Source organism: Salmo salar, chromosome ssa01 (assembly GCF_905237065.1).
Source record: "Salmo salar chromosome ssa01, Ssal_v3.1, whole genome shotgun sequence".
Taxonomy (NCBI): domain Eukaryota; kingdom Metazoa; phylum Chordata; class Actinopteri; order Salmoniformes; family Salmonidae; genus Salmo; species Salmo salar.
In genome coordinates, this window is record NC_059442.1 from 47,230,485 (window position 1) to 47,352,380 (window position 121,896).

The 121,896-nt window shown below is 43.0% G+C and overlaps 2 protein-coding genes and 1 long non-coding RNA gene across 4 annotated transcripts; 1 reads left to right on the top strand and 2 right to left on the bottom strand.

Moving 5' to 3' along the window:
• Window positions 1-10,934: 10,934 nt before the first annotated feature.
• Window positions 10,935-63,808, bottom strand: txndc16 (thioredoxin domain containing 16). Its single transcript, XM_045718580.1, has 20 exons — window positions 63,779-63,808; window positions 63,285-63,367; window positions 62,713-62,786; window positions 62,465-62,539; window positions 60,700-60,821; window positions 60,259-60,349; window positions 54,509-54,671; window positions 54,009-54,175; window positions 53,371-53,431; window positions 48,238-48,349; window positions 47,704-47,850; window positions 42,152-42,211; window positions 41,538-41,712; window positions 40,587-40,723; window positions 40,411-40,495; window positions 31,278-31,416; window positions 21,871-22,046; window positions 21,272-21,462; window positions 14,927-15,010; window positions 10,935-11,507 (listed from the first exon to the last, which is right to left on the bottom strand). The coding sequence occupies exons 3-20, from the start codon at window positions 62,733-62,735 to the stop codon at window positions 11,257-11,259; spliced, it is 2,259 nt and encodes a 752-aa protein (XP_045574536.1). The 5' UTR covers window positions 62,736-62,786; window positions 63,285-63,367; window positions 63,779-63,808; the 3' UTR covers window positions 10,935-11,256.
• Window positions 63,809-64,916: 1,108 nt separating this feature from the next.
• On the top strand, window positions 64,917-120,120 carry gpr137c (G protein-coupled receptor 137c). Of its 2 annotated transcripts, none has more exons than XM_045718600.1 (7): window positions 64,917-65,612; window positions 101,962-102,011; window positions 103,251-103,482; window positions 103,855-104,004; window positions 107,680-107,805; window positions 111,805-111,929; window positions 115,534-120,120. In XM_045718600.1, exons 1-7 carry the CDS (start codon window positions 65,223-65,225, stop codon window positions 115,757-115,759), a joined length of 1,299 nt encoding a protein of 432 aa, XP_045574556.1. In that variant the 5' UTR covers window positions 64,917-65,222; the 3' UTR covers window positions 115,760-120,120. The 2 variants fall into 2 exon arrangements, with proteins under 2 accessions (XP_045574556.1, XP_014051550.1); XM_014196075.2 differs by having other exon boundaries at window positions 64,920-65,612; window positions 115,531-120,120.
• On the bottom strand, window positions 103,145-104,056 carry LOC123743141 (uncharacterized). The gene is made up of 2 exons (XR_006769939.1): window positions 103,844-104,056; window positions 103,145-103,466 (listed from the first exon to the last, which is right to left on the bottom strand). It is a non-coding gene; the product is annotated as an uncharacterized lncRNA (long non-coding RNA).
• Window positions 120,121-121,896: the final 1,776 nt, after the last annotated feature.

Genomic DNA, 121,896 nt, shown 5'->3' on the forward strand with positions numbered 1-121,896 from the left:
GGGGGACCATTCCCTGCACTAGCTGTGGCCGTGCTGGGGAGGTTCTCCAGGAAGTCGAGGTAGCAGGCGGAACACTGGTCACAAAATTGGACCTCAGGAGCACGTACAACCTGGTGCGTATCCGGGGAGGGGATGAGTGGAAGACGGCATTTAGCACCACTTCTGGGCACTATGAGTACCTCATCATGCCGTATGGGTTAATGAATGCTCCATCCGTCTTCCAATCCTTTGTGGATGAGATCTTCAGGGACCTGCACGGGCGGGGTGTAGTGGTGTATATAGATGACATTCTAATATACTCCACTTCCCGCGCCGAGCATGTGTCCCTTGTACGCATGGTGCTTGGTTGACTGTTGGAGCATGACCTTTACATCAAGGCAGAGAAATGTCTGTTCTTTCAACACTCCGTCTCCTTCCTAGGGTACCGTTTTTCCGCGTCAGGGGTGGAGATGGAGAATGACCGCAATTCAGCCGTGCGTAATTGGCCAACTCCAACCACGGTAAAGGAGGTGCAGCGGGTTTTAGGGTTTGCCAACTACTACCGGAGGTTTATCCGGGGTTTTGGGCAGGTGGCGGCTCCCATTACCTCCTTGCTGAAGGGGGGACCGGTGCAACTGCAGTGGTCGGCTGAGGCGGACAGGGCTTTTGGTCACCTGAAGGCTCTGTTTACCACGGCTCAAGTGCTAGCGCATCCTGATCCCTCCTTAGCGTTCATAGTTGAGGTGGACGCGTCAGAGGCTGGAATAGGGGCTGTGCTATCTCAGCGCTCGGGTACGCCATCAAAACTCCGCCCCTGCGCTTTCTTTTCTAAGAAGCTCAGTCCGGCGGAACAAAACTATGACGTGGGGGATAGGGAGTTGTTGGCTGTTGTCGGGGCCCTGAAGGCGTGGAGACATTGGCTTGAAGGGGCTAGACACCCTTTCCACATTTGGACTGACCACTGAAATCTGGAGTACATTCAGGCAGCGAGGAGACTGAACCCTTGCCAGGCAAGGTGGGCCATGTTTTTCCCACGCTTTGTTTTCACCCTCTCCTACAAACCAGGTTCCCAGAACGTGAAGGCAGATGCCCAGTCCCGGCTGTATGATACAGCGGTCCACGGAGCCCACTCCCATAATTCCAGCTTCTTGTCTGGTGGCACCAGTGGTATGGGAGGTGGACGCGGACATCGAACGGGCGTCACGTGCAGAGCCCACTCCCCCCCCAGTGTCCAGTTGGGCACTTGTACGTTCCGTTTGATGTCCGCGATCGTTTGATCTGTTGGGCCCACACGTCACCCTCCTCTGGTCGTCCTGGTATCGGTCGGACGGTGCGCTGCTTTGCGGGGAAGTACTGGTGGCCAACGTTAGCTAAGGACATGAGGGTTTTTGTCTCCTCCAGTTCGGTATGCGCACAGTGCAAGGCTCCTAGACATCTGCCCAGAGGGAAATTACAACCCCTTCCCGTTCCGCAACGACCGTGGACACACCTATCGGTGGATTTCGTGACGGATCTTCCCCCGTCGCGGGGTAACACCACGATCCTGGTCGTTGTGGATCGGTTTTCTAAGTCCTGCTGTCTCCTTCCTTTGTCCGGTCTCCCTATGGCTCTACAAACTGCGGAGGCCCTGTTCCCCCATGTATTCCGGCACTACGGGGTGCCTGAGGACATAGTGTCTGATCGGGGTCCCCAATTTACGTCTAGTCTGGAGGGCGTTTATGGAACGCCTGGGGGTCTCGGTCAGCCTTACTTCAGGTTTCCACCCCGAGAGCAACGGGCAGGTAGAAAGAGTCAACCAAGAGGTGGGTAGGTTTCTGCGGTCCTATTGCCAGGACCGGCTGGGGGAGTGGGCGTCGTTTATCCCCTGGGCGGAGATGGCCCAAAACTCCCTCCGCCACTCTTCTACTAATCTAACCCCTTTTCAGTGTGTGCTGGGTTATCAGCCTGTCATGACGTTGGCCTGTGGGTAAGGTTTATGACCCCTCCATAAATACCTTTCTCCCTTCCCCTCTCTTTCTGACCCTACTGAAGGACTTGAATAGCCTGTGTTAAATATAGAGAGCCTGGGAACATCAAACAAATGGGGAAAATGAACCATATTTTGGTAATAAAACCAGTTGGAAATATGCTTGGGAACGTAATGAGTATGGATGTCAGTTCGGTTGTCATCTGAGACATTATGACTGATGACAGGACGACATAAACTGTACCTGAGAAAGTATACACCCTCTAGTTATCAGATTAACATGGAATTGTTATGCAATTGAAATGTTTGATATTGAAATTGTTTGTTAGGAGATTAAATGTAATTTTAGCTTCCAAATGAGAGAATTGGGTTTTCATAAGGAAAGTGCCCTGCTTGATCAGTGGCCCACCCCTGTGAAGAGACAGGGGTTATAAACGATGAAATACATCCTTCCCCCTCTCCACTATATAAGCCTTTGACGAAAAGATAACCATGTTCCAGTACGTGAGGTCTGCAGCCTCTGCGTTAGAAGGACACACATGTCAAGTACAGAACTAAGCCAACCTCGGCGTGAGCTTTGGTGGCGAATGGTATGAACTTTGAGCTTATTCACTACAGAAGTGAGACTTCCTAGCCGTTGAGTTAGCAGCGGCCGCTGTAGACGGGGGCTAGGAAAGGACGGACGACGGATCCAGTCTAACAGACGGACGAAGATACCACCACGTATCCAATTTACCACCAGAGACATTCTTCCGAGGACATGAAGATCTGTTGGCCAACCCGACCAGCATCTACGACCAATCTACCGAAGCGCAGCTCAGAGTAAATATTTATTGCATTTTCCTTTTCCAAATGGGCGGTAATTTAGAATGCATAAGATAATGTATTTACGATAGCATAGCTGCTGTTTCTTTGTTCCTAAATCTTCCCGCTCTTTCATTCAAGCCCAACCCCCTTTCCTTTGTGTAACCAGCCATCATGTATGACATCATTTGTATTCGGTGTATTTGTAATTGTGTGTGATTAGTTTAGGTATTTAGTAAATAAATAATTAAACCCAATTTTGTATTGCTGATTTAACTTGTTAGCCAGGGTTCGTGAAGATAGCCAAGAATTTACAACATTCATTATGAGACTGAAAATAAGATAAGGGTTAATATTGACTGCTATCGATGTAAAATATGACTAAGTATTTTAAGAGTTTATTCGGAAGATAACGGCTCTATAAACGTTCTTCCGTGGTGCCCCGACTTTCTAGTTAATTACATTTACATGATTAGCTTAATCAGGTAATATTAATTACAGAGAAAGGATTTTATAGGTTAGCATGTCATATCACTTAATCCGGCATAGCCAAAGACACGACAAGCCGGTCCTGGCACCATGGCATCGGAGCCAGATCGACGCTCCTGCGGTGGATGAATGGTTTCGGCACTCGGAGGAGACATGGAACGCTGCCCATGTACGACTACAACGAGCCATCAGGCAGCAAAAGGCGAGTGCCGACAGCCACCGCAGTGAGGCCCCGGTTTATGCACCGGGTCTGGCTCTCGACCAGAAACCTGCCCCTTCACCTGCCCTGCCGGAAGCTGGGTCCGTGGTTTGTGGGGCCATTTAAAGTCCTGAGGAGACTGAACGAGGTTTGTTATAGGTTACAACTCCCCCTGATTATCATATTAACCCCTCGTTCCATGTGTCTCTCCTCAGGCCGGTGGTGGCTGGTCCGCTCCAGCAGTCTGAGGTGCGGGAGGTTCCTCCGCCCCCTCTGGACATCGAGGGGGCCCCGGCGTACAAAGTACGAGCCATTACGGACTCCAGACGTCGGGCGAGGGGCCTTCAGTACCCCGTGGAGTGGGAGGGGAACGGCCCGGAGGAGTGATGCTGGGTACCGGCGGAGGACATCCTGGACCCATCGTTAATCCAGGAGTTTCACCGCTTCCGCCCGGATCGTCCTGCGTCCCGTCCTCCGGGTCGTCCCCGAGGCCGGTGTGCAGCTGGAGCCGCGCATCAAGGGGGGGTACTGTCACGACTTCCGCCGAAGTCGGCCCCTCTCCTTGTTCGGGCGGCGTTCGGTGGTCGACGTCACTGGCAAACTAGTCACCACCGATCCATAGTTCCCTGTTCGTTTTGTTTTGTCTTAATTTTACACACCTGTTTTCAATTCCCTTATTATGTTCCTTATTTAACCCTCTGGCTTCCCTTTCTGTTTTGTCCGTGATTGTTTGTCAGTGGTTGTTGGAGGTGTTTCTCCTTACCCTGTTGTTTTGCTGTTGGAGATTTTTGATTGTGTTTTTGAGTAAACAAGACTATTTGCACTCATACCTGTGTCCTGCGCCTGACTCCGCTACGTCTCCAAACAAAAATCATTACACCTCCTTTATACTGATTAAGGACATACAGTGGGGGGAAAAAGTATTTGATCCCCTGCTGATTTTGTACGTTTGCCCACTGATAAAGAAAGGATCAGTCTATAATTTTAATGGTAGGTTTATTTGAACAGTGAGAGACAGAATAACAACAAAAATATTGAGAAAAATGCACGTCAAAAATGTTATAAATTGATTTGCATTTTAATGAGGGAAATAAGTATTTGACCCCCTCTCAATCAGAAGGATTTCTGGCTCCCAGGTGTCTTTTATACAGGTAACGAGCTGAGATTAGGAACACACTCTTAAAGGGAGTGCTCCTAACCACAGCTTGTTACCTGTAAAAAGGACACCTGTCCACAGAAGCAATCAATCAACCAGATTCCAAACTCTCCACCATGGCCAAGACCAAAGAGCTCTCCCAAGGATGTCAGGGACAAGATTGTAGACCTACACAAGGCTGGAATGGGCTACAAGACCATCGCCAAGCAGCTTGGTGAGAAGGTGACAACATTTGGTGTGATTATTGAGAACGGTGAGGAATCAGCCCAGAACTACACAGGAGGATCTTGTCAATAATCTCAAGGCAGCTGGGACCATAGTCACCAAGAAAACAATTGGTAACACACTACGCCGTGAAGGACTGAAATCCTGCAGCGCCCGCAAGGTCCCCCTGCTCAAGAATACATATACATGCCCGTCTGAAGTTTGCCAATGAACATCTGAATGATTCAGAGGACAACTGGTGAAAGTGTTGGACAACTTCACCGCATCATTTGACGGGACCATGTACTGTCAAATCTTGGGTGAGAACCTCCTTCCCTCAGCCAGGGCATTGAAAATGGGTCGTGGATGGGTATTCCAGCATGACAATGACCCAAAACACACGGCCAAGGCAACAAAGGAGTGGCTCAAGAAGAAGCACATTAAGGTCCTGGAGTGGCCTAGCCAGTCTCCAGACCTTAATCCTATAGATCTGTGGAGGGAGCTGAAGGTTTGAGTTGCCAAACGTCAGCCTCGAAACCTTAATGACTTGGAGAAGATCTGCAAAGAGGAGTGGGACAAAATCCTTCCTGAGATGTGTGCAAACCTGGTGGCCAACTACAAGAAACGTCTGACCTCTGTGATTGCCAACAAGGGTTTTGCAGAGGGGTCAAATACTTATTTCCCTCATTAAAATGCAAATCATTTTATAACATTTTTGACACGCGTTTTTCTGGATTTTTTTTGGTGTTATTCTGTCTCTCACTGTTCAAATAAACCTACCATTAAAATGATAGACTGATCATTTCTTTGTAAGTGGGCAAACGTACAAAATCAGCAGGGGATCAAATACTTTTTTCCCCCACTGTAGATGGTTAGATATACAAAAAAAAAAATGTTATAATATATATAATATAAATATATATATATATATGGTCAGACTGATGGATGAGACAATTAATTGTAATATACCTTAATGTTCTTTTGTTGTTTGCAGGTGCACTATCCTTCTGATCCTATGCAGCCAGGTCCCATCTACTTTTTAACTCCTCGCAAGTATGGCTTGTTTGGTGTCTGCTGTGAAGGAATACCACAACAAGTCAACTACTTGATTGATGAAGGCATGTCATCCAGCAAAGGCAGCAGCGCAGTCATCCTGTGAAGGACAACGCTGTGACATGGGTCAACATCCCACAGCTGGTTGGACTGGAGGATGGTACGGTGCTGGTGGAAAGCTATGGCTGGCAACAACACCTGACTCTGTACTTCAGGCCGCTGCCACAGATCAAGCAGTACCAGCACTTCAGGTGAATATAATTTTAATGACATTGTATGAGGTTATTCTTATCTAAACTTGGGAAGTGAATTGATGTTGTGTAATGTTGTAATGTCTTCACATTTGTTGTTGTTATTTCCTGTTTTACAGCTTCGATGCCCTGGAGCCTGGTGTTGTTGTAGCCAAGGAGCGTTCGGACTCAGTCGGGACCAGGTTTCAGTTGCTGCGCAACGTTGACAATCTTCCTCCCATAGATGGCCTGCTGTACAAGCACAATCTGGACTGGACACAGCTATACAAACTAAACTCCCTGAGCTTCTCAAAAGATATGGGACGAAGAGGCTATGGACATCACATGACCTGCACCAAAGTCAAGGGCAGGACAGAAACAGGGTCTCCGAATATAGATTCCCTTGTTCATGCGTGGTTTGGACGGACCAGTCATCAGCACTATCTGCAGTGCCTTTTCTATCCTGCTGCTCAGCCACTTTACCCCTGATTGTATGTACTATATAGCTAACTCGTCTATCACTGATATCATTAATGAACATACTGTATATTATTTTATTTATATTGGCACTATCTATTTCTGATATTGCTACTATGCAAGTAACCATTTGGCTGTACTGTTTACACCTTCTGTAGAGACCCATCCACTTAGCAAGATGTGGTGTAAATTCCTTAAGTATTTTTGAGGGGTATCTGTACTTTAATTTACTATTTATATTTTTGGCAACTTTTACTTCACTACATTCCGAAATAAAATAATGTACTTTTTACTCCATACATTTTCCCTGACACCCAAAAGTACTCGTTACATTGTTACAAGAAAATTGTCCAATTCACACATTAATCGAGAGAACATCCCTGGTCATCCCTACTGCATCTTATCTGGCAGACTCACTAAACACAATTGCTTAGCTTGTAAATTAATGTCTGAGTGTTGTGTGCCCCTGGCTAGCCGTAAAAATATATATATATATCCTTAATATAAGGATTTTGAAATGATTTATACTTTTAAATTTGATACTTAAGTACATTTTAGCAATTCCATTTACTTTTGATACTTAAGTATTTTTCAAATCAAATACTTTTAGACTACCTCAAGTAGTATTTTACTGGGTGACTTTTACGGGAGTCATTTTCTATTAAGGTATCTTTACATTTACTCAAGTATGGCAATGTAGTACTTTTTCCACCACTGGTTGTGGCTGGGGGTTATAGCATTTCTTTCACATGACCCATCAATTTAGACAAGTGTGTCTGAGTGTCATCTAATATTCATTAAATATTTTCATCTGGACACTTTATTACGTGGAACTTTTCCTTATTGTAGGCTACTACTTTTACCACTTTTAGTCTTAATCTTTACTACACTACTCATTGTTTAGCACATGACCTCACATGTGAATCCTTAAAGAGATGGGTGAGGCTGTCTTAAGAGGGTGTGAACAAATCCTGAATAGGCATAGACAAAGGAGAGCTCTCCAGTAGCTACCAAAATATTCAAAGTCCCTTTTCTCAAAAGTGAGTATACAAGTTTATCTACTTTCAAAGCAGAATTACTTTTCCATTGTTCCTAAAAAATGCAGTGTATGATATACCATTTTCTAGCTCGGAGTCTACTTTTATCCAATGTAAAAAACACAATTTCTAATTTTGCTACATAAGACCGATTTGAGCCGGTTGGTCACATTTGTGCATCCATAGCTTTCTCAGTCATCATTATTCACGCTTCATTCAGGATTATCCATAATCATGGTAGCATCCACATTCATGTGGAAGTGTTTAGAAACATATTATATTCTTAATTACAATAAGTGTCCCCAAAAGGGACATGTAGATTGTGTATAAATGCAGGAAATGAGCTTTAGTTGCCCTCCAAAAATCTGAGGAGGACCCCCAGACTGGTTTTAGAAGTGGGGGGGGGGGACATAACCTAAGTTGTGCCAGTCTAGAAACAATATTTAAAAAAAAAAGTATATAAAAAAAAAAAATGAACTTCCGTTGATTGTGAAGTGAGTGTTTAGAGAAAACCAAACCTTACCTTACTTTCAGGGTGAGTAACCATCTAACATCAAGTTGTAACATAATTAACTATTCCATTAAGTATAAATACAATCTGGGAATATATAAATATACATTCTGTGAATATACAAACTCATCAAAAAAATAAAATGTCCCTTTTTCAGGACTCTGTCTTTCAAAGATAATTCGTAAAAATCCAAATAACGTCACAGATCTTCATTGTAAATGTGATGGTCAGGTTTGCATTTATCGTCGAAGGAATGAGCGTCATGGTCTGGGGCAGTGTGTCACAGCATCATCGGACTGAGCTTGTTGTCATTGCAGGCAATCTCAACGCTGTGCAACACAGGGAAGACATCCTCCTCTCACACGTGGTACCCTCCCTGCAGGCTTATCCTGACATGACCCTCCAGCATGACAATGCCACCAGCCATACTGCTCGTTCTGTGAGTGATTTCCTGCAAGACAGGAATGTCAGTGTTCTGCCATGGCCAGCGAAGAGCCCGGATCTCAAACCCATTGAGCATGTCTGGGACCTGTTGGATCGGAGGGTGAGGGCTAGGGCCATTCCCCCCAGAAATGTCTGGAAACTTGCAGGTGCCTTGGTGGAAGAGTGGGGTAACGTCTCACAGCAAGAACTGGCAAATCTGGTGCAGTCCATGAGGAGGAGATGCACTGCAGTACTTAATGCAGCTGGTGGCCACACCAGATACTGCCTGTTACTTTTGATTTTGACCCCCCTTTGTTCAGGGACACATTATTCCATTTCTGTTAGTCACATGTCTGTGGAACTTGTTCAGTTTATGTTTCAGTTGTTGAATCGTGTTATGTTCATACAAATATATACACATGTTAAGTTTGCTGAAAATAAACGCAGTTGACATTGAGAGGACGTTTCTTTTTTTTGTTGAACATACATACATACATACATACATACATACATACATACATACATACATACATACATACATACATACATACATACATACATACATACATACATACATACATACATACATACATACAGTGGGGGAAAAAAGTATTTGATCCCCTGCTGATTTTGTACGTTTGCCCACTGACAAAGAAAGGATCATTCTATAATTTTAATGGTAGGTTTATTTCAACAGTGAGAGACAGAATAACAAAAATATCCAGAAAAACGCATGTCTAAAATGTTATACATTTATTTGCATTTTAATGAGGGAAATAAGTATTTGACCCCCTCTCAATCAGAAAGATTTCTGGCTCCCAGGTGTCTTTTATATAGGTCACGAGCTGAGATTAGGAGCACACTCTTAAAGGGAGTGCTCCTAACCGCAGCTTGTTACCTGTAAAAAAGACACCTGTCCACAGAAGCAATCAATCAATCAGATTCCAAACTCTCCACCATGGCCAAGACCGAAGAGCTCTCCAAGGATGTCAGGGACAAGATTGTAGACCTACACAAGGCTGGAATGGGCTACAAGACCATCGCCAAGCAGCTTGGTGAGAAGGTGACAACATTTGGTGCGGATATTCGCAAATGGAAGAAACACAAAAGAAATGTCAATCTCCCTCGGCCTGGGGCTCCATGCAAGATCTCACCTCGTGGAGTTGCAATGATCATGAGAACGGTGAGGACTCAGCCCAGAACTACACGGGAGGATCTTGTCAATGATCTCAAGGCAGTTGGGACCATAGTCACCAAGAAAACAATTGGTAACACACTACGCCGTGAAGGACTGAAATCCTACAGCGCCCGCAAGGTCCCCCTGCTCAAGAATACATATACATGCCCGTCTGAAGTTTGCCAATGAACATCTGAATGACTCAGAGGACAACTGGTGAAAGTGTTGTGGTCAGATGAGACCAAAATGGAGCTCTTTGACATCAACTCAACTCGCCGTGTTTGGAGGAGGAATGCTGCCTATGACCCCAAGAACACCATCTCCACCGTCAAACATGGAGGTGGAAACATTATGCTTCGGGGGTGTTTTTCTGCTAAGGGGACAGGACAACTTCACCGCATCAAAGGGACGACGGCCGGGGACATGTACCGTCAAATCTTCGGTGAGAACCTCCTTCCCTCAGCCAGGGCATTGAAAATGGGTCGTGGATGGGTATTCCAGCACGACAATGACCCAAAACACACGGCCAAGACAACAAATGAGTGGCTCAAGAAGAAGCACATTAAGGTCCTGGAGTGGCCTAGCCAGTCTCCAGACCTTAATCCCATAGAAAATCTGTGGAGGGAGCTGAAGGTTCGAGTTGCCAAACGTCAGCCTCGAAACCTTAATGACTTGGAGAAGATCTGCAAAGAGGAGTGGGACAAAATCCCTCCTGAGATGTGTGCAAACCTGGTGGCCAACTACAAGAAACGTCTGACCTCTGTGATTGCCAACAAGGGTTTTGCCACCAAGTACTAAGTCATGTTTTGCAGAGGGTTCAAATACTAATTTCCCTCATTAAAATGCAAATCATTTTATAACATTTTTGACATGCGTTTTTCTGGATTGTTTTGGTGTTATTCTGTCTCTGTTCAAATAAACCTACCATTAAAATTATAGACTGATCATTTCTTTGTAAGTGGGCAAACGTACAAAATCAGCAGGGCAGCAGGGGATCAAATACTTTTTTCCCCCCATTGTACGCAGAGATCTGAAAATAGCTGTACAGCGACACTCCCCATCCAACTTGAAAGAGCTTGATAGAATCTGCAGAGAAGAATGGGAGAAGCTCCCCAAATTGCAGGTGTGCCATGCTTGTAGCGTCATACTGTACCCAAGAAGACTGGAGGCTGTAATCGCTGCCAAAGGTGCTTCAACAAAGTACTGAGTAAAGGGTCTAAATATTTTTTTGTGTGGCTAAAATGTCTAAAAACCTGTTTTTGCTTTGTCATTATGGGGTATTGGGTGTAGATTGATGAGGATCTTTTTAGTCCATTTTAGAATACGGCTGTAATGTAACAAAATGTGGAAAAAGACAAGGGGTGTGAATATTTTCCCAATGCACTGTAAAACAGCTAAACCACATACTAGGAGGCTCAGTGGATCTCACAGCCCATAAAGCTATCACTATCTAATAGCTTCAGTGTAGCTTATCTGTTAGAAGTGATTCTGATCTAAGCTGTCATTGGTTTCCTCCAGCCTTCAGAAGTCAGGGCTGCTGCTCTAGCCCCCTCATAGCTCAGAGTGGTGAGGTGTCTGTGGAGGCTTGGTGGTGGGTGACCCTTGGGGGTTGTGTGCTCCAGCTCGGGCTTGTCTTTCACCACCACCACTGCTCTTCTCTTTCTCTCCCTCTGCTCTCTCAATCCGGCTTGTTTTAGTCTTAGCGCTCCTCTGGGAGGCATAGCCCGGCACTTCCTGGTCCATGACGGACAGAAAGTCGTAGAAGGGCATAGAGGGCATCCATTTCTCATCTACGATCACACCTGGGTGGGGGAGAGAGAGGAACAGCAGCAGAACCTGTTTAGAACGCACCATACACAAATAGTAGAATAACAGAAAAACCTGAAGGAACAGAAACAAGAAAAAGCTAAAGAAAAACAAGACAAATCCGTAAAACGGTAAACTAACACATGAAAAGATGTGCTATGGGTTGTGTTTGATAGAGCATACAGTAACCTTATAAGAGAACAAACTTACTCAGGCTGGTTATAGGCAGACTATCACATTCCACCTACACAGTAGCCCATATATCCTATTTAAAAAGGACTGAATACAAACAGATCATTTGGTTCCATTTCTACCTACCTACCTACCTACCTACCTACCTACCTACCTACCTACCTACCTACCTACCTACCTACCTACCTACCTACCTACCTACCTACCTACCTACCTACCTACCTACCTACCTACCGTTGAAGTCGGAAGTTTACATAAACGAGTTTTAATGACTCCAACCTAAGTGTTTCAACCGCTCCACAAATTTCTAGTTAACAAACTATAGTTTTGGCAAGTCGGTTAGGACATCTACTGTGTGCATGACAAGTAATCTTTCCAACAATAGTTTACAAACAGATTATTTCACTTATAATTCACTGTATCACAATTCCAGTGGGTCAGAAGTTTACATACACTAAGTTGACTGTGCCTTTAACTTGTTGGGGATAGGGGGCAGTATTTTCACGGCCGGATAAAAAACGTACCCGATTTAAACTGGTTACTACTCTTGCCCAGAAATGAGAATATGCGTATTATTAGTAGATTTGGATAGAAAACACTCCAAAGTTTCTAAAACTGTTTGAATGGTGTCTGTGAGTATAACAGAACTCATATGGCAGGCAAAACCCTGAGAAGATTCCAAGCAGGAAGTGCCCTGTCTGACAATTTGTTGCCTCTCTATCGAAATTACAGCATCTGTGCTGTTACGTGACACTTTCTAAGGCTTCCAATGGCTCTCTAAAGCCGCCAGAAAGCGGAATGACGCGTCTCCTGTCTCTGGGCAAAGTACAGCAGCAGAGTTTGTAAGTGGCCTGCCTGGGGACAGTGAGACTGAGATGCGCATTCACGAGACTTCTCAATTTTTTTCTTTCAGTCTTTGAATGAATACAACGTTGTCCGGTTGTAATATTATCACTATTTTACGAGAAGAATAGCATAAAACTGTATTTTAAAACAGCGTTTGACATGCTTCTAAGTACGGTAATGGAATATTTTGAAATTTTTTGTCACGAAATGCGCTCGCGCGTTACCCTTCGGATAGTGACCTGAACGCACAAACAAAACGGAGGTATTTGGATATAACTATGGATTATTTGGAACCAAAACAACATTTGTTGTTGAAGTAGAAGTCCTGGGAGTGCATTCTGATGAAGAACAGCAAAGGTAATCCAATTTTTCTAATAGTAATTCTGAGTTTAGGTTGCCCTAAACTTGGTGGGTGTCAAATTAGCTAGCCTGTGATGGCTGAGCTATGTACTCAGAATATTGCAAAATGTGCTTTCGCCGAAAAGCTATTTTAAAATCTGACATAACGTTTGCATAAAGGAGTTCTGTATCTATAATTCTTAAAATAATTGTTGTGTATTTTGTCAAGGTTTATCATGAGTAATTTAGTAAATTCACCGGAAGTTTTCAGTGGGAATGCTAGTTCTGAACATCACATGCTAATGTAAAAAGCTGTTTTTTGATATAAATATGAACTTGATTGAACAAAACATGCATGTATTGTATAACATAATGACCTAGGAGTGTCATCTGATGAAGATCAAAGGTTAGTGCTGCATTTAGCTGTGGTTTTGGTTTTTGTGACATATATGCTTGCTTTGAAAATGGCTGTGTGATTATTTTTGGCAGGGTACTCTCCTGACATAATCTAATGTTTTGCTTTCACTGTAAAGCCTTTTAGAAATCGGACAACATGGTTGGATTAACGAGAGTCTTATCTTTCAAATGGTGTAAAATAGTCATATGTTTGAGAAATTGAAGTTATAGCATTTTTTAGGTATTTCTATTTCGCGCTACGCAATTCCACTGGCTGTTGAATAGAGTGGGACGCAAACGTCCCACTGGCCCAGAGAGGTTAACAAAGGAGTTGCAGTCCATTTTGGAATGGGTGGCCAGTAATGAACTAGTCCTGAACATCTCTAAAACTAAGAGCATTGTATTTGGTACAAATCATTCTAAGTTCTAGCTAGACCTCAGCTGAATCTGGTAATGAATGGTGTGGCTGTTGAACAAGTTGAGGAGACTACAATCTAAGGTAACGCCGAGTAATTTAAACTGTCATGATCAAAACATATAGATTCAATGATTGTAAAGATGGGGAGAGGTCTGTCCGTAATAAAGAGATGTTCTGCTTTTTTGACACCACACTCCAAAAAGCAAGTTCTGCAGGCTCTAGTTTGTCTAATCTTGATTATTGTCCAGTGCTCCAAGGAAAAACCTAGTTAAGCTGCAGCTGGCCCAGAACAGAGCGGCACGTCTTGCTCTTCATTGTAATCAGAGTGCTGATACAAATACTATGCATGCCAGTCTCTCTTGGCTAAGAGTGGAGGAGAGAGTGACTGCATGACTCATTTTTAAAAAGAAACATTGTGTTGAAAATCCTAAATTGTTTGCATAGTCAACTTACACACACACACACACACACGGGGTCTTTTCACAGTCCCCAAATCCAGAACAAATTCAAGAAATCATACAGTACTACATAGAGCCATTATTGCATGGAACTTCGTTCCATCTCATATTGCTCAAATAAACAGCAAACCTGGTTTTTAAAAAACTAAGCAAAACCTCACGGCACAACACCTATTTGGTCTAGATAGTTTGTGTGTATTTATTGATATGTAGGATACGTGTGCCTTTGACAAAAAAATTCTGTCCTTGAGCTGTTCTGTATTATATCATGTTTCATGTTTTGTGTGGACGCCAGGAAGAGTAGCTGTTGCTTTTGTGACAGCTGATGGGGATCCTAATAAAATACCAAATATGCAGCTGGATGTAGTGCAAGGTCACAGAACTTAAGGAATACTTCCATGACAACATGTGGACAGGGGCGAAAATCTAATATCAACTTTGGAGGGGACAATTACATTAAATTTTCTCAAGAGCAATTCCTGAGGGGGACACCAAAAGTAGTGCTGTAACACATAGCCTACATTGTAAATGTATATTGAGGAACCAAAGAAATAAGGTGTTTGCCGTACTCCTAACTACCGGTACCCAAAACTACACAACTAATCACAACAGCAATGCCATTGCCTTTAACAAATCTTAGTTCAGTCACCAGTTTAAGTTGAGAGTGGGGGTATCCATGGCATTTTCCAATTATGTTCCTATTTTACAAGTAAAAAAAATGGAGAACCTTTCATAATGTTGCCAAACAAAGACTCAACAAACTTACCCGAGACTCCCTGTCTCTGCCAGTCTGTCCCTGCATATCTGTCCCCAGCTCTGCTGTCTGTGTGCCATCTGTTGCCTGCTCTGCCTAATGACATCATTGTGAAACATTTCCATTAGAATTTCATTTATTTCTTATGAACATTTTATCAACTAGTCTTTGAGATATTAGGCTACTAGGGTTCTTACTATGCGTTTTGGTGTATTGAAAAATACTCTTTTATTTTTCTGCCATTTTTCAACATGGCTGGCTGGCTACACACACACACACAGTGTGTAGGTTATTTACAGTAGGAGATGGGCTTCTATCATCTTATCTTTTATCATTCTATTTGGGCTTCGATCTAAAAGGTAGCTAGCAAATGTGAAACGGATTAAAATGTCAAGAGTTGACAGCTGTACGAGTTCACCATTTACACAACATATGCTGCAACCTTTTGTAATTTGAATAGTTTGTTTCATATTGGCTGGCTTCCAACAATAGCTGAATTTGCAAAGCAAGCGAGCACCAATTCAGTTTCAGTGGTGTTTGCTATAATCTTTGCTACCCGGGTTAAATAAAGGTGAAATAAAATAAATAAATAAAAGTTGCGACAATTTAGCTTTTGCAACGAGACCATTAAATATATTTAAGACAATGGTAGAGGAGAGTGTTGTTCTGTTCAGTTTATCGCTAACCTTATCACAGGGACTTTGAAGCACTAACTTACATCATCTGCATGCTGATCTTGGAATAAATTGACGATAGCAAAGATTCCATCTTTGACGACGCCACTTACATGGAATAGGTACTAGCTATCTTAATAGTTAGTATTTACGCGCTAGCTCTGCATATTCAGCTAGTATGTGTGCGCACGACTGACTGGATTAACCTTATTATTTAAATTACATAGTTATGTTTCAGTGATATATTGGGGGGGACAAATCATATTTTTCCCAGGATGGGGGGGGGTCGTGTCCCCCCCGTCCCCCCCGGGATTTCTGCCCCTGCATGTGGAACCTCAATTTAGAATTAGATTTTCCACTGGCGCTCTGAAATAGATACAGCAGGAGAAAAAGTCTAAAATGACCAGCAGGATCAAACACCAGATCCGTAGTGCACAGTTAAAGGGATAGTTCACTTAACATGCAAATTGCATCACAGTTTTTGCTCTGTACTGAAAGTTCTCCATCTTTAAAACTCGACATGCACATTATTTTAGGGTTGTATTAACAATGGACTAATGAACAAATACTAAAATCATCTTTGAGTGACTTATACCTTTAAGAGGGAAGGGTACAATTCATGTTAATAATAACACCACCACATTGGGTTCTAGAAAATGCTATATACACCCAAAGATGCTTATGTGATAGCCTGTTCACTTTTGTAGCACTAAAAGGGCTTGACCCTTCACAGATAATACTCATGATCTATATATACAGTCAGGTCCAAAATTATTGGTACCCTTGATAAAGAGGAGCAAAAAATACCTGTTCAAAATAAATAATACAAATACTGAGCTATATTGATTGTATGGTCAAAAACATGTGAAAATTATATTTTATACTAACTCAATTGCTCAGAGATTTTGTTCAACAAAATATATTGGCACCCGTTTTCAATAATCGATAACCCTACCTTGCGGATAAGGGAAGGGAAAGGGGGGATACCTTGTCAGTTGTACAACTGAATGCCTTCAACTGAAATGTGTCTTCCGCATTTAACCCAACCCCTCTGAATCGAGTGGTGCGGGGGGCTGCCTTAAATCGACAACGTCTTCGGGGCCCGGGGAACAGTGGGTTAACTGCCTTGCTCAGGGGCAGAACGATAGATTTTTACCTTGTCAGCTCAGATAACAGCCCTGGTATCTCAATTACCTTTCATTAAAATGTCAAAAGAAGTATTCAGATAACCTTTATATGAAAAAAAAAAACAAGTAGTTGAATATTGGAATGCATTTGAAAATACTATTTGGAAAGTATTGCCATGTATTTACAATTACTTCAAATACATACAGTATCGTTGGAAGTATTTGAAAATAATTCTGAATGTACATTATTTCAAATGAAACCAACAACTTACACATGAATGTTACTTTTCTGCATATGCATCCTTTTTCCAACACCAAACCCACCACTGGTGTGCGTGGCCAAAGAGCTCGATTTTCATGTCATCTGAAGCATATGAAAAAAGTACCTCATATCTACTGTAACATTTGGTGATGGATCTTTGATGTTATGGGACAATTTTGCCTCCACTGGTCTTGAGGCCCTTGTTAAGATCAACGACATCATGAACGTTACCAAGTACCAGGACATTTTAGCCAAAAACCTTATGTTTTTTTTTTTTTAACCTTTACTTAACTAGGCAAGTCAGTTAAGAACAAACTCTTATTTACAACGACGGCCAACCCCAGCCAAACCCGGACGATGCTGGGCCAATTGTGCGCCACCCTATGGGACTTCCAACCACAGCCTGGATTCGAACCAGGGACTTTAGTGATGCCTCTTGCACTGAGATGCAGTGCCTTAGGGCTCCCGAGTGGCGCAGCGGTCTAACAATAACTCCAAGCACATCAAATGCTTAACTGACCACAAAATCAAGACTTTGCAATGGTCATCTCAGTCTCCGGACTTGAACCACATTGACAACCTGTGGTTTGAATTGAAGAGAGCAGTTCAGAAGTGCAGACAAAGTATATCAATGACCTGGAAAGATTCTTCATGGAGGAATGGTCTAAGATCCCTCAAATATTCTCAAATTTCAAACATTTTAGAAAAAAAGCTCAGTGTCGTTATCCTTGCAAAGGGAGGGTGTTGGAGTATTGAAAACAGGTGAGCCAATAATTTTGGTGCCTATCTTTGAGATTTGTTTTATTATTTGTTAAACCAAAATCTCTGAGCAATTGCATTAGTATAAAATATTTTGTTGTTGCATACAATATAGTTCAGTGTTATTATTTTAGTCTTTTTGCTCATCTTTATCAAGGGTGCCAATAATTTTCGACCAGACAGTAGCTTGGTCTCTCCAGACAGGAATATTGCATTATATACAATTTGTGCTTTTACAGCAGTTACTTAGTGCCAATTCCATCTTCCATTTCCATGCTTACAGAGACTGACTTTGTGGCTATCTCAAGGAAATGGACAATAAAGTCATCTTCATTGTGTGGTGAGTGGAATGCATAAGCCATCAATGTGTAGAGAGGGGGGAAACGTGAGCCAAAAATCCACTCTACTGTCATTTCAGGCTTTAGTGGGATTGGGCTGGTCTTTGAAAGTAACAGTCTGAGTACATGACATTTACAACAATACAATGCTTGAATTACACAGTAGTCATGATGTAGGTTGTGTACATTATCACCTGGTCGACCATGAAAGGAGGAGTCATTTTGTCACCTTGCCAATGGGTGCAGATCCTAGAGGTGAGAGGCGTGGCATCAACCAGAGGGTTGCCGTTTCAAATCCCAGGTCCGTCTGAAAAATGTGTTGGTTGCTAGTATCAAATCCTAGATGCCATCTTCTGCATTAGTGCCCTGCTCCACGCTTTACTATGGCTGACCCTGTGCTCAAAACTCTTCTCGCTGTGTGTGTCTGTTTTCAAAGAGTTGGGATGAAGCAGAGTCAAATTTTCAACTCTGTGATAATGGACAATGATCATCGTGTGGAGTTGAATGCATTAGCAGTTAATGCGTAGCGAGAGAGGGGAGAAACATGAGCCAACACACTACTGTCAAATCAGGCTTTAGTGTGATTGAGCTCATCTTTGAAAGTAACTGTAAAATGTCATGTACTTAGACAAATGAGTCGATGCTTGAATTACCCGGTAGAGCAATGATGCAGGTTTTGTGCATTATTGCCTGGGAGACTGAAAGGTCAAATTTACAGTCGGATTTGATACAAGCCACTTTGTCAACCTGCCAATGGGTGTAGATCCTAGAGGTTAAAGAGGGGTGCCAGCAACAAGAGGTACTGATACCGTTGTTCCCTTGAGCAAGGCATTTAACCTAAACTGCTCCATGGTCCCCTTACCATGACTGACCCTGTGCTCCAACTTCTCAAATGTGTGTGTGTCTAGAAGGGGTTGAAATAAAACAAGACATTTCCATATGATATGGCATTAGCCATCAATGCATAGAGAGGAGAGAAATGTGAGCCAAAGACCCACTCTACTGTCAATTCAGGCTTTAGCGAGATTGGGCTTGCCTTTGAAAGCAACTGTAAATGTCATATACTCAGACAATGGGTCTGTTTGAATTACACATAAATGAGGAGAAGCCAAGATATATGCACAGGTTGTGTGCATTATCACCTGGTCGAGCTTGAAAGGAGTCATTGCCATACTCTCAATGGGTTTGGATCCCTCTGGTCCAGACAGAAATGTATTGTATAGAGCAGAATAGACAGAAATGTATTGTATAGAGCGGACTGGTTCACAGTCTGTGGAACTGGGAGTAGTGTCAGCTCTAGACATCACAGCGCTATCTGCAACGGTGTACAGAATAGTCTAGATTGAATTCCTAACGCATCTAAAAATGAACTTCTTCCAAGTATGATTTTCTCTAAACGATATTTCCACATTTCGTAACTGAAGAAAATGTTAATACGGATGAAAACCCAAATCAAATGTAAGATACAGTAAGCTTGGTATAGAAACACGAGTATCATAAGATGTCCTAACAGTAAATGTACCTTTCCGTCAAAGTTTAACAACCATATTACTGAACCACTGTAATTGATGTCTATAGGGTTTCTGATTATGATGGATGAATACAAACTCTCGAGTCAGCTCCAGAAAATGAAAAACATCAACAGTCTAAACGTCAAACACTTGAAGTTGACAAATGATGTGCTTCTCCAGACAGAGAAAGCGCAGGGTGGTGTTCATTAGTGCACGCAATGCAAAACATTAACATTTTGCAACAGAAAACGAAAAACAAGCGTTTCTTATTGGACAACTCCAGGTAGGCCATCCCTGTTTCAGTCCGTTTGATGCCTAATGAACACAAACCAGAAAGAGGGGGCATTAGCCTGAAAAGAACCTCAATCTATGGTGAGTGCTGTATGATGACTCAGGACTATAACTGGCAACCATCAGACACAATTAAGAGATACAGTTCCCTCCAGAGACAGAGGAAGTGGATTGGAAGTGTCTCAGGAAAACACCCTCCTTCCTCTACTGTACTTCATTTCAGCTCCCTCTGTGTCACTAGAAGTGGAATAACAAAGAAAAACCTGACGCCTAGTCTTTGGAGGTTTGTCGATGAGTGTGCATTTTGGGTAGAAACCAGCAAGGCATCAGTCTGTCACACACATATACAATACTAATCCGCCCACAAAACAATAGCGATTGGATTAGCTCAAAAAGGCACTGGAGAAAGAGGTTTGAATAAATAGAGGTGGTGATCTCATGAATGGTGGTGACAGATGGAGCTGTGTGGTACAATACCCAGACAGGACACAGCCACCTGAGATTGTCAATTGAGACTTTACAGACTCTTGGCAAAAAAGCACATACAGTACGTACACAGAATGGCTTGAATGACACAATCAGGAAAAAGACCATAAGATTGGCCTACTCCATTATTCACTGACCCATACAGTAGAGAATATGAAATGTGATTATGTTGATTAATAGGTTGCGTTGACATGATTACATAGATTTATGTGTGAGACGTGGAGCATGTGATGCAATGCACATTTCTGTGCATGAAGACAAAGTACCATCTCATCTCAACACAACCAGAAATGCCTACATTTGCATATGTAGCACAACATTTTTACATTTTAGTCATTTAGCAGACGCTCTTATCCAGAGCGACTTACAGTAGTGAATACATACATATATTTTTTTTTTTTCTGTTTGTACTGGCCCCCCGTGGGAATCGAACCCACAACCCTGGCGTTGCACACACCATGCTGGCGTTGCAAACACCATGCTCTACCAACTGAGCCACTTGTGTATTACTTGTGTATATATAGTATACTTGTGTACTATGTATTACTTGTGTATACTTCTATACACAAGTAATACATATGGACAGAGGCAGTGGTGAATTAATTAACTGATGTTGGGAACGTGCAAATAGGAGCTGATAGTCAGAGCCTTCAACTTGCAGCCATGGCAACAGGGCTTTGTGTGCCCCTTAAAGGCCAAAAACTGCAGGTGCAAATGCAGCATTTGTCATTCATCATAGAGTGCACTTCCATAGGGGGATGCAAAGTACAAGTTGAAAGTTATTTTTCTTTTTAATTTAACTGTTCTTTGCTGATAAACTTATTTCTAACTGTGGTAATTTTGGTCACTGCCAGAGTAAATCAAGGAGACACTGGACTAACCAAGTACTTTAACACCACCCCCCCATACCTGCAGGTGGTTCTTCACCATCCTCCACTCTCTGCAGCCACTGCAGAATGGGCTGTACCATTAGGGGTCTGCCAGTGGGGTAGTGGAAGACCTCTCCTCCTGTGGCCAGCTGGGAGACCACCAGGGCAGGGAGCAGGGGCAGGAAACCCAGGTATGCCTCCAGGACAGCCTTACCTGCAGGGGTACGACCCCTGGAACACACAAGATACCCCTCAACACCAAAATACACCCTGCATTCACTGATTTTTCCATCCAACCATGACTCAGTCAATGAGCTGATATTCAATTCAAAGATAAAAGTAAAACACAATCTGTGTTGAAAATAGTGGGTCATTGGCAGAAAATAACAGTTGAAAAGACAATGGAGTTATAAAACCCCAATTCTGAATCATACTTCGCCTTGAAACAGTATATTGAAATGTTCCTCCCAAGTGGACGACAAGACAATGACGAACATTTGATGCTAATGCCACTAGAACTAAACCTTTCAGTCACATAATTGGGCTATGGCTGCCTTGCCCTAAACTTTGTGTTCCCGACACTCTGAAACCTACTGTAACCCTTCATTGACGTGGGACACGTAATACTCCGGTACATACAGGTGGATCCAGCAGGGCAGGTAGGGGTTAGGCAATCCTGTGTTCAGCAGACTCCTCATATCCTCCAATACTCTCTTGTTCCCTTTCCTCCCGCTCTCCTCGTCTCCCACAAACAGCAGCAGAAGTTTTTTTTTTAGCTCCAGATACAGGGGCAGGTTTTCCACTGTCAATTCCGGCTGGAAGGGGAACAGAGAGAGCGAAAAAAGGTGCTCAATGATAAATACAGTGTGTTGCAAAAGTATTCATTCATACTCCTTGGATTTTATTTTGTTAGAAAGTGGGATTAAAATTGATGTCATTCTTTTGTCCACAATCTACTCTGTCAAAGTGGAAGGAAAATTTGAACATTTTTAAAGATGAATAAAAATATAAATCACACACACATACAATTGAAGTCGGAAGTATACATACACCTTAGCCAAATACATTTAAACTCAGTTTTTCACAATTCCTGACATTTATTCCTAGTAAAAATTCTCTGTCTTAGGTCCTTCCTGAGCGGTATGACGCCTGCGTGGTCCCATGGTGTTTATACTTGCGTACTATTGTTTGTGCAGATGAACGTGGTACCTTCAGGCGTTTGGAAATTGCTCCCAAGGATAAACCAGATTTGTGGAGGTCTACCATTTTTTTTCCTGAGGTCTTGGCTGATTTCTTTTGATTTTCCCATGTCAAGCAAACAGGCACTGAGTTTGAAGGTAGGCCTTGAAATACATCCACAGATACACCTCCAATTGACTCAAATGATGTCAATCAGAAGCTTCTAAAGCCATGACATCATTTTCTGAAATTTTCCAAGCTGTTTAAAGGCACAGTCAACTAAGTGTATGTAAACTTCTGACCCACTGGAATTGTGATTAAGTGAAATAATCGGTCTGTAAACAATTGTTGGAAAAATGACTTGTGTCATGCACAAAGTAGATGTCCTAACGGACTTGCCAAAACTATAGTTTGTTATCAAGAAATTTGTGGAATGGTTGAAAATCGAGTTTTAAATGACACCAACCTAAGTGTATGTAAACTTCTGACTTCAACTGTACACACACACACACATATACATATATATATATACATATATACATATATATATATATATATATATATATATTAGCCGTTGCACAAGTATTCAGCTCCTTTGTTTAGGCAAGCCTAAATTTTGGCTTAAATCACATACATGGAAAATAATAGGGGTTGAAATGATTTTTTAACAACTAAGAGAGCATTTTGAAAGCCTCAAAGAAGGTCAGCCATTGGTAGATGGGAAACAATAACAAATCCGACATTGAATATCACCTTTTTTTTTTTTTTACTCCCTTTAACTCCCCAATTTTATGGTATCCAATTGGTAGTTACAGTCTTGTCTCATCGCTGCAACTCCCGTACGGACTAAGGGAGAGCCGAAGGTCGAGAGCCGTGCATCCTCCGAAACACAACCCAATCAAGCTGCACTGCTTCAAGACACAATTCCCACTTAACCCGGAAGCCAGCTGCACCAATGTGTCGGAGGAAACACCGTACACCTGGCGACCGTGGCAGCGTGCACTGCGCCCGGCCCGCCACAGGAGTCACTAGTGCACGATGGGACAAGGACATCCCTGCCAGCCAAACCCTCCCCTAACCCGGACGATGCTGGGCCAATTGTGCACCGTGTCATGGGTCTCCAGGTCGCGGCCGGCTGCGATAGAGCCTGGACTCGAACCCAGAATCTCTAGTGGCCTTAGACCACTGCGCCACTCAGGAGGCCCTGAATATCTCTAAGCATGGTCAAGTTAATAATTATGCTGTGGATTATGTATTAAACTACCCAGACAAAGACAGCCGTCCTTCTTTACTGAGCTGTAGGTTAGGAAGGAAACTGCTCAGGGATGTTACAATGAGACCAAGGGTGATTTTTAAACAGAGTTCAATGGCAGAAAACTGAGGATGGATCAACATTGTAGTGACTCCACAATAATTGCTTAAATTTTTATTTATTTATCTAGGAAAGTCAGTTAAGAATAAATTCTTATTTTCAATGATGGCCTAGGAACAGTGGGTTAACTGCCTTGTTCAGGGGCAGAACGACAGATTTTTTACCTTGTCAGCTCGGGGATTCAAACTAGGCTACCTGCCTCCCCATGACAGAGTGAAAGGAAGAATGAAATATACAGAACATGCATCTTGTAAGCAACAAGGCACTAAAGTAATACTACAAAAAACCATGGCAAAGAAATACACTTTCTGGCCTAAATGCAAAGCCTTAAGGTTGGGGCAAATCCAACACAACACATCACTGAGTAACTGCAGCCTTATTTTCAAGCACGGTGGTGGCTGCATCATGGGATGGGTATTCTTGACATCAGCATATACTGGGAAGTTTTTCCAGGATAAAAAGAAACAGGATTGGCGCTAAGCAAAATCCTAGATGAAAACCTGCTTCAGTGTCCTTTACACTAGACACTGGGAGAGGAATTCACCTTTCAGCCAGACAATAATCTAGAACAGAAGGCCAAACCTACACTGGAATTTTTTACCAAGAAGCAATGGTGTAAAGTACTTAAGTAAAAATACAAAAGTTTATTTTTGTTTTGTATCTGTACTTAATTTATATTTGACAACTTTTACTTCACTACATTCCTAAAGAATGTAATGTACTTCTTACTCCATACATTTCCACTGAAACCCAAAAGTACTCGTTACATTTTGAATACATCCTTCTAGACCTATCTGCTGCCTTTGATACTGTGAACCATCAGATCCTCCTCTCCACCCTCTCCGAGTTGGGCATCTCCGGCGCGGCCCACGCTCATATCCTCACATGGTCTCTCCTATCATTGCTATGCAGACGACACACAATTAATCTTCTCCTTTCCCCCTTCTGATAACCAGGCAGCGAATCGCATCTCTGCATGTCTGTCAGACATATCAGTGTGGATGACGGATCACCACCTCAAGCTGAACCTCGGCAAGACGGAGCTGCTCTTCCTCCCGGGGAAGGACTGCCCGTTCCATGATCTCGCCATCACGGTTGACAACTCCCTTGTGTCCTCCTCCCAGAGTGCTAAGAACCTTGGCGTGATCCTGGACAACACCATGTCGTTCTCCACTAACATCAAGGCGGTGACCCGATCCTGTAGGTTCATGCTCTACAACATTCGCAGAGTACGACCCTGCCTCACACAGGAAGCGGCGCAGGTCCTAATCCAGGCACTTGTCATCTCCCGTCTGGATTACTGCAACTCGCTGTTGGCTGGGCTCCCTGCCTGTGCCATTAAACCCCTACAACTCATCCAGAACGCGGCAGCCCGTCTGGTGTTCAACCTTCCCAAGTTCTCTCACGTCACCCCGCTCCTCCGCTCTCTCCACTGGCTTCCAGTTGAAGCTCGCATCCGCTACAAGACCATGGTGATTGCCTACGGAGCTGTGAAGGGAACGGCACCTCCATACCTTCAGGCTCTGATCAGGCCCTACACCCAAACAAGGGCACTGCGTTCATCCACCACTGGCCTGCTGGCCCCCCTACCTCTGAGGAAGCACAGTTCCCGCTCAGCCCAGTCAAAACTGTTCGCTGCTCTGGCACCCCAATGGTGGAACAAGCTCCCTCACGACGTCAGGACAGCGGAGTCAATCACCACCTTCCGGAGACACCTGAAACCCCACCTCTTTAAGGAATACCTAGGATAGGATAAAGTAATCCTTCTAACCCCCCCCCTTAAAAGATTTATATGCACTATTGTAAAGTGGTTGTTCCACAGGATATCATAAGGTGAATGCACCAATTTGTAAGTCGCTCTGGATAAGAGCGTCTGCTAACTGACTTAAATGTAATGTAATGTAATGAATGCTTAGCAGGACAGGAAAGTGGTCCAATTCACACACTTATCAAGGGAACATCTCTGATCTGACATACTCAATAAACACAAATGCTTCATTTGTAAATGATATCGGAGTATGCCCCTGGCTATGCGAAAATAAAATTGTGGTGTCTGGTTTGCTTAAAATAAGGAATTTGTAACGATTTATTACTTTTACTACTTAAGTATATTTTATCAATTACATTTACTTTTGATACTGATAGGTTTGGTTTCTGAGCTTTATATATTATTAATCATTAGGTATAATAGAGACATGAGGAGAGCCATCAGTAAGCTTGGGAAGGGCTGAGTGCAGGGAAAACAATCACATGTAGCAGTACTGATAAGGAGAGGAACCGTGTAATGCCCATATCACTCAGCTCTCTGCAATAATGATGCAATGTTTAGTGATAAGGAGGAGACTCCACCCAAAGTGGGGTATGTATACTACCACGGGTAAAACCATGTTTTTGTCTAATGCAGCTGTATTGACCCTCTGGGCAGAATAAACTTGGTTTAAAGCTTTCTTAGTGTCCGTTGAGTTTGTACTCTGAAAACAATACTTAAGTACATTTAAAACCAAATACTTTTACTCAAGTACTATTTTACTGGGTGACTCACTTTTACTCAAGTATTACAATTGAGAACTTTTTCCACCACTGGAAAGAAGACATTGCATTTTCCAAGTTACAGTTTTGACTTAAATCTGCTTGAAAATGGCAAGACTTGAAAATTGCCATCAAGCCACAATCCAACATCTTCAGAGAGCTTAAAAAAAAGCTAATATTGCATAATCCAGGTGTGTAACGCATTCAGACTTACCCAAGATACAGCTGTAGTCGCTGCCAAAGGTGTTTCTAACATGTATTGACTAAGGGAGCTGAATACTTATGCAACAACTATATTTTAGTTATTTCATTTCTATGAATCTTTAACAAATGTTGAAAAAAAATTGTCCACCTCGACAGTGCATTTTGACTTAAAATGTATTAAATACATTTTAAAACACACTATGTAAGACAATATCATGTGAAGAAATCCAAGAGCAAAGCACTCTATATCTGATTAACACTCAAAGTACGAGAACATTATAATTAAAACAATTAAGAATATTCCATTAGGAAATTCTGAAATACGCATTTATAAAATTGACAACCTATGAAAAGTAGACGAACGGCCTCCCGAGTGGCACAGAGGTCTAAGGCACTGCATCGCAGTGCTTGAGGAGTCACTACAGACCTGGGTTCGATCCCAGGCTGTGTCGTAGCCAGCTACAACCGGGAGACCCATGAGGAGGCACACAATTGGCCCAGCGTCATCCGGGTTAGCGGAGGGTTTGGCCAGCCTGAATGTCCTTGTCCCATCGCACTCTAGCGACTCGTGGCGGGCCAGGCGCAGTGTTTCCTCCGACACATTGGTGCGGTTGGCTTCCGGGTTAAGCGAGCAGTGTGTCAAGATGCAATGCGGCTTGGCAGGGACGTGTTTTGGAGGACGCATGCCTCTCCTGAGTCTGTACAGCTGTTGCAGCGATGGGACAAGACTGAACTACCAAATTGGGGTAAACAAAATTGTTTAAAAAAGGAACAAAAACAAAGTAGAGGAGCACATCAATACAACGCTTGTCTCCATTTCAACATACTCTATTACACTACTTCATACGTATTTGGACAGTGAAGCTAAAATGTTTTATTTGGCTATACTCCAGAATGTTTCATATTAAGCGGCAGTACAGAAGTCAGCATTTATGAGGGTATTTCATACATGTTTTGCTGTTTAGAAATTAAATGAAAAGCATTTGTATCCATTCCCCCCCCCATTTGAAGAAGTCATAAGTATTTGGACAAATTCACTTACACTGCCTTCAGTAAGTAGTCACACCCCTTGACTTAAAAAAAAAAAAAGTTGTTTTACAGCCTGAATTCAAGACTGATTAAAGTTAGATTTGTCACCGTCTACACACAATACCCCCATAATGTCAAAGTGGAATTAATTTGACTAATTAATAAAAATTGAAAAGCTGAAATGTCTTGAGTCAATAAGTACTCAACCCCTTTATTTTAATAAGTTCAGGAGTAAAAATTAGCTTAACAAGTCACAAGTTAACATGGTTTTTGAATGACTAACTCATCTCAGTAACCCACACATACAATTATCTGTAAGATCCCTAAAGTTGAGCAGTGATTTTCAAACACAGATTCAACCACAAAAGACCAACGAGGTTTTCCAATGCCTCGTAATTAATTGTTTTAATAAAAGCAGACTTAATATCCCTTTGAACATGAGGAAGTTATTAATTACACTTTGGATGGTGTATCAATACACCCAGTCACTACAAATATGCTGGCATCCTTCCTAACTCATTTGCCAGAGAGGAAGGAAACCACTCAAGAGATTTCACCATGAGGCCAATGGTAACTTTAAAACAGTTGCAGAGTTTCATGGCTGTGATAGGAGAAAACAGAGGATGGATCAACAACATTGTGGTTATGCCACAATACTAACCTAAATGATAGCGTGAAAAGTAAGCCTCTACAGAATAAAAATATTCCAAAAACAAACATCCAATTTGCAATAAGGCACTAAAGTAAAACCGCAAAGAAATCGAACTTTATGTCCTGAATACAAAGCGTTATGTTTAGGGCAAATCCAATACTGAATAAAACGCCATATTTTCAAGCATGATCATGGCTGCATCATGTTATGGGTATGCTTGTCATCAGTAAGGACTACGGAGTTTATGATAAAAAGAAACAGAATAGAGCTAAGCACAGGCAAAATCCTAGAGGAAAACTGGCCTTCTAGCCTGAGTTGAAGAAAAAGCCATATCTCAGACTGGCCAATAAAAATAAAATGATTAAGATGACTAAAAGAACACAGACACTGGACAGAGGAACTCTGCCTAGAAGCCCAGCATCCCGGAGTTGCCTCTTCATGTTGAGACTGGTGTTTTGCGGGTACTATTTAATGAAGCTGCCAGTTGAGGAGTACTAATGTACTTGTCCTTTTGCGGGGCATCCCACTCCTCTTTCTATTCTAGTTAGAGCCAGTTTGTGCTGTTCTGTGAAGGGAGTAGTACACAGCGTTGTACAAGATCTTCAGTATCTTAGCAATTTCTCACATGGAATAGCCTTCTTTTCTCAGAACAAGAATAGACTGACGAGTTTCAGAAGAAAGTTCTTTGTTTGTGGCCATTTTGAGCCTGTAATCGAACCTACAAATGCTGATGCTCCAGATACTCAACTAGTCTAAAGGCCCGTTTTGTTGCTTCAGAACAACAGTTTTCAGCTGTGCTAACATTTCAAAAGGGTTTTCTAATGACCAATTAGCCTTTTAAAATTATAAACTTGGATTAGCTAACACAACGTGCCATTGGAACATAGGAGTGATGGTTGCTGATAATGGTCCTCTGTACGCCTATGTAGATATTCCATAGTTTTTTTTTGTTTTTTTTAAATCAGTCGTTTTCAGTAACAAAAGTCATTTTCAACATTAAAATGTCTACACAGAATTTCTGTTCAATTTGATGCCATTTTAAAAAAGGACAAAAAAAAAAGTGCTTTTCTTTCAAAAACAAGAACATTTCTAAGTGACCCCAAACATTTGAACGGTAGTGTATGTTGAGTCTGCCTGTCGGAGGTGGAGTTCCAGAGCTCACAGGTGGTGTGCCTGTCATGGATTGTGACTCCATCTCGTCCCTCGCCCTCTTCAACTGTGTCATTCACCGCCTGACTCTCCACCAATGCCGCCTGGCTCTGGACCAATGCATCAGCTGTCACCCGTATCTCTGCCCTCAGATAATGTTTATCTTTCTGCTGGTGTGCCTTCAATGACTATCTTGTTCTTCAAAGTTTGAATCTGATCCATGTGCACCTTCATCAGATGAGCAGAAAGGTACCGCCCTGAGCCCCCATCGATTACAGTGGCCTATGATAGAAACGGTAGATCAATTAAGAATTAAAAAAGTGACTCCAACACAAATGCTGTGCACACATTTTAAGAATCTAGCAAAACGAACCGCTTTCTTGGCAACCATGTGTTTTTCCGATGCGGCCTGTTGTCCAGCCCTTTGTCCACTTTTCTCCATGGATGGTTGTATGCTCTGCAAAAACATTCACGTTTTTAGTACACAATTATTTTTTTATTTAACCTTTATTTAAACTATTTTATTACACAGTATGCCTACACAATGATAGGCTATATACATTTTTTTATTAAGAAAATGCACTGAAACCAAAATACCTTTAGTTTTGGTGATCCTCTCAGCACCGGCTCATTTCGTCTGGTGGTACGCTCCTAACCCTGGAACGGGTAGTACCATAGAAAGAAGCTGGTTTGATGAAAACGATGTCTGTTCTCTTTGGTCGCAATGTCATTTTTTTATTTTTTATAAACAGCTCACTTTTGAATGGTAACTGTGTTAAGGGTGGAGTTGGGGCCGGGGTGAGGAGTACTGGAAAGGTGTGACTTATCTTACAATAGGCCATAAGTATACAAGCAGATCACCAATTGTCCTCACTTTGATTATGCTGTAACAACATACTGTAGCACCAAGACCAGGACTTCTATTCATTTAAGTGAGCAGATTAGGGCTTTCAGGAGGAACGGAAAATCTAGTACAGCTAATAACATTTTTTTTTAATCAATTAGTATATTTGAGTTTAACCACAATATTTGTTGTATTATTTGTTCTGTCTTTTCTGGTGGATTAAACTGAAATTGCAACCAACTTCCTATGTCTTGTTTAAAACAATATTTTGTTTTCAAATAACCTGAAGTGAATGAGAAAAAGGCCATTCTTGAACATGGGGTGAGACATTCTTACTAATTTGTAAATAAAGCCAGTTTATTTCGAATTATTTCTGTTTATAGAGGGAGAGAAACCCACAAATTACCTCTAAATCTCACAGCATAATCTCAAAACTTTTAGTTGAGCAACCACTGTAGGGTGGCCGGAAATACTCTGTTAAGTACTCGTAAATGAGATGCCATAACGGGAATGCTTTTGTAATCTTAAATGGTTTGTGTGTGTGTCAAAACATTCTGTGATTTGTGTCTCATATCTGGTAGTGAGACATTTTTATTTTTTACGGATATGTGGTGGCAAATTGTAATAAATGTTTTTACGGTTCTAATAGAAATAAATCAGATTGCGTTATACGACTTCAAATAAATATTTACACAGGAGCAGTTTCTGTTTTATTCAGAGGAAGATGTTACACTCATCCTGGTTCAACTATTCAAATTATTACAAATGACCAAAAATATTATATTTTAGAAGGACGCTGTACAGATGAACACACATATAGACGGACAGACAGACACCCTAGAATGAAAACACTGGCGTACCCCTTAATTTTTTAGGTCAATGTTTCTTAAATCCACTAATAAAATCTTTGAATCAGGCCATATATAGCCCCTCGCTTTCTCTGTCTGCACATACAGTATGTGTACACACGGCACACACAAAGGAATAGGTTTTTCAAAGAGTTAAAAAAGCCTATATCCATTCAAATGTTTGATGGATTATTTAAGGGGGATGGAATTTCTATCAAACTGTGATACAAACAGACTTACAAATGTATCCAGTAATGCGCTCCGGATGTGTGTGACCAGTTGGTCCGGCATGGAGAGGTTGAGAGAATGAGCCTCAGTTTGGCAGGTAGGTCCTCGTGACACCAGAATGGCAGGCAGCGTCACAGAATACTCCACAGCCCTGAGAACAGAAATACATTAGAATAACTTTTTCCCTCCCAAAAGGAACATCAATATTCATTATATTACAACAACAAAAAAGATAGCTTCTCTCAAACGCACATAATATACTGTGGTACTGACATCAAGCCATTCCTGGTACATACAGTACCTTCCCTCCAGAAGACAGAGAGATGTGGATAGCTATCTTATGCAATTTCCAGAGGAGCCCACGCACCCTAAATTTGCAATGGCCCTTAGAATACCAAGGATATATGACTATACCCAAATAAGCACCCTATTCCAGATAAATATTTGGTGGGGTTGGCATATCTATTTTACATTCATTGTAGTCTCTTCCCACAGTCGCCGTATGAACGCCATGAGTCGAAGTGAGACAAAGTACATACATTTTTGTCATGACATCAGATATCTGCATTCTAGTTGGATCTTGACTGGTGACCCAAAGCATTTCCGCGTTGTCTCCGTACCGCTTGCTGTGACTTGGCTACCTGCTCAACTTTTTCACTTTTCAACTCTGAATAACTTATTTAATCAAACTCTGTATTTAAGACACTTACCAAGGCCTTCATTTTGTCTTTTTAAATTCAATGCCTTATCTGGACATAGATCTGGAGGACCAACTCCGGCCTAAAAATTAAAGCTAAGTAACATTATGCCTTCTGATTGCAGTCGCTGTACTCGCAATGCAGTGCCTTCAGCAAGTATTCAGATTCTTTTACTTTTTCCACATTACAGCCTTATTCTAAAATGTATTTATTTTTTCTCAGCAAATACACACACACACACACACACACACACACACCATAATAACAATGTGAAAACAGGTTTTTAGAAATGTTTGCAAATTTAAAAACAAAAAACTTAAATATATTTTTTACATAAGCATTCAGAACCTTTAGTATGAGACTCGATATTGAGCTCAGGTACATCCTGTTTTTATTGATCGTCCTTGAGATGTTTCTACTACTTGATTAGAGTCCACCGGTGGTAAATTCAAATTCAATTGATTGGGAATGATTTGGAAAGGCACACACACCTGTCTATATAAAAAGGTCCCACAGTTGACAGTGCATGTCAGAGCAAAAACAAAGCCATTAGGTGAAAGGAATTGTCTGTAGAGCTCCAAGACAAGATTGTGTTGAGGCACAGATCTGGGGAAGGGTACCAAAAAATGTATGCAGCATTGAAGGTCCCCAAGAACACAGTGGACTCCATCATTCTTAAAATGGAAGAAGACTCTTCCTAGAGCTGGCTGCCCGGCGAAACTGAACAATCAGGGAAGAAGGGCCTTGGTCAGGGAAATGACCAAGAACCCGATGGTCACTCTGACAGAGATCCAGTTCCTCTGTGGAGATGGGAGAATCTTCCAGAAGGACAACCATCTCTGCAGCACTCCACCAATCAGGCCTTTATGGTAGAGTGGCCAGACAGAAGCCGGTCATCAGCGAAAGGCACGACAGCCCGCTTGGTGTTTGCCAAAAGGCACCTAAACACTCTCAGACCATGAGAAACAAGGTTATCTGGTCTGATGAAACCAAGTTTGAAGTCTCTGGCCTGAATGCCAGGAAATGTCTGGATGAAACCTGGCACCATCCCTACAGTGAAGCATGGTGACAGCAGCATCATGCCGTGGGGATGTTTTTCAGCAGCAGGGACTGGGAGACTAGTCAGGATCGAGGGAAAGATGAACAGAACAAATTATACAGATCCTTGATGAAAACCTGCTCCAGAGTGCTCAGAACCTCAGAGTGGAAGGTAAATCTTCACCCCAACAGGACAACGACCCAAAGCACACAGCCAAGATAATGCAGGAGTGGCTTCGAGACAAGTGTCTAAATGTCCTTGAGTGGCCCAGCCAGAGCCCGGACTTGAACCTGATCGAACATCTCTGGAGACTTGAAAATAGCTGTGCAGCAACGCTCCTCATCCAACCTGACAGAACTTGAGGGGATCTGCAGAGAGAAAATGGGAGAAACTCCCCAAATACAGGTGTGCCAAGCTTGTAGCATCATACCCAAAGACAGTGAACGCTGCCAAAGGTGCTTCAACAAAGTACTGAGTAAAGGGCCTGAATACTTATGTAAATTTGATATTTCAGTTTATTGTTAATACAGTTGCAAGAAAAAAAATGAAAAAAATAAAAGGGGTATTGTGTGTAGATTGATGAGGGGGGGAAACTATTTAATCCATTTTAAAATAAGGCTGTAACGTAAAAAGAAACGTGGAAAAAGGAGTCTGAATATTTTCCGAATGCACTGTATACAGGAGAACTATCGCCTTGTGGTGAGGATAGCAGAGTTGCAAGCTCCGCTGCAGACAAATCATTAGGCAAGGGCAATTTAAGTGTAGGAAAGAAGGATCCAGCATCTGTGCCACCAATAAATACAGGTACTAGTGTTAATTCCCCTGCACAGTCCCCGCAGCTGGACAATATTCCCATGACTTCAGGAAAGAAATGCTGGTCGGCATGCTCAACAGGTGTCGCTCATTCAGTCGATAGAAACATTCAACCGGTTTCCCCCACTAACCAACTAGTCAGCCTTCTCAGAGTCTGTGTTACGCGCAGGGGTGGGCAATTCCAGTCTTCGGGGGCCTGAGTGGTGTCAGCTTTGCCCCAGCTAACACACCACTCCAATAATAACCTAACCATGACCTTCAGTTTAGAATGCAACTTGATAAAAATCAGCTGTGTTTGCTAGGGTTGGAGAAAAAATGTGACACCAAATCAGGCCCCCGAGGATTGGAGTTGCCCACCCCTGCTTACGGGGTCTGAGCCACCGAAGCCTCGCACCATTAGCTCTGACATATTGAAAACTCTAGTCATTGGCGACTCCATTACCCGCAATATTAGACTTTAAAATAATCATCTCGCGATCATACATTGTTTACAAGGGGACAGGGCTACCCACAAAGGCTAATCTTAAAAATAAAATAAGGAAAATTAAATATTGGTACAGTCGTGGCCAAAAGTTAAGAATGACAAATAGTGTCTTTAGATATTTTTGTTAGATGTTACTATGGAATACTGAAGTATAATTACAAGCATTTCATAAGTGTCAAAGGCTTTTATTGACAATTACATGAAGTTGATGCAAAGAGTCAATATTTGCAGTGTTGACCCTTCTTTTTCAAGAACTCTGCAATCTGCCCTGGCATGCTGTCAATTAACCTCTGGGCCAAATCCTGACTGATGGCAGCCTATTCTTGCATAATCAATGCTTGGAGTTTGTCAGAGTTTGTGAGTTTTTGTTTGTCCATCCGCATCTTGAGGATTGGCCACAAGTTCTCAATGGGATTAAGGTCTGGGGAGTTTCCTGGCCATGGACCCAAAATATCGATATTTTGTTCCGAGCCATTTAGTTATCACTTTTGCCTTATGGCAAGGTGCGCCATCATGCTGGAAAAGGCATTGTTCGTCACCAAACTGTTCCTGGATGGTTGGGAGAAGTTGCTCTCGGAGGATGTGTTGGTACCATTATTTATTCATGGCTGTGTTCTTAGGCAAAATTGTGAGTGAGCCCACTCCCTTGGCTGAGAAGCAACCCCACACATGAATGGTCTCAGGATGCTTTACTGTTGGCATGACACAGGACTGATGGTATCGCTCACCTTGTCTTCTCCGGACAAGCTTTTTTACGGATGCCCCAAACAATCGGAAAGGGGATTCAGAGAAAATGACTTTACCCCAGCCCTCAGCAGTCCAATCCCTGTACCTTTTGCAGAATATCAGTCTGTCCCTGATGTTTTTCCTGGAGAGAAGTGGCTTCTTTGCTGCCCTTCTTGACACCAGGCCATCCTCCAACAGTCTTCGCCTCACTGAGCGTGCAGATGCACTCACACCTGCCTGCTGCCATTCCTGAGCAAGCTCTGTACTGGTGGTGCCCCGATCCCGCAGCTGAATCAACTTTAGGAGACGGTCCTGGCGCTTCCTGGACTTTCTTGGGCGCCTGAAGCCTTCTTCACAACAATTGAACCGCTCTCCTTGAAGTTCTTGATGAGCCGATAAATGGTTGATTTAGGTGCAATCTTACGGGCAGCAATATCCTTGCCTGTGAAGCCCTTTTTGTGCAAAGCAATGATGACGGCACGTGTTTCCTTGCAGGTAACCATGGCTGACAGAGGTAGAACAATGATTCCAAGCACCACCCTCCTTTTGAAGCTTCCAGTCTGTTATTCGAACTCAATCAGCATGACAGAGTGATCTCCAACCTTGTCCTCTTCAACACTCACACCTGTGTTAATGAGAGAATCAGCTGATGTCAGCTGGTCCTTTTGTGGCAGGGCCGAAATGCAGTGGAAATGTTTGCATGGCAAAGAGGGACTTTGATCAGTCTTCATAACATTCTGGAGTATATGCAAATTGCCATCATACAAACTGAGGCAGCAGACTGAAAATGTATGCGTGTCATTCTCAAAACTTTTGGCCACGACTGTACTCTCCTGGTCCACAAGACACCTACTAGACTGGGGTAAGAACTGCCAGACTAAATGTCTAAGACCCCATCATCCATTGAAGACCAAGACATCTCCGCTCTCCCTCCCGAATACATCAACCTCCGGGAGGCCTTCAGTAAGAGGCAAGCCGACACCCACCCTCCCTCATTGTCCATATGACTGCACCATAGAACTCCTACCGGCTCCACCCCTCCCCGGGCCCGTCTTTACTCCCTCTCGATCCCTGAAGCTGCAGTAATGGACAATTATATTCAGGAGTCGCTGGAGGTAGGTTTCATTCACTCCTCAACATCCCCAGCTGGTGCAGGTTTGGAGGTCTGCATCGACTACCGAGGGCTGAACAGGATCACGATTAAGAACAGTTACCCCCTACCCAATGTCTGCCGCCTTGGAACTGACCGAGGGGGCTGAATTCTTCACCAAATTGGACCTCCGTAACGCTTACAATCTGGTGAGATTCAGGGAGGGAGATGAGTGGGAGACTGCCTTTAACACCCCTAGTGGCCACTGAGTATTTAGTCATGCCATTCAGATGATCTAACTCACTGGCAGTATTCCAAGCATAGGTCAATGACACTCTTAGGGATATGTTGAATCGGTTCGTCTTTGTTTACGTCAATGACATCATGATCTTCTCCAAGACCCTTCCGGAACACACCCTGCAAGTCCGCCAAGTCCTGAGACGCCTCCAGCAGTTCCTTTGGTGTGGTGGCAATGCCTCTCACAGCCCTACCCTGCAAGTCCCAGACCCGTTTCGGCTGGACCCCCGAGGTTGACAGGCCATTCACGGAGCTCAAGGGACATTTCACCTCCGGACCCATCCTCGTTCATCATGATCCTACTCGTCCCTTCTTGGTAGAGGTGGACACCTAGGACACTTTCCAAGCGGTTCTCGCCAGCTGAATGCAACTACGATGTGGGCAACAGAGCTCTTGGCAGTCAAGTGTACCCTTGAGGGGTGGAGACACTGGTTGAAGGGGGCACCTCATCCTTTCGTGTCCTGGACAGACCATAAGAACTTGGTCTCCATTCAAGAAGCCAGGAGGTTGAATGCTCGCCAGGCGGGCTCTGTTTAACAGGGTCAACTTCACTCCAGCCTATTGTCCGGGATCCAAGAATCAGAAAGCAGATGCCCTGTCCCATCAACACGATGTCTAACAAGGAGAGGGACTCAGAGTCCACCACCCCAGCTCCCGCATTGTGGCTCCCGTGTTATGGAATATAGAAACCATGGTACGATAAGCCCAGACCCGAGAACCTGAACCCGGCGGGGGTCCCACTAACAGACTATGTTGCACATGTGGCCAAAGCAAGTCGTCAAAACAGCGCCCCGGCTGGGTTGGTCCAACCTCTGCCCATCCCCAGCCAGCCCTGGTCCCACCTGTCCGTAGACTATCACAGGGTTACCTCCATCCCAAGGGCTTACCACTATCCTTGTGGTCGTTGTTCGGTTCTCCAAGGCAGCCCATTTCAATGCCTTACGAAAGTTGCCCTCAGCGAAGGAGTCTTTCGACTACACAGACTTTCCCAGGACATTGTCTCGGATCGTGGGCCCCAGTCCGTCACACGGTATTGGAAAGCCTTCTGCTCCCTGTTGGGTGTGTCGGTGAGTCTCTCCTCAGGGTTCCACCCACAGTCGAATGGGCAAACAGAGCAGGCCATCCAGGAGCTGGGGAAGTTCCTCCACTGTTTTTCTCCACCCAGGCCAACAACTGGTGCAAGTTCCTCGTCTGGGTGCAGTAAGCTCACAACACATTGCTGAACTGTTTGAGTGTCAGTTGGGGTTCGCCCACCGTTTCCTGAACAAGATGCCGAAGCGGGGGTGTCATTAGCCGAGGCGTTCATTTTATGATGTCGCCTCACCTGGATCAGAGCGCGATGCTCCTTTCTCTGATCATCTGCCCGACACCAACACCAGGAAAACGGGCTCCTCCGACCGGGTCAACGAGTGTGGCTGTCCACCGGTGATCTTCCCTTAAAATGAAGCTCGCTCCATGCTACATTGGACCATTCAAGATCCTGAGTCATATCAACCCAGTCACCTATCGTCTACAGCTTCCCAGGTCTATGAGGGTCTGTTCATCCTTCCATGTCTCAAGCTGGTAAGGACCAGTCCCTTCTCTCCCCCCCGCCGGTCACCCAGCCTACACTGTCCGGCATCTGTTGGAGGCTCGTCGGGTCCTAGGCACCCTGCAGTACCTGGTGGACTGGAAGGGCTACGGCCCCGAGGAGCGGGCATGGCTGCCTGCTCGGGACATCCTGGATCTGGGACTCCAACCAACTACGTGGTAGTCGCTCTGGCTCCAAGGCTGGAGCCACTCCTAGAAGGGGGGAGGTACTGTCACGTCATGGTTCCACCTGTCACCTGAGGGCGGCAGAGACCGTCCTAGGGACATTAATGACACTCAGGTGTGTCACATTTAATCGTTATGATTTCCCTATTAAAAAGGTGTGTTTTCGGTTGTCCTTTGCTGAAGTTTGAATTATGTGCCGTGTGCGTTTGTCTCCTGAATTTGCGACTTAGTGTTTGTTGTTTTCCCAGTGTTACTGTGATCCTTCCGTTACAGTTTCTCAGTAATGTATTGTGTTTATCCCCAACCGCTGATTCCTCGTCTGGTCTCGTCTCTGCACCTCGGTCCAACCTCACCATGTCACATTCCTCATCTAGTCTCTTCTCTGTACCTGGGTCCAAACTCACCATGTCACAGAGAGATGTTGGCATCAAGTAATTGTCTTTGGCCCCCTCCCAGTTAGAGGGAGTGATGAGCTCTACAGCAGAGTCTCACAACTCAATCGCTGGTTGAAAACTGTTTTCTGCCCCCTCCCAAAATATATATGTTTTAGATAACTGGCCCCCTTTGAGACTCTCCCACAAACCAGACAAAGCCTGGCCTGCTGAGGAATGATGGACTCCATCCAAGCTGGAGGGATGCTCTCATCTATCAACATAGACAGGGCTCTAACTCTAGCTCTACAACGAGATGGCTAACAGGGTGCAGGCTTAGTGGAGTCTGCCATTAGCAGTCAGTGTAGTAAGCTCAGCTTTCCCCCTTGAGACAGTGTCTGTCTCGATCTAGGTCAGGCAAAACATGGCAGTGTTCGCCTTAGCAATCTCACTGGAATAAAGATCTCCATTACAGTCATTATTGAAAGAGATTTTGATAATATCTCAAAATAGGACTACTTGGAAGTTAGATCCCTCACTTCCAAGGCAGTCAGTCAATTAACGAATCACTGATCATAACCTTGATGTGATTGGCCTGACAAACATTGCTCAAGCCTGATGAATTTACTGTGTTACATGAGGCCTCTCCTCCTGGTTACAATAGTGACCATATCCCCCCGCATCCCTCAAAAGACGGAAGTGTTGCTAACATTAACGACAGCAAATTTCAATACGAAAAAAGGACTGTTTGTCTTTTAGTAATGAAATCTATGCAGCTTACTCAAACACTTTTATAGCTACTGTTTACAGGCCTCCTGGGCCATATACAGCTTATCTGACTTAGTTGTCTGAATTCCGATTGGACTTTGGCCATTCAAATTTTTGGGGACTTCAATATTCACATGGAAAAGTCCACAGACCCACTCAGAAAAGGCTTTCAAAGCCATCATCGACTCAGTGGGTTTTGTCCAACATGTCTCCGAACCTACGCATTGCCACAGTCATACCCTAGATTTAGTTTTGTCCCATGGAATAAATAGTGGATCTAAAAAGTTTCCACAACCCTGGACTATCTATTGTTTGCAATCGCAACAAATAATCTGCTCAGACCCCAACCAAGGACCATATTAATTACTTTCAATGTACTGCTAATAACATTTACCTTATTGTTAGTGTCAAGTGCAATATTAATATCTTCAATATTTTGTCTGTTTCTAAAAGTAAACTAAGATAAAATCGTTTTATTTGTTTACTGCCCATTGTGGTGAGTGACGTTCATTAATGTGTCAACCTGACAAGATAACTCTTTAGGTCACAACTCAAAATAAATACGGCAAATGTTTAAATGGATGTTTAATGTCCCAGCGAAGAAAAAGCTGAATAAAAGGGTAGGGCTTTGAGGAGTCTTTACCAGAGTGTGGAGAGTGAAGAAATAAAAGTCACGTATCTATAATGCCCAAGATGCCCGCTGCTGACCAAACCAGTTGCCATCTCCTTCACCCCACCATCTTCCTTATTTTTATCATTTCAAACTCTTTCTAAACATCCTCTACTAAAGAGGACAAACATTAAGTGTACAGATGTGTTGAGTATGTGGTGTTACTGATGTTATTGTAGAATTACAGGATATATTCCAAAAGGCACATGTATTAACTCCAATACATACATAAGCAAAATCCATGGAGAAAAAAAATCCTAGGAGTATGATACACTTTGAGAAGACTGAAAAAAAAGAGGTCCCCACACACTTGGATAAATAAATACTACTTTCTTTAGTTCATATGTTCCTGCACCTAAACTAGCTTGTTGGGTGTGATAGATTCCTCCAGTATGATACAAACACACGCACATGATTTCAAATTAGCACTGTACCATATTTCTGCCTGTCTGTCAGCAAACAACCCGACCATCGTCTCTCCTCTGAGTGCTTTTGCTGCTTCCTTGAACACTGACAGACCTGAGAGACACACGCTATGAGACGAGAGAATTCCATTTTAATTCATGATTGTTATATTTGTCAATGCCACACACACACACACACACGCTACCTGCGTCTGCTGTGGAGCTGAACAGGCCTAGTACTGTGACGGGGGCGACAGCTGCATGTCGCTGGTACAGGTCCCCCTCCAGGAATGATGTCACCTCATCAGGAGAAGACAGGAGGACAGGGGACACCAGACGACTCCTGGGTTACACACCAAAAGAAAAAAAGACATGGTGATGTGCAGGCCCCATGGTTGATGGTCTTATCACATGTACGCAACCGCTCACACAGGGGTTTGATCCCTTACTCCACCCCTTCCCCCTAAGCTTTCTCCCCCGCTCTTTCTAAGCTGTCTGACAAACACGCAAAAATGCTTTCAAATCTTTATGAAAAAAGACATGGCTGGCACCCTTTAAAAAAAATTACAAATGTCACACACACACCCAACAAAGCACTCATCTTCCAGATGAGGAAAGAATGCACCCGTTTTAAGAACAAATGGATAAATGTGCAGAAAAAAAAAGGGTGAAATTTGAGAAAGGTAGGTAACATGTAAACAAAGCATTAAGGTAACATGTAATAACACACTACCATGTCACTTTGTTATTATTATAATAATATGTAAATGAAGGCATTACGGTAACAAGTAAATTAAGCTAGAAGCCAGCCCAAGCCTACAATAGCCTCCGCTATTTCCTGGTTACATTTTATTCTGAGCACCTTCAAAGTTCGACTGACATTGTAACTTAACAGCAGCGATACCCATCCTTTTTTCTCTCTACATAATGGACTTTTAAATAGAGCATGTAAATGAAGGAAGTTCTAGCTTTAGTTTTTTGAGCCTTCCTTCGAGGGTAAACAATATATCTACTGTATACAACACATTTATAGCTGAACGTTCTGTAACTTTGAACCCACCTGAACTGGCCCCATATACCTAGTTTGAAGGAGATGTCCATAAATGCAATAGAATATTCTATATGTTCTATTTTACTTTAGTGGAGGTGTCACTCACAGCATGATGAACCTGTTCAGGCTCTCAGTACCCAGCATGCCTTGGTAGGGCTGGCTAGGCTCCTGTGGGCAGTACAGACGGACGGTGGGAAAGGAGCTGATTTTCTGAGCGCTGCACACGTCAGTCCACTCCCCACAATCCAGCACAGCAAGCTCCACGTCGCTGACGTCAGCGTCTTATAAATACATCCGGCGAGACAGGACACGTTAGATATATGCATAAAGTCAACTGACACATTGATGTCAAATGGATAGGCTACATATACAGTTCACTGTCACATTCCTGAAGATGCCAAATAGATACAATCAACAGCTCTGGATATCAAATACATAAAGATATACAGACAAATGGCATAAGTATCCGACAGTCAGACATATTGATCTGACCGTCCAGATGAAAATAGTTCTATTGATTGACTGAGCCTAAATTGTCTTATCGACCACAAGGTCTTTGTGGGACATGGCTTATTGACAGAGCTAAAAAAGGTAATATTGATTAACTGTCAAGATTATCAGGGAACTTACCTAACCCCTTTTGCTTCAAGTACAGTGATATACAAGAACATTGAAAGAACTGCTGAATCAACCATTCAAATGCATGTCTTAATGCATTACCTTCTAGGGATTCTGAGACCTCTATGTAGGACTGCATGAAAGCCATGGAGACAGCATCCCCTGGTGGAGAAAAATAGAACGACTTACATTTCAATACAGAAATGTAGTGTGATCATAACATAATTGTAAAAGTAGTAAAATAAACATTTTACGGCTGCCACATTATCTTAAATATCAGGACCGAGGGGTGTCTTTTACACTAGCCTGGGCACCTGTCAAGGAGTTGACATGATAGCACAAACAGATCTGAGACCATGCTACTTGTACACTGATTGGCTTATACAGAACTGTGTGTGAGACTTTCTTTGCCAAGGCAATTCTGAATCATAAAATACATTTGAAAATTATAGAATTGGTAGAATGTATAGCAACTAGGGCTGATCTCATTTAGTCGACAGGTGGATAGGCTGTTGGTCGACCGAGATTTTAGTCGAGCGGTCGCAAGTTCCATTTTATTTTTATTTTTTTAAACGGTGCACAAGACACGTCTGAGTCGCACCCGTCTCAGTGGACTAATCCATTGAGGCACGGGGATAGCACAGTCCATTTTAAGACGTGATACTGAAATTGTATATGGTTATATTAGGTAAAAATAAAAACGAATAAATCTGTTATTCTATAACAAATGCGCTTTCTACTGCGTTGGATTTAGTCGCTGTCTGTGGTTCTGAAACAATCTTCAGTGCGCCGTAGAATTGCCGCCTTTCCCTATGTTGCTATGTGCATAATAGCTAAATTAACCGGCATATTGAGATTGAGAACAACGCAGCAGAGGCAACTTTCCCCAGATCTGTGCCCACAGAACAACTCCTTTGACCTCATGGCTTGGTTTTTGCTGACAAGCAGGGTCAACTGTGGGACCTTATATAAACAGGTGTGTGCCTTTCCAAATTATTACCACAGGTGGACTCCAAATCAAGTTATCGAAACATCTCAAGGATGATCAATGGATAAAAGGATGCACCTGAGCTCAATTTCAAGTCTCATAGCAAAGGGTCTGAATACTTATGTAAATAAAGCTATGTTAAAATTCATCCCAGCCCCCTACTGGGACGAAAAATAAAATAGGACAAACACACATCACGACAAGAGAGACAACACTACATAAAGAGACCTTAGACAACATAGCATGGTAGCAACACATGGTGGCAGCTAGAGGTCGACCTATTAATCGGAATGGCCGATTAATTAGGGCCGATTTCAAGTTTTCATAACAAAATAAATAAATAAAAAATAAATAAATAAAAAATAAAAAAACAAAATCGGTATTTTTGGCCACCGATTTGCAAAATTGAATAATATTTTTTAACTAGGCAAGTCAGTTAAGAACACATTCTTATTTTCAATGACGGCCTAGGAACGGTGGGTTAACTGCCTTGTTCAGGGGCAGAACAGATTTTTACCTTGTCAGCTTGGGGATTCAATCTTGCAACCTTACGGTTAACTAGTCCAACGCTCTAACCACCTGCTTTACATTGCACTCCATGAGAAGCCTGCCTGTTACGCGAATGCAGTAAGTTGCTAGCTAGCATTAAACTTATCTTATAAAAAACAATCATAAATCACTAGTTAACTACACATGGTTGATGATATTACTAGTTCATCTAGCCTGTCCTGAGTTGCATATAATCGATGCGGTGCGCATTCGCGAAAAAGGACTGTCGTTGCTCCAACGTGTACCTAACCATAAACATCAATGCCTTTCTTAAAATCAATACACAAGTATATACTTTTAAACCTGCATATTTAGTTAATATTGCCTGCTAACATGAATTTCTTTTAACTAGGGAAAATGTGTCACCTCTGCCACAGAGTCAGGGTATATGCAGCAGTTTGGGCCGCCTGGCTCATTGCGAAGTGTGTGAATACTATTTCTTCCTAACAAAGACAGCCAACTTCGCCAAACGTGGGAGGATTTAACAAAAGCGCATTTGCGAAAAAAGCACAATCGTTGCACGACTGTACCTAATCATAAACGTCAATGCCTTTCTTAAAATCAATACACAGAAGTATATATTTTTAAACCTGCATATTTAGCTAAAAGAAATCCAGGTTAGCAGGCAATATTAACCAGGTGAAATTGTGTCAGTTCTCTTGCGTTCATTGCACGCAGAGTCAGGGTATATGCAACAGTTTGGGCCGCCTGGCTCGTTCAACTAATTTGCCAGAATTTTACGTAATTATGACATAACATTGAAGGTTGTGCAATGTAACAGGATTATTTAGACTTAGGGATGCCACCCGTTAGATAAAATACGGAATGGTTCCGTATTTCACTGAAAAAAATAAACGTTTTGTTTGAGATGATAGGTTATTAATATGGTCGAATCCGTAAACTAAGGCTCGTATTTCTGTGTGTTTATTATATTATAATTAAGTCTATGATTTGATATAGCAGTCTGATTGAGCAGTGGTAGGCACCAGCAAGCTCGTAAGCATTCATTCAAACAGCACTTTCGTGCGTTTTGCCAGAAGCCCTTCGCAATTCTTCAAGCATTGCGCTGTTTATGACTTCAAGCCTATCAACTCCCAAGATTAGGCTGGTGTAACCGATGTGAAATGGCTAGCTAGTTAGCCGGGTGCGCGCTAATAGCGTTTCAAACGTCACTCGCTCTGAGACTTGGAGTAGTTGTTCCCCTTGCTCTGCATGGGTAACGCTGCTTCGAGGGTGGCTGTTGTCGATGTGTTCCTGGTTTGAGCCCAGGTAGGAGCGAGGAGAGGGACGGAAGCTATACTGTTACACTGGCAATACTAAAGTGCCTATAAGAACATCCAATAGTCAAAGGTATATGAAATACAAATCGTATAGAGAGAAATAGTCCTATAATAACTACAACCTAAAACTTCTTACCTGGGAATATTGAAGACTCATGTTAAAAGGAACCATCAGCTTTCATATGTTCTCATGTTCTGAGCAAGGAACTTAAACGTTAGCTTTTTTTTTTTTTACATGGCACATATTGCACTTTTACTTTCTTCTCCAACACTTAGTTTTTGCATTATTTAAACCAAATTGAACATGTTTCATTATTTATTTGAGGCTAAATTGATAGTATTTATGTATTATATTAAGTTAAAATAAGTGTTCATTCAGTATTGTTGTAATTGTCATTATTACAAAAAGGAAAAAAACGGTTAAAATAAATCGGCATCGGCTTTTTTCGGTCCCCAATAATCGGTATCGGCGGCGAAAAATCATAATCGGCCGACCTCTAATAGCAGCACAAAACATGGTACAAACATTATCAGACACAGACAACAACACAAAGGGCAAGAAGGTAGAGACAACAATACATCACACAAAGCAGTCACAACTGTCAGCATGCTGAGTCTTTGAATATAGAGATCTAGGCAGAGTGTCCATGATTGAGTCTTTGAATATAGAGATCTAGGAAGAGTTCCTCCGTCCAGTGTCTGTGTTCCTTTTGCCCATCTTTTTTTAATTGGCCAGTCGGAGATAAGGCTTTTTCTTTGCAACTCTGCCTAGAAGGCCAGCATCCCGGAGTTGCCTCTTCACTGTTGACGTTGAGACTGGTGTTTTGGGGTACCATCTAAAGAAGTTATCAGTTGAGGACTTGTGAGGAGTCTGTTTCTCAAACTAGACACTAATGTACTTGTCCTCTTGCTCAGTTGTACACCGGGGCCTCCCACTAATCTTTCTATTCTGGTTAGAGCCAGTTTGCGCTGTTCTGTAAAGGCAGTTGTACACAGCATTGTACGAGATCTTCAGTTTCTTGGCAATTTCGCGCATGGAATAGCCTTCATTTCTCAAAACAAGACTGACGAGTTTCTGAAGAAAGTTCTTTGTTTCTACAACATCTTCGTGGGAATCTGTTATAACGATGCACAGTAAGTGTATATTTTGAAGTGTATATTTTGGAAAATCATTTTTGGGGTGCTAGGAATGTAGAATTTCTGAGGTTTCCAAAACCGTATTGCATGCGGTGGTTATTAACGTGGAGACAGAGCGTCGGTACAGTTGTGGACATTGGCCCCGTTGTGGTCAAGTGTTCAAATGAGAGCCTTATGGCTGTATGGCCTTCGGTTCGAGAGCTAAAGTTGAAATTATAAAAGTCAATCTCAATGCGACTTGGATTTAAAAAGGGAATAGAACAAAGACTGATGCTAAATATATGGTGAAAGGAAACGCTCACACCCATGTTAAAACCAGTGGTGGAAAAAGTACCCAATTATCACTCTATAGTAAAAGTAAAGATTACTTCTGTTACTACTTTCTATTAAGTTAAAGTGAAAGTAACCCAGTAAAATACTACTTGAGTAAAAGTCTAAAAGTACTTGGTTTTAAATATACTTAAGAATCAAAAAGTAAAAAATCATTTCACATTCCTTATATAAAGCAAACCAGACAGAGCAGTTATTTTTATGTACGGATAGCCCGGGGCCCACGCCAACACTCAGACATCATTTACAAAACAAAGCATTTGTGTTTATGAGTCTGCCAGATCGGAGGCAGTAGGATTGACCAGGAATGTTCTATTGATAAGTGTGTGAATTGGACCATTTTACTGCATTCGAAATGTACTTTTGGATCTCAGGGGAAATGTATGGAGTAAAACGTACATTATTTTCATTAGGAATGTAGTGGAATAAAAGTCGTCAAAAATAGAAAACAGTAACATAAGGTACAGACACCCCAAAAAAACAACTTAAGTAGTACTTTATATTATTTTTACACCACTGGTTTAAACCAATTCAATGCTTTAACTTTAGTAGTACGTGTAAGAATCAAGTTGGCCACCAAGCTAGGCCTTTTTTAAACATCGACAAATCCTGGCCACATTTACACACCAGATTCAATAGCTTGAAACTTGCCCCCCCTCAAAAGCTTGAAAACCCTATTAGATTAGAAGTTTATATTTATTTAAACACTAAAACTAAACATACTTCATGTTTTTAATTTAGTTTGAGTCAAAGATAGTTTCAGTATCGTTTTCATTTCAGTTTACTATTATAACCTTGGTCTGGAGGTGGAGCACAGGGTTCACTATTATAGCATGACCGTGAGAGACCCTGGACAGCCTCAGATTGAGCAAAGAGGAGAAAGGCTTGGGAGTATGAGAAAGGACTGAATGGACTGTACTCACTAAAAGTCCTGGCCCATAAACATGGCCTGTTTCCGGTACCACAAACAGCACCTGCCTAAGCAGAATAAACAATCTGTTCCACAAGCACATGGAGATGAAGTGCAAGGTTGACTTTTACAGGAGAGAATTCTACAAGTATGGAGTTAATCAGAAAATATGCTTAAGAGACGGAGAAACCAGAAGCCATCCAGGGGTGTTAGATTTGGCTGCAGATATGGGCTTCCTGTGAATCTCAGATTTATTTTGTAGAAGTAGTAGCAAGATAGGATTGGTAGAGATAGTACGTATAGTAGGTTTAAGTTGTCCATTTTATAATACAAATAAATCATATTTTAAGTGTCTTTGAGTGTTCTAGCCTCATTTCATCCTGTATCCACAGGTGACAAATAAAATAACAGATTACACATTAAAACCTAATCGAGAACGATATAAAACCAACATGCTCACATTTCACGTAAAACAGCACCACCGTGTAGTCACTCTCTGCCACTGCGCTGTGGAACGTGTCGGCAGTGAGTTCTGTGACAGCATCCATGTCCAGACTCTGGCCCCTGTCTCTGTACACAGACTCTGCCACCTCATCATCAAGCACATCTAGTGACAAAGAAACAGTCAACCAATCAGCCCAGAAATACAAAAGCATATACAGAATGTCGTACAGTGGAAGCAGAGTGCTATAAACATTTAATGCGCATTCATAAACAACCCACTTCAATCTACACACCTGCCTAGGGAGGGGCTAGACACGTTTCTACAATGCCCCTTCTAATTTAATGTAATGAAAAGTGTTTAGGGTTAATGAAACATTGTAGAGAGCAGAGAACTGAAAGTGAAATTTAAAAATGTTGTTTAGTGTCACCATTTAAATTCTGTGATCTGGTTTCTTGTTGGCATTACAATACATGTACAGTTTGTTTATGATGTTGACCTAAAACAAGGAAAAGGAAATAAAAATATATCTACAACAAGACCCCTTCTTACCAAGAGTGGCCCAATTATCATCGTCCTCTTCCTCCTCCGGAGTGCTCTCATCTCTGAACAGGTCGATAACCTCCTCTAGATTGTTCAAAATCAGGTACTTGACCTCTGAACCCTGACAAACACAGCATATTGTTAGTGTCTAAGTGCGTATGTAACTTTTGAGCTGTGGAAAGAATTTCTCCTTGAAGGACAACAAACACCAATATACTTCTGTTGAAAATGAGGCCATTTTGATTGTACACTACTGTGGTAATAAAAAGGACTTCTTTACAGTGAGCTCCAAAAGTATTGGGACAGTAGGCAGGTTTTCATGGATGGAGATTAATTTGTTAAAAGCATTTGTCAAACATTTCGGCATGTATAATGGAAACGGCAGACAGGAGACATTATCTAAAGCTCGACAACATTTTAATCCGTTCGACAGGTAGATTTTTCTTTTGTCAAACTTTCTTTGCGACAAATGATAGAAAGTGTTTCTCGAATAAATGATGATTGCTATGCTACCCTCCAGTCCCTAGACTTCCTGGCGCTGACGGAAACATGGATTACCACAGATAACACTGCTACTCCTACTGCTCTCTCTTCGTCTGCCCACGTGTTCTCGCATACCCCTAGAGCATCGAGCCAGCGGGGTGGTGGCACTGGAATCCTCATCTCTCCCAAGTGGACATTCTCTCTTTCTCCCCTGACCCATCTGTCTATCTCCTCATTTGAATTCCATGCTGTCACAGTTACCAGCCCTTTCAAGCTTAACATCCTTATCATTTATCGCCCTCCAGGTTCCCTTGGAGAGTTCATCAATGAGCTTGACGCCTTGATAAGTTCCTTTCCTGAGGATGGCTCACCTCTCACAGTTCTGGGTGACTTTAACCTCCCCACGTCTACCTTTGACTCATTCCTCTCTGCCTCCTTCTTTCCACTCCTCTCCTCTTTTGACCTCACCCTCTCACCTTCCCCCCCTACTCACAAGGCAGGCAATACGCTTGACCTCATCTTTACTAGATGCTGTTCTTCCACTAATCTCATTGCAACTCCCCTCCAAATCTCCGACCACTACCTTGTATCCTTTTCCCTCTTGCTCTCATCCAACACTTCTCACTCTGCCCCTACTCGGATGGTATTGCGCCGTCCCAACCTTCGCTCTCTCTCTCCTGCTACTCTCTCCTCTTCCATCCTATCATCTCTTCCCTCTGCTCAAACCTTCTCCAACCTATCTCCTGATTCTGCCTCCTCAACCCTCCTCTCCTCCCTTTCTGCATCCTTTGATTTTCTCTGTCCCCTATCCTCCAGGCCGGCTCGGTCCTCCCTTCCTGCTCCGTGGCTCGACGACTCACTACGAGCTCACAGAACAAGGCTCCGGGCAGCCGAGCGGAAATGGAGGAAAACTCGCCTCCCCTGCGGACCTGGCATCCTTTCACTCACTCCTCTCTACATTCTCCTCTTCTGTCTCTGCTGCTAAAGCCACTTTCTACCACTCTAAATTCCAAGCATCTGCCTCTAACCCTAGGAAGCTCTTTGCTACCTTCTCCTCCCTCCTGAATCCTCCTCCCCCCCCCCCCCTCCTCCCTCTCTGCGGATGACTTCGTCAACCATTTTGAAAAGAAGGTTGACGATATCCGATCCTCGTTTGCTAAGTCAAACGACACCGCTGGTCCTGCTCACACTGCCCTACCCTGTGCTTTGACCTCTTTCTCCCCTCTCTCTCCAGATGAAATCTCGCGTCTTGTGACGGCCGGCCGCCCAACAACCTGCCCACTTGACCCTATCCCCTCTTCTCCAGACCATTTCCGGAGAACTTCTCCCCTTCCTCACCTCGCTCATCAACTCATCCTTGACCGCTGGCTACGTCCCTTCCGTCTTCAAGAGAGCGAGAGTTGCACCCCTTCTGAAAAAACCTACACTCGATCCCTCCGATGTCAACAACTACAGACCAGTATCCCTTCTTTCTTTTCTCTCCAAAACTCTTGAACGTGCCGTCCTTGGCCAGCTCTCCTGCTATCTCTCTCAGAATGACCTTCTTGATCCTAATCAGTCAGGTTTCAAGACTGGGCATTCAACTGAGACTGCTCTTCTCTGTGTCACGGAGGCTCTCCGCACTGCTAAAGCTAACTCTCTCTCCTCTGCTCTCATCCTTCTAGACCTATCTGCTGCCTTTGATACTGTGAACCATCAGATCCTCCTCTCCACCCTCTCCGAGTTGGGCATCTCCGGCGCGGCCCACGCTTGGATTGCGTCCTACCTGACAGGTCGCTCCTACCAGGTGGCGTGGCGAGAATCTGTCTCCGCACCATGCGCTCTCACCACTGGTGTCCCCCAGGGCTCTGTTCTAGGCCCTCTCCTATTCTCGCTATACACCAAGTCACTTGGCTCTGTCACATCCTCACATGGTCTCTCCTATCATTGCTATGCAGACGACACACAATTCATCTTCTCCTTTCCCCCTTCTGATAACCAGGCGGCGAATCGCATCTCTGCATGTCTGTCAGACATATCAGTGTGGATGACGGATCACCAGCTCAAGCTGAACCTCGGCAAGACGGAGCTGCTCTTCCTCCTGGGGAAGGACTGCCCCTTCCATGATCTCGCCATCACGGTTGACAACTCCCTTGTGTCCTCCTCCCAGAGTGCTAAGAACCTTGGCGTGATCCTGGACAACACCCTGTCGTTCTCCACTAACATCAAGGCGGTGACCCGATCCTGTAGGTTCATGCTCTACAACATTCACAGAGTACGACCCTGCCTCACACAGGAAGCGGCGCAGGTCCTAATCCAGGCACTTGTCATCTCCCGTCTGGATTACTGCAACTCGCTGTTGGCTGGGCTCCCTGCCTGTGCCATTAAACCCCTACAACTCATCCAGAACGCCGCAGCCCGTCTGGTGTTTAACCTTCCCAAGTTCTCTCACGTCACCCCGCTCCTCCGCTCTCTCCACTGGCTTCCAGTTGAAGCTCGCATCCGCTACAAGACCATGGTGATTGCCTACGGAGCTGTGAAGGGAACGGCACCTCCATACCTTCAGGCTCTGATCAGGCCCTACACCCAAACAAGGGCACTGCGTTCATCCACCACTGGCCTGCTGGCCCCCCTACCTCTGAGGAAGCACAGTTCCCGCTCAGCCCAGTCAAAACTGTTCGCTGCTCTGGCACCCCAATGGTGGAACAAGCTCCCTCACGACGCCAGGACAGCGGAGTCAATCACCACCTTCCGGAGACACCTGAAACCCCACCTCTTTAAGGAATACCTAGGATAGGATAAAGTAATCCTTCTAACCCCCCCCTTAAAAGATTTAGATGCACTATTGTAAAGTGGTTGTTCCACTGGATATCATAAGGTGAATGCACCATTTTGTAAGTCGCTCTGGATAAGAGTGTCTGCTAAATGACTTAAATGTAATGTAAATGTAATTGCTGAATGCTTTTGAAGGTACGCAGGGCACGTGATATCATCAAGCTGCACTCCACATTTAATTCTAAATGCCTAGTGTACTGCTAGAAAAATAAATTTATTGTTGGAATATATATATATATATATATATGCTGGACAAGGACAGTGGCCCAAAAATCTCCAAAGTATCACAGCTGGAGAATTGCAGACCTGAGTTGGGTCTTGGGGTCAGAAAGTCTCCAAAACTACAATCAGACGCCACCTACATAACCACAAGTTGTTTGGGAGGGTTGCCATAAAAAAAACCTTTGCGGTCATGAAACAAACTAAACTTGTTAGGATACATGATATCATGGACTCCATGTACCAGCAGATATCAAATCAAAACCTGACTGCCTTTGCTAGGAAGCTTAAACTGGGCCGTGGTTGGAACTTCCAGCAGGACAATGATACAAAGCACACCTCAAAAACGGTTTTTGACGATAGAATCATGGTTTTGCCATGGCCATCCGAGTCCCCTGACCTAAACCCCATAGAAAACCTGTGGGATGAGCTGAAGAGAGTCCACAAGCATAGACCTCGGATCTGAAGAGATTCTGTATGGAGGAATGGTCTCAGATCCCTTGTCATGTGTTCTCCAACCTCAATGCATTTAGGAGAAGACTCATAGCTGTTCTTGGCAAAAGGAGGTTGCACAAAGTATTGAATGAAGGGGTGCCAAAAATTGTGGCTTACATATTTGTTTATGATAATAATTTTTTCTTTCAATTACTTTACTTTAAAAAAAGGTTAGATTTGTGTGAATATTTTGAATAAAAGACCAAGAGGATAAACAATAAAGACTTTTTTCACAGCCCATTTTGCTGATATTTACCAACGGTGCCAATTAGTGGAGGGCCCTGTAAATAATGTATTGTGCAGTTTGAGTCACTTATTTTAAATAAGAATAGAATACATTTCTAAACACTTCTACATTCATGTGGATGCTACCTTGATTACAGAACCCTGAATGAAGTGAATAACGATGGGTAAGAAAGTTTGACGCACAAATATCATACCACCAAGACATCTCACCATCACAATAACAGGGGAGGTAAGCATTTTTGGGGGGTTTAATATTTGTGCGTCCATAGCTTCGCACTCATCATTATTCACAATTCATTCAGGATTATCCATAATCATGGTAGCATCCACATTAATATAGCAGTGTTTAGAAACATATTATATTCTTATTTACAACAAAAGTGAATCCAATGACAACACAATTTACCATTAATTTATACTGGGCACAAAATAATCTGAAACACAACCAAAACAGACAGTAAGTGCATCCAACAAGTTTGTAGAGTCACAACCTTGATATAGTCATTGCATGTTAGGAAATGGGACCAAACACAACACGTTTTATTATTTTAATACACATAAGTGAATTTGGTCCCATTAAATGGGGTAGACTATGTATAAAAAGTGCTGTTATTTCTAAAACGGTTCACCCAATATGGATGAAAATCCCCTCAAATTAAAGCGGACAGTCTGCACTTTTACCTCATTGTCATTGTAGCATTTAATTCCAAAATGCTGAAGTACAGAGCCAAAACAACAACAAAAAGTGTCACTGTCCCAATACTTTGAGCTCACTGTAACTAAGCCTGGTGGTATGGCCATCACAAATAATATTTTGTTGGGAGAAATGGATTACTTTCAATAAAGCAATTTATGTAACTTGCTAAATAAAAAAAAGGGACTCACCTCTCCTGGTAGTCTGTAAGCAGCATTGTATTCCAGTGGGATTTTTACATCAGGACTCTCTCTGCCACAGATTAGAAAGAATAGTCAGTTTACTCTTGGCTTGTGTTGTTGGAATAGATTACATGTTAATTCAAATGTCATGTCAAGTACATCTGAAAGGATTGCATAGGTATACACAATACGGGGGGGGGGGGGGTGTCCAGTGCCAAGCTCATCAGAACTACTACCATATTGCTCACTCTACAAATCCTATCAGATCTTTATGAGTGCATAGAGGGTAGGGGCTAAAGATCATCGACCAAGCCATATTGCAATAGGTAGGAACTACCAACCCATGATGACTATAACCAGGGTAATGTTAAATTAGGGAACACTGAAGCAAAATGTTTCAAAATCCCCCGTTGGAAAAAGGGAATGACATCGCTCTGGATAAGAGAGTCTGCTAAATTACTAAAATGTAAAACATACAAAAGAAAACACAAACAAGCATTTCTTCTAAGACACACAGAGATAGTACCCCTACTACCAACCTGTTTAACTCAATTTCAGACTGTTATCTTCCATTTCATGACAAATTAACACAACCCAACAAAAGGTAGGAAGAGCCAGTGTTGTCATGGCTCTCCGCTGGTACTGACCTGTGGATGAGCACCAGGCCCACCTGGCCTCTCAGCCTCCAGGCAAGAGTTTGGGCAGTGACCCGGTCAAGGGCCACCGTATGGGGCTGAGAGAAGAGGAAGAGCAGGGGCACCTGGAGGTGGCTGTGGACCATGTTCACCTCTGAGGGCTCCACTGAGGCCTCACTCTGATAGGGAGAGAAATTGTATAAACTTTTTTAATCCCAGACATGAACAATAACGACAAAAAGATGGCGCAAAATCACTACAGTTCCACCAACAAGGGATACATGTATACTGCCTGTAGCCTAAGAATTGCTAATCAAACTGTTCTCTCTTAGCATGAAGGCTGTTTTATATGCTTGTTTTGAATTGAAGTTGTCTTTGAAGTGAATATATTGTTGACAAGGGACGCATAGACACTGTGGCAGGGACTGCCAGGAGGGTGGCTCCAGTATTCACTCTGTCTGAAATCAACCACCAGCTGGGAGTAGAGACTGATTGGAGACTTGGCTTCTCACCACCAGTGGGGCTTCCATCAGCTGGAGGAAGGTGTAGATGTGGAGGGTGGTGAGGGCTCTCCTTAGGGCCGTGTGTGGACAGGGGTCTGAGTGCTGGGATTGGGGTGCACCCTTACAGTGCAGGAACCACAGACCTGCTGTGAGAGATGAAATATCCTCCACCCTGCAATGTAGCACAAGAGGAAGATGACACCAATGGTCGTAATATGCCGAATTGTAAATTGTGCCCAGGCACCTACCCTTTTGTGTGATCTGAAAGAAAGAGATAAGTGTAAGCAATATTGGGATAAGTATATTTAGGCTATCAAAGACACGGGTATCCAAGCTTTCAGATCTACACAAAATGTCTAGGGGTCATTTTGGAGTTGAGCAAAAGTCTCACCCATAGACATATAGAAAGAGGATTCTAGTTACCTTGTCATGGTGCAGACCCATTTGGTCATACATTCCATGCATACCACATGGGCATCTACGTATATCATCCAGGGTTATTAGACATCTGACCTTCACATTTCATACAGAAGAGGGAATGATGTTTCAAAAGCATATTCTTTCATATAGTTTCATCACGGTCATGTTCAGTAGAGAGAAAACGGTTTGAAACAAGAGTGAAAAGGGGATGTACATCCTGTATTGACCAATATGTTTTTTCCCCCCAGACTTGGGTGGTATCCAGATTTTCATACCTTCATAACGACCATGTGCCATCCCAGGATATTTGGTAATACAGACACTGAACACAAGGGGCACTATTTTCTAACCCCACTGAGGCTCTGTAATCTGAAGGTTAGCAATGCTAACAAGTATATGTCAATTTCCATAGCTAAATGCTAGTGAGCGCATTGTGAGCATCTTATACAGTCTCTGAAACTATATGCAGGTTAGACATCCCAGCTATAAAACAAACTAAAAAATGCTACTCACAAAACAAATTAGACAGCAAGGCTCTTGACCCATGAGGGGATTCTCCGCTGTTACCAAGCAAAGAAGCTAACCAGCTAAATAATGTAACTACTAAGTCAGCAAACCAAATGCACAACTGCAGAGCATTTAGCAGATTTTAGACAGTTAACCCTTGTAGTTATAAGATATCTAGTTGGCAAACGGTTGTGAATTACAGACTGCAACTATATACAGTGGTTGCTCCACTAAACGTTTTGCAATTATGCTGCGGGATTTAGAGGTAATTTGTGGTTTAGTACGGTACCCTGCGTCACCACTTCATTGCTCCAGACCAGCGCAAGGGGAGTTGGACCAAAAAGCATACATCATGTCTGACAATGTATGGGAGACAAACCAAAATAGAAACTGATAATCGTGCACGACTTGAGTATTACTTACTAAAACTGTTGTTACTAAGATTTTTATTTTACTCTTACTGTAGTACTTTAGCCCACTCCCGACCAGTCATTGTACAGTGTGAGTGCCGCAACGGTCTAAGACACTGCATACCGTGCAAGCTGTGTTGCTACAGATGCTGGTTCAATACCCGTGCCGGCCTTAACTTTATCCTCGCTCAATTTACGTTATTACAAAATATTGTAATTTTTTAAAACAAAGCGATTATTATAATAATAAAATCCCATTGGATATCCTCACAGATATCTTATTAACCCTGTTATTAGCAGGACAATATCTATTGGTCATGGTTCCCGAGTGGCGCACAATGGGATTGCCTTACAGTTCTCCAGCTGTATCCACTGAAAACGCGCAAGGTTCAAGGCACAGGACGGGCAGCAGAGCTGCGCACAGAAGACCGACCTAGCCCAAAGGGAAGGGAGGAGGAGGAGTGGACCCCCACCCCAGGTAGCACAGAGTAACAGGCTGACTACACCGCTCGCGTCGCAAAATACATTTTGAAATCTATATTATTCAATTATTGCACCCACACTGCTCACGCGCGCCAACAAGCGTCCGCGTTGCAAAGGGCTAAAATAGTTCTATTTCTGACGCAGATCGCACTGCAAGTCCTGCCTCCCCCATTTCCTCATTGGTTTATAGAAGCAGGTACCCACGTGTAATCTCCTCATTGGTTATACCCACATGATGACTGAAGGACGAAATAGGTCAGTGTCGGTTACCTAATTTATGAAAGTTGCCAATCGCAATATAAAATCAAGAGAAGAAAAAGCATGGAAGGAGGAGAGATGACTAGAAACGATTCGGTTGACTGTTTTATGTGTGGATTAATTGGTGGAGTAGAGGACCTTGTGCATTTCAGGTCAAATAAGAACATTGTTTATTTCCCAGGACAAATTAGCTAGCAACAGCAAGCTAGCTAGCTAAATTGCCATAAATGTTTAATGCTTTTCGACCTGTCCCCAAATTAATATAATTGGTTCAGAGTTTGTTTTGATATTTTAACCTGCGTGTCGTGATCGCGTTTGTTGTGGGGGGGACAAAATACATTTATGCACGATGGCGCATGCGCACAGTCGGTTTGGGTTCCGTGTAACACTTTAACCTCTCTTGGGTAGGGTGCAGTATTTTCACCTCCAGATGAAAAGCGTGCCCAAAGTAAACTGCCTGTTACTCAGGCCCAGAAGCTAGGATTTGCATATAGATAGAAAACTCTAAAGTTTCCAAAACTGTTAAAATAATGTCTGAGTATAACAGAACTGATATGGCAGGCAAAAACCTGAGAAAAATCCATCCAGGATGTGGAATTATTTTCATGTGGCTGTTTTTCAACTCAATGCCTATAGAGAATCCAATGGGTTAGGAATCAGATTGCAGTTCCTATGGCTTCCACAAGATGTCAACAGTCTTTAGACATGGTTTCAGGCTTTTATTTTGAAAAAAGACATGTAAAAAGCCATTTTGGTCAGAGGAAGTTTGCAGACCTGATTTGGCGCGCCGTTTGTTATTTTTCCTTTCTATTGAAAACGGTATTGTCCGGTTGAAATATTATTGATTATAAAGACAAACAACCTGAGGATTAACTATAAACATCGTTTGACATGTTTCGACAAACTTTACCAGTACTTTTAGTGTGTATTGGTCTGCCTGTTGTGATCGCCTTGGAGCCATTGGATTACCGAACAAAACTGAGTTTTTGGGACATAGAGGGACTTCATCGAACAAAACAAACATTTACTGTGTAACTGGGAGTCTTGTGAGTGCAACCATATGAAGATCAAAGGTAAGTGATTAATTTTATCGTTATTTCTGATTTTAGTGACTCCTCGACTTGGCTGGTAAAAATTATAGTATGCTTTTTTTACACAGGGCACTGTCCTCATAAATCGCATGGTACGCTTTCTCCGTAAAGCCTTTTTGAAATCTGACACAGCGGCTGGATTAACAAGAAGTTAATCTTTAAGCCGATGTATAACACTTGTATGTTTTATGAATATTTCAGTTGTTTTCTTAATTTGGCGCTCTGCAATTTTACCGGATGTGGCCAGGTGGGACGCTAGCGTCCCACATAACCCCTCTAGGGTAAGGGGCATTGCACTAATAATGGCGCTGACTAGGGAAACATTCCCGCTGTTCTGTTCTTAGTGCCAGTCTGCACATTCAAACTAAAACAATGTAAATCAATTAGATTTTTATTTCCCTGAATATCTGTTTGGGTATTGATTAGACTACAATTATACAGTAGAAATATTATGCTTTCAGTGTAACTTTTATTTACTGGCGCACAACAGTGACTCTGCGTTTACACTAGGAAGCAGCATCACATGGTGAAACATCGGATCCATTAATTTTCAATGAAAGGAAAGCGAGAGAAGCAGACTGAGCTGGGGGACCGATGAGCAATGCGAGCATAGGCAAGGGAGCTGAACAGGGCGGGATTAAAGTTTATTCAAATCCTCTTTGGTCACTCGCGTCACAACATCAATCAAAGCGCACCATTGCTTCCAACCTCTTCTGGATTGGCTGACAATGGCTGTTAATAAACTCAGCAAAAAAAGAAATGTACCTTTTTCAGGACCCTGTCCATCAAAGATATTCGTAAAAATCCAAATAACTTCAGATCTTCATTGTAAATGGTTTAAACACGGTTTCCCATGCTTGTTCAATGAACCATAAACAATTAATGAACATGCACCTGTGGAACGGTCATTAAGACACTAACAGCTTACAGACGGTAGGCAATTAAGGTCACAGTTATGAAAACTTAGGACACTAAAAGAGGCCTTTCTGACTCTGAAAAACACAAAAAGAAAGATGCCCAGGGTCCCTGCTCATCTGCGTGAACGTGCCTTAGGCATGCTGCAAGGACGCATGAGGACTGTAGATGTGGCCAGGGCAATAAATTGCCATGTCCGTACTGTGAGACGCCTAAGACAGCGCTACAGGGAGACAAGACGGACACAGCTGATCATCCTCGCAGTGGCAGACCACGTGTAACAACACCTACACAGGATCGGTACATTCGAACATCACACCTGCGGGACAGGTACAGGATGGCAACAACAACTGCTCGAGTTACACCAGGAACGCACAATCCCTCCATCAGTGCTCAGACTGTTCACAATCGGCTGAGAGAGAGGCTGGACTGAGGGCTTGGAGGCCTGTTGTAAGGCAGGTCCTCACCAGACATCACCAGCAACTACGTCGCCTATGGGCACGAACCCACCGTCGCTGGACCAGACAGGACTGGCAAAAAGTGCTCTCCACTGACAAGTCGCGGTTGTGTCTCACCAGGGTTGATGGTCGGATTTACGTTTATTGTCAAAGGAATGAGCGTTACACCGAGGCCTGTACTCTGGAGCGGGATCGATTTGGAGGTGGAGGGTCCGTCATGGTCTGGGGCGGTGTGTCACAGCATCATTGGACTGAGCTTGTTGTCATTGCAGGCAATCTCAACGCTGTGCGTTACAGGGAAGACATCCTCATGTGGTACCCTTCCTGCAGGCTCATCCTGACATGACCCTCCAGCATGACAATGCCAGCTGCCATACTGCTTGTTCTGTGTGATTTCCTGCAAGACAGGAACGTCAGTGTTCTGCGATGGTCAGCGAAGAGCCCAGATCTCAATCCCATTGAGCACGTCTGGGACCTGTTGGATCATTCCCCCCCCCTCCCAGAAACATCCGGGAACTTGCAGGTGCCTTGGTGGAAGAGTGGGGTAACATCTCACTGCAAGAACTAGCAAATCTGGTGCAGTCTATGAGGAGGACATGCACTGCAGTACTTAATACAGCTGGTGGCCACACCAGATACTGACTGTTATTTTGGATTTTGACCCCCCCTTTGTTCAGGGACACATTATCCCATTTCTGTTAGTCACATGTCTGTGGAAGTTTCACTTCATGTCTCAGTTGTTGAATCTTGTTATGTTCATTATATTTACACGTTAAGTTTACTGAAAATAAACGCAGTTGACAGTGAGAGGGCGTTTCTTTTTTGCTGAGTTTACTTAGCACTACCTAGCACCCACATTAGGAGGAGTGCCACTTGTATAGTATAAACGGACAGTAAGTGACTCAGATCTCGTCATTGTGTGCTTGTAAACAAACACCACGTGACTGGGGATTACCGGTAAGCGTCATAATGAAAAAAACAATTAGAATAATTACTGCAAGAGTTGACTGCAGGTGTTTACTTAAAAATATTTACATTTATAAAAACACTTTTCCAAATAACCCCCATATACACGGTCTACTGCCCAAACCTATTTTCCTTTGAAAATTGTTTTGCCACTCTGTTCCCTACTGAACACATATCTTGTGACTGGGGAGAGGTGGCCTCTTTAGCTTGGATGGGGTTCCCAAGGGGGCTATGGATGGAAGAACACTGACCCCATGTTCGTCAGCACTGGGCCTCCTGTGGTCAGCACAAACTGGTACTTGACTCCGTACACAAACGCTGTCTCCATCAACGCTCGGTGCTCTGGATAGAATGACAGGGACGTGAAGGTTACACCGAATGACAAAACAACTCAGAGAAGTTGGTACAAAGTGTTAGGCTGCACTAAAATGTAACCAAGGGGTTGAATAGCAAAATCATTTTCTATAGCTTTGGATATAAAGAAATGTATGATATATGAAAACTACTTTCATCCTTGGCAACAAGTCGATAGTCAAATTGATTTCTCTTAAATCTGAAAACCCAGGCTGGGTGAAAGCAATATGCCCTCTGAGATGAGGAGTGAGGAAACCTCAGACTAACTGAGATGCACCCCTTGTGGTTTCCTTTTTTATTATTAACCTTTTATGTTAGTGTGGGAGACTGGACCTTACCTGGTAAGCCCAAGACCTGGACATGGCCTAGCACAATGTCAGCCTTGCCTTTAGCTGCCCTCTCCACTGACTGTAGCTCAGCAACTGTATGGACGTACCTCACCTCGTCAAAAAGCACAGTGCTGAGAGAGGGACAGGTCACATACATTACATATATATGGCCATTCAAATAAATCCCCTCGCCTAGCAGGTTACTGTACACAAATTAGTGAAATGCATTCGTACATGTTCATGTTCCATTGTGCAACAGTACTCAAGATATACTCAACCCTACAATAGTTAAAATGAATAAAAAGATCCCTTCATACGGTGCTTTCAAAGGGTATAATTTATTGACTGTGCGTCACAAAATAGCACAATCAATAATAGAGACTCTGCAAGCAAATTGTGTGGGAGTTTATACTTATTATGTACACACAAATGAAAAATGGTATGTCATTTGTCAGTGTACTCTATTGTACATGTTGAATTAAAGAGCAACTGCCCCTAAAAACCAACTTATATATTTTTTTAAACAGCCTATGAGTCAGAAGCATTTATTATACTGTCAAAATTGACTACAAAGTGTAAATAGGTTAATATTGGTCATAAAGTCAGTCTCGTCCAAAACAGTTTTGTGAGACTTGTGGTCGTGATTGCATCACAGCGTAAATGAAGGTTGGGTTTGTTTCAATCCTGCCCACAGCACACAAGTAAACATCAATTCGGATGACCCAATCATAATGTGTTTGGTAAATTTGGGTTGCCTTTGGTTAATGAACCAAATCTAAAACGAGGCCAAATACAGAAGTGCCGTCACCCTTTAAAGTGACCGGTCATTTCTTGATACACTAACTTAATTTAACTTTGATCTAACAACCAAGTCAGTTAAGAACAAATTCTTATTTACAATGACGGCCTAGGAACAGTGGGATGACTGCCTTGTTCAGGGGCAGAACTACAGATCTTTACCTTGTCAGCTCAGGGATTCCATCTAACAACCTTTCGGTTACTGGACCAACGCTCTAACCACTAGGTTACCTGCCGCCCCGGGTGTGTCAAAGGTCTGTCAAAGCCTCTTCCTAACAGTGAGGCTACAGCGCTTCCGCTGAAGCGAGAAGCTGCCTAAAGCCAAGCTCAAAGTATGGATTAGCTCAAATAACCCATCAGTTGTCTCCATTATTTGTTACTTGGAGACAACATCTACAGACACTGACTCGGCAGGCACCGACTGACAGTTGCCAGAGTTCCAAAGGTGAGAGTAATACATCGATTGACCCCTAGGTGAGCAACTGTACTCCCAGCTCAAGGTAGAAGTTGCCCCTAAGCACAGATCTAGGATCAGATTACCCTACCCTTAAAGGGCCAACCAGCAGTTGAAACAAAGCGTGATCCCCGCCACTGTTTCAGTAAAAAGCTGAGGGATGGGTCTGGAGAAATGTAGTCACTGAAATTCAGTCATGATATCACAATTATAGTTTTAACCATATTTTGAAGCTATACAGCATTTTTTATTTAATTTACTTTGTTTACAAACATTGGAATAGAAGCTTATTTGGATTCTTATGGGTATGACAGTTAAACTAAGCTCATGAGGCATTTACAAGTTACATTCTTCAAGAATATAAGAATCAAATGGGTACATACTGTATCATAAATGTTTACAAATGTCCAAAAATGGAAGTAGCAAGCAACTGCTGATTGCCCCTTCAACCACTATAGAGGTTATACAATATCTAACCCTGTATCAGTGTTTAGGGGAAATGTTTACAAACTCTTTACTCACAAGAGAACGTGAGACACTATGGCGTTCACGTCGAAGACGGTGTCTGTGTCGAAACTCTTCAGGACATTGCCACCCCTGCAAGACAACAAATAATATAATAGTTACTTGTTCATTTGTGATAAACATCTGTTCATCTTAAACCATAAGATGCGTTCTAAAATTACATTGCATAGGTGTAATATGCATGTACTGTTAGCACAATATTTAATCAAGCTGCTTAAGATCCACAATGGATATACAATACACACCTGAACAAATAAACTTTTTTCATCAGCTTCTCTCCAGTGCAGTACTTTGCTATGTGTTCATTAGTACAATTTACCTGCAAACATGCATAGACATTGAAAACAATTCATTTCAAACAGATGTTTGTTTACTTTGCTCTTCACATAAGTGTACTTGTAGTGCAAAACTGATCAGTGGTCAAAGAGAATACCTGGACTCCGGGCCTCTCTAACAGGAGGCCTATGGCAGCCAGCAATGCATACTACAGCCGACAACTATACAGTCCTTTCAAAAACCCATAAAATTTCTTATAGTAACAATATGCCAGTGAGGATTTGTCTTACTTGTTGTGGAATGAACAAAAGTTGCTCCAATTTGCAAGTAGAATCAACAACATGCTGGGTTCTCAAACAATCCAGCACTCCAGTGATGTCAAAATAACATTTTATAAGACAGATATGAAAATATATCTAAACAATACCACTACAACCTCCCAAGGTTCCCTTCAATATCTAATTTCTCCTTGTGCAACATTGACTCAGCAAAAGCCAGTGGTGCTTGAGTAAATCAAGGGATAAAGATTTGTGTTGGTTACCTTAGCAACTGAAATACCGTAATCTTCTAGAGCATCTGCGGACTTCTCCAGCTGTTCAATGAAGAGACCTATAGTTGGATTGACTGGTAATCAAAAAGAAAAAGAAATGGAATTATAATCTGTGGAGGTTAGACGGTACCAACGTTAATAGTAAACAATTGTGTTAAATACATTATTCAACTGCACTACAAAAGGCAAACATACTGTAATGAAACAAGGAAATAGCACGAGGTAACTAGCGAGCGAATGACAAATGACCTAATAACCACAACCCCAATTAGGATATAATCCCCATGGGGAAGGTGGTATGGCAATTATTAACTAGGGTCATTACAATACAATTTAGTATTTGATTAACCCATACCTAGATAGGCTCATTACAATCTCAGAGTGAGTTAACCCTATTAGAGCAGTGGCTAGCGAGTTTGCCTGCAGGCTGAGACCCTGGTTTGAGACACGCAAAGTGTGTTGCACTATCGTCGTTCGTTACATACTAAATCCCTCCTCGCGTGCGCCTCTCCGAGGGCCTCAAGGGTTCCATCCAACTCCTGACACCAATTTAGCGAATGGTGCTAGCGCAACGCCCCTTGCAAGTCTTGAACCCGGGCCTTCCAGACACTTTGGGGAGATTATTGTCCCTACATGAGCAAGGGTCGTGAACTGCAATTGTTAGAGTATTCAGTGCAATATGTCCACCAGCAAGTCTACAGGGCATCTTGGGGGCTCATATTTTTCTCACCTGTTAATGTCACTTACCTTGTTTTCCAAAGTATATAAAATACATCTTTCCTGATTCCAATTTCTCGAAAAAATGGTCAGCTGTGTGCTCAATGAGTTTTGAGGCATTTCCAGTGATGCATTGCTCACTTTTTGAGCAGAGCAAAAGTATGACGACACATATGAACCATGCCATGGTCGATGAAGGCTCGAACCTTACAGTTCAGTTGAACAGACAAAATCTAGTAGAGATTAATGGAATAAATTACATTCGACGATGCAAGCTGGCTAGGTCTGTTATGGCATAACGCGTTAGCTACGCTTTTCTGCTAACGTTACCTAGCTAAAGTAGCCGGACAAGGGCCATTTAGTTAAATTCCATGACCACGATATGGGCACTCTTAATATATTGCAGAAGCATTTTATATAACTAGCTTTTAGACAACTAACACGACTTGCTTTTTGTGAAATTATGTAGCTAAACTACCCAAATGAAAGAGGGATGCTAGAACATTTTTGCTGTTTCATCTTCCTGTGTCCCAACTAACTAGCCAATCAGAGTGATGGATTTTTAAAAGCAGTTGACAGCCAATCGAAAATTAAGAGGCCTGCACCTTCAGAGCTGACATCATTGTAAGCCAATCACAAAGAAGGATTCTGGAGGTTGGGTACCATACTGACCAATGTTTAAATAGTGGGTGGAGACAGAACTCCACAAGGCGATATAGACTGAAAATGGACACCATTGTGGTTCTAATGTGAGGCATTTCAATGATTTCAACGCAATGTGTGCTGGAAAGGGAGCCAAGATGGCGTTAGAAGATAGCTCGTTCAAGGCTGCATCTTATTGGTCAGTAGGCGGGCTCCAAACTGCAGCTTCACTCAGCTGATCTCTCCCTACTTTACGCCCCCTTTTTTTCCTGAGTTGTTTTTTTGCACAGATGAGCTGCTTTGCAGAGACTGGAGGGGTTTCTTGTTTGTCTGTTTTATACCTATAGCTGTACAGTCATCCGTTCTGTCGCTAACCCTCGGTTTTATGTCGGTAGGTGGTTAGTTAGTTAGTGTAGTTTTATCAAGGTCGTGCTTTTGTTTTTGAATGGGCATTAAAAAAAAATGTATACCAAATTCGTGGAAAATACATAAAAAACTGGACCTTCTACTATTTTAGAATAAAACATTAGATATGCTTATTTAAGTCGTTGTTACACTTATCCGTTCGCTATGTTGTTGAAAGAAAACCAGGTCAGCTTATTAAGTGTTTTCACGTCTGTAACGGACTCAAGTGATGAACCGATTCGAGCTGCGGTTCCCCCGTCTGTGGAGCTCGGACTCACCATTGTGTATACCATCCTATATTCGCTGCTTTTTGTGTTTGTTTACTTGCACCTTTGGCTCATTTTGCGTTATGGACACAAGCGCTTCAGCTACCAGAGTGTCTTTCTTTTTCTCTGTTTGCTGTGGTCAGCGCTAAGGACTACATTATTTTCATTCTACTTCAAGAACGTTGTCCAAGCAAACCAGTTGCAGCCTTTGCCTTACTGGCTGTTGTACTGTTTTCCAGTATGCCTCCAATTTTTCACTCTGTGTCTGCTCAATCTTTATTTTGCACAGGTAAGTGCATGTTGATACATTTTCTGATGTTGCAGTCATGTTTTGCATGTACACACAATCAGACGTCTGTCATACGTCATCTTAAATTATAGGCCTATCAATTAAACATGTTTATCATATTTTTTTGTACATGTAATTTATCATGCAAAATGTATGAGTAAAGAGTATGTCTCCAGACAATATGCCTATAGGGCCATTTCCATGTAAAAGGACCCATGAGCACCAACATGTAAAGTTCACAGGCGCATGACAAATTGGGTGTCAAATGAAAGCTGAGTCTGTATTTTTGAGAAATTAAGGCGAATATAATTTTTTCAACTGTTTTCCATCCCAAAAAAATACAAATAAGAAACTGTTTTGAATTCTTGTCAGACAAATGGAAAAGGGGTCTTGTAAAATAAAATACCACAACAAATTTTAAAAGATATTAGAAATACATCACAACACAATAATGTGGAAGTAAAGACCCCAGCCAACTAATATCAACACATATTTAATTTAGGGGGGAAAATTCTGCCTTCTGTAAGTTTAAGAAACATTGCTTTGTGCCTTTAAATTCCGTTACCAAAAACCCATATATCTTGAAGATATTGTCTCATTTATCTCCCTCATGAAGAGGGAGAATAATGAAAGTTCACAGAAGTAAAACGTAAAGGTAGACCTATCAATCAGTTCTAGTGTTTTTACTAATATCGACTTTGTTTATTAATTATTTAAGTGATTAAAATCGGTAACACTATTTCCGAAATATTGCTAGCTATAATGGGAAATCATAGGACTCACAAACCACAGTTGGGTCATCTGTATAGTACTGTTATGTTCAGCTGATAACTGTTTTCTTTCTCTTTCTGTCATCTGATGGTCAAAGCAAGAGTGTGAACAGTCTAGACAACCCCTCTCTCTAATTAATGCCACCTCTCCCGGCTCTTTCACCTTTATTTAACCAGGTAGGCCAGTTGAGAACAAGTTCTCATTTGCAACTGCGACCTGGCCAAGATAAAGCAAAGCAGTGTGACAAAAACAACAACACAGAGTTACACATAAACAAACGTACAGTCAATACACAATAGAAAAGAAAAATAGAAAAATCTATGTACAGTGTATGCAAATGTAGAAGAGTTAGGAGGTGGGCACCTACCCATGAGCCCCCTCTCTTTCCATTTACTGTAAGCAGCATCCTCACCCACTGAGCACCGACCAACACCGGATGTCCATGCATTTTGAAAAGTAGTTGAAATTTGGTCAGTCCGCCCTGGCCTTGATTCCAACATCCAAGGAACGTCTGGACCAGCCTTCATTTGGCCCAAACATAGACGTCCATGATTGGTTCAGATTTGGTCTGAAGCAAACATAGACGTCTATGTTTCACAAGTATGGACAGTACAGTACAGTAGAGTAGAGCGCAGTACAGCACATTAAAGAAAAGTATAGTTCAGTACTGTACTGTGAAGAAAAGTAGAATATAGTTCAGTACTGTAGTGTAGAGTAGAATAGAGTGGAGTAGAGTTCAGTACAGTACACAGTAGAGTTGAGTATACTACAATGTACTGTACTGAACTATACTTTACTTGACCTTCCTGTACTGAACTCTACTCTACTGAGCTCTACTGTGCTGTACTTTTTTAGTGGTGGAGCCGTTTGGCTCAGTTGGTAGAGCATGGTGTTTGCAACGCCAGGGTTGTGGGTTCGATTGTATGAAATGTATGCATTCACTACTGTAAGTCGCTCTGGATAAGAGCGTCTGCTAAATGACTAAAATGTAAATGTAATAGCAAGTGTGTAGAATAAAACCCAAATATTCAAAGGAGGATATTGCATATTTCTACCTTTGTCTACCTATTTAGGATACATCACTATCAACTGAAAAAATAGTCTCAAAACTAACCTATAGTCATTTACAGGAAAATCCAGTTCAAAGAGTAGATCTCCTTTGCAGACTAAAGCCAACCCTGCTATCATGACTATTCACCTGGTTCCCACAGCCTCAAAACCTATCTTGTTTGTCTAAATTTGACTCTTATCACATCTGAAAATAGTTTGATGCTTGCTTCCATTCAGCTCTTCTTCACACTGTAGGGTACAGAAGTCACTCTCACGCACCCTTTCTCTTGTCTTTGTTCCACTGTGGACTGACTCACTGCGCACAGCAGCAACAACAACCCTCAAACCTGTAAGACAATCCCTACTGTGTCCCAGAGCAATACTGGCAGCCTCTGTGTGGCATATGTCCATCGCTTGGAGAGGAGCAAAGAGAGGGGTGTGTGAATGTTTTTCTCTCTCCAAGTCTCAGCAAAGCGAAGCTTCTCTTGCTCGAGCGAAAGGCTGCAAGTGCACTGATACCGCCACAAGGTGGCATTTAAACACGGTAGCCAATCAGAAACATAACATCACCCCTTTCTTTGTCCTGTACTATTCCAGTCACACAAAAAGGGGTTTGGAGGCAGCGAGCAGTATAGGAGAAAAGCGCTCTAGGCCTCTGCCTCACATATCGCATAAATCATCTGAAGTCTCTCAAATGTATCTGCCAAATATAGACCCTTTCTTGTGAAGATGGAGAAGGATGGTCATAGTGTATTGGAGGGGTTGTTGTGTGAGGGAGATGGGGGATCGCACCTGGAAGCATCCCATTACCGTTGGCAGTGACCTTCATCATCTGTTCAATGTATGTTCGTCATGAGTTTATGAGGACAATCAGTGGAATATCCCTTGGTACCTGCTGTTGCAATTTTCAAATAACACATGCACCAATTAGTTGATGATTTGTGTTTACCAGTTCGTATGGTGCATCATGATGACAGTTTTGATTGAAATAGGTAATCTGTGGGTAACACTATAATATACCTAGGTAATTGTGGTAATCCAGTAAGGTTGGTGATTTGCAAATTTTTTCTTTGTTCTGACATTAGGGCCGGGACGATATCAGTATTGCGATACTCGTTAGTATCGCGACAAGGAAACAAAACACAAAGCCTATTTAACTTCTTTAGGAAAACAGCCCCTAATGTTGGAAACACACTTCATTATGTTGTCATCCAGAGTCACATTTATTTATTTTCCAGGTTTTATAGGACCAAATAGTTAGGTCTGCTTCGTGTTTTCATTTTTGCCATTGAAAAAATATTGCAGTACTGGTATCGTCACAGCCCTATCTGACATGGCATTCCATTAAGGGGAGGCTAGGTCTGGAGTTGTTGCCATAAGGTGTGTGTGTTGACTGTTTCACAGACAAGTCAGGTGTCAAGGCCTTTTTGTCCTCTTTTCCGATGACACAGCCATGCATGAGGTGTCATGTGCTTTTATATTCCCCTTGTAAAAGTCTACCTCTATCCATCCTCCCTCTCCCCCCTCTCCTCCCCCCCTCCCACCTCATCCCAGGAGATGGGGGCGAAGTGATAACCAATTCATTTGTCAGATTACACTTTCAGCAACTCTCCTGGTTGCGTGGCAGAAACACATTATGGCTTGCTGTGCCTTGAATAGCAACTGTTTACATGAAACAACCATTCCCCGGTGCATGTGATCTGTGCAAATTGCTGTCTGGCCTAATGCATGCATTGCCGTTGCCCGGCTGGCTGCTGTGTGCAATTACAGTTACACTGACATGTGACTTATGCAACAGTGAAAAGAGCAGAGAGAAAAAACGAGGGGGGGCGAGAGAGAGACAGCAAAATGGTACCATCTTGACTAAAGCCTCTTTGTCATCAAAAGGCGTGTCATTCTCTGGGAAATATTGATTCCAACCATTAGGGGATTCACTCTTTTTCAAACACCTGAGAATAAACAAGTGTGTAACAAGTTAGCTGGTGTGTCCTTGCAAAGATAATGATTTCCAACTGGATATTGCTATGCAAGCCCTGACGATATAAATGATCTGAGAGTGGAAGATTGAAGAAAAACAGGAGACTACCCGAACTCCAACACAGACAAGTGGTCTCATGAAGATTTGTGCACCACCAGTGACTGATTGGAGTGGTATTGAACGTAGTACTGTGTAGTAATGTTTAACTATCTAGGCCAGAGTTGGCACCATGGCACAGTATTGGCAGCCAAAGCCCTATGAATTCTACAGACCTGGCTGTGGGGTACGCTCCGGGGTGAAGTTTACCCTACATTTTAGGATCAGCTTCCCCTCCCCTAATCCAAATCTGGGGAAAATGCAAAACTGACCCAAGATCTGCGTATTGGGGCAACTTCACCCTACATACACAGTGGAAGTAGGTAACCAGACCAGTCAAACAGAGCTCTTATTCACCGATATCGTTTGTTTAGTTTCGAAATACCAGGATTCAGGAATGTTGTTTTGTTTCTCCCCCTGGACTTGCCTGAATGTGGTTATCAATGAAATCAAGAAATTGTCCGTCCTTAGGTTTTTCTTCCGTTGTGATTGCAAATGGAAAGCATATAGCCCATTGATTACAATTTGTGAGGATGTGGATAGGATAGTTAGGCTAGCTACATCGGCCATATAGGTGTATGTCTCTGCTACCTCTGTGGTAGCCTCTGCTTATGCTCCTGAGAGTGGCATGAATGTGACTGGCCGGCCGCAGGTGTTGCACAAACGTTTGTGTAACATTACACCAGTCGTGCATGTGACCTGTGACTCAGACAGTATGGGCCATGTGTGGAGCGTCATCTGCATCTGACTCAACAACCTTTCCACCATGAGTTTCCTGTTCCTCACAACCTAAATCTCCTTTCTGTCTTTCTTTCTTTCGAATGTCTATATCTGTTGTTCTCTCTCCCAGTCTCGCTCTCAGTTTTTCGATCCCAGTCCCTCTGTTGTTTTCTCCCTCTCAGTCTCTATCTCTTTCTCTCGCTCCCTCTTTTAGTCGCTCACTCACTCTCTCTCGTTTGTTCTTTCTCTCCCAGTGTCTCTATTTTTCTCTCTCTCCCCTCTGTGATTGATGGAGAGAAGGCTGGGAACCGGGGCCTGTCTGTTTGTCTTTGTTTGTCTGCCTCCGGTTGGACAAACAGGTTTTTCTTGGTAGCAAGAGGACCATGCATTGAAAACAGAGGCCTTTCCAGGTCTCAGTGTTTTTGTCTGTCAGATTATCGTGTTCAAGTTCCAGTCAAATGGTTTTTACAGCCTGACCCCAAGTCATGAATGAAACTGGGTTTAGGCCAGTCGTGACGTTGTCAAAGCCAGCACTGGACCCTGAGGACACAATAGAATGGTGCATTCCTCTGACTTGAAGTCATGACCCTGAATTTCTTCACAATACTGAACTCATATAACCTACGGTTCGAACTCTCCCATATAAACATCTGTCTGCTGAAATCTGCATTGCGTTCATTAGGGACAGAATGTTATGAAACAGTAAAATGGGGGAACTGCCTGAACTTCTCCAATAAGAACACTGCTTTTTTTGTTTGTTTTTAATGCAAAGTGTTGTGTGACAGTGTACCCTACTGAACACAACCCAGATGTATTAACCCAATGGGCTTCCTTTCCTATTGCATCAGTGCAATAGTATCCTTCATTATGCACAAAATACTTTTTTTCTCATCTACTACTCTCAACTTTTGCTCTCAACTGAAAGCTTCTAAAGTTTAGATGTGTTCCTCTGTGGCTTAATTAGTAGAGCATGGCGCTTGCAACTTCAGGAATGTTGGTTTGATTCCCGCTGGGGCCACTCATACAGAAAATGTATTCACGCATAACTGTAAGTCACTTTGGATAAAAGTGTCAGCTAAATGGCATATATTAATCAATATTATTTATAAAGCTGTTACTACAATCATAATAACCTTTTTTTAATAACATACGTTTTTGAGAAATCTGCGTAGACACGTCTCCCAGATTTGATACCTCAGTATACATTGATCTTTACCTTAGTCAGTCCACTGTGATTGACTGAAGGATTACATTACATTAACCCTTTACACTCATGGAAATTGGCATATATGGATAAGGCAAAATTTAAATGTTTCTAACAGAATAAATATAAAATGCACTTTGGAGATTATGGGGAAATTATTAGACCAAAGATTACACTGTTGATTTTATGTGCATTTTACACTGTACTTCACAAATCTGAAAATACTCTGGATACATTCAGTAATATAATAAGAATATTCCTTGAAATTGTGGGGTAGCAGAAAAAAACTATTACAAGGGTTTGAGTGAGAGGACAAACTGGTTTCTCCAAGTGGCTACACACCTCTCCAAACGGCACAGTTACTAAGTAATTTAATGCACTTTTATGGCTCGAGGAAAGAAAGAACCTTAAAATATAAGGGGCTTTTTTTTTGCTCAACTAGCTTTGCCGTTGAGGAACTGAAACAAGCACATTGTAGTTTTTTAGTTTGGAACACAGCTCTGTATCCCCACCATAATACAATTACTGTTGTTGTTTACTCAATGCAAAAACATTCCATTATAAATCTTAATCTGGGTCAGGTGGGCATAATTTGAACTATTGCCAACATGACTAGCTAAATTATAGAATACGATCTTTTTTTATGGTATTTTACAGATCTTACAGTGTTAGGCTTTCACAAGGCACTTAATGGAGTCACGAGGGCATTCAAGTGCATGTTCCGCGACTAACTTTCTTCACAATATGGCTCATTCTGTTCAGGACAACCCAGGGTATGACGCATGTCATTCTACTGACTGTACATCATTCATAGCGATCATAAATGTTTATACTATAAATTAAATGACTTTACATTTTTAAATGTGAAATGCACATTTGTACTCACCGGTGTGTGGTTTGCTTGCATGATATCAAAGCGGTATTTATTATAATCCTCAACATCTCATCTTTCAGAACACATCAACTCCTCTCGATTTACTGCATTGCCCTCACTCAGATAGCAACAATGGGGATGGGGGCATCTTTTTGTTGCGCTTGGTACACACATTTAGAATGGCTCAGTTGAAACCCATACAGCACTGTAAAGCGGACAGACTGAGCTCTGACATCATATATAGTATGTTACTGTACAGCCACTGCGTTCCAATTGAGGCACATTTCAATGACCAAATCTGCCATTTTTACCCGTGTACAAGATGACAGGGGCTGTGAGTGTAAAGGGCTATGGGATGCTTCTGCGGTTCTGAATGGGTTGTTCATCCTCATAGAGAGGAAAATGGTAAACAGGAAATGATATGTTAAGCCCCTGTAAATCTGCCAGAGAACCACAGTGACTGCCAGGGATAAAGAGGGTAATTTAGTTGAAGAAGCTTATTTTTTTTTAGCTGAGTCATCAGACAGACGCATTACCAAGAGTGTGTATGTGGGCTTTCTCACAGTTAACCCATAGTTATATAGAAGTTATGCCAAGACTCACTGCCTAGTGACACAATAGAAGATAGGGCAAAGTTTGATAATTTGTTGAATATTTGAATCGGCTGTGTGGTGCTAGGGCAAAAAACAAAATGTGCATCCCTTTGGGTCCCGAGAATCGAGTTTGGGAAACCCTGAGAGAAGGCATTTTTCTGCTGAGGCGTAGGTAACTGTTTTGTGTTTGTATTACTATGCAATGTATACATTTTTATCTAATATATTTTTGGGACTTTTTACCGCTTTTTCTCCCCAATTTTGTGATATCCAATTGGTAGTTACAGTCTTGTCCCATCGCTGCAGCTCTTGTACAGACTCGGGCCAATTGTGCGTCGCCTCATGGGTCTCCCGGTCGCGGCCGGCAGATGCCTCAAGCACTGCAGTGCCTTAGACTGCTGCGCCACTTGGGAGGCCTATTACTATGCAATATTGATCGAAGATTATTTTATCTCAGTAGATATGGGCCATTCTACAGAAGTGATGCACATTTTTATCCTATTTTTTCCCCAAAAAAAATCAGCACAGATATCTTCCATCATATGTCAGGTAGACATAAGTACTACTCACACACTTAGTTTGTGTTGCATATTTTAAATATTTACCTGAATTCCTTACCACCCCACTAAATTTGCCAATATCGAAACAACATAGTGAAAAAGTTGCAATAAAGGGAGAACCATGCACAGTAGTGATAATTTTGATGCCCAATGCAGCAATTTTTCTCTCAATATCAAATAATTTCTGGGTAACAATTAAGTACCTTACTGATTGTTTTCAATCAAAATGGTAAAAAAGAAACAAATAATTTTTTGCTAGGTACTTAATTGAGAGAAAACAAATACCTGCATTAGACATTCAAGAGTAGTCAACTGGGTTGTCAGTGAATATTGTCTTCTTTTTCAAATTGGATAGTCTTTGGTTTATAAACCATAGGCAAAGTTAATATTCAGGATCATGCCAAGACCAAGATTTATACCATCACATTGATCCCATGATCCAGACCCAGTGAGTTGAGACCATGACAAGTTAAAAACCGAATTTCATGTGGTTGTAAGAAACTTAAGTAGAGTAAACTTGAGTATGGTACAGTAGAGCACAGTAGAGTACATTACAGTAGAGTATAGCACATTATAGACTTCTATGTTTTGGCCAAATATATGTCAATGTTTGGGCTCTTGGGGGTTGGAGTGCTCCTGCTGGCTATGGATCTCAACATTCTACACTTTTTCCTGAAGTGTGTACTTGTCCTCTACCCACATGGTGGTTCTCTGTATCAGTTGGTAGAGCATGGCGTATGCAAATTTAAAAAAAGAGATGGCTTCAATGGTGCTGCCTGCGCAGTCACAGACGCCATAATGGCACAAATACAAAGATGAGCTCTCTATGCTGTCAATTGTTTTGTTTGTGATCGTTTTCTTTATTTTGTACTTTAAAGAATCCCTGTAGCTAGCATATGGCTGGCTATCTTCCATTTGGACATCTGTATACTGAACAAAAATATAAACGCAACATGCTACAATTTCAAAGATTTTGCTAAGTTACAGTTCATATAAGGAAGTCAGTCAATTGAAATAAATGAATTAGGCCCTAATCTATGAATTTCAGTCTTTCCCCACAAAATGCCTTTATTACAGACAGAAATACTGTCTGTATTTCTGTCCCCCCCCCCCCAGACGATCCTGCCTGTAAAGAAGCCGGATGTGGAGATCCTGGGCTGGCGTGGTTACACGTGGTCTACGGTTGTGAGGCCGGTTGAACTACCAAATTCTCTAAAACGACATTGGAGGCAGATTATGGTAGAGAAATGAACATTGAATTCTCTGGCAACAGCTCTGGTTGACATTCCTGCAGTCAACATGCCAATTGCAGGCTACCTCAAAACTTGAGGCATCTTTGGCATTGTGTTGTGTGACAAAACTGCACTTTTTAAAGTGGCCTTTTGTTTTCTCCAGCACAAGGTGCACCTGTGTAATGATCATGCTGTTTAATCAACTTCTTGATATGTTACACTCTCAGGTGTTTGGATTATCTTGGCAAAAGAGAAATCTTCACTAACAGGGATATAAACAAATTTGTGCACAAGATTTGAGAGCAATATGGGGGGGGGTTTCATGAAAGATGGAACCAGCACTTTACATGTTGCATTTATATTTTTGAGATAAAAATACGCTTTAAAAAAAAAAAAATCTGCTCATGAAGGATGCGGCCAACACTTTACCTGTTGCGTTTTTATTTATTTATTTCCCAGCAAACATAAGTTTTAGTCCCAAGAACGTACTTTACATATTTCTTGATATATTAAATCGGGGATGGGCAGCTGGCTTGGCACAGGCCACCCACTTTTGTATGCCCCGCAGATCAATTTCCACATTTATAATTGTTTTGGAGCTCAGTCGAGGTCTTAACTTAAAGTTGAGAGTTAGTGTAGTAGAATACTCAAGGTGCAATTTAGAAATTTGGTTGTGCTCAGCACTTTTTCTCTTGTCACTGACATTCACTCAATTAACCCATGTCAGGAATTATTTTTACATTGGTAAGTTAGTCTAGCCAGCTTGTATCTAAACTTGTAGTAATCATGGTCAAATTACGACTGGGGGGCCTACATTGATTTTGTTTGTCACTCGCACTCAGATATCATATTCAAAGCTGCAAATATTTCTTTCCACCCTATGTCAACATTTCTAAAATTGCAGGGCCGATTTAAAATGTTTTGTTCACAACAAAATTTCTCCTAGGGTCCCCAAATGGCTAGGGCCAGCTCTGACTACATGTGTGGGTATGGATGTGGATACCCCTCATGATGAGTTAATATTTTTTTATGGTACCCACCCCCATCAGTTGCCCATCCCTGTATTAAATGTTCGGTAGTGACACAAATACATTAAGATTTACCAACTTGCTCACTCATTTTCTCCAAAATGTTTGCAGACATACTCACGATATGGCCATGCTAAGACAAGGAGACAGGTGCAATCCCATCGACTGGGGATATTTGTAGAATTGTGGTTTAAGGCACATTCATTCTACTGTCTTTCAATGTGTTTCGATAGTGACATCAATAGGTGGGACACCGTTCTTTAGAGAAAGTACTAATTAGATAAGTCAAATCAAATTTTATTGGTTACATGGTTAGCAGATGTAATTGTGAGTGTAGCGAAATGCTTATGCTTCTAGATCCGACAGTGCAGCAGTATCTAACAAGTAATATCTTACAAATTCTACAACAAAACCTAATACACACAATCTAGTAAAGGAATGGGATGAGAATATGTAAGTATAAAATATATGAATGAGCAGTGACAGAGCAGCTAAGATGCAATAGATAGTAAAGAATAGATAGTGAAGAATACAGTATATACATATGAGATGAGTAATGCGAGATATGTAAACATTCTTAAATGTTTATTAAACATTATTAAAATGACTAGTGTTCCATTTATTAAAGTGGCCAATGATATCAAGTATGTAGGTAGGCAGCCACCTCTCTGTGCTAGTGGTGGCTGCTGTTTAACAATCTGATGGCCTTGAGATAGAAGCTGTTTTTCAATCTCTCTGTCCCAGCTCTGATGCACCTGTACTGACCTCGCCTTCTGGATGGAAGCGAGGTGAACAGGTAGTGGCTCGGGTGGTTATTGTCCTTGATGTTCTTTTTTGCCTTCCTGTGACATTGCGTGTTGTCCTGGAGGGCAGGTAGTTTGCCCCCGGTGATGCGTTGTGCAGACAGCACCACCCTCTGAAGAGCCCTGCGGTTGTGGGCGGTGCAGTTGCCGTATAAGGCGGTGATACAGCCCGACAGGATGCTCTCAATTGTGCACCTGTAAAATTTAGTGAGGGTTTTTGGTGACAAGCCACATTTTTTTCAGCCTCCTGAGGTTGAAGAGGCGCTGTTGCGCCTTCTTCACCACACTGTCTGTGTGCGTGGACCATTTCAGCTTGTTGGTGATATGTACACCGAGGAACTTAAAACTTTCCACCTTCTCCACTGCTGTCCTGTCGATGTGGATAGGGGGGTGCTCCCTTTGCTGTTTCCTGAGTACTGTATCTTTCAATATATTATACAACGGGTGGGTCTAATCCTTGATTCTGATTGGTTAAAACCGCGTTCCAGACGGTGTCTATTCCACAAGTTACCACTGGCTAAGGCTATGACATTAAAATGCCTGTTCACTGTTCCATCTCACTGCGCAATCCACTGTCCCATTAGCCCAGCCAGGCAATTTATAAATGTGATCTCCACTGTAAAAATCATCTAGACATTTGTATAAACCTTGCTGTCTGTCTGACATTTGCAACATTGTGCCAAACATCAATTCAACCACAAAGACCAGGGAGGATTTCCAATGCCCCTATTGGTAGAGGGATAAAAAAAAGCAGATATTGAATATCCCTTTGAGCATGGTGGAGTTATTAATTGCACTTTGGATGGTGTATCAATACACCCAGTCACTACAAAGATACAGGCGTCCTTCCTAAATCAGTTGCCAGAGAGGAAGGAAATGGCTCAGGGATTTCACCATGAGGCCAGTGGTGACTTTAAAACGGTTACAGAGTTTAATGGCTTTCCAGACGGATTACCAGGACGTGTACTCAGAGCATGCGCGGACAAACTGGCAAGTGTCATCACTGAAATGTTCAACCTCGACCGAGTCTGTAATACCTTCACTACCGGTCAAAAGTTTTAGAACGCCTACTCATTCAAGGGTTTTTCTATATTTTTACTATTTTCTACATTGTGGAATAATAGTGAAGACATCAAAGCTATGAAATAACACATATGGAATCATGTAGTAACCAAAAAAAGTGTTAAACAAATCAAAATATATGTAATATTTGAGATTCTTCAAAATCACCCTTTGCCTTGATGACAGCTTTGCACATTCTTGGCATTCTCTCAACCAGCTTCACCTGGAATGCTTTTCAAACAGTCTTGAAGGAGTTCCCACATATGCTGAGCACTGGTTGGCTGCTTTTCAATTTGGTTGAGGTCGGGGGATTGTGGAGGCCAGGCCATCTGATGCAGCACTCCATCACTCTCCTTCTTGGTAAAATAGCACTTTCACAGACTGGAGGTGTGTTGGGTCATTGTCCTGTTGACACAGCTGACATAACTTGTCATAACCTGTGATAATATAATATAACACTGTCATTACACAACTATTTACACCTGTAGTGGCATATATTGCATTATTTTATGGGCGGTTATGATATCTGGACAGTGGCGATTTTAGCATGTTGTTTGCCCCACCAAAATGTACAACAAAAAAATTGGGGGATGCATGCCAGCAAAGCCACTACACAACACTAAGAAATACATTAATTGCACTATAACGGTGACAAACGGTGCTCACAAACTGTTAGGGCCTACATAAAGCTGTCCCAACAGCAGAGTCGCAACAGCAGGCCCAACACATCAGCGGAGCCTTGTCTGGCAGCGAAACCGTTCATTCAGCCTCATTTACTGCCATTTAAAAAAACATAGCTGATATGGCTGACTTGCTTAAACAAATGTGGTTTCTACTAACAACTTGAGATGTACAAACTATGGCATAAAGGGATGATTCATTTCGATTAAGACATTAATGAGCGAGCTAGGATGGACGTAGTCAATATAACTTTGTTCAGCACATTTGAAATGTATGACTGAATTCAGAAAATTGACCATTCTCACAGTATTCTACCTGTACACCAAGTCAGAACCTTAGAATAAATAAAGGGGGCATATTAGTAGACAATATTTAATGATTACATTTCTCTAAAGCAGGTTAAAGACTACATGTGCATCGACCAAGCTTACTAACAGCTTACTACACAACATACACTTAGTATTACTTTCTTTGCTACAGTATTCATGTCTCCCTGGCATATTATATAATTTATGCAGCAGCATACAATACATTTCTGGACTCACCTTGTTGTGCTCTGCTCACTTGAACAGGAAGGTGGTGCGGCGGTCCTTCGTGGGCAAATTTTGTCATCAAACCTTGTCATCAATGTCTGGCATTCTCTTGATTTATTGTCCTTTCAAGACAACTGGGAACTCGTAAAAAAAACAAGGTCGACTCATTACTGACGTCAGTAATCTTCAGGTCGTAACTCTAGAAAGAGGCCCAGTTCCCGACTTACAATCTGAGTTGGCTGACCGTTCAAAAGGTATTTTCCCAGTCTTGAGTTTGCTTTTTTGCCTGAGTTCCTAGTTGTATTGAACTCACTGAAGTCAGATTTCCCAGTTCTGAGTTAACAGTTGTTTTGAGCGCGGCAGAAATCATGTCTCATTGACGGCATGGCCAATGTTGAATGTGAATCATGTTAAGTTTGGAAAAGAGACAATTGAACCGAGAATTGGGACCACACACCCACTCCACTGAATAGCAGGCTAGTGATTGCTTTGCTTTGCAATGCCGATACGTTTTATCTCCAATTTCTCTTCATTATGTATCATCATATGACAAGGATTAAAAAGGATTTGCCAGTAGATTGTCGACTTGATTCATGACTGTTAGCTAAGATTTTGGACTGATCATGTCAACATCATATTTTCAATCTAAGCTACTGTAGATGTAACGTGATTTGACATTATTTTATCTGTGGCCAATGACCTTGACCCTTCTTGGATGGGCACTTCTAATGTAACTCTTTGGCAGCACCCAAGGGGCTTGAATTTTCAAGCTCTACTTTTAGATTTGGCAGTGACGTAGTGTCCCCATGAGTGACCCAAGACTGAGCCAATCACGGCGCAACTAAAGAACATTTCCAACCCCTACGCTCTGTATTTTCCGCTTGCTGCCCCACCACCCCAGAAAGCACTGAGCTAGGCTGAAACTCCTGCATTTTGGAACTGCCTTACTCAAGAAAGCAAAAAAAAGACCATGTTTGTATGGAGGCTTTATTAACTACAGTGGGGGAAAAAAGTTTTTAATCCCCTGCTGATTTTGTATGTTTGCCCACTGACAAAGAAATGATCAGTCTATAATTTTAATGGTAGGTTTATTTGAAAACGCATGTCAAAAATGTTATAAAGTGATTTGCATTTTAAAGAGGGAAATAAGTATTTGACCCCTCTGCAAAACATGACTTAGTACTTGGTGGCAAAACCCTTGTTGGCAATCACAGAGGTCAGACGTTTCTTGTAGTTGGCCACCAGGTTTGCACACATCTCAGGAGGGATTTTGTCCCACTCCTCTTTGCAGATCTTCTCCAAGTCATTAAGGTTTCGAGGCTGACGTTTGGCAACTCAAACCTTCAGCTCCCTCCACAGATTTTCTATGGGATTAAGGTCTGGAGACTGGCTAGGCCATTCCAGGACCTTTAATATGCTTCTTCTTGAGCCACTCCTTTGTTGCCTTGGCCGTGTGTTTTGGGTCATTGTCATGCTGGAATACCCATCCACGACCCATTTTCAATGCCCTGGCTGAGGGAAGGAGGTTCTCACCCAAGATTTGACGGTACATGGCCCCGTCAAATGATGCGATGAAGTTGTCCTGTCCCCTTAGCAGAAAAACACCCCCAAAGCATAATGTTTCCACCTCCATGTTTGACGGTGGAGATGGTGTTCTTGGGGTCATAGGCAGCATTCCTCCTCCTCCAAACACGGCGAGTTGAGTTGATGCCAAAGAGCTCCATTTTGGTCTCATCTGACCACAACACTTTCACCAGTTGTCCTCTGAGTCATTCAGATGTTCATTGGCAAACTTCAGACGGGCATGTATATGTATTCTTGAGCAGGGGGACCTTGCGGGCGCTGCAGGATTTCAGTCCTTCACTGCGTAGTGTGTTACCAATTGTTTTCTTGGTGACTATGGTCCCAACTGCCTTGAGATCATTGACAAGATCCTCCCGTGTAGTTCTGGGCTGATTCCTCACCGTTCTCATGATCATTGCAACTCCACGAGGTGAGATCTTGCATGGAGCCCCAGGCCGAGGGAGATTGACAGTTCTTTTGTGTTTCTTCCATTTGCGAATAATCGCACCAAATGTTGTCACCTTCTCACCAAGCTGCTTGGCGATGGTCTTGTAGCCCATTCCAGCCTTGTGTAGGTCTACAATGTTGTCCCTGATATCCTTGGAAAGCTCTTTGGTCTTGGCCATGGTGGAGAGTTTGGAATCTGATTGATTGATTGCTTCTGTGGACAGGTGTCTCTTTTTTACAGGTAACAAGCTGCAGTTAGGAGCACTCCCTTTAAGAGTGTGCTCCTAATCTCAGCTCGTTACCTGTATAAAAGACACCTGGGAGCCATAAATCTTTCTGATTGAGAGGGGGTCAAATACTTATTTCCCTCATTAAAATGCAAATCAATTTATTACATTTTTGACATGCGTTTTTCTGGATATTTTTGTTATTATTCTGTATTTCACTGTTCAAATAAACCTACCATTAAAATTATAGACGGATCCTTTCTTTGTCAGTGGGCAAACATACAAAATCAGCAGGGGATCAAATACTTTTTCCCCCACTGTAAATTATTATCATTTTTATTTTTTTACATTGTTTGCAAACTGATATGTGACACTTATTAATGCGAAACAGGCAAACCCCCTCCAAAAAAAAAAGATATCATTATAAAAAATAAAAAAATTACACAAAAATGTGGGGCTCAAAAAAGGTGGGGCTCCTGTGTCACTTTACTTGGACAACAAAATAATTTTTTTATCATATAAGCCAGATAAGCCTATTGCGTACATGCCCTTATGTCAGTTATCAGTCCTGCTCCTAAAATCTGCTCCTGCATTCATCCAAGTCATCAGCAACAGAGCATTGCGATAGGTGTGTGTCTGAAATCAATGTCTGTGCAATTACAATGATCTTATATGATCAATTTCAGAAAATGTTATATAACATAAACATACTGTTGACAAGTAGGCTTTGGTGTAATGGAATGTGGTTTGACGCTCTTGTGTAGGTGTCATAACCAGCCATAAAATAATGCAATATATGTCACAACAGGTCTAAATATATGTCATGACAGTGTTATGACCATATTATGGCAAGTTATGTCAGCTGTTATGACATATTATGGCATGGTTATGAACGTGTCAAAATGTGTTATGATTCTGGGTGTCAATAAATGTCTTACATTTCTTTTACTTTTTTGTGGGATGGACTGCAATTTGCAACACTTCTGTAGAATCACCCATATACAGATGCTACCTGAGTTTCACACAAAGTGCCTCTTATCTGTGGTGGTTGGAAGTGCTTGAGTGCGATATAAAGAAGAACAGAAAGAGGGAGAGATTAATGCTGCATTCATAACTAAGTGGGAAGGTGGAAATGACCAGTTGTAAAGTCGTAAATAACAGTTGGATGCATTCACGGGCTTTGAACTTGTTGAGAAACGCAGACTAGCTAATGGCCAACAAGCTGCTTCAACCATAAACTAAAAGTACAGCTACAGTACCATGCTTGTAACCAAATGATAGTGTTCAAAAAGCATATTCATAGATTGCTTTTTTTGTTGTTGCATTCAACTGCTGAAAATGTTGATATCAAGGTCATTTCCTTAGTATCTCGGTATCGCCATGGACAATGTGCTGGCAACCAGCCTGCGCTTGGAGGGGAGTGTGCAGTCCCTCCAGTCTCCAGCACCGATCCCGGTACCAGCTCCCACACCACGACCTACCTCCGTTCCATCGGAGCCGGTCCCTGGAAACACCCCTGTCCCTCCCAGAGCGCTTCGACTGCGCACCAGCAAAATGCAAGTGGTTCCTTCTACAATGCGACCTGTACCTCGCTAGCTCGCTACGCCGGGGCTGTTTCCGGAAGAGACAGGGTTGCCACTGTCATCTTGGCACTGACCGGACGGGCTCTGGACTGGGGTGCCGCGGTCTGGGAGACGGGCGGACCCGAGGTCGAGTCCTACGAGTGCTTCACCCTCTTCAGCTTGGTGTTTTGATCATACTGTGGAGGGCAGAGAGAAGGGTGAGCGTCTACTCCGACTGCGCCAGGAATCTAGGACTACCTCGGAGTTTGCCCCGGAGTTCGGACCATCGCGGCCTCCACCGGATGGAACGAGTTGGCTCTGGTCACCGTTTTCCGCAGCAGACTGCGGGAGGAGGTGCAGCTGGAGTTAGCCTGCCGTGATGACAACCTGTCATTTGACCAGCTCATCAGCATGGCGATCCGGTTGGGCAACCCTGCGGTCCCGAAGAAGACCTACACGGAATTCGGAGCCCATGGCTACCCCTGCTAAGTGGCCAGAGCCGATGGAGGTGGGCTCCGCATGTTTGCCCGAGGCAGAGCATTGGAGAAGGAGAAATCTGGGCCTCTGCTTCTATTGTGGAGAAAGGGTTCATTTCTCCCCGACCTGCCCTCTATCCACTAGGAGGCGAGGATGTGACAAGTCAGGGAATTCCCCCTGTGCCAACCAAGGTAGGAGATAAGGTCTCCTCTCCTTGTCTGTCAAATCAACCAGTGTGTTTTCCCGTTAAATTCCCTGAGTACCCTAGCTCTTCACTCCTGTTAGCTCTGATTAATTCCGGAGCTGCCAGGAATCTCTTAGCGCACTGGCCACTGCATTACGCATTCCTTTGTTTCCCCTACAGTCACCCATTCCAGTTCGAGCCCTGGATAATCGTCCAATAGGGTCAGGGCTCGTACATCACATTAATGTTTCTTTGCTGACCCATGACAGTCATTCAGAACAGATCACTTTCTTGATTATAGACACCCCCACACATCCCATTGTTTTAAGTCTCCCCTGGTTGTTTGCATAACCCGGTTATTTCCTGGTCTGAGAGGAGACTGCTGGGTTGGTTGCAGGAGTGTCAGGGAAGGTGTCTCACGGTGTCTGTCAACACCACTACGGTGGAAAGTCCGGACTGTGCTCCTCAAGTGGATTTATCGGAGGAGTACCAGGATCTACACCGGGTTTTCTCTAAGACCCAGGCTACACGCCTGCCTCCCCATTGCGACTGGGACTGTGCCATTGACCTGTTGTCTGACGCAGCCCTCCCGAGAGGACATGTCTATCCCCTCTCCTATGCGGAGACCGAGGCCATGGAGACCTATGTACAGGAGAGTCTCCAGCAGAGTTTTATCCGCCCCTCTAAGTCACTAGCCTCAAACTTATTTTTGTCAAAAAGGAAGATGGGGGACTGCACCCATGCATTGATTATCGAACACTGAACAAGGCCACCATCATGTTCAGCTATCCTTTATCCCTCATCCCAACCATCATCGAACAAATGCACGGGGCACAGTACTTCACTCTGCTGGACTTGAGGAATGCCTAACATCTGGTGCGCATTCGTGCAGGCGACAAATGGAAGACTGCTTTTTCCATGACCACGGGGTCATTACGAGTATCTCGTAATGCATTTTGGCCAGTCTAATGCTCCTTCAGTCTTCCAGGCCTTCATCAACGAAGTGTTTCGGGACATGCTGGAACGGGGCGTAGTGGTCTATATAGACAACATTTTGGTCTATTCTACTGACCGTGTCCAGCATGTCTCGTTATTCAGGTCTGTGCTGAGAAGACTATTGGAGCATGATCAATATGTTAAACAGCAAAATGTTTGTTTTTCCAGCGGTCCGTGTCCTTTTTGAGCTATCTCCACGGAGGGAGTGGAGATGGAGGAGCAACGCTTCAGTGCTGTCAGCGATTCCTGGGGTTCGCCAACTATTTCCGGAGGTTCATTCAGTACTTCAGCACGGTGGTCGCGCCTCTTACCTCCCTGCTGAGGGGAGGTCCCCAGCGGCTTTGTTGGACGGCGGAGGTGGAGAGGGCATTCGAGACACTGAAGGCACGTTTCACCACTGCTCCTGTGTTGGCACATCCCGACCCCTCACTCCCCTTCATCGTTGAGGTGGATGCCTCCAAAGTAGGGGCAGTGCTGTGCTGTCCCAGTGTACCGGAACCCCTCCAAAGCTGTGGCCCTGCGCTTTCTACTCTAAGCAGTTGATCCCCGGCAAGAGGAACTACGACATAGGGGACCGGGAACTCTTGGCAGTCAAGAACGCTCTGGAGGCACTGGTTGGAGGGGTCCAAACACCCTTTCCTGGTGTGGACGGACCACCGCAACCTGGAGTACATCAGGGCTAAACCCGAGACAGGCCAGGTGGGCTCTATTCTTCACCAGGTTCCAATTCACAATTTCCTATAGGCCAGGCTCGAAGAACGTGAAGGTGGACGCCCTGTTTTACCTCTATGACACAGAGGAGAGGCAGGGAGAGGAGACCCCCATCATCCCTCTGTTCTGCATCATCGCGCTAGTGGTATGGGACATGGATGCCGACATACAGCAGGCCCTGCATACGGAACCCGCACCTGCACAGTGCCCGGAGAACCGCGCCTACATGCCCACAGGTGTGCGGGACCGCCTTCTTTCCTGGGCATCGGGTCATCCTGGGATAGGCTGTACCATCGCCTGCCTAATGGTGGCCCACCTTGGCTAGGGACATCCGGGCTTACGTCTCTTCTTGCTCCATCTGTGCTTTGTCAACGGCACCCAGACACCTCCCTTATGGAAAGCTCCTTCCCCTGCCGGTTCCACCACGACCCTGGTCTCACCTTTCGGTGGAACCCCCCAGGGGAACACCACCATTCTCGTCATTGATTGTGGACCGGTCGCCTCCTTCCTCTGCCTGGGCTTCCGTAGGCCATGCAAACCTCAAGGCTCTTTTTACACACGTCTTCCTGCACTACGGGATCCCGGAGGATATTGTGTCAGATCGTGGCCCTCAGTTCACCTCACGGGTATGGAAGGCGTTCATGGAATGCCTGGGGGTCACGGTCAGTCTCACCTCTGGGTATCGGCCTCAAGCTAATGGGCAGGTGGAGAGGGTCAACCAGGAGGTGGGCAGGTTCCTGCGGTGTTACTGTCAGGATCAGCTGGGGGAGTGGGCGGATTTTCTACCTTGGCGGAGTACACGCATAATTCCCTCCTCCACTAACCTCACTCCTTTCCAGTGTGTGTTGGGGTATCAGCCGGCCCTGGCACCTTGGCATCCGAGCCAGACCGAGGCTCCAGCAGTGGACGAGTGGTTTCGGCACGCTGAGATCTGGAACGCTACGCACACTTGTCCCCAGCGCACTGTGAATACTCGTCTCCAGCGCACTGTGCATCGGCACAAGGAACAGGCCAACCGCCACCGCAGTAAGTCGCCTGTTTTCTCCCCAGGAGACGGGGTCTGGCTCTCCACCCGGAACCTGCACATATGCCTGCCCTGCCAGAAGCTGAGCCTGTGGTTTGTGGGACCGTTTAAAGTCCTGGGGAGGGTTAATGAGGTAACGTACCGTTAACAACTCCCTGTTGATTACCGCACGTCTCTCCTCCGGCCAGTGGTACCTGGTCCCCTCGCTGAGGCTGTACCCAGTGACGCCCCCCCTCCTCCTCTGGACATCGAGGGTAGTCCGGCGTACTCGGTCCAGGAGGTCCTGGATTCGAGGTGTCGGGAGGGGCGTCTCCAGTACCTCATTGACTGGGAGGGGTACTGCTCAGAGGAGCGGTACTGGGTTCCTGCGGTGGACATCCTGGATGTTACACTGACCAGGGATTTTCACCATCGGCCACCAGACCGACTCGCACCGTGCCCCTGTGGTCATCCCTGAGGCTGGTGTCATCCCGCTGCTAGTGCAGCACGTCGGGGGAGGATACTGTCACGGATCCCCCTGGTACTGTTGCTCATTCTGTTCACCAGTTCCGGAGGTCTACGTCACCGGCTTTCTAGGCTTCACTGAACGGGATTCATTATCATCAACCCCGGACTGTCTTGTCTGATTACACACACCTGGTTCCCATTTCCCCTGATTAGTATGTTATATATGTGCCCTCTGTTTCCTCTGTCTTTGTCGGTTATTGTTCCCATGTCCGTTGGTCATGTGAGTACCTATGCGTTTGTGCAGCTGTTATGCTGTGTGCTTTATATATTGTGTATTACGGGTATCGTCCCATGTCGTTCAACGAGGTTTACCCTCGCTCTTTTGTTTGGTACAGCCCAGTGTTTTGTACACGTGTTTGTTTTGGGTGTATTAAAAACCCCTATTGTGTTTTCCTGCACCTGTCTCCAAATCCTTTATACCGGCATGACACTTATGGGGGCAATTGTTACATCCATTTTTGGATTTATAAATTATATTAATGTAAAGATAATTTAATCATATTATATGTAGTAGAAAGCGATGGGTTATTAGAAGCCTACACAACCAACCCTTAAAGTAAAATCTAACATCCATATATGGTATGTAAACTTTAACATTGATTTATCCTGCAATAGATGTCGTTCAGTTGGTAACATACATTTTTGTCTTCTACTAATGCCTCTTAAAGGGAAAGTAATCTAAAGTAACTGAATGTAATCAGATTACGTTACTGAGTTTGGATAATCCAAAAGTTACGTTACTGATTGCAATTTTGGACAAGTAACTACTAACAGTAACGGATTACATTTAGAAGGTAACCTACCCAACCCTGCATATGGAGGGCTTGGTTTCTAATCATATGAAATGGAAAACAAGCAATCTGTTTTTTAAACAACAACAATATTTCTAAATAGAATGGTGTCAGAAGCATGATATCACAAATTGCTTCTCTCGTTCCATGGTACACATGGAAGGCTTAAATGTCTTTATGCATCGACATTAGCACGTCTATACAAAATACTAAGCTCGTGCCAATTGTATTGTTGCCTATATTTATTTCTCAAAATAATCTGCCGTTGATATGGCATTATAGGTGACTTAAACAGTTTTGAGGAGACGGGAGCATGTCTTTCGTTATCTGACGAGGGGTGCTCTTTGAAAATGGGGATGGATATTCTACTTGAACAAGTGAAATGAAGTATGTAAATGGTGAACAATGAAAAGTCATGAGGGGTGAAAAAAACTTCAAAAGTAGAGCATTTAAAACCCCTTTATTCATAGGCTACTTGGTTAATGGCCAGGATAGAAAGATGCACCTATGCGATGCTGCTAAACCAGCCTTGATTAAGGTGAGGGTAGGCTATGCTTGTTTTTTTCTTTATCAAATTAAACAAAATGCGGGGAAACTAAGCGTTTTTGTAATATTTCTAAATATGAGATTCACGGCATTAAAATGCACATCTCTCCTTCCATGGGCACTGTGCGTCATGGCTGGATAGGCTGCGCTTCCACAATCAAAATCCATGACATTATCAACTGCGTTTCAGTTAAGACCTGCTTTTTGTGGGTCTTAACTTCCCGTTAGCGCTGCATAAAATGGTCACTTTTGCACTTGTTTGTAAGGACACACCTCAAATATTGCCACCCCTCCCACCTCAGCGCAATGAGGTGATGTTAGACAGGAAAATTGTCGAACCTGGCATTAGGGCTGGAAAATGCAAGTACGACAATTTTTACATGACGAAATTGCAAACTAACGTGCGTTTGCCTCAGCAGAAAATAGAGCCCGCAGTCTTAGGAATAACTTAAGAGGAAGAGATATAAGGAGAGAGGGGGATCCAAACTTTGGTATGCTGGTGGCGAGTCTTCTCACATGCATTGCCTGACACCTAATAGTGAAAATGTCTGTATGGACATCAGGGAGGACGATAATTTGTTTTTATCGGAATGGCCTTATTTCTATTACAGCATATTGGATGACTGTCATTCATATTCCATTCACCCAGCTCAATGTGACATTGATATATTTAGGCTACTACATGATACTCAAATTTCCCTACCCATCATGAGGTTGCTACAACCTAGCCTATGAATGAAGGTTTACAAAGTAGGTGCACAGGTCAAGATCTTTTTTAGTAATCAAGGTGAGAGACAGTGACATTCATTACCGCCTTGCACACTCTTGCCTGCATTTAGCTGATCTAGGGTGTAATCATTAGTCCAACAGTTGCAAACGAGTATCTATTGGTTAAATTCAGGTATGTTTATCCCCGTTTCGTTCCGTTTGCTTCCATTTTTTATTTTTTTTTACGATTTTCAATAGAATCGATGGAATGAATACACCCCTGATTACACGCAAACACAGTTCACTTTCATAGCAGCCAAATACAAACAGCATGATCACTTTTCTCATTGTAATTCGTTCTCGCATCTACGCTCTTGCCTCCTCTCAACTTTTCCCTTTGCTTGTGGACTTCAGTTCACAACACATCAGCTGTCTGTGACCAGGTGAAAAAACCTTTCCAAGCCAAACCTTCATATGATAACCGCTAACGGCTACACACAGCCTACATCGTTGTCACCATATTATCTAACGTCATAGTCATCATAGCTGATAGAACTAACATATTAGTAAACCCACTACAATCATGCAGTATAGTGTACAGTCAGCAAACACTTTAGCAGTTACATCGGTGGGCCCCGGTGGCAATAAATTAGTAAAACCAAAAGCTTACATTTGACTTGGAAGAGTTCCAGTGTTGAATAGCCATAGCCAACTAGCTAACATAGCATCTCTCTCTGTTTGAGCCTGGTGTTTGAGTAGGCTAAACTAGCTAGCTAAGTAAGTGATAGTGGAAAAAGAACTATGAAATACAACTAGCGCTCTCCCTCTCTCTCTTTCTTTTCCTTCATCTTTGAAGAAATGTGTTTGTTAATTAAAAACAAACTATTGCCTTTCTCTCTGTTTTAGTCAACTACTCACCACATTGTATGTACTGCAGTGCTATCTAGCTGTATCTTATGCTTTCAGTACTAGATTAATTCTCTGATCCTTTGATTGGGTGGACAAAATGTCAGTTCATGCTGCAAGAGCTCTGATAGGTAGGAGGAAGTTGTCATAATTAATGTGTAAGTCTATGGAAGGGGGTGAGAACCATGAGCTTCCTAGGTTTTGTATTGAAGTCAATGTACCCAGTGGAGGACGGAAACTAGCTGTCCTCCGGCTACACCATGGTGCTACCCTACAGAGTGCTGTTGAGGCTACTGTAGACCTTAATTGCAAAACAGTGTTTTAATAAATTATTTGGTGACGTGAATATATTTATTATAGTTGTTGTTATTATTATTATAAAAATATATATTTATTTTGTGATATGCTGTTGGTAGTACACAGTCTTATCCCATCGCTGCAACTCCCGTAACGGACTTGGGAGAGCCGTGCGTCCTCCGAAGCACGACCCCGCCAAGCCGCACTGCTCCTTGGCACAATTCTCGCTTAACCCAGAAGCCAGCCGCACCAATGTGTCGGAGGAAATACCGTACACCTGGCGACCGTGTCAGAGTGCATTGCGCCCAGCCCGCCACAGGAGTCACCAGCGCGTGATGGGACAAGGACAACCCTAAACCGGACGAAGCTTGGCCAATAATTGTGTGCCGCCTCATGGGTCTCCCGGTTGCGGCCGGCTGCACATTTTTTATTATAGTTTTATCAAAGAAAGTATAGCTTTTTCAATGTTTCACTTTATTTAATGATAATTAAAAAAAAGGAAATTCACTGAGGATGACAGTCCTCTTCCTCCTCTGAGGAGCCTCCACAGAGACATTGCCTAAGCTACATTTATATTCACTGTTGACAGTCAGATCTACTATAGTAAACAACACATTTGCCCAATCCTGGGTCCTCTGACTGAGTGTTGTTTCTCACTGACCTACTTATGGGAGTCATGTTTACATGTTGTGGTCATGAATACACTCCTGTCTGTCACTCCCAAATAGGGTGTTTACTCACTCACTCACTCACACACAGGCGGCAGCTTATTTATTTTCTCTCAAGTGTAGGTAACAGGTAAATACATTGCTCTTTATTCTGACTCAGCACACGCACAAACGGTGTGTGTGTGTTTCCATGCTCATGGGTCGATTACATATCATATTGAGATGCAAGGGAAAGCTGTCCTTCCTTCTGTTTCCATAGGGGTGTTTGGCTGTTAGTGGGCTTTCAGTGTGTCCTGCACAGGGGATAGCTGGAGGCAGGGGGAGCATGGCACACACAAACACAGACACACACACACAAAAACTGGTATACATCCTCTGTACCAGGTAGTTTTTTCTATACATTATTGCACACACACACCTTCTGGTCATCTCCAGGGACATTAGACACAAGTGCAGTTTCACTGTTTATTTGGGTCTGATTTCCTCCACGTTAATACTTTATGTCACAGGAGAAGGTCTGTGTGGGTCAAAGTGATATCAACAGCTAGACATACCTAGATAACTGGGCTATCTACTGAACAGTGGTTGTTGTTGGGATACTGTTTTGTGGTACACACACACACAGTATCTTCTATACATTGTTCTTACTGTCAGTCCTCATAGTCTAGCTTCCAGGGAAGTCTATAAACAAGTCAGCCCTTGGTCCAATGAAGTGGGTAGTCCTCTGGTTCTCTGGAGCAGTGGTTCCCAACTGGTGTGCCTTGATGAACTCACAGGTGTGCCACAACCTTTCCTAATCTTGATATAAAAATGGGAAAAAACTCACCTATAAATGTGACCTGTGGAATGCACATTACATTTTTACTTGGGAGCACTAGTGCTGGTCATATAACACATTAAATGGCACATGGTTACATCTGTATCATTGTATCTGTATCATATCGAGTCCAGTGCACTCAGGCAGTTTTTAAATCTGTATAATTTGAGGGCCAATGAAAAGTCATTTGTATCATTATACTTCATCTGTGAAATCCATTAGCACAGACAAGTCTGATTAGGCTTAGCCAGAGTCATTTATTTCTTAATTCTAGGGCTAGCCGTCCCGCTAGAGGGGCAAGTTCTGGTGAAACTGGAGGGCGCACAATTCAAGTAAATAATCATTAAAAGGATGGATATTAAACATTTAGGTGTGTGTGTGTGTGTGTGTATATAAGTGTCTTATCTGTTGAAAGCTTACATTCTTGTTAATCTAACTGCACTGTCCGATTTACAGTAGCTATTACAGTGAAAGCATGCCATGCGATTGTTTGAGGACGGCGCTCCACATCAAAATATTTTTCCACAGGTTTCATAAATTCACAAATAGCAATTAAATATTCACTTACTTTTTGAAAATCATCCTCTGATTTGTCATCCAAAGGGTCTCAGCTATAACATCTAGTGTCGTTTTGTTAGATAAAATCCTTCTTTATATCCCAAAAAGTCTGTTTAGTTGGCGCCATTGATTTGAGTAATCTACCCCAAACTAATCTACCTCTAAACTTTGTTTCAACAAGTCATATGTTTCTTTTTACTCCACGGATACCCTAAAATGTAATCAAACTATAATATTTCTTACGGAAAGAAGTATGTTCAATAGGAAACTGATTGTAGCAGGTGCGTCCTGTCTTCATAGCGCGAGCAAACATGAATTTCCAAGACTGTGTCCCTGTACTAAAACTGATATTTCTTATTCATTTTGGAAGTTACATGCCTGAAACCTTGAACATCGACTGCTGACACCCTGTGGAAGCCATAGGAATTGCATCCTGGGAGCTAATTTCCAGTATGCCCTTATACTTGTCATTGTAAGAGCATGGTCTCTCTCAGAAAAATGGCTATTCCAACACTGGAACTTTTTGTCACTTTGATTACAAAAATGTATCTCGACCTGTGCACCTACTTTATAAACCTTCATTCATAGGCTAGGTTGTAGCAACCTCATGATGGGTATATGGAACCTTTGAGAATCATGTAGTAGCCTAAACAGATCAATGTTACATTGAGCTGGGTGAATGGAATATGAATGACAGTCATCCAATATGCTGTAATAGAAATAAGGCCATGCCAATAAAAATGATGAAAAGATTTCAAATAAACCCTATTTAATCTATTAAAAAACTTCTGTCAGAAAAAACACTTGACAAAAATATAAATGCAACATGCAAAACTTTCCAAGAATTTACTGAGTTAGTTATAATACAATTAATTTTCCTGGTTGGAAGTACTACCAAATTCTCTAAAACGGCGTAGGCGGTTTATGGTAGAGAAATTAACATTAAATTATCTTGCAACAGCTTTGGTGGACATTCCAGCATGCCAATTGCACGCTCCCTCTTGAGACATCTGTGTCATTGTGTTGTGTGACAAAACTGCACATTTTAGAGTGGCCTTATATTGTCCCCTGTCGCTGGAGGCTTCGGGCCTTGGCTCGTCTCTGGAGGCTCCGGGCCATGGATCATCACTGGAGGCTTCGTGCCGTGGATCACCACTGGAGGCTTTGTGCCGTGGATCACCACTGGAGGCTTCGTGCCGTGGATCACCACTGGAGGCTTCGTGCCGTGGACCGTCTCAGGAGGTTCCGGCCTGAGGGCCGTCTCAGGAGGTTCCGGCCTGAGGGCCGTCTCAGGAGGTTCCGGCCTGAGAACTGTCGCCCGAAGCTCTGGACTAGGAACTGTCGCCGGAAGCTCAGGACTGTGAAGGCGCACTGGAGGCCTGGTGCGTGGAGCCGGGACAGGTGGCACCAGACTGGGGAGACGCACAGGAGACCGGGTGCACGGAGCTGGCACAGGATATACTGGGCCATGGAGGCACACTGGAGGTCTGGAGCGTAGAGCTGGCACAACCCATCCTGGCTGGATGCTCACTTTAGCCCGGCAAGTGCAGGGCGCTGGCACAGGACGCACTGGGCTGTGAAGGCGCACTGACGACACAGTGCGTAGAGCCGGCGCAGGATATCCTGGACCGAGGAGGCTTACTGGAGACCAGGAGCGCTGAGCCGGCACAACCCGTCCTGGCTGGATGCTCACTTTCGCACGGCAATTGTGAGGAGCTGGCACAGAACGCACCGGGCTGTGAATGTGCACTGGAGACACATTGCGTATCTCCGCAAAGCATGGTATCTGAACCGTGACCAACTCCTCATCGTAATTACAGGGAGTTGGTTCTTGTTCCCACCTTTGCTCCGCTCGCCACCCCGTGGATTTGTTTTGAGGCTGCCTCTCGGGTTTCCGTCGTCTCCTTAATTCCTGGAGTCATCGCCGTTCCTCTCTCGCTGCTTCCACCTGCTTCCCCGGTAGGCTTTCATATCTCTCCAATACTTCCTCCCAAGTCCAGGGTATTCTCTCCTCAACCTCCTCCAAAGACCAGGATGCCATCTCCTCCTGGGCACGCTGCTTGGTCCAGTTGAGGTGGGATCTTCTGTCTCGACCGTTGTTGGAATGAGACCAAGGCGCAGCGTACTTAGAGTTCCACATGTTTAATAAATAAGAAACTCACCAAAAACAATACAGAAGAAAACGAAACGTGACGTTCTGGGCTGCTCACAGGCAGCTACACAAAAACAAGATCCCACAATCACAGGTGGAAAAAAGAGCTGCCTAAGTATGATCCCCAATCAGAGACAACGATAAACAGCTGCCTCTGATTGGGAACCATACTAGGCCAACAAAGAAATAGACACATCGATATGCCCACCCAAGTCACACCCTGACCTAACAAAATAGAGAATAAAACAGGCTCTCTAAGGTCAATATCCACAGCGACAATATCCACAGTAAAACGAGTCCTATATCGACATAACCTGAAGGGCAGCTCAGCAAGGAAGAAGCCACTGCTCCAAAACTGCCATAAAAAAGCCAGACTACGGTTTGCACATGGAGACAAAGATCGTACTTTTTGGAGAAATGTCCTCTGGTCTGATGAAACAAAAATATAACTGTTTGGACATAATGACCATCGTTATATTTGGAGGAAAAAGGGGGGGGGCTTGCAAACCGAAGAGCACCATCCCAACCGTGAAGCATGGGGGTGGCAGCATCATGTTGTTGGGGTGCTTTGCTGCAGGAGGAACAGGTGCACTTCACAAAATAGATGGCATCATGAGGGAGGACAATTATGTGGATATATTGAATCAACATCTCAAGACATCAGCCAGGAAGTTAAAGCTTGGTCGCAAATGGGTCTTCCAAATGAACAATGACCCCAAGCATACTTCCAAAGTTGTGGCAAAATGGCTTAAGCACAACAAAGTCAAGGTATTGGAGTGGCCATCACAAAGCCCTGACCTCAATCCTATAGAAAATGTGTGGGCAGAACCGAAAAAGCGTGTGCAAGCAAGGAGGCCTACAAACCTGACTCAGTTACACCAGCTCTGTCAGGAAGAATGGGCCAAAATTCACCAAACTTATTGTGGGAGGAAGGCTACCTGAAACATTTGACCCAAGTTAAGCAATTTAAAGGCAATGCTACCAAATACTAATTGAGTGTATGTACACTTCTGACCCACTGGGAAAGCTGACATAAATCCTTCTCTCTACTATTATGCTGACATTTCACATTCTTAAAATAAAATCGTGATCCTAAATGACCTAAGACAGGGAATTTTTACTAGGATTAAATGTCAGGAATTGAGAAACTGAGTTTATATGTATTTGGGTAAGGTTTATGTAAACTTCCGACTTCAACTGTATATTCATACAATCAGGGGTAAAGTGGCTGAGCAGCAGGATAAAAAAAACAGTAGCAGCAACGTGTGGCATGTGTGTTAGGAGAGAGTAATTTGATTAGAGGCACTGCAGATAGTGCTGATGACCGGTCCGTCCGAACCACGCATGAACAAGGGAATCTATTTTTGGAGAGCCTGTTTCTGTCCTGCCCTTGACTTTGGTGCAGGGCATGTGATGTCCATAGCCTCTTCGTCCCAAAACTCCCTGATCTTCTCAAAAAGATATATTTGTCTAGCTGTGTCCAGTCCAGGTGGTGCTTGTACAGGCAGACCATCTAAGGGAGGAAGGATGTCAAGGTTGCGCAGCAGCTGAAACCTTGTCCCAACTGAGTCCGAACTGATTCCGAACGCTCCTTGGCGACAACAACACCAGGCTCCAGAGCATTGAAGCTGTAAAACAGGAAATAACAAAAATAAGACATTACAACCTTGCACAATTCACCTCCCAAGTTTAGATAAGAAGAATAACCTCATACAATGCAATGAAAATTATATTCCCCTGATGTCCTGGTACTGCTTGATCTGTGGCAGCGGCCTGAAGTACGGAGTCAGGTGTTGTTGCCAGCCATAGCTTTCCACCAGCACTGTACCATCCTCCAGTCCAACCAGCTGTGGTATGTGAGATCAATAAAAGTAGTGCCAATCATGTTGGAGGTCAGGAAGACACGTCTGGAGCCAGTGATCAAGGCACTTCCTTGCCACCCCCAGACTCTCTGTAGGCTCTGTGGTAAACTATTCCTCCAACATCGTGTAGCACCCAACTGGGTGATGCCAGCTAAGCGGCACTAGGGCGCCAAAGGATCACTGCACATCAGTTACTGGAAAAGTCTTGGAGTAACCACTTTGGAGATCCGCACAATTTTAACAAGATTTTACAATCTCCAAGCCAATTCTTCTGTTGTTCAAATTAAAACAATGGCTAAGTAGCTAGTTAGCTTGCCTCTCAGTTATCTTAGCAAACCAACTGACTAGCCAGTCTTAAAACACTGTGGATAGATTATATTTATAATCAATACGAAATAAGCTAACAAAATAAATGAATATAAAAATACGTAATAATAATAATAATACTTAAAAACAATACACATTTACATAAGCTCTCTGCCTAGGCTGCTACTATGGCGCAATGGCAACTATCAAACTCATAGATCCATCATGGTGTTCCACGATTCATAAAAAGGGTGGGTACCACTGCTCTAGAGTTAGAACACTTTCCTGAATCCTGACATCTCTCTAACCTCCCTGCTGTCTGTTTTCTATTGAACTTCTGTTTATCTGAGTTAGCCTCGTTGAGAAAAAAAATCTGTTTTTCAAGAGTGACTCTACCCAGCCAATCCTCTTATGACCCAATTACAATTCTGTTTTTCACTACCATCCTAGAACCTTAGTGGTGCTTTCTCATGGATCTTCGCAGGATGTTTTATTTTCCGATGAGACACCCAAGATAAAAACCCTATCACCAATGTTCCCTCTAATCTTTTTTGGCATTGAGCAAATTTCAGGTCCCGCTTTGTTACAATTTTAACATTTGCCTAGTAGGATACTCTGGCTGTTTGATCATAATGTAGGCCTGCCAGAGTGGCCTACTATCAAAAACAATGGAGAAAATGCACCCCATAACATTTTAACATGGAAATAGCTATTCTATCATTCAACCTACAGTAGCAGCCAATGTGTGGTGTTCAATGTAGGCCTGCATTCTATTTGCATATAGGCTTACTGCAGCTCTGATTGGTTATGCCGAACAGGTCTACGGGCTGAGTCATACACAATAAAATCCTACTCCGATGAGTTAAGCCTTTTGTTTCGGTATGTTGCATTGAAAGTTGCTAATATTGCATTGATTCGATCACAATGTCCACGGTTAAGGGAGATGTCGATAGTGTTAACTAACATGGAAAACTTGAGAAAGTTCAATCTCATGCTTCTCTCCATGGTCTGATATTTCTTCTGCGCATGCGCGCAGCTTAGAGGGAACATTGCCTACCATCTATGCTAAGAATCAGGTGACTTAGATTGACTGACAGACATTAACAAACCAATACCAAGTGTTGTAGACAAGTAATCCTAGCCCAGGAGTCTGAGAATTTAGTATCAGGCTGAAATACAAACTAAATGTTACTCCTTTTCGCAATTGTTTCACTCTCAAAATGGAATGGTGAACAAAATTCAGTGTGGATTCCCGGGTAGCTAGTCGAATAGGGGACAAGCAGGAATTACTAACAAAGGCGTCATGCCTTTGTCCTGTTCAGATTTGTCTTGTTAAAAACAGCCTACATTGGCTGCTCTAAAAACAGCCCTAAAATTCAAATTAGAGCATGACAGACGTAGGTTTACCATGTTGAGAAATAAGGTGACGAAAGAAATCAGACAGGCCAAGGCAAACTTTTTTTATTAACATAATTGGTGAGGCAAAGGGAAATTCTAAATTGATCTGGGAGAATCTAAAAAAGTTAACAGGGAAAGATCATAGTAATAATGCAAAAAGACTAGAAATCATGGTGAATAACAATCTAACACAGGATGCAGTCGAAATAGCGATAGCCTTCAATTCCTACTTTATTGACTCTGTCAAGGTACTGACACAGAACCCCTCCACTGGTTTATTGGGCTCAGTGCTAGTGAATGACGCTCAACCTAAGGGAGGTTTCTGAGTCAAAGGTGAACAAGGTGATTAGCTCACTAAAGAACTCTAAATCCAAAGATGTGTTTGGGCTGGACTCTACCTTTCTTAAAAACTACAAAGAGTCACTCATTGGCCCCATTACTAAGGTCACCAACACATCTATTGGTCTGGGGGTGTTTCCAAGGGTATGGAAGTCAGCCATAATAACGGCCATCTTTAAATCGGGCGACCCTGCTGACGTGAGTAACTACAGGCCCATTAGTATACTACCTGTAGTGTCGAAGGTTGTTGAAAAGTGTGTAGCAGAACAACTGATTTCCCACCTCAACAACAGCCCCTTCACATTACACTCCATGCAGTTTGGCTTCAGAGCGAAACACTCCACAGAAACGGCCAATTGCTTTCTTCTGGAAAATGTGAAGTCCAAGATGGACAAAGGGGGCGTTGTTGGGGCTGTGTTTCTGGACCTAAGGAAGGCTTTCGATACTGTTAACCATGAGATTATCATCACAAAATTGTCCAAGTTCAACTTTTCCCCCGATGCCTTGAGATGGATGAAATCATACCTTGAAGGCAGAACTCAGTGTGTCAGAGTGAGCAATGAGCTGTCGCCCACTCTTAGCTATGATGTGGGCGTGCCCCAAGGGTCAATACTGGGGCCCCTCCTGTTCAGCCTGTACATTAATGATCTGCCTTCTGTCTGCACTGGGTCTGAAGTTCAAATGTATGCAGATGATACAGTGATATATGTGCATGCAAAGAGCAAACAACAAGCTGCACAAGAACTCACTACTGTAATGGTCCAGGTTACAAAGTGGCTCAGTGACTCGTGTTTGCATCTCAATGTGAAAAAAACTGTTTGCATGTTCTTCACAAAGAGGGCAACAGATGCTACTGAGCCAGATGTCTATGTGTCAGGGGAGAAGCTCCAGGTGGTATCTGATTTTAAGTACCTTGGCATCATACTTGATTCCAACCTCTCTTTTAAAAAGCATGTGAAAAAGGTAATTCAAATAACCAAATTCAACCTAGCTAATTTTCCGATTTATACGAAATAGTTTGACCACAGAGGTAGCAAGACTGTACTTCAAATCGATGATACTCCCCCACTTAACATACTGCTTGACTAGTTTGCTATACAACATTAAAACCTATTCAGTCTGTCTACAAACAGGCTCTCAAAGTGCTCGATAGGAAGCCCAATAGCCATCATCACTGTTACATCCTCAGAAAGAATGAGCTCCTGAGTTGGGAAAATCTTGTGCAATACACCGACGCATGTCTTGTATTCAAGATCCTAAATGGCCTATTTTTGTTAAACAGAAAACCCAAACATATGGCTGCAGATCCACAAGGTCTGCCATGAGAGGTGACTGTATAGTTCCCTTACGGAAAAGCACCTTTAGTAAATCCGCTTTCTCTGTGAGAGCGTCCCATGTCTGGAATACACTGCCATCAGACACACATAACTGCACCACATATCACACTTTCACAAAATGCATGAAGACATGGCTAAAGGTCAATCAGATTTGTGAACATAATCCCTAGCTGTGTATTGCCGCTTTCCATGTTGTCTGTAGCTTGTGAGGTGTGGAAACACTGTTGTTTTTATGGATTTTGTCTTGTTGCTTTTTGTTCTATGTTGCTCTGTCTGTATGCTACATCTTGCTTGTCCTATGTTGCTCTGTCTGTATGCTATGTCTTGCTTGTCCTATGTTACTCTGCGTGTGCTCACTGTTCAATGATTGTCTATATTGTAATTGTTTTTAATAACCTGCCCAGGGACTGCGGTTGAAAATTAGCCGGCTGGCTAAAACCGGCACTTTTACTGAAACGTTGATTAATGTGCACTGTCCCTGTAAAAATAAAATAAACTCAAACTAAAAAAAAATATACATATATTTTGGGCGGTTTCTCTGTAGTACTACTACTAGCCACCTAGCAATTTTATGAAGTTGACTTTAGCTTGCCCACGTAGGTTCCCAATCTCCCAACCTCATAACTAGCTACCAATAAGCCATTTCAGGTTATCAATGATGTTTGAGTGGCTAGCTTGTCTAACTATCTTAGCTAGCATGCCTGCTGGCAAGGTTGGTAGACATGGTAGAAGCAAGCCATTGTTTAATGTACTGAATAAGACTCACATTCCTTTCAAACTTTCACCCAGATTTTAGCAGAGTTATGGAGAAGCATATTTAGTTTCTTTAAAAAAAAAAATAAACACCAGTCAGGAGGATACAAACAGCTCAAGAGGTATGCTTAGATATGCAGAAAAATTAACATTTTTGACATAGAATTAAGAATAATGATTGTGGCTCTAGAGTGCAGGAAAAGGGTGTTTACATTTTTTTTCTTTTTTAGCCAGTTTAAGGGGGGCCTAGCACCCCCGAGTCATCCTCACGTACTTTGTGCCCCCTCAGATTTTTAGGGTGCATGAAGGCCCTGATTACTAACCCTCCTTTCCCAGCTTTGCTGTCTGCCTCCCCCCTCCTCAGCCCTCTCTCTATCTGGCCCAGTCCAGCCTTAGTGTGCAATCAGATTAGATTCAGGCTTTCTGCCTGGTTGGGTGCCTGGCTGGCAGGCTGGAGAGACTGAGAAACCTCCACTACACAGGTGTTAATCCTTCCCCAAACCCCCTCAACACACTGACACTGACTGACACAAGCACTCTGACACAGACATGAAGGGGAAAATTCAGATGCACACATAGACACACACACACACACACACACTTACACAGACATGTACAGGAACATTCAGATACAGACCCATAAACTGTACACGTTCTCTGAACTGGGTAATATTTCAACACATTATTACATTGCACACACACACAATACATGCTCATGAACTCTGAACCTGGTCATTTGCAAGGTGTGTATTTTAGGCCCCCCCACACACACACACACACACACACACACACAGAGAGATATAGCCCTGCCAGGGGAACAAGTGTTGGGAACCCATTGTACAGGCCCTTCACCACTAGGTCAGATATCAAAGATCCCCCAGACAGAGCTCCGCCAGGGTGACCAGTGATACTGATAATAACAGCGTGAAATGGCCTGCTTTGAAGACCATTGATATGGGAGAAGCATCTCTGAGAGAATGTTTTCTGGATCTCTTTCATCATAATGGCTGCCTTTTTTTATTATGTTTTGTTAGAATCTCTGTTAGAGATTCAGGGCAACATTGCCATAATGCAAAATAATTGTGCAAAGTGGAAAAATGATGAAACTATAAAAATGACACCCTCAGAATTTTAAAGGCTGCTATGTTGTCACATGGCACAGTCCGAGACAATCACGTTTGACTAGAAATGCACATAGAGGACAGTTTCCTTGCCTTGTTAACATTATCCTCATGTTGTGTAAACTGCTGTATCGAGGAATGTGTTTATAGGCCCCATGATGGCTCTGTGCTCTACTCTTTTTGCTCTGGGACTGCTTCATCGTTAAGAATAGAAAGAAGGGAAGGGACACAGCGGTTCAAAGGTGGAGGAGAGTAAAGAGCAGAGGGAAGAGGGAAGAGAAGAGTCTGTCTCCCCCGCTGCTCACCCTCTCTTCATATGGCTTCTAGCCAGCCCCACAAATTTAGCCAAAATTTTAGGCCTATCTGGGCACAGCCTCAGTTATAGACGCTGACTGATAATTTCTCAACAAGCCTCTGTGGCAGAATGCCAAGGCACTGACACTAGAGACCTTAACCCCATCGGCGTCTGCGTCCCCCGACGGTCAGTCCGCAGATGTTGCAGAACGGTTGGTCTCCTTTGTCCCCAGAATTGTACCCTTTTCACACTATTGTGCTGTCCCAAACTGTACTGGCTTGGACATTTTCTTTTCACTTTGTCAGCAACTATGGTGGACCGTGGATGTGTAATCAGGGCAGCTCAGTACAGCTTGGTTGGGCTCAGCTCTGTTCAGCTCAGTAGTGTGAAAAGTATTTTGAAGACCTAATACTGATTGCATGTATTCAACGCTTTACCCCCTTTCGTAGCCCACCAGCCCGGCACCCACCTTTTGTGATTCATGTTGGCGTCTATTTTGAGTGACACTGCTGCCACCACATGCTTTTCTGTGCTCCTCAGCAATATCAATGTGTGAATGTTTAATGATGAGTAAGCTGTTAATAACAATGTGTCCCTTCTCTGTCTCCCCAGGTAATGTTTAAAGCCAAAGCAAAATATTCTCCGGAGCTCAACAAATACAAGTTAGTGGAATTTTTGCTGACTCCGTGTCTGAGTTAGTCTAACTGAGTTTATACTGAGTGGGGTGAGGCGAGGGACAATGCAGGGGAGAGGATGTTGGTCAGGAAGGCATCAAATGGCCAATAACCCAAATGAAAGCTGGTGTATGGGAATGGACAGTGTTTTCTTAAAACGATGCCATGAGAGTTGAAATGCCATGGCTGTTTGAAAAGACACACAATAAAGCCTTATGGTGGGACCTTGTCAAACCCCCCTCCCCCTCCAAAATGTACCGGTCATCTGTAGCGACGTTTCGTTTTAATGTCATATGTTGGACAATGTTTAACATCCTTTTACTCTCCGTCCGTCTATAATGCTGAACTATTATGAACTACTGAGTTCCTCACACTGGGCACCATCATGTAAGATAGTGTGTACACTTATTACTATGAAATTATTAATGGGGTACCAGTACTTTCCCGGTCATCTGTTACTAAGTGAAAAAGGTTGATGCATTGCAATGCTACCATTTCTTCCAATTGCAAATCACTCAATGGAAATAACATAACATGAAGACGACACTCTAGTACGTTCTTACTAGAATGGGATCGTTCAAACCTTTGGTGGCAACATGGCTCTCGTTCAGATACTCAGTGCCCTAGTTACAAAACCAAGTTGGCCAAGCTCTGTACAGTATCAATGATTGACTTTCACTGTATGTTATTGTAGATACAGTGGAACGGACTGTCCAGTAACCTTGATTAAGTCTAATAATGCCTCTGAGCTTCGTCTTAGCTGTCTCCACCCTTGGCTGTTTGATGTGGACGGGGGAAGGTGGTGTCTGAATTTCTGGACTAATAAACACTTTGATCACCCAGCCGATTAATGTCTGATGCGAAATGAAAAGCTGCAAACTGAAATCCCCAAATCCACCACACACCCTCCTCCCCCCTTTCCATCCCAGTTCTCTACAATCCCCAGCACCACACACGTAGGCACACACACATGCACAATTGCACACACACAAAGCATTCACAAACACAACCCATACACACATCCTGCAAGGGGGAGGGGGGTAAAGGAAGAGAGGAGCAGAGCAGGTGAAGGCAAAAGGGGGAACTGAGAAGTTTGACTGACCCAATGCAGTAGAATGGAATGGGGTGTTTTAAGCTTTATTAATTTATTGTTGTGTAGAATTATTGTAATGTTGTGTATTGTAAGCTAGTTCTTGTACCACCTATAATTGTGGGGTTTTTTCGCAGGTTGACCATGCATCTGGCATTCATCTTTGCCAGCCTTTTCTTCCTCGTGGTAAACCTGACATGTGCCATGCTGGTGCAGGGTGGCATGGTGGGCGAGGCAGAGGTGCGGCAGGTGGTGCTGGCCCGGGTGCTGGTCAACGACAGCCTCTTCGTACTCTGCGCCATTTCGCTGGCTGTGTGCATTTTCAAGATTGCCAAGATGTCCTCGTCCAACGTCTACCTCGAATCCAAGGTACAGGACGGTCCATCAATCAAGCATTAACTCAATCAATTAGCCAATAAGTCACTTAACCAATTAACCAACTAAACAATCAGTTACTTAATCAATCAATTCATTGATTAATCATCTTTATCATCCCTTAGTGCTCTAGAGGTGCACCATATGGCAGGTAGCCTAGCGGGTAAGAGCATTGGGCCAGTAACTGAAAGGTCGCTGGTTCGAATCCTGAGCCGACTAGGTGAAAAATCTGTCTGTGCCCTTGAGCAAGGCACTTTATCCCAATTGCTCCTGAAAGACGCTCTGGACAAGTGTCTGCTAAATGACTAAAATCAAAAAATGTAAATACAATATCTCTCTCTCACCCTCTCCCTACCTTCGCTGTAGGGTACGTCAGTGTGCCAAGCTACTGCCATAGGTGCTGCAGTCATCCTGCTCTACACGTCCAGGGCCGGCTATAACCTGGTGGTGGTGGCTCTCTCTCCGGAGAACCGTCCCAGCGCCTTTAACTACAGCTGGTACAACGTCTCTGACCAGGTAGGATTGCCGTGGTTAGGAATACACACACGGAAAATGTTGACGATGATCATGAAGATTGTTAGTGTTAAGTCACTGGCAGAGGACTAGGGGCGTGTGTGTGAGGGTGTGTCAGGCCTGTTAAACCTTCAGTGAACCCTGCTGTCCTAGATATTCAAAGCTCGCTGTTCTACCAGCCAAACACTCACCCCGGGTGTCTGACATAGTTAATCATCTATTATAGGGCTGATCAGTCTGCAAACACTGTGTGGTGTGTGGTGTCTGTCTGTCTGTCTGTCTGTCTGTCTGTCTGTCTGTCTGTCTGTCTGTCTGTCTGTCTGTCAATGAATAGGCTATGTCTGCAACTAATCGGCAGTCACATCCATTCTGCATTAGTTGCATAGATGATAGTTCACACACATTTTTTTTGTTTTCTCTGTCACACGTGTATGCCCAATTTAAGTGTCAATGTGTGTTCAATGTGGATATGTCTGTGCCCGTCTGTGTGTGTTCGGCTTTTACATGACTCTGTGTGTTTGTGTCTGCGCGCACGTACGCTCCGATGAGTGTTTGTGTTTGTGTGTGTGCATGTGTTGTTTGTGCCTGTGAACACTAAGCTCTCTTATATGACTCTATATTTAAATGTTTATCCCACTTATACAACAGTTGCCAAAGAAAACAACACTAAAGCACACATGTACTGGTAGAAATAACATGTTTTCAATTACAATTTAATTTTGATAGCTGAATTCATACTTTCTCATCTATTAACAAAATCAGGTTGTTAATTCTTTAAGGACGAGCACTATATGTACCATATGTGTGTATGAGTCCCTCTGTGTGTATCTGTGCATACATCTCATGTTTACAACCATTCTCCATAGTCTCCCTTCTAAGTTGACACTTGGCTTGAGTTCAATCTGTCCAGAAGACATTGATGACAGAGCCATTCTATCCAGATCTGTTTGCTGAGAGCTCTGTGGCTTCTGCAGCAACAATCCATTTGAGGGGATTTGTGAGGATATGGGCTCTGTGGGGGAAAGGTCTTCATTTGTCTATAAATAACCCAGCCAGGCGAGGAGAGGGGGGAGCACAGCAAAGGGCTGCCTGGTGCTAGTTACCTAGATCTGGTCTCAAACCCTTAGACAGACGGCCCTGTACTGTAGGTTTTCCTAGTTCCCTAGGCCATTCTTGGGCCACTGTGTGTGTTTGGGTGACTGTCTGTCTTGGTTTATTGGTTTAAATGTGTCTTGTTGAGTAAGTGTGTCACAAATACATACACCCGCAGACACACACACACACACACACACACACACACACACACACACACACACACACACACACACACACACACACACACACACACACACACACACACACACTCACGTGTCTTTGTTTCTGTTTCTATGTCTACAATCTTATCTATCTAATCTATCCTCGTCAGTTTGTGTCTATATTTGGGATTATCTGAGAAATTATCTTAAAATACGTTTCTGTCTCAGTTGAGGGCTGACCCCATTTAGTCGATTGTTTGGTCGATACGCTGTTGGTTGGCCAAGATCTTTTTCTGTTGAGTAGTCGCAAACAATATTGAACAAAAATATAAATGCAACATGCAACAATTTGAATGATTTTACTGAGTTACAGTTCATATAAGGAAATCAGTCAATTGAAATCAATTAATTAGGCCCTAATCTATGGATTCCACATGACTGGGTAGGGGTGCAGCCATGGGGAGCCAGGCCCAGCCAATCAGAACGAGTTTTTCCCCACAAAAGGGCTTTAATACAGACATAAATACTCCTCAGTTTCATCAGCTGTCCTGATCGCTGGTCTCAGACGATCTCGCAGGTGAAGAAGCCAGATCTGGAGGGCCTTGGCTGGCGTGGTTACATGTGATCTGCGGTTGTGAGGCTCGTTGGACATACTGCCAAATTCTCTAATTATGGCTTATGGTAGAGAAATTCGCAGGCAACAGCAGTGGTGGACATTCCTTCAGTCAGCATGCTAATTGCACACTCCCTCAAAATTTGAGACATCTGTGGCATTGTGTTGTGTGGCAAAACTGCACATTTTATTGGGAGAAGTTGCTCTCGGAGGATGTGTTGGTACCATTATTTATTCATGGCTGTGTTCTTAGGCAAAATTGTCAGTGAGCCCACTCCCTTGGCTGAGAAGCAACCCCACACATGAATGGTCTCAGGATGCTTTACTGTTGGCATGACACAGGACTGATGGTAGCGCTCACCTTGTCTTCTCCGGACAAGCTCGTTTCCGGATGCCCCAAACAATCGGAAAGGGGATTCATCAGAGAAAATGACTTTACCCCAGTCCTCAGCAGTCCAATCCCTGTACCTTTTGCAGAATATTAGTCTGTCCCTGATGTTTTTCCTGGAGAGAAGTGGCTTCTTTCCTGCCCTTCTTGACACCAGGCCATCCCCCAAAAGTCTTCGCCTCACTGTGCGTGCAGATGCACTCACACCTGCCTGCTTCCATTCCTGAGCAAGCTCTGTACTGGTGGTGCCCCGATCCCGCAGCTGAATCAACTTTAGGAGACGGTCCTGGTGCTTGCTGGACTTTTTTGGACGCCTTGAAGCCTTTTTCACAACAATTGAACCGCTCTCCTTGAAGTTCTTGATGATCCGATAAATGGTTGATTTAGGAGCCATCTTACTGGCAGCAATATCCTTGCCTGTGAAGCCATTTTTGTGCAAAGTAATGATGACGGCACGTGTTTCCTTGCAGGTAACCATGAATGACAGAGGAAGAACAATGATTCCAAGCACCACCCTCCTTTTGAAGCTTCCAGTCTGTTATTCGAACTCAATCAGCATGACAGGGTGATCTCCAGCCTTGTCCTCGTCAACACTCACACCTGTGTTAACGAGAGAATCACTGACATGATGTCAGCTGGTCCTTTTGTGGCAGGGCTGAAATGCAGTGGAAATGTTTTTTGGGGATTCAGTTTATTTGCATGGCAAAGAGGGACTTTGCAATTAATTGCAATTCATCTGCTCACTCTTCATAACATTCAGGAGTATATGCAAATTGCCATCATACAAACTGAGCCAGCAGACTGTGAAAATAAATATCTGTGTCATTCTCAAAACTTTTGGCCACGACTGTATATACAGTACCAGTCAAAAGTTTGGAAGGACCTAATCATCCCAAATAGTGCTATCTTCTGTATACCACTCCTACTGTACCTTGTCACAACACAACTGATTGGCTCAAACACATTAAGAAGGAAATCAATTCCACAAATTAACTTTTAACAAGGCACACCTGTTAATTGAAATGCATTACAGGTGACTACCTCATGAAGCTGGTTGAGAGAATACCAAGCGTGTGCAAAGCTGTCATCAAGGCAAAGGGTGGCTACTTTGAAGAATCTTTAATCTAAAATATTTTGATTTGTTAAACACTTTTTTGTTTACTACATGATTCCATATGTGTTATTTCATAGTTTTGATGTCTTTACTATTATTATACAATGTAAAAAATAAAAACCCTGGAATGCGTAGATGTGTCCAAACTTTTGACTGGTACTGTATATGTATAGTTTAAGCTAGAGATATGTTTTTGCATTGGAATGCATCTCAATCCACCGCATCCACCGATCGTCTGTAGCTTCTGTGTTATTTTTTCTGTGTTTCATTTCTCTAATTGTTGGATCTCTGTGTGTTTTCCCTCCAGGCAGACATAGAGAAGATCAGTGGAGAGGCCTACATTATTTTTGGGATCATCCTCTTTTTCTGGGAGCTGCTACCCACCAGTCTGGTCGTGGTCTTCTTCAGGGTACAGAGGCCCAATCAGAACCTAGTAAGACCATTTACTTCATGTATACTATCCAATCAGGCCCAATCAGTACCTAGTAAGACAATTGCCTTCCTGACAGTATACCAGTCAATCAATGAGCTAAGGCTGGGCGATATGGCCTAAAACCAATATCTAACATTTTTTCAAACTTATAGGCGATTCACGATATATACTGTATCTCGATTTATTTTATGTTCTCTAAATAAGCTTTGTTTACAATTGAATGTAAAATACACTGCATTTAAAACAGTCAGCAATAATCTAATGAATTCAGAGCTTGTGAAATTATACCTAGGCTGAATATATGCGGGGTTGGCAGGTAGCCTAGGTTAGAGCATTGGGCCAGTAACCGAAAGGTTGCTAGATCGAATCCCTGAGCTGACAAGGTAAAAAAATCTGTCGTACTGCCCCTGAACAGTTAACCCACTGTTCCTAGGATGTCATTGTAAATAAGAATTTGTTCTTAACTGACTTACCTAGTTAAATTTAAAAAATAAAGAAAGTATGCCTTCCACAACCATAAGACCCAATAATAATGTAATTATTTGATCAATATAGTTGTACCTGCTTTTTTTTGCAATAGTCAATGATCTGGCTTTCAGGTCTGTCTATAAAAATTCCCTTTATGTTACAAATTTAATCTGAACCATGCATAATGCACATGTACTAATAATGTAGCAGGCATTATAGATAATAAACACCGGTCTCATAAACAATCTCTCAAGCACAAGCCCACATGCTAGTGAGCAGCCAGCTAATATTTATATTTCGAGTTTAGCCAACTTGGATCTAGGTATAATTACACAAGCTCACAACCTTCTGTCCGTCTCCAACTGTTTGAACAGCATGCTAGCCTGTCCTCTGTGTTCAGATGTTGAAATCACTACCTTATTTCTCAGAATGAGAACGAGTTGACAATTCCTTATATAATTGTTTTATGCTTATTGCGCATTTATAAAACACAGACTAAACAGCTAGTATATCTTTATCTGACTAAAATGCTGCAAGTGATACGTGGTACTGTAATGCGTGTGCGACAAACTGAGCATTAATTTTCCAGAATGAATGTTCATTGGTACATCTGTTTAGTTTGTCTGCTCTGCTCAGAATTTGAAGAGTTGAAACATAAACAGGGTATGGTTCGAAAGGTTAACTTCTCCTCTATTACAGTAAAATAATCTCCATGTGTTTCGGTGTCCATATGACCGATTCTGTTGGACCAAACCTCAAATGCAAATAGCAAGTTAAAACCGTTTGTCGAGGCCTCCCGATTGGCACAGTGGTCTAAGGCACTGCATCGCAGTGCTAGCTGTGCCACTAGAGATCCTGGTTCAAGTCCAGGCTCTATCGCAGCTGGCCGCGACCGGGAGACCCATGGGGTGGCGCACAATTGGCCCAGCGTCATCCGGGTTAGGGGAGGGTTTGGCCGGTAGTGATGTTCTTGTCCCGTCGCGCACTAGCGACTCCTGTGGCGGGCCGGGCGCAATGCACGCTGACACGGTCGCCAGGTGTACAGTGTTTCCTCCGACACATTGGTGCGGCTGAGTTCCGGGTTAAGCGAGCAATTTGTCAAGAAGTAATGCAACTTGGCTGAGTTGTGTTTTGGAGGACGCATGGCTCTATCCCGAGTCCCTACAGGAGTTGCAGCAATGGGACAAGACTGTAACTACAAATTGGATACCACGAAAACATTTTATACAAAAAAAACCTTTGTCAGAAGGGTAGAAGTGATCTTTCATTTTTGTTGTTGTGAGTGGTTGGGGGGGGGGGGGGCTTGGGAGAAAGATGTGAAGCGAGAGGTTTCACTCGCAAAAATCTGTCAAAAATAAGCCCAATGCGTTTCTATGTGCATATTGAATTGTCCCAAAGGCCTGCCTTCCTGCCAACGACTCCCATTGTTAGGGCAGAGATATGAGCATCTCATCATTATATACAGATCTCTGGTGTAAATGGGAAGGTGCACAGTACAGAAGGAACGAATGAGACGAAACCAAAAAGACAACGTCAACAAGCGGACATAAACGCTCATAAAAATGAAAAATATTTTCAAAAACTTGATTCTGCGAGACATGCATTTGGAATATCGCGCGAAAACATACATTCAAATCGATTGGATATATTGCCCAGACCTACAAGGTGCTCACATTAATCATATGTGTTTGAATGCACATTAGTCAAATATTTGCCTACCTCAGTACAGGGTAGCTTAAAACAGCATTAGGTTTTATGTGGCCTTTATTTTAATCTTGTTCTCAGTTTCTCTCATCTATACTGAGCAAATACATAAACACAACATGTAAAGTGTTGGTCCCATGTTTCATGAGCTGAAATAAAAGATCCCAGAAATTACTCTCAAATGTTGTGCACAAATTTGTTTACATCCCTGTTAGTGAGCATCTCATTTGCCAAAATAATCAAGAAGCTGAATAAACATCATGATCATTACACAGGTGTACCTTGTGCTGGGAACAATAAAAGGCCACTCTAAAATGTGCAGTTTTGTCACACAACACAATGCCATAGATGTCTCAAGTTTTAAGTGAGTGTGCAATTGGCATGCTGACTGCAGGTGTGTCCACCAGAGCAGTTGCCAGAGAATGTAATGTTAATTTCTCTGCAATAAGCAACCTCCAACGTCGTTTTAGAGAAATTGGCAGTCCGTCCAACAGGCCTCACAACCGCTGACCACATTTAATCACAGCAGCCCAGGACCTTCACATCCAGCTTCTTCGCCTGCGGGATCATCTGAGACCAGCCACCCAGACAGCTGATAAAACTGTGGGTTTGCACAACTGAATAATTTCTGCACAAACTGTCAGAAACCGTCCTAGGGAAGCTCATCTGCGTGCTCGTCATCCTCTCCAGGGTCTTGACCTGACTGCAGTTCGGCGTTCTTTGGGTAAATGCTCACCTTCAATGGCCATTAGCACGCTGGAAAAGTTTGCTCTTAACGGATGAATCCCGGTTTTAACTGTACCGGGCAGATGGCAGACGTATGGGCGAGCGGTTTGCTGATGTCAGAGTGCCCCGTGGTGACGGTTGGGTTATGGAATGGGCAGGCATAAGCTACGGACAACGAACACAATTGCATTTTATCGATGGCAATTTGAATGCACAGAGCTACCGTAACGAGATCCTGAGGGCAATTGTCATGCCATTCATGCCATTCATCACCCATGTTTCAGTATGATAATGCACAGCCCCATGTCGCAAGGATCTGTATGCAGTTCCTGGAAGCTGAAAATGTCCCAGTTCTTCCATGGCCTGCATACTCACCAGACATGTCACCCATTGAGCATGTTTGGGATGCTCTGGATCAACATGTACAACAGCGTGTTCCAATTCCTGCCAATATCCAGAAACTTCACACATCCATTGAAGTGGGACAACATTCCACAGGCCACAATCAACAGCCTGATAAACTCTATGTGAAGGAGATGTGTAGGGCTGCATGAAATGGTGGTCACACCAGATACTGACTGGTTTTCTTATCCACACCCCTAACTTTTTTTTTAAGGTATCTGTGACCAGTCATGTGAAATCCATAGATTAGGGCCTAATGAATTAATTTAAATTGACTGATGTCCTTATATGAACTGTTACACAGTACAATCTTTGAAATTGTTGCGTTTATATTTTTGTTCATTGTAATTTGACATTCATTTATCAGACAGGTGGAAGATACAACCACACTGACTTCGAAACGCTAAAGTTTAGTCATTTAGCAGTGCTTCTTCCTGTAGTGGGCGCATACACTTTTTCATACTGGTCCCCCGTGGGAATCGAACCCACAACCCTGGCATTGCAAGCGCCATGTTCTACCAACTGAGCCACATGAGACCCATAGGAAATGATTTGGTCCCACATACATGTACCTAAAACGATGTACTTACAAGAATATTTCCAGTCTTATTACTATGGTATAAGTTCATGTAAAGTCTTTAAGCATGTTTTTCTTGTCATATATTACTTATTAAGTTGTGAGTGTGTCCTTTTCCCCAGGCACCAGGAGGAATGATCAACAGTCACAGCTTCAGTTCCAAGGCCTATTTCTTTGATAACCCCCGGAGGTACGACAGCGATGATGACCTGTCCAGGAGCAACAACTCCAGAGCAGATCGACCGAGGTGGGTAACAGGCTACTCTATCACTTATAACATCCTATATTGTAAATTCCGTCACCTATAACATCATGCATCCCCTGTACACAGTCACCTACAGTGAGGGAAAAAAGTATTTGATCCCCTGCTGATTTTGTACGTTTGCCCACTGACAAAGAAATGATCAGTCTATAACTTTAATGGTAGGTTTATTTGAACAGTGAGAGACAGAATAACAACAAAAAAATCCAGAAAAACGCATGTCAAAAATGTTATAAATTGATTTGCATTTTAATGAGGGAAATAAGTATTTGACCCCTCTGCAAAACATGACTTAATACTTGGTGGCAAAACCCTTGTTGGCAATCAGAGGTCAGACGTTTCTTGTAGTTGGCCACCAGGTTTGCACACATCTCAGGAGGAATTTTGTCCCACTCCTCTTTGCAGATCTTCTCCAAGTCATTAAGGTTTCGAGGCTGACGTTTGGCAACTCGAACCTTCAGCTCCCTCCACAGATTTTCAATGGGATTAAGGTCTGGAGACTGGCTAGGCCACTCCAGGACCTTAATGTGCTTCTTCTTGAGCCACTCCTTTGTTGCCTTGGCCGTGTGTTTTGGGTCATTGTCATGCTGGAATACCCATCCACGACCCATTTTCAATGCCCTGGCTGAGGGAAGGAGGTTCTCACCCAAGATTTGACAGTACATGGCCCCGTCCATCGTCCCTTTGATGCGGTGAAGTTGTCCTGTCCCCTTAGCAGAAAAATACCCCCAAAGCATAATGTTTCCACCTCCATGTTTGACGGTGGGGATGGTGTTCTTGGGGTCACAGGCAGCATTCCCCCTCCTCCAAACACGGCGAGTTGAGTTGATGCCAAAGAGCTTCATTTTGGTCTCATCTGACTACAACACTTTCACCCAGTTGTCCTCTGAATCTTTCAGATGTTCATTGGAAAACTTCAGATGGGCATGTATATGTGCTTCCTTGAGCAGGGAGACCTTGCGTGTGCTTCAGGATTTCAGTCCTTCACGGCGTAGTGTGTTACCAATTGTTTTCTTGGTGACTATGGTCCCAGCTGCCTTGAGATCATTGACAAGATCCTCCCGTGTAGTTCTGGGCTGATTCCTCACCGTTCTCATGATCATTCCAACTCCACGAGGTGAGATCTTGCATGGAGCCCCAGGCCGAGGGAGATTGACAGTTCTTTTGTGTTTCTTCCATTTGCGAATAATCGCACCAACTGTTGTCACCTTCTCACCAAGCTGCTTGGCGATGGTCTTGTAGCCCATTCCAGCCTTGTGTAGGTCTACAATCTTGTCCCTGACATCCTTGGAGAGCTCTTTGGTCGTGGCCATGGTGGAGAGTTTGGAATCTGATTGATTGATTGCTTCTGTGGACAGGTGTCTTTTATACAGGTAACAAACTGAGATTAGGAGCACTCCCTTTAAGAGTCTGCTCCTAATCTCAGCTCGTTACCTGTATAAAAGACACCTGGGAGCTAGAAATCTTTCTGATTGAGAGGGGGGTCAAATACTTATTTCCCTCATTAAAATGCAAATCAATTTATAACATTTTGGATTTTTTGTTGTTATTCTGTCTCTCACTGTTCAAATAAACCTACCATTAAAATGATAGACTGATCATTTCTTTGTCAGTGGGCAAACGTACAAAATCAGCAGGGGATCAAATACTTTTTTTCCCCTCACTGTATATTGCATCCTATATTGTCCGTATGCAGTCACCTAAATCCATCTTGTATTGCGTGTACAGTCACCTATAACATCCTATATCGCTCAACTAAATTTCCCTGTAACATCCTAAACATCGCTGGTGAAAATTTGCCTGTTACCTAATTTACCCCCCACAGTCACCTATATCATCCTATATCGCGCGTACACAATGCTAACATCCTACATTCCAGCTATGCAGTCGCTTATAGCATCATATTTCCCCTGTACACAGTCATCTATAACAACCTACAGTGCCTTCAGAAAGTATTCCTTCCCCTTGACTTATTCCACATTTTTGTTGTGTTACAGCCTGAATTCAAAATGTATTAAAACAATTTTTTTCTCACCCATCTACGCACAATACCCCATAATGACAAAGTGAAAACATGTTTTTAGAATTTACACAGTATTCACACCTGAGTTAATATATTTAAAACATTTTTAGCACACACTCTTATTCAGAGCGAGTTACAATAGTGAGTGCATACATTTTCATATTTGTTCGTACAATACATGTTAGAATCATATTTGGCAGTGATTACAGCTAAGAGCTTTGCACACCTGGATTGTGCAATATTTGCACATTATTCTTTTAAAAACCTCTTCAAGCTCTGTCAAATTGGTTGTCGATCATTGCTAGACAGCCATTTTCAAGTCTTGCCATAGATGTTCAAGCCAAATTAATTCAAAACTGTAACTAGGCCACTCAGGAACATTCAATGTCCTCTTGGTAAGCAACTCCATGTCCTGCTGAAAAGTGAATTTATCTCCCAGTGTCTGTTGGAAAGCAGAACCAGGGTTTCCTCTAGGATTTTGCCTGTACTTAACTCTATTCCATTTCATTTGATCAGCAACAAAAACTCCCTCGTCCTTCCCGATGACAAGCATACCCATAACATGATGCAGCCACTACTATGCTTGAAAATATGAAGACTGGTACTCTGTGATTTGTCCCAAACATAACGCTTTGTATTCAGGACATAAATGTAATTTCTTTGCCATTTAAAAAAAAAAAGAATGTTTTGCTTTATTGCAAACAAGATGCATGTTCACTCTGTCATTTAGGTAAGTATTGTGGAGTAACTACAATGTTGTTGATCCATCCTCAGTTATCACCACCATTAAACTCCTTAACTGTTTTAAAGTCACCATTGGCCTCATGGTGAAATCCACGAGCGGTATCCTTCCTCTCCGGCAACTGAGTTAGAAAGGATGCCTGTATCTTTGTAGTGACTGGGTGTATTGATACACCATCCAAAGTGTAATTAATAACTTCACCATGCTCAAAGGGATATTCAATATCTGCTTTTCTTTTACCTATCTACAAATAGGGGCATTGAAAAACCTTCCTGGTCTTTGTGATTGAATCTGTGTTTCAAATTCACTGCTCCACTGAGGGACCTTGCAGATAATGTATATGTAGTGTACAGAGATGAGGTAGTCATTCAAAAATCATGTTAAACACTATTATTGTCAATACAACTTATTTTGTGACTTGTTAAGCAATTCTTTTCCTCCTTAACTTATTTAGGCTTGCCATAACAAAGTGGTTGAATACTTATTAACTTAAAACATTTCAGCTTTTCATTTTTTGTTCATTTGTAAATATTTCTAGAAACATAATTCCACTATTTTGTGTAAGCCAGTGACACAGAATCTCAATTTAATACATTTTAAATTAAGCCTGTAACACAACAAAATCTGGAAAAAGTCAAGGGGTGTGAATACTTTCTCAAAGCACTGTATATGCCCCACAGTCACCTATAACTTCCTGTATTCCCTTTACACAGTCACCCATACAGTCACATATAACATTCTACATCCCCCAGTCAACCTAACGTCTTATATCCCCCATACAGATACAATGCTGAGTTAAGCCTGTCCCTTCCATTCCACAGTAGTTTCCTGTCCTCGACGACCCAGTTGGACCCCAGCTGGTACAGCTCCACCCAGAGGAACGGCAGCCTTACGGGGATCCCCCATCTCCCCACCGGCCCCCAGACCTCCACTGCACCCCTTCTCCTAGCCTACGGCAACATCCAGACCAACCAGCACCATAACTACTATTCCACCCCCCAGAACTACTATTCTACCCCCCAGAATCACTACTGCACCCCTCAGAACTAACCACCCCCGCCGTCCCCATTAGATACCCCTGAAAGTAATCCGGAAAACACAGGAAAGGGGCGCTCCTGACCTTCAGCTACATGGCTACGACCCTCTGGGTTACCCTGGCGATCCTATGACTGGTGCTGTGTGGCCACGCCTCCCTCATTCCAGCTTTGGACCCGCTCCCACCCCACCAGGGCTACTTAACTACCCGTCTTGTTGTAGGCATGGTGACAACCTTTGGGATTTCTGGGGCCAGCCGAGGGGAGATCATTTGAGGTCAGTGGTGGTTAGGGAGTGGTCAGCTGAGTGATATTCCTTTTATTAAAAAAGCTTTCCAACATGTCTAATACCATAGTCCTGGAACTAGAGGTCTGCTACCTGACCCGAGCCCAACGTCCCCGACATTATACATCGGGTTAGGGCCAGGTAGGGTCTATTTTTTTCATCAATAACTAGAGTGTGGGCAGGGCTCGGGTATCACTAGATTGAGCACTAACATTTTGAAGCTGAACCATTTGTGCGTGCTCTGCTGCGCAGTACAGTCATATTTAACTAAGTGCTTCAACCACATCACAAATAAGAGAGGAGAGATTATTTCACAGAAAATAATAATGTTCCTTAGGTTTTTAGGAGTTTAGAGTGATGAAAAGTAGCCCAAGCAGAGCCATTGCTATGGAGACTCAGAGCCACCACGAGCTGAGCGGATGCAGAGCGAGTGACAGACAGGGAGGAGCAGCTAATGGATTTACAAACTGAGGAAGGTATTTCTGATTTTGGGTTTTTGGCAGGGCCTTAAATTTAGCAGAAGCAGTCGGGCCTGGGTAGTGTAGGGCCTGAACATTGTGGGCATGGGTAGGGCTCGGCCTTTAAATTCATGTCCGTGCAGGGCTCTTCCTGGAACATTGTACTATTCCTAAGAAGTGTTTGTATGGAAAGGATTGTGCTTATCAGCTTTTCCACACACACATACTGTATGTTTGTCGGACATCAAACAGAAAAGTTAGTCCTATCTCTTTCAAGGACCAGACAAGTACATGGACCAGCACTTATGTTTTTGCACCCCAAATTTCCTATTTTGCTTTGGTCCAGTGGGCAGTTCTCCCCGCTGCCCCCTACACACAGACTCCCCTCCATGAGTCGGGAGGCGACATTTGCACTTGAAAAAATCCCCTCACTTCACATTCTGAGGACATGACCCTGGCTTTAATGTAGACTCGGCTCTTTATACAATCTCAGACTTTGTGTGTTCCTTCCCTGGACATGTCTCATTTCCCTGTAAAGACCAGTTGTTATCTGAGCAATGAGACATCCATGACCATGTCCTTCTAAACCAACACCAAACGGGGCTAGAATCATGGGCAATGCTCTCAGTATTCGAGCCCAATGTGCACTGGGACACCGTGGGAAAGGTTAATACTTTGTGTGTTTTGAATCTTTCACACTGTCAAAGACTGTGTGAAAGAGGAAGGCCACTTTTGCCAAAGAGCGCACAGATCGAGAGTTGGGCCTAAAATGTAGTCTCGAGCCTCCAGCTTTCCTAGCTCCTTGGGAAGTCCGTTTCGACGAGAGGCCCTAATGGAGCATAGACTGTGGGGAAACAATATGTTTCTGAATGAATTTTCTGATCTGGACCCAGTAAAGTGAATGTACGGATTAAGTGTGGATTGGCGGAGTGATCAGATCAAAATGTTATTATGGTCCAGTTTCATAGTACAGTAGGCTACTCCTGGCAAAGCCCTAGCAAGGTCCCAGCTCAGTTTGTGCTGTCTTTACAACTCTAATGGTCATTGTCACCAGACAGCACAAAAATATCTGGGACCAGGTTAACCGGTGACAGAGAGGGATAGATGGGCTTAAAGACGCCCTCCCTCTCTTTCTATATCCTGACTATAATAGTTGCTGTATACATGTGGTAGTTTACAGCATCAAGATCACCATCATTAGCCTGGACCCAGATCTGTTTGTTTTGTCTTGCCAGCTACTCTGGTCATAGTCACCCCATTGGCCATAAGAGTTGGCAAAATAGCACAGATAGATCTGAGACCAGGATACACCACCATACAGGGACACCTGAAAATGTGCCATTACATGTTACTGTTTGTTTTTTTTCCTTGTGGAAAACGTCTTGCACAAAATGCTGTAATAATCAAAAATTATTAATAAGCTTTATGACCTCCTACTTGTTTCAATTTTAACTGGATTCTGTTTGTTTTTTATACTCCATGGCTACTAATTTGGACTTTTCCATGTCGAGATAGTGGTACGGCCCAGGTGTACAGAGCAAGTATATGTGTGAATGTGTTTGCTAAACATGCTTATATGCACAGAAAGTGTTTAGGTAGGAGGTAAGAAAACTGTTGAAAGACAACCCTTTCCTTTGTTTGTTACTGTTGAACAGAGTTTTGTGTTGTTTGCAAAAACCTGTTCAGAGAGGGCAAGAGGAATTGCTCTCTACACATTTGATATGCCTTCTAATCATATTTTATTTTTTGTTTTGTTTTATTTAGAAATTATTTTCTTCTTTCCTTGCCTTCCTTCCATGAATGTCTGAGATCAAGTGTTGTCGTTGTTGACGTTATACGAGTTGTGTAAATTAATATCTGCTGACAAACACAATCAGTGGGCGAATGCAATCATATTTTAAGTATATTCTTTTTTTTCTTTTTTTTTTAATTACCCCCTTTTCTCCCCAATTTCGCTCCAACTCCACAACGGCATCCTCCGAAACATGACCCGCCAAACCACGCTTCTTAACACCTGTCCGCTTAACCTGGAATTCAGCTGCACCAACGTGTCGGAGGAAACACCGCTCAACTGACGACTGAGGTCAGCTTGCAGGGTCCCAGCCCGCCACAAGGAGCCGCTAGTCCACGATGAGCCAAGTAAAGCCCCCCCCAAACCCTCCCCTAACCCGGACGACGCTGGGCCAATTGTGCGCCGCCCTGTGGGACTCCCGATCATGGCCGGTTGTGACACAGCCCGGGATCGAACCTGGGTCTGTAGTGACACCTCAAGCACTGCGATGCAGTGCCTTAGACCGCTGTGCCACTCGGGAGGCTTTTTAAGTATATTCTATGCTATTTTCTCCCGCCTTCTCTGTGTTTGGGACTGATGTCATTGCATCATATGGCTGATGTCACCTTTTGACCTTTGGTGCTGTGGAGGTCATACAGGAAATGTCCAGTTGGACAGGAAGTGAAAAAGTGTAACCCACAGAGAATGATAGAGGCCTCTAGTGGCCAAAAGGCTGTTTTAGCATGGGCAGCGCCATTGAGGGCTTCCAACATTTTAATGTAGGCAACTGGGTGGGACTTCCATCTTCATTAGCTGATCCCTCCTGATGACCCGGTTGGAGTCATGTCCAACTGGGTCATTAGGAGGGATTAGCCAATTGAAAATGTACTATTTTAAAATGGAGATAGCCTTAATGGAGCTGCTGTCTAAGACCCTAGAATGGCACAGATACAAATATGAGTCCTCTATAGTATAACCGCAGGTTGAACTTCCTCTCACCCTCCCAGGGCCACAAGCCAATTCCAGCCAGCCAGGGGGAACTGCTTTTAAAGATTTTTATTGTATTTTATTCCCCCTTTTTCTTAAAAAATATCATTTTAGAGGTGGATTCTGCAGGGTAATGGATTTGGGTGTAGGAACAAACAGATTGTTGTCTTTCCCTTAATTTGCTCTCAAACTAAGTTGCATACGTGTGTGATGGTTGCAGCAAATCTCTGTCAGTAAGCAAAAGCGAGCAGACAGCTATAATCAATAGGAAAATACTGGCAAATGTTGATATTTTCACCCTTATATCCAAGAACATACAGCATTCTATCTGGCATGATTGCAAATTGTCCTTACTTAAAGAGATAGTCAGATGAAATCGTGGATAACATTTGTATGTCTCTGCGTCCAGTATGAAGGGAGTTAGAGGTATTTTCGTGAGCCAATGCTAGCTAGCGTTAGTTCAATAGACTATTGCTTCAACGCTAGGTAGCAATTACGCTATCGCTAGTCGGCAACTTCCTTCAAACTGAACACAGAGACATAAAAATGGTATCCATGGGTTCATCTGACTCTGGGGAAGTAGATAACGGGCTTCTTTGCAAAAATGTTGAACTCACTCTTTAACAACAACTTATGTTCAATTGTATGAGTTGGAAGTATTGTATTTTTTTGCTGATTTTGTTTCTGTGAAATCTGTTGCTATATAAGATCTTGTGTCTCGCAAAGAGCAGGTTTAGCCTTTTATAATAATTATAATTTGTCTCAAATTCTTTATTGGTGGCCAATGAATGTAACACGTTTACCCATCTTTCATAGATCAGTAAATATGTATGCAAGCACTACCATGTTAAAATAAAGCTTTTCATCTGAATACACAAGGTATAACAAGGGTCCTCTGCAGAACTAGAGGCTGCATTCAAGGGCATGATAGAGCCCCACTGTGGAGGTGTCATAATACCCCAAAAACCTAGCGGTTAAACAGGGAAATGGTTTCAATTGTTTTCCACCATTCACTTGTCCCATTGGAGATTTTAGAAACACTTAAAATAAGGGCTGTGTTTCATATAGGCTTACCCTGGCGTGATGTTTTTATAACCATGAAAATCTCTCAGACAAGGTGACTTTTCATCAATATATATGGCCCTATTTACTCTGATTTGAAAATGCTAATTAGTATCAAAGTAGCCATCATGGAAAAACTACAAATCCCTGCAAACTCCTGCACGTCATCTCTAGCTGACACCTTTGCTAACAGGTATTGTGTCAATTTAAAACATGCACAAGACAGCTCACAGAATTGTCAATTTTAAAGAAATTTAGCCAATTTATTCATTACTACATTTAGCTCACATTGGATAGTGTCACGTCTACTCCCGTTATAGAGAGTTCATCCAGATATTCTTATCTTTGCCACGATTTTGGCAGTCTCATCCAGATCATCATGGCATTTGTAGTTTTTTTTAGGATAGCCACATTAGCAGCAAATTAGTATTTCAATTTGGGAAGGTAAATACAGGCGAATCTATTGATAAGTCACCTTGTCCTAAAGAGATTTACACAGTTGTCAAAACATAATGCCAGGGTAAGCCTACAAGAAACACAGGCCTTATTTTAAGTGTTTCTAAAATGGTGGAAAATGATTGGAACCATTTCCCTGTTTGACCCCTAGGTTTTATGGGTATTATGACTAATATTGTGATATTCTATACATAGCAAAAAAACAAAGATGGGGCGTGTTTATCAAAACATGCAATGGACACCGTTTTGCAACAGAAAATTAACATTTGCATTTCTTATTTGATGTCCAGGTAGTCTCTCCCTGTTTCGTTGTGTTTTGAACACAATGAACACAGCCCAGTTCTCTGAAGGCTCAAGAACCCTCTGGTTATCAATGTGACAGCAATTGATAAATCAACCATAAATAGGAATTGCCCACTTTCTTTGATGGTGCAAACCATAACCAGTGCGTTAAGAGTTGGTTTGCATTCCTAAGTCCTGACCAACATTATCAGCTCACAGAGGTTTCTCTTGTCTGTGAACGACTGGATGTCGAAATTGGGTTTTGTGTCTTGGCCGAACCCTCGACTACGATTCAATTATACGTGTTTTAAAGCAGATCAGGTTTGAGCTCCTGTGTGTTTTGACAAGACTGTTCAATCCACTGTATTCCCACTCATCTCTGATTTTAAGAAGATTTATGATCAAGTTTTGGCTTCACAGATACGAATCTGATCATGTAACTGATGTTGATTCACAGTTGATCCATAATCAACACCCTTCGGGCCTTCCCTGTAGCTCAGTTGGTAGAGCATGGTGTTTGCAACACCAGGGTTGTGGGTTCGATTCCCACGGGGGGCCAGCACAGAAAGAAAAAAAAAATGTATGAAATGTATGCATTCACTACTGTAAGTCGCTCTGGATAAGAGCGTCTGCTAAATGACTAAAATGTAAAATGTTCTGCCTTTACCAATATTCACGAGGATGCTCAAGCATGTGGTCAAAACAGTTAGTGTGAGGAGTTATCAAAGCCAGTGTTTTGCATCGCTTGGAGCAGAGGAAACCCACAGCAGATAGGCAGTGAAATCAGGGGCGGAAATCCCGGGGGGACGGGGGGGACACGACCCCCCCCATCCTGGGAAAAATATGATTTG

What these genes read in the sequence shown, in the direction of transcription:
- gpr137c (XM_014196075.2), top strand. Translation starts at nt 65,223, where the DNA reads ATGTTGTTGAAAGAAAACCAGGTCAGCTTATTAAGTGTTTTCACGTCT. An exon ending in CCGGAGCTCAACAAATACAA is followed by an intron (nt 102,012 to 103,250) that starts GTTAGTGGAATT and finishes GTTTTTTCGCAG; the next exon opens with GTTGACCATGCATCTGGCAT. An exon ending in ACGTCTACCTCGAATCCAAG is followed by an intron (nt 103,483 to 103,854) that starts GTACAGGACGGT and finishes CCTTCGCTGTAG; the next exon opens with GGTACGTCAGTGTGCCAAGC.
- txndc16 (XM_045718580.1), bottom strand. Translation starts at nt 62,735, where the DNA reads ATGAAAAAAGTTTATTTGTTCAG. An exon ending in GGTGCTGTTTTACGTGAAAT is followed by an intron (nt 42,212 to 47,703) that starts GTGAGCATGTTG and finishes TTTCTCCACCAG; the next exon opens with GGGATGCTGTCTCCATGGCT. An exon ending in CTGCCCTGCTGGATCCACCT is followed by an intron (nt 21,463 to 21,870) that starts GTATGTACCGGA and finishes TGTGTGTTCCAG; the next exon opens with GGGTCGTACCCCTGCAGGTA.